The sequence below is a fragment of the Zootoca vivipara genome, chromosome Z2 (assembly GCF_965207765.1).
Source record: "Zootoca vivipara chromosome Z2, rZooViv2.hap1.1, whole genome shotgun sequence".
In the NCBI taxonomy this organism is placed as follows: Eukaryota; Metazoa; Chordata; class Lepidosauria; order Squamata; family Lacertidae; genus Zootoca; species Zootoca vivipara.
The window spans coordinates 47670642-47812736 of NC_142585.1; the positions used below are offsets into that span (position 1 = coordinate 47670642).

The 142095-nt window shown below is 46.3% G+C and overlaps 5 protein-coding genes across 9 annotated transcripts; 2 read left to right on the plus strand and 3 right to left on the minus strand.

The window, feature by feature from the left end:
• The first annotated feature begins 3557 nt into the window (after nucleotides 1-3557).
• Nucleotides 3558-11849, plus strand: TOR2A (torsin family 2 member A). The gene is made up of 5 exons (XM_060270507.2): nucleotides 3558-3802; nucleotides 4270-4535; nucleotides 7782-7957; nucleotides 10367-10494; nucleotides 11331-11849. The coding sequence occupies exons 1-5, from the start codon at nucleotides 3574-3576 to the stop codon at nucleotides 11573-11575; spliced, it is 1044 nt and encodes a 347-aa protein (XP_060126490.2). The 5' UTR covers nucleotides 3558-3573; the 3' UTR covers nucleotides 11576-11849.
• A 1084-nt stretch (nucleotides 11850-12933) lies between these two features.
• Nucleotides 12934-36380, minus strand: TTC16 (tetratricopeptide repeat domain 16). 5 transcript variants are annotated; one of them, XM_035102300.3, is made up of 14 exons: nucleotides 36238-36380; nucleotides 33894-33980; nucleotides 33307-33491; nucleotides 32184-32274; nucleotides 31231-31374; nucleotides 28816-28916; nucleotides 26840-26969; nucleotides 25653-25867; nucleotides 24188-24435; nucleotides 21903-22044; nucleotides 20891-21056; nucleotides 18458-18600; nucleotides 15611-15764; nucleotides 12934-13830 (listed from the first exon to the last, which is right to left on the minus strand). In XM_035102300.3, the coding sequence occupies exons 2-14, from the start codon at nucleotides 33945-33947 to the stop codon at nucleotides 13681-13683; spliced, it is 1923 nt and encodes a 640-aa protein (XP_034958191.2). In that variant the 5' UTR covers nucleotides 33948-33980; nucleotides 36238-36380; the 3' UTR covers nucleotides 12934-13680. The 5 variants fall into 5 exon arrangements, with proteins under 5 accessions (XP_034958191.2, XP_088521215.1, XP_060126489.1 ...); XM_088665089.1 differs by having other exon boundaries at nucleotides 33757-33980; nucleotides 36238-36326; XM_060270506.2 differs by lacking the exon at nucleotides 33894-33980 and having other exon boundaries at nucleotides 36238-36378.
• Nucleotides 36381-36466: 86 nt separating this feature from the next.
• On the plus strand, nucleotides 36467-44116 carry PTRH1 (peptidyl-tRNA hydrolase 1 homolog). Its single transcript, XM_035102298.3, has 5 exons — nucleotides 36467-36626; nucleotides 37148-37367; nucleotides 39888-39987; nucleotides 41885-41930; nucleotides 43586-44116. Exons 1-5 carry the CDS (start codon nucleotides 36537-36539, stop codon nucleotides 43811-43813), a joined length of 684 nt encoding a protein of 227 aa, XP_034958189.1. The 5' UTR covers nucleotides 36467-36536; the 3' UTR covers nucleotides 43814-44116.
• A 1158-nt stretch (nucleotides 44117-45274) lies between these two features.
• On the minus strand, nucleotides 45275-61311 carry CFAP157 (cilia and flagella associated protein 157). Its single transcript, XM_035102299.3, has 9 exons — nucleotides 61050-61311; nucleotides 60269-60540; nucleotides 59001-59154; nucleotides 57199-57466; nucleotides 50514-50644; nucleotides 48989-49139; nucleotides 48028-48215; nucleotides 46659-46806; nucleotides 45275-45776 (listed from the first exon to the last, which is right to left on the minus strand). Exons 1-9 carry the CDS (start codon nucleotides 61199-61201, stop codon nucleotides 45672-45674), a joined length of 1569 nt encoding a protein of 522 aa, XP_034958190.1. The 5' UTR covers nucleotides 61202-61311; the 3' UTR covers nucleotides 45275-45671.
• A 980-nt stretch (nucleotides 61312-62291) lies between these two features.
• CERCAM (cerebral endothelial cell adhesion molecule) lies at nucleotides 62292-89392 on the minus strand. Its single transcript, XM_035102297.3, has 13 exons — nucleotides 89042-89392; nucleotides 83354-83464; nucleotides 82679-82796; nucleotides 81695-81829; nucleotides 79643-79847; nucleotides 78776-78895; nucleotides 77086-77162; nucleotides 76633-76739; nucleotides 75602-75734; nucleotides 74594-74721; nucleotides 72547-72750; nucleotides 68749-69005; nucleotides 62292-65537 (listed from the first exon to the last, which is right to left on the minus strand). The coding sequence occupies exons 1-12, from the start codon at nucleotides 89290-89292 to the stop codon at nucleotides 68759-68761; spliced, it is 1836 nt and encodes a 611-aa protein (XP_034958188.2). The 5' UTR covers nucleotides 89293-89392; the 3' UTR covers nucleotides 62292-65537; nucleotides 68749-68758.
• Nucleotides 89393-142095: the final 52703 nt, after the last annotated feature.

The window sequence follows — 142095 nt, forward strand, 5'->3', positions numbered from 1 at the left end:
ACTGAGTTATTCGAGCAAACAAGTTTGACCAAACCGTATGTTTCTGTGTGAATTTATGCCTATGATTCCCCTGTAAATTAGCACGCTGGTATCTTGCCAGGTCCGTCCAGAAATCTAAAGATCCTTCTCACAGCTAGCAGCCGCCATCTTCAAGCAGTCCCAATAAATCAAATCTCTTTAAGCCTCTGTGATGATTTCTCCAAATTGCTACTCAATATAGCCTTTTCAGGGGAGATTTTGCCAGGTCAGAACTATAAACACACATCTAATGTCTTATTTATGGTTCTCTCCCCCTTTGACTAATATCGTAGCCAGCTTTATCTCCAATATGGTGGAATCTAAATTGTAACTGCGTCATATCTCAGAAGTTTCTTGACAAGTTTCCAGCCGCTAATGAGATTGCTTCTCTTTGATGTCCATGTTTTAGGGAATCTTTAACCACATTCCAAGCAAATCTAAGAATACATACTTTGATTATTTATATTTTCAATTCACACAGTTTATATATTTAAGAAACCATATTAATTCAATAAATTTCCCACTTTCTGATCTCGCTCGCTTTGTAAATGTTGTTTACAGCTCTTCAGGAGGGAGTTTAGTTAAGTAAATTGTAAAGCACAGTAAAGCAGAGTTATAAAGTTCTCGCTCTCCCCTTCCGCTCTTTCACATACCATTTCTTGCTCTTGTGTACATTCCTCTGTTATCATTTGTTTTCTCAGTGGCTGAGCTTAGCAGAATAAATCTTCTTTCCTTGTCTGAAGCATGCCCACGACTTATATCCAATCTTTCTCTTAAATCATGGAGCCTGTTTTCGCTAGTAGAATCAGCGTCCAGGAGATCCAAACTCCCATGGGGGCTTTCCACCCAGTGCCCCCAGCTCCTCCTTCCTTCTGAAGTCGAAGCTGGTGGTGGGCATCTGCAGATGAGACTGCTATTCCCGTAGCGCCCCCCCCCCCCGGGAAGACTTCAGGAGGCTGCGTACTCCCATTTACAGCCTCGTAAATTACCCCATGGGAACCGGAGAGATGGTATTTTCAGCCATCTTCTACAGCGATCCAAGCGGAAGTCCTATTAAGCCTACATTTTATTAAGCCTGTTTGGAGAAGGACCTCTGGTGCCAGACTTAACAAACAGGAAGGCTGTTTTTTGAAAAAGAAACCGGGGGGAAAGCTAACATTTTCAATGACACCTCTGTGATGATGCTGGCATTAAAATATCCTGTTCCTCTTCAATAAAAAAAGAAAAAGGGAGACCAGATTGTATCAAAGGTATCTTTTTTGGAGATCCCCTTGATTAGTCGCCAATGGTATGTGAGGCATTCTGAGATAGAGCAATGTTCCAGATATTATTAACTCAAGCCTCTACTCTATTGGTATATTGGAGGTTTCCTTCAATCGCTAGGCAATAACTAGCTGTTGTGAACATGAAGGAAATTATTTAGATTTAAGGGTGGAGTTTGGGGTCAAATCTAGGGAAAAGAAAGTCCCCAGGTAGTAATTACATACCCCACCCCCACCCCTCGAATTACTAAAGTCAAACTTGGAATGGTGGGCACCAGTTTTTGCTGTCCTGTTCACATGTATTGATCATACTGACTGTGCTCTAGACTGGGGGCTAGCAATTGTTGTCCCAATTTACAAAAAAAGGGAATTCTAGACAAATCATCAGTAAGTTGTATGCTAGCCATCTTTTAGATAAACTTTCTAGTTAGATGGAGGAAGAAAATTTCCTGGAGGAAGAGCAGGCAAGTTTTAGGTCTGGCTGCTCATCCATTGATCAGGGATTAGTTTTACAGCATCAGAAAAATATTATCCTGCTGGTGCGGCACTTTACACAGCTTTTATAAACTTCAAGTCTGCTTTTGACATGATAGCAAGAGACAGGAGCTGATCTGCAACACCTTTGCCATGTTTGTCTTTTTGCCAGAGAAGATGCAAATGTACATTTGTAGCAAATGCAAACTGGTTGCCTTGCTGGAAGAGAAGTGACAGCAGCTCCAGGCAAAGGTGCAGTTTCTCAATGGAGCTGAGCGGAACCACAACACAGACAGGTGGGGAGCACCTGGGGGGGGAGGAAGGTCGCACAGGGGAGGAAGGCGAGTCTCAGAAGAAGGACAGTCGTGAGCTGCAAATTGCTTCCACACAATCACGTGGGACACCGATTCTGGGCCAGAGGAGCAAGGGCAGCAGCTGCCAACCTCAGAAGACACCAAAGGGGCAGTGAAAAGCACAGTGCACAGAAGGATTCCTGCCACCCCACAGAGAAAGGGAAAAAAAATCTGCTTAAAAACCTTTGAAAGCCACTAACCGTCAGAGGACCAATGGTCCGACTTTGTATAAGGTACTGTTTCCTTTCCAGTTACACTTCCCACTTCAAAATAAAAATAAAATAGAAAAATTCCTTCCTAGAATGCGACTTGGCCCTGAACCTGGTCGGGCAGCCCTTGGTAAGGCAGCTTCTCATGAAAGGCCTGAGGGGGTTTGTGCACAACCACAGCCCTGAGAAGCCCCTGGTGATGTCCTTCCACGGCTCGACCGGCACGGGGAAAACCTTCGTTGGATCTCTGCTGGTCCACTACCTCTTTCGCACTGGGCTTCACAGCCCATATGTCCACCACTTCTCCCCAGCAGTTCACTTCCCCCATGCAGAACACATCGAGCAGTACAAGGTAAGGATGCTGCCTTTCAGCACCAAGTTGCAGGCTTTGTTTTCCTGTGCGGAATTCGCCACACAGGTCCCTTTTTTAAAAATGCAGCAGGACACACTTAGTCTGGAGGCTTCAGTGAGCAGTTGTGTAGCCTGACCTAATCTGTTGCTTTGTCACCTTTTGTGACCTGATTCATTTGCTAAACCTAACTGTATCCTGTTGAAGCAAAATAAAAAAATTCCTTCAGTAGCACCTTAGAGACCAACTAAGTTTGTCATTGGTATGAGCTTTCGTGTGCACTCAATGACAAACTTAGCTGGTCACGGGGTGAGCTCCCGTTGCTTGGTCCCAGCTCCTGCCAACCTAGCAGTTCGAAAGCACGTCAAAGTGCAAGTAGATAAATAGGAACCGCTCCAGCAGGAAAGTAAACAATGTTTCTGTGTGCTGCTCCGGTTCGCCAGAAGCGGCTTAGTCATGCTGGCCACATGACCCAGAAGCTGGACGCCAGCTCCCTCGGCCAATAATGCGAGATGAGCGCCGCCCAGAGTCGGACACGACTGGACCTAATGGTCAGGGGTCCCTTTACCGTTTACCTTTAAGGTGCTAGTGGAAGAAATTTTTCTATTTTATTTTCCTTTTGTTTCGACTACAGCATTATTCTCATACACACTTCCCAACTTTAAAAATTACAGTATCCTAAAAAAAACCCAGGTGTCAATAAAGCGCCGTTTTCCCCGCCCCCCTCAGCGTCTTTCCCGCCAAAACCCCATCTCGAGGTGAGCCCTCCCCTCCTAACCACCGGTCACCCAAGCCCCGCCCCTCCGCAGCCCCGCGCGCCCATCAGGCCCCACCCCTTCCGTAGCGTCAGAAGAGAACCTTGCCCAGTTACGGAGCTGCGCCCCGCCCTCCCGCTTGGGCCCCGGGGCATGCTGGGAGCCAGATCGGCCGCGGTAGCGGCGGCGGCGGCGGCGGCAGGTGCGGCGCGACTCCTGGGCAGCGCTATGGAGCGGGGAGGGGCGCGCCTGGCGCTGCCCTTCTGGCTCCTCCTCCACCCTCTGCTGGGGTTGGTGGGCTCGAGCGCCCCCTGGGACCTGAGCTCCTGGCACTGCAGCTTCTCGGGCTCTTGCGAGTGCGACTTCCGGCCCGACCTGGCAGGTGAGAGGGGAGAGGAGGGAGAGTGCGCAGGCGCGAGCGCTCAGGGGGAGCGTGGCCGGGGTTGGCAGAAGTTCTGGTTCCCACTGCGCCACTCCTAATCCTGTACCACAGGCATAGGCAACCTTGGCCCTCCAGATGTTTTGGAACTACAACTCCCATGATCCCTGACCACTGGCCCTGTTAGCTAGGGATCATGGGAGTTGTAGTTCCAAAACATCTGGAGAGCCACGGTTGCCTATGCCTGCTGTACCATATGCACCTTCCTCCAAGGGTTGTTGTGAGGGCAGATCTTGGCCCCAGGGCCAGGAAGGGTTGGGGGTTGGAGCCCCCCACAATACCTGTCCCCATATTACCCACCCACCCCTCAGGTGCAGTTCTGGGGGTGGGGGGGATGAGACATGCATGTTTTTTGAAAGCAGTGCAAAAAGAAGAATGCCCTCCCCACTAAACCTCTTGATTCATCCCAGGTCTAGAATGCGACTTGGCCCTGAACCTGGTCGGGCAGCCCTTGGTAAGGCAGCTTCTCATGAAAGGCCTGAGGGGGTTTGTGCACAACCACAGCCCTGAGAAGCCCCTGGTGATGTCCTTCCACGGCTCGACCGGCACGGGGAAAACCTTCGTTGGATCTCTGCTGGTCCACTACCTCTTTCGCACTGGGCTTCACAGCCCATATGTCCACCACTTCTCCCCAGCAGTTCACTTCCCCCATGCAGAACACATCGAGCAGTACAAGGTAAGGATGCTGCCTTTCAGCACCAAGTTGCAGGCTTTGTTTTCCTGTGCGGAATTCGCCACACAGGTCCCTTTTTTAAAAATGCAGCAGGACACACTTAGTCTGGAGGCTTCAGTGAGCAGTTGTGTAGCCTGACCTAATCTGTTGCTTTGTCACCTTTTGTGACCTGATTCATTTGCTAAACCTAACTGTATCCTGTTGAAGCAAAATAAAAAAATTCCTTCAGTAGCACCTTAGAGACCAACTAAGTTTGTCATTGGTATGAGCTTTCGTGTGCATGCACACTTCTTCAGATACACTGGAAACAGAAGTGTCAGATCAACGGCTGCTGATGACTGCAATTAGTCCTGGGGGAGGGGGGGGGAGCAAGGGCTGAGGCGCTAAAGAAAGCTTGATCATGCATAATGAGATAAGAATCCGATGTCTCTATTCATCCCAGGTGGTTCCATGGTTTTAAGCTTGGTAATGATTTCCAATTCAGCAATTTCTCTTTCCAGTCTGTTCCTGAAATTTCTCTGTAATAAAACAGCTGCTTTGAGATCTTGTATAGAATGTCCTGGGAGATTGAAGTGTTCTCCTACTGGTTTCTCTGTCTTATGGTTCCTGATGTCAGATTTATGTCCATTTATCCTTTGGCGTAGGGTTTGGCCTGTTTGTCCAATATAGAGAGCTGAAGGGCACTGTTGGCATTTGATGGCATACACAATTAAATAGTCCTGAGATGGTATGTTGGATGTTGTTGGGGCCAGTAATGATGTTGTCCGGGTGTATGTGGCAGCAAAGTTGGCATCTGGGTTTATTGCAGGCTCTGGTACCAGTGTCCATGTTAAGTCTGGTGGTTGTATTATTGTGGGTGAGGAGTTGTTTAAGATTGGGTGGCTGTCTGTAGGCAATGAAAGGTCTTCCTCCCAGAGCTTGAGAAAGGGAGCTGTCATTGTCCAGGAGAGGCTGTAGATCTCTGATGATGCGTTGTACTGTTTTAACTTGGGAGCTGTATGTGATAACTAGTGGTGTTCTGTTATTTTCTTTTTTGGGTCTGTCTTGCAGCAGGTTCTCTCTAGGTATCAGTCTGGCTCTGTTGATCTGTTGTTTATCTTCATCAGGTGGATATTTTAGTTCTAAAAAGGTTTGCTGTAGATCTCTTAGGTGAGATTCTCTGTCTGTAGAGTTGGAACAGATGTGGTTGTAACGTAGGGCCTGGCTGTATACAATGGTATGTTTGGGATGGTAGCTAGAGGCATGTAGATATGTTTGTCGGTCAGTTGGTTTTCTGTATAAGGTGGTGTCTATACGTCCATCCTGTATTTTTATAGTAGTGTCCAAAAAATGTATTTCTTGCATAGATTGGTTCATTGTTAGGTTGATGGTGGGGTGAAAGTCATTGAATGTCTGGTGGAAGGTTTCCAGGGTCTGTTGTCCATGTGTCCAGATAATAAAAATATCGTCAATGTATCGTAGGTACAAGAGAGGTTTGAGTTGGTAGGAGTCTAGGAAACGTTGTTCTAAATCTGCCATGAAGATGTTGGCATACTGTGGGGCCATGCGGGTGCCCATGGCTGTGCCGCTGATCTGGAGGAACAGGTCATCACCAAATTTGAAGTGGTTGTGGGTAAGGACAAAGTGGCAGAGTTTGGTAGCAAAGTCCACTGTGGTTTTATCTGAAATGGTATTCCTTATGGCTTGTAAACCATCATTGTGTGGGATGTTGGTGTATAGAGATTCCACATCCATAGTGGCTAGTATAGTATTGTTAGGAAGATTGTTCAAAGATTGTATTTTCCTCAGAAAATCTGTGGTGTCACGTACGTAGCTGGGAGCACTGATAGCATATGGTTTCAGAACAGAGTCCATATAGCCGGAAACACCCACTGTAATGGTGCCAATACCTGAGATGATGGGGTGTCCTGGATTTCCTGGTTTGTGTATTTTAGGTAGAAGATAGAAAGTTCCTGGCCGAGGTTCCGCTGGTGTGTTTGTGAGGATCTGTTCTTGGATGTGTAGGGTAGCTCCTTGACAATCTTGTTCAGTTCTTTTTTGTATGCTTGTGTGGGGTCTGAGTCCAATTTCATGTAAAAGGCAGTATTGGAATGTTGTCTGTGGGCCTCCTGGGTGTAATCAGTTTTGTTCATGATGATGACAGCTCCACCCTTGTCCACCTCTTTAATTATAATGTCTGGGTTGTTCCTGAGATTTTCTCAGCCATAGAAAATCCCAGGAACAACCCAGACATTATAATTAAAGAGGCGGACAAGGGTGGAGCTGTCGTCATCATGACACTGAGCAGAAATTCTGCATTCCAACAGTTGGCCAAGGGCTTGGAGAAATATTTATTTTTATTTTATTTTATTTAGAAGTCATTGGGGAGGGGAAAACCAAATTTCCAAATGCATGGCATCACAACAGAGAAGGCCATTCCTTATATCATAGCCCCTTGGGCCACAGCAGGACTTCCTTTGCCATTCTTAAAGTAGAGGTTGGCAGAGGCTGGGAGAGGTAATCATAAACATAAGAAGCTGCCTGTTCTTGTTGTTGATTGAATTTATATTCCGCTCTATACCCACGGGTCACAAAATAAAATCAAGATGTAAAACCACAAAATACCCAATAAAAATAAAAACAACCCAATAGCCCCCCCCCATATTTTTTAAAGGGGATAGGTTGTAAATTGGATCAACTAAAGGCCTGGTTAAAAAGGAATATTTTTGCCTGACGCCTAGAGGTGTATAATGAAGGCAAACTTCCCTGGGGAGTGCATTCCACAGAAAAGGAGCCACTGCAGAGGCCAGTTCTTGTGTTGCCACCCACTCGAGGAGGGGGGGGCATGAAAGAGGGCCTCAGAAGATGAAGGACCTCTGGCCCTTCAGATGATGTTGGCATCCAGTTATCTCCAGCCCCAGCCAGCATGGACTATGGTCAGGGATAGAAGCAGGTTATGAGTCCCAACACCATCCAGAAAGCTGCAGGTTCCGCCTACCTGGGTTTATAGAAATACTCAGCCTAGTCTGTGCAGATTGGACAAAGGGTGCTGGGATCTCCTGACCTCTCACCATACCACACTGCTACCACCTGGTTAAATATGGGCCTTGTGGTAGTCAAAAAACAACATCCTGCAACCTCTAAGGATATTCTAAACGTTTCTGAAAAGTGTGTGTAAAAGGCCTTGCCGTTTGAAGTGATCTCTTTTTCCTTACATGGTCATGCTGTTTGTGTATTGGATGAGTATTTTTTTTCTCTATCTTCTCCCAGAACGATCTGAAGAACTGGATCCAGGGGAATCTGACACGCTGTGGCCGATCACTGTTTCTCTTCGACGATATGGATACAATGCACCCAGGCTTGATCGATGTGATTATCCCATTCTTGGGACCTTCCTGGGTTGTGTTTGGAACAAACTACAGGAAAGCCATCTTCGTTTTTATTAGGTAGACACTGATTAAACAGCAGATATGAAAGGCAGGAGGTTGCCTTACCGTGTTTCTCATATTTTAAGACATCCCTACAAAATAAGGCATGGCAGGATTTTCAAGACCTGGCAAAATATAAGGCATACCCCAAAAATAAGACATGCTGGTATGGCAGGGCACGCCACGCCAAGTCCCAACCCAGCGGGACCCGGCAAAGGTCTGAAAGGGCGGTTTCGGGAAGCGAGGAAGGAGCAGGCAGCGGCCGACAGCAAGAACCTTCTGAGAGGGAAAACGGGACGACATGCCCAGGCGAGAGACAGGAGGAGGAAGAGGGCAGCGGCGCCAGCAGCTGCAAGCAGGGACCCAGTCAAGGAGGCAACCGGGAGCGCGAGAGGGAGCGCAGTCGGAGCCGGAGGGCGAGGAGGAGCCTCTGGCGTGGGGAAGCCGGAGGGCGGGCAGACAGGCAGGCCGGGCGGCTGTGGCGGGACAGAGGATACGCTGGTGGGAGCTGGGAAGGAGGAGGAAGCGGTGCGTGTTCCGGCTCCTCGTGTATTGCAGCGCGGCAGCTCCGCCCGGCCTGGCTCCTCCTTCCCTGGCGCGCGCTGAGCTCGCGCTGTGCTGCTCTCCTGCCGTCTCTTCCAGCTCAGCCAGAGCCGAGACAAGGACACAGGGAAGGAGGAGGAAGAGGAGGCGGGGCCTCGGCACCCATGGCAGCCTCCTCCGGATGGGAGCAGCACTACATGGCGGGAAGCCCACCCTTTGCCAGCTCGAGCTCCAAGCCGGCGGCGGGCTGCTGGCTTTGCTGGTTCCCGCTCAGTCGGGGCTCGGCAAAGCGCGCACTTTGCCAAGCCCCAACGAAGCGGGAGCTGGCAAAGGCAGCAGCGCGCGCTTTGCCAAGCTCCAAGCCGGCGGCGGGACGCAGCAAGAGCTGCAGCACGCACAGCTTGGAGCCCCAACCCGGCAGGACCCAGCAGCGTGCCCTGCTGAAGTGCCAACAAAGTGCGCAGCAGCCAGTTCTGGGCGCCGAGCCGCAGCAGGAAGAGGTAATTTTTTAAAAAATAAGACACCCCCGAATATAAGCCACAGGCTTATTTTCTTGAGTAAAAATTAATATAAGACGTGTCTTATATTATGAGAAACACGGTATACAGAGCCGGACCATTGACCCATTTCACTCAGTAATGCCTACACTGCCTGGCAGCAGCTTTCTAGGGTTCCAGTGAGGAGCTCTTTCCCAGCCCTTACTGGAGATGCTGGGGATTGGTCCTGGGACCTTCTGCAGGCAAGGCTGGTGCTCTGCCCCTGAAATACAGCCCTTCCATATTGGACTTAGTGGGAAATTATCCAGTAAGGAATTGCTTACCATCTGAAAACCGATCCCTCCTCTTCCATCCCCAAATTATATTTTCTGCCTGAAAGTTGTGAAAGAAAGACCCCAGCTGTAGTGCAGTAAGATAATATTTGACTTAATGATCCTATAGACTCTTTGGATGCTAAGTGTTTTCAAAATGTGGTAAGCCTAGCTCTGTTGTCTTTGTCTGCCTTTCTGCTCATTCAGCTAGGCCTGACCCCAGATGCCTGTCCCAAAGTCCTGCCCTGGTAGCACCATTGCCTGTGCATAAACTTCAGTTGATTTTGCTTTCTTTAAAATCTGATTCTAAATGAAAACAGCCAGCTCTAACAGCATAATCCTATACTTGCCCATTGTGAAGTAGGTCTGTTTCAGTTCAGTGGAGCTTACTTTCAGGTAAGCAGGTTCAGAACTGTAATCTATGGGACTGATAAGTGCATATTTTATATTTATTTATTAGAAAATTTCTATGTCTTATGTACACTACTCAGAGCACCTTAGCACATATAACAAAAAATCAATTTCAAGAAAACATTGTTTACCTATCCAATTAAGCCTGTCGTTATAAAAATGTCCTCAGTAACCAGCAAAAATTATAATCAGAGAATCGTAGAGTTGGAAGAGACCACAAGGGCCATCCAGTCCAACCCCCTGCCGAGCAGGAATTAAAAGTAAGGGAGGTGCCAACCAGACTTCACAGGGGGCAAGATGTTCCATGATCTGGGTGCAGCAACTGAAAAGGCTGTCTCTTATCCCACCCAGGTGTGCTTCCAGCCTAGGCAAGGAAGAGAAAGGCCTCTCCTTCTGATCTTGGGGAAGTGGCAGGATGGTGTAGGGACAAGGATTGGGAACCTGAGCCCCACTCCCCCCGGATGTGCTGAACTACAATTCCTCCCATCCCTATTGATAGGAGTTGGAGTCTGGCAACATCTGGAGAGCCACAGTTCCCCAAACCTGATATAGGAGCAGGTGATAAATACAGTATTGTTGTTAAAGCAGTGAAGCACATCCTTATGAATGAAGTGTGTGTTCTCACAAGGCATCTTTTCTCTTGCATCCTGTCTGTTCTCTGATAGCAATGCTGGTGGGGAGCAGATAAATCAAATGACCTTGGACCTCTGGAGGGCCCATAAAGACCGTGAGGAGATCAGCCACAAAGATCTGGAAGCATCAGTTTTCAAAGCTGCTTTTGAAAAACCCCAAAGTGAGTATCATTTGAGAAACAGGAAACATAAGAACAGCCCTGATCAGGTCAGAGACCCATCTGATCTACCATTCTGTTCTCCCCGTGGTCAGCCAGCTGCCACAGTGGGAAGCCCGCAAACAGGACCTTAGTGCAACTCTCCCCGTATGTGATTCCCAGTAACTGATATTCAAAGACATACAGCTGCCATAGTGGCCAATAGCCTTATCCTCTATGAATTTGTCTTGCCCTCTTTTAAAGCCATCTAAGTTGGTGGCCATTACTATATTTTTGTGGGAGTGAATTCCATAGTTTAACAATATGAAAAGGGAGAGAAGTACTAAACTCTTCCTCCCACACTTCTCCCCTCAACATACCTGCTTCCCCACAAACTGAGTTTACTCCAAGCCCCACCAGGAATTTGTGGAGGCAAACACAGACAGAAGTGTTTGGGACCACCTGCCCACATGGCATTTTAAAAACTACTGTCATTTTATAGTGGTGACCCTTTTGTGGGTGAAATACCCTTTCCCTCCTTCAGTGGCCTTGGGTGAGAGAACCATGCCACAGCAACGGGATCATTGAGCTTTTCACACAAAATGTGGGCAGTAAAACTCTTGCTGAGGAAGGAGGAGCCACACAAAGGCACTGTGGCCCATATTACCTGGAAGGAAATAACAACCTCAGCCAGATATTTGTTTTGCAAAAATCTCTCTCTCCTCCCCCAGGGGTGGGATTCAGTGGTCCAGTTCAAACATATGTGATGCACTACTGGCCCCTTCCTTCAAGAGTACAGGCCTTTCCCCTACTTAACCAGGGTTTGTTGCATAAAAACCTGATTTCTCTCTCTCCTGCAGATGGATTTTGGAAGTCTGGGATAATCGACCAGCACCTTATTGATTTCCTCGTGCCTTTCCTGCCTTTGAAGCAGCACCATGTGAAACTGTGTGTGGCCAATGAGCTTGCCAGCCTAGACCTAGAGCCACAGCCAGATGTCATCCAGGCAACTGCTGACAGCATCCCTTACTTTCCAGCAGAGGAGAAAGTGTTCTCAACCACAGGCTGCAAAACGGTGGCTTCACGTGTCCCTTTCTTCCTTTGAAGACTTTGCTGGAGACAATTTTGGGGTTTTAAAGGCTCAGCACAAAGACTACCTCACCAATTATTATCCTGAATGGCTTTAGGATCAAGGAAGAGACTTTCCAGAGCATAGACACAAACAGCAATGCTGACTTGACCAGGAAACCCAAAAGCACTTTATACTTTGCCTCGAGCTTTGTGCTGTGGACTCCTGAGAACAAAGGAATAGAGTGTGGTGTACTGGAAGGGAATCCTGGTATTGGAAAATTAATAAAAATAGATTGTAAAAAAAAAAAGGAAGGGAATCCTGGCTGCTCTCATATCACTTGTCTTATATAGACTTTTTCTTAAAAGAAAAAGGGGCAATGATCATATTTTTAGATTCCCTAATACAGCACAATTTGATCAGTTTTCTTTGGCATCTAAAAATCTTACCTCTCATACCATTTTAAGACACACTGTGATTGTACCAATGCGCCAGAAGCCACAGTCCTACTGGAAGCATCTTGATTTGCTTTATTGTGATTACGTGCTGACAGTGGCAATATAAGTGACACCAGGCACTGTTGACAGTGGGGCTGTGGGGAGAGATGTTCTTCCAGTGCCTCCTTTTGTACACAAGAACAAACTGGATTTTCCTTCAAAAGTGCCTGAGAAGCCCACAGAGCCTAGGGCTTGCTGATCAGAAGGTTGGCGGTTCGAATCCCCACGACGGAGTGAGCTCCCGTTGCTCGGTCCCAGCTCCTGCCAACCTAGCAGTTCAAAAGCACATCAAAGTGCAAGTGGATAAATAGATGCCACTACAGCGGGAAGGTAAACGGCGTTTCCATGTGCTGCTCTGGTTTGCCAGAAGCGGCTTTGTCATGCTGGCCACACGACCCGGAAGCTGTACACCGTCTCCCTCGGCCAATAACGCTAGATGAGCGCTGCAACCCCAGAGTCGGTCACGACTGGACCTAATGGTCAGGGGTCCCTTTGCCTTACTCTTCCCAAATCCAGCCCCATTACAACACAAGACATATTTTTTAGTGGGTCCCTGCTCCAAAACTCTGGCAAGGCTTTTCAGAGACAACATAGGGCAGGAGGAGATGGGAAAGATTCTTTGTGCAGTCCTAGATCCAAACCAGAATACATAGTCTCCTGATTTATTGCCACTTAGTAATTTGCAAAAAGCCCCTGGAACTTTCTCTCTGAAAGGCTTGTGTTACAGACAAGTTTTTTCTGCATATTCAGGCTTCAGAGGAAGGGACGGTCATGGGCCTGAGAGTACTTTCCTGGGGTATCGCTTGAGGAAAACCATTGACAGAAGCTCCTATCATGACCCCTAACGTTTTTAAAATCTTATGTTAAGAACCTCCTTAAAATGAGACCATAGCCTGCTACCTTCACAATTGTTTTTTATTTCAAATTAAGAATAGAAAATTTGCATCTTTTCAAGATGGAGGTCTATGAATAGGCATAACAGTTAAGAGGTTTTACCAGTAAATCAGCCCAAACCTATAAGACACAGTTGCAGGTGTCAAGGCACAAACAGCCATTCTGCGTTATGTATGTTTCTTTGTAATGGCTTTGGCTACATAAAAAATAATATTCGTATGTGCTTGCAGTGAATGTGATGGCTCTTAGACTGGACTAAACATGGTAATGGCAGAATAAGTTTTGTTTTCGAGAGGTCTCAACTGATACCGCACTGAACAAAAAGTATACTGTGCATAAACCATGTATGCAGAACAAGGCAGGGCTAAGTGTTCACATATTTATCTGAGAGGGGAAAAACAGATTGGCCCACAACTGCTAAGTTGCTGCTGATTCCTCCATGACTGGGTATGTGGAGCTGTGCAATAACTACTGCTGTACCTGAGAAAAAGTGTTCATTGTAGAATTGAAGTAGCCACATGGTAAGTTTTGCACCAGCAGCTGGCGGGAGTTATGTGGACTGGTATCCCATCAACAGGGAACAGAATGGAAGACACACGGCTTGGTGATTAATACCACTCCACCATGTGCTTGCCAGAACTGGTGGCTGTAGTCTTAAGTAAGTAAATGCATTGGACCTTCAGCCAGCCTGGTTCATGCCTACCTCTTTATGCCGAGACTGCAAAAAAAATGCAATGGTTGTAATATGAGCTAGAAGTGGCCAATTCCTTGGCTGAACTTCCGCCACCGGTAAGGTTCTTCTGAGTACTCCTTTTCAAGCGGGCAAGGGCAAGGGTCCAGGCGGACAGTGGTAGGCTCCAGGGACGTGTTCAATCGTGCTGCCTTAAGCTCTTTGTTTACCTGCCAGAGATATGCAGCACCATTTTACATGAAACGTCAGTGTAGCTCTGACTGCCTTCTGCAGCTTTGCAAAAAGTGCAAGAGACCACAACAGTTAAATCATAGTGTTGGAATGGACCTTGGAGGTCACCCAGCAGCTGCTCTTCAGGATCCAGCTTCTGTACCACCACTTCAGTATAGCTGTCCAGCCTCTGTTTAAATATCTACTTCCAGTTCTCACCACTTTAGCTGAATTCTGCTTCCTTGCCATTTCCTTCCCTTAGTTCTAACCCTCTGGAGCAATAGGGAATGAGTCTGCACCAGCTTCCACCTGACAGCTTTCTGATATTTGAGGACCACTGTTTTATTTCCTCTGAAACTTCTCTTTTTCCAGGCTAAATGGAGGAGTTTCTCCACTATTGCCACTTGCCTGTCCACCAGACCAAGCAGCAAAGCCTGGCAGGATTATATTAATAGGCAGGTGCCTCAGTTGTACTTTGCTGCCTGCCCAGGCATTTTATTTATTAAATTTCTATATCATGCTTCATCCAAGGGTCATAGCCAGCCCTGGTCTTTTGAAGGCCGTATTCAGCTTGGCAAGTATGTGTCCCGTTCTGGGCACTACAGTTTAAGGATGTTGACAAGCTGGAAGGTTTGCAGAGGAGGGCAACCAAGATGATCAGTGGTCTGGAAACCAAAGCCTTAGGAGGAACAGTTGGAGGAGCTGGGTATGTTTAGCCTGGAAAAGAGGAGACCTGAGAAGGGATATGATAGCCATTCTTAAATATCTAAAGGACTGTCACATGATAGCCATGTTCAAATATATGAAAGGATGTCATATGGAGGAGGGAGAAAGGTTGTTTTCTGCTGCTCCAGAGAAGCGGACACGGAGCAATGGATTCAAACTACAAGAAAGAAGATTCCACCTCAACATTAGGAAGAACTTCCTGACAGTAAGAGCTGTTTGGCAGTGGAATTTGCTTCCAAGGAGTGTGGTGGAGTCTCCTTCTTTGGAGGTCTTTAAGCAGAGGCTTGACAGGCATATGTCCAGAATGCTTTGGTGGTGTTTCCTGCTTGGCAGGGGGTTGGACTGGATGGCCCTTGTGGTCTCTTCCAACTCTAGGATTCTATGATTAGGAAGAACTTCCTGACAGTAAGAGCTGTTCGGCAGTGAGATTTGCTGCCAAGGAGTGTGGTGGAGTCTCCTCCTTTGGAGGTCTTTAAGCAGAGGCTTGACAGGCATATATCAACAACGCTTTGATGGTGTTTCCTGCTTGGCAGGGGGTTGGACTGGATGGCCCTTGTGGTCTCTTCCAACTCTACGATTCTATGATTCTATGACATGGAGGATGGAGCAGGATTGTTTTCTCCAGCTGCAGAGGGCAGGACCCAAACCAATGGATTCAAGTTACAAAAAAGGATATTCCAACTAAATATGAAGAACTTTCTGAAAGTAAGAGTTAATTCAACAGTGGAGCAGACTCCCACAGCTTTGCCCAAATCTAGACGGCCAACCAAGTCAGAGTAGAAATCTACATTTTTGTAATGTAAACTAAATGAATTATCTCAGCTGCACCAGAAAAGGTGCTTCCCACTGCCCCAGTAGGTAATGATTGCTGAGACACAAGAACACAGGGAGCAAAGCTGCCTTACACTAAGTCAAACCACTGCTATACCTCACTCAATATTGCTTATGCTGACTGGCTGTGACTCTCCAAGGGTCTCAGACAGAGCTGTTTCCCAGCCCTAACTGGAGATGCTGGTGGTTGAACCTGCATTGCTGCTGAGCTACAGCCCTCACCATGTTAGACTTCTTCCGGCAGATTGCTATCTTCTCACTCATCCTCTTCTCTTCAGCAGCTATTTCCTGGTTCCTCTTTTCCTCCTCTGGTGCTTCTAGCTCATCATTTTGAATGTAGACATCTTTGGGAGGACTACTTCCTTCTGACTCTGAACTGTGGGAGGGTGGAAAAGGGCAGGTAGCAAAACATAAGCTTTGTGGAGGGCGACGTACCAAAGGCAATAGCAAGGAAATGCAAAAATATTAGCACTGGAGGTTTCGGGCTCACAGCTACCCCGCATGCTACCCCATGCAGGCTGCACTTTGCAACCATCAGCACTTACAAGCTTTGAGAACTAAAGGTTGTCTACCAGTTGTTTAAAACTTCAGATCCTCAAGGATATAATCCAGGCATCCCCAAACTGCGGCCCTCCAGATGTTTTGGCCTACAACTCCCATGATCCCTAGATAGCAGGACCAATGGTCAGGGAAGATGGGAATTGTAGTCCAAAACATCTGGAGGGTCGAAGTTTGGGGATGCCTGATATAATCTTTCTTGAACATCCATTGCTTTTCTGTCCTGTGCTTCTGATTACGCACCCATTCGTGCATCTTTTTTTTTTAATATTTTTTTATTAATCGTTTTGTCAACAAACATACAAAAATACAAAAAACATCAAAATACAAAAATACAAAAATCAAACAACATACAACAAAAAACAATATCCTTTCTCATCCATTTTGGTAATCATTGTCTTCAGGCTTCCCCAATTCCCTACTATCTGATTTTCATTTTTATAACTTCTTTAGCAGATTCTAAATCATCTTTCTTACCCATCATCTAATCTCTTTAAAACTTCACAATTAATTCATCTTCATATCATCTATCCTTATTTCAAACTTTTAATCTTCTATTATTTCCCTAATGCCTTGACCTCTTTATTTTCCTGGATATTCAAACTCTAATTATCGAATACATTCCCTATATACATTTTAAATTTCTTCCAGTCTTTTAAAACTTTGTCATTTGTCTGGTCCCGGAGTCTTCCTGTCAATTCTGCCAGTTCCATATAGTCCATCATTTTCATTTGCCATTCCTGCTTCGAAGGCAATTCTTCTTTTTTCCAATATTTTGCTATTAAAATCCTAGCAGCTGTGGTGGCATACATAAACAAATTAGCATCGTCCTTGGGAATCTCTTCCCCTCCCATTCGTGCATCTTTGTCACCATTATGCCATTCCCCTCTCCTGGTGAGAGGTGCATAAACTAGACTAGAGGCCTTCTGGAAATCATAATCATAATATCATTTTTACTATGCTTCCAAGTGTTTTACTCACTACATAAGCATATAGGTGCAGTCTTTAAAAAACCACCCTCTAGGGCAGGTGTAGCCAGTGAAGCCCTATGAATGGTGTTGGACTCCCATCATCTCTGACACCTGACCCATACTGGCAAGAGTTAAGGGGAGCTGCAGTCCAACAACATTTGGCTGGGTAGAGCTGCTGTATCCCTATAAAAGTATCTGCAGAAGTGTGCATGCACACAAAAGCTCATACCAATGGCAAACTTAGTTGTTCTCTAAGGTGCTACTGGAAGGAATTATTCCTCCCCCCCCCCTATAAAAGCACATACGGTGGTTGCCCCGAGGTGGATGAATTTTGGAATAAAGTGTTGCGGGGATATCTTTGATAACTGAACAAACCATTGCTCCATCTTTCCACCTGGCACCTTTGAGCCTGGTCAGTGGGTCCCAAAAATTTTGGGGCCACTGCCTCCTTCGTTCCATAAACTTCTCTAGTGGCCCCTATCCCATAAATAACAGCCAGAAGATTAGAACAAAATAAAATTCAAAACAGTAACAATTAATTGCACATTTATTTGAATAAATGCACGTTTACTTGAATAAATCCAATTAAAACTATATAGTTTAATTAATTCAACATAATTTATTGACTTGATTCAGTGATGCCAGCTTTTCAAGGTCTGATAGTCATTTACACCTCCAGCGCTCCTTGCCACCCCCTTACCTTTTAGTGCGCACCCTCCTAAGTAATCCCCACCCACCCAAGGGGAGGTACCTCCCACTTTCGGAACCACTGCTGTAGATGGAAACAGAATGGGCTAGAAAAATAAAAATCTCTTTCATCTCTTAGCAGCAGCCATAGGCTCCATTGCCAAATCCTGGAAGATAACAATTTCAATTGCTGGCACACTAGGGCTTGAAAAGATTTCTCATAAACCAAAAGAAACTAAAGGGCAGATTTTCTTCTTTTTACTATTGCACAAATACTGTGTGGCACTCAGGTGTGCAATGTCACCAATATATGTAAACAACTGGCTTGTCTAAGACTTTTTAGAACCCTTATTCCCAATAATGGATCTCACTGGTGGAGACTACTTTCATTTTTACACATCTTCGTCATTTGTAAAGGGAATTTTTACACATCTTCGTTATTTGTATCTTTGTATGAGTCAAAGCTTTATAATCCCTCTGGAGCTGCGCTGCATCTTTGTACATTTGTCCTTCCAGGCCGTGATGCTCCACGGTTTGCATTTTTTATTATTTGTTTTATTTATTTCTGTTGTTGTTTTCATTTCTTAACAAAATCAATAAAATGTTTGGGTTTTTTAATGGCACAAGGTTGGCTACCCCCACTGTAAAGTAAGTCAGTTTCATGCCCCTCCCCACCCCATATTGGCAGATGGGGGTGACTAAGGACAAGGTGATCATACTGCAATCAGGAAAGAAACCTTTTTCTAGCAACAATGGCTCCTTTTGAGGCGGTCACTTGCACAGTGAAAATCACCCAGAGACACCAGTGGAGGAGCCTGGTTTTATGGTACCATGTTTGTGCTCACTGCAGTACCTTCTGTGGTTGGCTGAGGCCTCGAATATTGGGCAAGCTTTTAGCCTCTGGTCCAGAAGAGCTTTAGCAAGCTCTCCAATTTTACTGTCAAGGGCAGACTGTATGGACTCTCCTGGAAACAAACTATTGGACAGACTGTGGATCTGAAAAAAATGAAAAAAGGGGAAAAGAAGAGAAGTGATTTCAACAGAATGGGGGGGAGGGAATTATTTTTACTCTTATCCCCGATGGCTATACAGTGCTTACAGCGTTCAAAGCGTTTCACATAGATTCATAGGACTGGGGAGTTGGAAGGGACCCCAGGGATCATCTAGTCCAACCTGCTACAATGCAGGGATCTCAACTAAAGCATCACTGAGAGATGGCCATCCAACCTCTATTGAAAAGCCTTCACTGAAGGAGAGCCTATTCAACTGTCAGACAGCTCTTACCGTAAGAAAATTGTTCCTAATGTTTAGTCGGAATCTCTTTTCTTGTAATTTGAATCCATTGGTTTAGGTCCCACCCTCCATGGCAGGAGAGAACAAGCTTTCTCCCTCTTCCGTGTGACAGCTGTTGAGGTATTTGAAGATGGCTATCCTATCTCATCTAGGTCTCCTCTTGGCCAGGCTAAACGTACCCAAATCCCTCAACTGTTCCTCATGAGGAGGCTGAGTTTCCAGCCCCTTGATCATCCTGGTTGCTCTCCTCTGCGTATTTATTTATTAAATTTATATACTACCCCTCATTTGAATACCTCAGGGCACTTCGCAAGATAAAAATACAGAAGCACAAAATAAATAGTTAAAAACAAAAGAAAACAATTATGTTACTAACCTCATGCTGCAGAATTGGGGGCTGAGGTAAGGCTGAGATTCCTATTCAATCTATTATCGTTGCATGTCGCTACTTTTAAGTCTGGATTCCAATGTATCATTCTTTAACACTACAGTGGTGCCTCGCTAGACGAATTTGATTCGTTCCACGGGTCTTTTCTTATAACGAAAAATTCGTCTAGCAAATCTCATAGGAATGCATTGAATTTTTTTTGAATTTTTTTTTGCCCATAGGAACGCATTAATTGAATTTCAATGCATTCCTATGGGAAACCGTGATTCGCTAGACGAATTTTTCGTAAAATGAATTTGTCTACCGAGGCAACCTCCGCTCGAAAAATCCTTTCGTTAAGCGGAAATTTCGTTAAGCAGGGCATTCGTTAAGCGAGGAGGCACTGTCTAGTTTGTGGGGTGAGTGGGTTGGGAACATAATTTTTGTTTCCTTGTTTTTGCTATTCTTGAAAACCAATTGAAAAAAATAAAAGTCCAAGGGACATGCTTATCTAAGGCTTATCTAAATATGTGTGTGGTTGACAAGACCTGAACTGGCAATATCTTGGATGACAGCTCCTTCCCTGGTCTCACCTCATGGTTTACAGCCGAGGGGGGGGGAGGGACTAAGACCTAGGGACTGAATGCGGCCCTCTAAGCCTCCATCTGGCCCTTGGGACTCTCCCCTGCCACAGCTATCACCAGCCTGCTTCATCCAACCCCTGGCGTGCTTTTGCCTGCCTGAGTTGAGTCCTTGGACAGTGAAAATACCTCTTGCGTGCATCCAGGTTTGGGGCAAGCACCGTATTTTCCCCTGTATAAGACTATATTTTTCCTTAATTTGTGAAGTTTAAAATTTGGGGTTGCATTGGGGAGGGGGGGACTGGCAATTGGTTCCAGGCTCAAACAGGAGATGGTTAGTGGCAATTGGGCGGGTTATTGGCAGCTGTGAGCAAGCCTACTGTGATTGGCTGCTGCTGCGTCAATTGTGTGGTGTATTGGTGGCTGGCGGCGAGCGGTCAGACGATTAGTGGCTTCAGCATCGCTTGCGATTTGCAGCGCTGGTCAGGCGGGTGAACGGTTTTTGATACCCCTCCCCAAAAAAAGCTTAACAACTCTGGGCAATCTCCCCCCATCTTCTTAAATCGAATCCCCAAAAACAGGCGGTGTCTTATACATGGGGGTGTGTTATGCACAGAAAAAATGGTACTTTTTAGTGACAGAAGCTTTAAAAGATACCCATGTGAGTTCCAAAGCTTCCCTCTTCTCCTAGCATAGAAAAGGGCCACACATTTGCACACCCAAGGAAATGTGGCGCTCAGGTAGAGGAAAGACTTCCTTCTCTATAGGCATATGGATGCAGCAATCATTCTGAAATGATAGAAGACTGCTCAGGAACCTCTGGTACATTTTACGGAGATCCATGTTTAAAAACAAAAAAGCAACAGCAATCAATTTTCCTTGCTTTACACCTTCCTGCTCATCTGCCCTTCTGTTTCCCCCTTCCTCCAATTTCCAGAGGCCTGTCCGAGGGCAATGTAAGGTTGCCCCTGATTAGAGGGCTGGGTGAGGCCGGGAGGCTTTGCATTAAGGCGTAATGAAGACGGCACTGTTATGCAGCTGGTACCTCCTCCCTTGTGGGGTCTAGCAGGAAGGCTGTAATGAAGTCCTCCTTGGCTCCTAATGTCTCCTGCAGAAACAGGCGGGCCTTGGCTCGGTGTATGTAATACTTCAGCTCACGTGGGTTATTCTCAATAGCCTGGGAGAAATACGCTTCGGCCTGTGAGTATCGACTGAAAGCAGGGAGAAAACACCTGTTGGTATATTGGCTTACTTTATTATTATTATTAAAGGCCTGGTTATATAGGAACATTTTTGCCTGGTGCCTAAATATATGCAATGAAGACGTCAGGCAAGCTTCCCTGGGGAGAGCATTCCACGAATGGGAAGCCACTGCAGAAAAGGTGTGTTCTTGTGTTGCCACCCTCTGGACCTCTTGTTGAGGGGGGCACACAAAGAAGGGCCTCCGTTCTCAGCATCCAGGTCGGTTCATATGGGGAGAGTTGGTCCTTGAGGTATTGTGGTCCTGAGCTGTCTAAGGCTTTATAGGTCAAAACCAGCACCTAAGAGGGCTGCTGTAAGAACGACTGAGATGCAACATCCTTTGGCCATTAAGGACTGCCTCCTCCAGACATCATTGAGACTCCAGCTTCCACCATCCCTACCCATTGGCCATGCTGGCTGGGACTGAAGGGAGTTGGGAGACTAGCAACACCTGGGGGACCACAGCTCTGCTACCATATTATTGTGGTGGTTGCTCGTTTATTTTCTCTGTTTATGCTCCCAGTGCGTAGCATGAAGGCATCCCAAATAAGGGGTGTATAAAATGTCAAACCACACATAAGCAAAGGCCCCTCTCCCCGCCCCCCCCAGGAGCTTTCTGGTGAATGTGCCATTTGCAGGGGCACTGCAAAGTTACTTAAAGGATTCAGGGCACAGGCCCATGATAGAGATTTGCATAGCATTTGCATGTGCTAATTTATATTAGATGTTGTCTAAGCAACTGAGCGCAGTGCTTTTCAGGGGAGAGGATCCTGAGTTGCCCCACCCCCACCCCCATTCTGCCAACCTCAACATACCTCTCCCTGAACTCCTGCAGTCCCATCTCATTGTACAACCAAGCTGCTCGTTTCTGGAGGCTGGGGTCGAGAGGCTGTAACTCCAGGGCTTGCTGATAATCCGCCATTGCAAAATTCAGCTCACCCAGTTTAAGGAAGCAGTCTGAAGGAGAACAGCCAAGAATTCACTGGCAGAAAGCACGGGTTGTTTACTTCTGTTATTTTACCGTAATTATTGGTTCGTAAGGCGCTTTCAGCGTATGCACACATAACAATGAGCTGTGGCTCAGTGGCAGAGCACCTGCTTTGCATGCAGAGAGCCACGGGTTCAATCCCCCACAGCCTGGACAGCTGCTGCAAGTTGCTGCCTGCCACCTCAAGCAAGGAAAAAGAGGACAGCTCCCTGCCCCAAAGATCTTACAGTCCACAAATTCAATCCAGAGGAGTTGAGTCTCTTGTTCAAATTGGGCTTTATAGGGAAGGGGGGGCCAGAATATTATAGAGATCTATGGGTGGTGTAGAGCTTATTCGGTCAGAAGTAGAGCCTCTAATGAATGCCAGCTGCTGGGCAGCAGAGGGGGCATTTTTCATGCCCTGCTTGTGGGTTTTCTGGAGGCACCCAGCTAGCCACTTTGATGAGATGGACCTTTGGCCGGATGCAGCAGGGCAATTCTCTTTAGATTCTTAGCTACTAAGCATGAGGAGAACACTCAGAGATGTGCCTGCTGTCCATTTATTTTATTTTATTTAAAAACCAATTAAATTCTGTCCCACAGTAATCCAAATTGTGCTCTGCATAATCCCACAAGCTGCATACACATATTGTGCCAATGAAGCTTATCTGCACGATTTATTTTGCGTCTGCTTTCCCTGGAGTTGGGCAAGAAGCTCTTTCAAACGTTGGAAGGCTCGCTCCCCGGCTGCTGGGAATCTCATTTAGCGGAGGGCCCTGCCTGGCATCTGGCCTAACTCACAGAGTTGTTGTATTGAAATGGGGTGGAAGGGTGGGAAAGCACAAGGGCCTCCTTGAGCTCTTTGAAGGAGGGGTGATATAAAAGGAATAATAATTAAAAAAAAACATTTCACACAATTTCAATGAAGTCTTTGCAGCCCTAACTTGCTGCATCAATTCTAGTTACAGGTAGGTAGCCGTGTTGGTCTGAGTCGAAACAAAATAAAAAAATTCCTTCAGTAGCACCTTAAAGACCAACTAAGTTTTTATTTTGGTATGAGCTTTCGTGTGCATGCACACTTCTTCAGATACACTGAAACAGAAACCACCAGACCCTTATGTATAGACAAGACTCTTATGTATATACCAAACCCTACGCCAAAGGATAAATGGACACAAATCTGACATCAGGAACCACAAGACAGAGAAACCAGTAGGAGAACACTTCAATCTCCCAGGACATTCTATACAAGATCTCAAAGCAGCTGTTTTATTACAGAAAAATTTCAGAAACAGACTGGAAAGAGAAGTTGCTGAATTGCAACTCATTAGCAAGCTTAAAACCATGGAGCCACCTGGAATGAACAAAGACATAGGATTCTTATCTCATTATACATGATCAAGCTTTCCTTAGCACCTCAGCCCTTGGTTCCCCCCCCCCCGCAAGACCAATTGCAGTCATTAACAGTCGTTAACAGTCATCAACAGGTTTACCACTCCTATCAGCCCATCACCCATTCCCATCACCCCCACCCCCCACCCTCTGTATATACATAAGGGTCTGGTGGCTTCTGTTTCAGTGTATCTGATGAAGTGTACATGCACACGAAAGCTCATACCAAAATAAAAACTTAGTTGGTCTTTAAGGTGCTACTGAAGGAATTTTTTTATTTTGCTGCATCAAGTGAGATCTAGCACCCACAAAAACACCACATTTTGGTGCTGCCATCCACATCTACACAGAACTAGAAAATATACAGGTGAAACTCAGAAAATTAGAATATCGTCGAAAAGTGCATTTATTTCAGTAATGCAACTTATTGATTTTTATTTTTATTTTAATTTTTACAAATGCTTTCCTTTTGGAAATTCCACAGTAATAAAACAAATAGTTTCAATAATACAAAAATAAACATCGCTATTACATTTCATTAATTGCATTCCACTTATAATTGACCCGCCTAATGACAAATCGTTACAATGGCAACAAATCAAGGCTTGACGTATCTTGCTTTGCATGTCAGGCATCTATCTCATATATTGGGTTCACCTTTTAAGTTGCGTTACTGAAATAAATGCACTTTTCGACAATATTCTAATTTTACGAGTTTCACCTGTACGAGTTTCACCTCACCTCCTCTGTTGACGTAGAGCCCCTTCTCATTTTTCTCCCCCGTGATGGCTTTGTTGAGGAGGAGCACCGCCTCTTCGTAGAAGCCTTTGTCATAGCAGTGTACCGCAAAGTCGTTATAGGTGAGAAGAACCTGCTTCTGGGCCTCCACGCAAATCTCACTGCCATCCTCCTCTTTACTGAGCTCCACGGCTCTGAGGTAATCGCCAATGGCTGCATCAAAGTCTCTCAGCCTTCTCAATATGTTTCCCCTGCCAAAGGGATCACAATATTATGTGTTTTGGAAGAAGGGGCTGTGGCTCAAAGAAAGAACACCTGCTTTGCATGCAGAAGGTCCCTGGTTAGACCCCCGACATCTCCAAGTAGGAAAGACTTGCTTTCTGAAAGCGTGGAGAGCCTCTGCCAAACAATGCAGACAGTGCTGAGCTTGGTGAATGAAAAGTTGGGCTTTGGTATATAAGGCAAGTAAAACAGGGGCGTACCCAGGATCAAAACTAGGGGGGACAAGGGGGGGCAAAGAAACGGGAGTGGCCACAAAGTGGGAACATGGGCGGGGCTACGGAGCCCAGGTGAAACTGACTCCGGTCTCACCTAGGCACCGCGAAGCTTTTTGCAGTCAGAGGTGCCGGGGCTCCGCTGACAGCACGCAGCCAGGGCGCTCGCTCTGGCCCGCCAGGCTGCCCCCGGTGCACTATGGCCAGGACCCCGGCGGAGTGCACAGCCATGGGCGAGAGCGGCGCTGCCGGTGGGGCTGGTGGGCAGAGGCGGAGCACAGCCCAGCGGAGGGTGAGTTCGGTGTTCCCGCCTGCCACGCTGCACCCTCCAGCTTCCCGTCGCACTCTCTGGTTCCCCGCCGCGCTTGGCCTTGCCAGAGGGCGCAGCGGGGAGCTGGAGGGAGGGTGCGGCGCGGTGGGCGGGAATGCCGAACTCGCGCTCCGCCGGGCTGTGCTCCATCTCTGCCCACCACCCCTGCCGGCAGCGCCGCTCTCGCCCACAGCTGCGCCGGCGCTGGGTACGCCCATGAAGTAAAAGGTGACAGGGCAGAAGGACCAAGGAAGCTGCCTTATTCCAGGCGAATAACTCGGTACCACTTACTCTGACTGGCAGCAGCAATCCAGGGTTTCAGAGGTATTTTCCACTTCTGAAAAATCTACAGGGAGGTTAGGTATCAAGCTTTGTGTGAGCTGTGCCACCATATGGATCACTTGTGAGCCTATATTAAGCCACCAGGAAATGGCTATGGTTTGTCAGCTACACAAATAAAACAAAGACTGTTGAGGCTTTGGGGGGTGGGGTGCGGTATGACACACAACAGGAGTGCACAAAATCATGCATGGTGCTGAGAAAAGGCTTCTTCTTGCACAATGGTGGCTGCCTCTAATAATTTGAAGCCACAAAATGGAAGAGGCTTCTGGCAGGGAAACCCTGAGAGGCCCAGGCCTTCAAAGCGTGCTGAGATTATGGGTACCTGAAGAGGAAGTAGTCTGCCTGCAAGGGGTTGTGGTCAATGGCCTTGTTGATTTTCACCAGGGCTCCCTTCAGGTTTCCCTTCACTGCCTTGCTCACAGCGTGCTCCTTGGACTTCTGAGCCTCTTTCTTCAAGTGCTCCAGCATGAACAGAGCTTCACTGTGCTCGGGGTCCAACTCAAGGGCATCTTGGAGGTTGTGAAAACAGAACGTGACCTATGGAGAAGGCAGTATCCTATCTGGAACCTGGGCTCATCCAATAAATAGGGCTTTCTTCGTCAAACTCCATGTGGGGGCAGGTCATAGAATGGTAGTGTTGGAAGGGACCTCAAAGGTCATGTAGCCCAAAACCCTGCAGTGCAGGAATCTTAACTGACAAGATGCCCTGACAAATGGACATCCAACCTCTGCTTTTAAATCTCCAAAGAAGAAGAGCCCCCCCACCCTCCGAGAGAGTCTGTTTCGCCATAGATTTAAAGCATAGCTAACACACATCATTTCTCCCCAAGAATCCTGGGAACTGTAGTTTCCTCCCCTCACAGGGCAACAATCCCCTGTACCCTCAACAAACCACAGTTCCCAGGATTCCTTGAAGGAAGTCATGTGCTTTAAATGTGTGTGGGATGTGCTTTAAATCCATGGTGTGGATCTACCCTGTAGCTAAGACTACAGAATTTGTAGCCACAGGAGGTGGTGACAGCCACTAACTTAGAAGATTCTAAATAAATTTATAAAACATGACTTAAGACCAATTTATGGAGGACAAGCCTATCAATAGCGACTAGTCACAAAATGGCACCTCCAAGATCATGGAGCCTCTAAATGCCAGCTGTTGGCAGCGGGGTAGGGGACAACTGCAGGAGAATGACTGTTGCATTCGTGTCCCGCTTGGCTGCAGTGGGAAACAGAAACCTGGACAAGGCAGGCCTCTGGCCTGATCCAGCTGGCTCTTCTTATGTTCTTCACTGTTACTTACAGAGCCATGGAGAAGCGAGCAGAAATGGCACAGAGACTTAAAAAGACTTAAAAAGTGGTCTGCCAAGACCCTGGGGCTGGGGGTGGGAGATCCCTGGTCTAAGCTCTCAGTTTGGGAATCCCTGGTCCAACCAGAACGGGCAGCAGCTCTTCCACCTATTCCTCCACCTGGTCATCACTTGCAAATGAAAACCAACCTGGCCAGCTCTTTACCTTTCCAAAGCACTGATAGAGTCGAGCCCTCAGGACAAAGAGATCTGGATTCTTCCTCTCCTGAGCAACTTCTTCATTGATCATCTGAAGGCAATCATTGTATTTTTTCAGGGCAGCGAGGCAGGCAATGCTAGCGAAACAGAAAGGAAGAGCAAAGCCATGAATCTGAACCTGTGTGCTCACAGGGTTCTGCAAATGTCACCTGGCCTGCTGAGGAAGAATGGAAGGAGGAGGCAGGTGAGGGGACACAGACCTCGTTAGAGGAGGCATAGACCACGTTAGAGGAAGAACCACATCTATAAATGGGAGCTTTCCTTCTAAAGCAGGCATCCCTAGACTTCGGCCCTCCAGATGTTTTGGACTACAATTCCCATCTTCCCCAACCACTGGTCCTGTTAGCTAGGGATCATGGGAGCTGTAGGCCAAAACATCTGGAGGGCCGCAGTTTGGGGGTGAGGGGGGAGAGAGATCCAGATCAGAACTGCAATGTTTGGAGGTAATGTTTTTTTTTAAAATCCCCTCCACTACCCCTTACAGGAGCCCCATCCAGATCACTGTGCCCATCTCAGTTGTTTACTTTTTCTTTTTTTTAAAGCACAATTGCCTCTTGGTTAGATTACTGCAACACTTGCTTTATAAAGGCCTGGAAACGATGCCTTATGAGGAACGGCTTAGGGAGCTGGGTATGTTTAGCCTGGAGAAGAGAAGGTCAAGGGTTGATATGATAGCCATGTTCAAATATATTAAAAGATGCCGTATAGAGGAGGGAGAAAGGTTGTTTTCTGCTGCTCCAGAGAAGCGGACACGGAGCAATGGATTCAAACTACAAGAAAGAAGATTGCACCTCAACATTAGGAAGAACTTCCTGACAGTAAGAGCTGTTTGGCAGTGGAATTTGCTTCCAAGGAGTGTGGTGGAGTCTCCTTCTTTGGAGGTCTTTAAGCGGAAGCTTGACAACCATCTGTCAAGAATGCTTTGATGGTGTTTCCTGCTTGGTAGGGGGTTGGATTGGATGGCCGTTGTGGTCTCTTCCAACTCTAAGATTCTATGATTCTATGTGGGGATGCCCCTGGAGATGGTTCAGAAACTTCAGCCGGTACAGAATTCAGTGGCCAGGTTACTCCCCAGCACAAGATGTTTTAAGCATATAATGCCAATCCTTTTTAAACTGTGGAGGGAGAGTATTGTTTTGTTTGTTATTATGCTATTTTTTGTTTTGTTTGTTTTTGTACTGTAAACAGCCCTGTGCTCTTGGACGAAGGGCAGTATAGAAATTTAATAAATAATTAATAATTGCATGAATAGTGCAGTGTCTAGATTTGGCCCTGAAAAGTAGGCCTCCATTACTATGGTAACAAAAAAAATGCTCCCTTGCCCCTGGCGTGGCAACAGGCCCTCTTGAGGTGATAAAGATGTGGCTCTCAAGAGGGATCTGCACTCTGCACTCTTAATTTACTGTTTTCTCTCTGGAGCATAGCTGCCAAGTTATCCCTTTTTAAAAGGGATTTTCCCTTATGCTGAATAGGCTTCCTCACGAGAAAAGGGAAAACTTGGCAGCTATGCTCTGGAAGAAAGAGACTTTGAAAGTGGGATTAGTTTTTGTTTGCAATAAACCAATGATAGCTAACACAGCACTCTCCTAGGTTGAGGGGAGTCCACAACATCTAGAAGACACCAGGTTGGCTCGCCCTGTAACCATCTGTTAAAATTCCAGACGAATAAACTACTTTTTAAAAAAAGCCTTCATTGCTCAATCAGCCTAAATTTAGCGCACACTCGCCTTTGCCAGTCTGGTGCCCTCCAGGGACTGATGGCACTTATAGTCCAAAACATCAGGAGGGTACCAAGTTGGCGAAGGCTAGTAGTGTACAATGCGCAGTGTTGTGCCAGATAAGACTGAGATCCACCATCGCTCTTGAAACTCTTCTGCTTCCAAATGTGTATATCCTTTTTTTCTGTTACAAACCCAGTGTTACCTCCTCATGCGATAAAGCTTATTCTGAGGCTGAAGTTCTGTGGCACGAGTGAAGGATTCGAGGGCATCCAGGTAGGCGCTCTGCTCATACAGACACTGGCCCTGAAAACCAGAACACATCATAAAATTCTGGAATAAGTAGCCGGCCCAGCCCAAGACATTTAGCTCCCTGAGGTAAGGTGGCATATTGTACAAGGTAGGCCTCTTGCCCCCAAGTGTGGGTACGTCTCACCCCATCCTTGACAGTAACAATACATTAATAATAAATTAAATAACAAAACAACCCTCTGCTTCCTGAGGAGGCTGCCTCCCTCCACCTGATGGTAGGGTAAAAGGAGCAGGAATCGTGCCATAGTCCATTAAGGTCATGTAGTCCAACTTCCTGCAATGCGTGACTCATTTGCCCAACGTGGGAAGCAAACCCACGACTCTGAGATTAAGAATCTCATCTCTGCTTAAACCTATGCCCTCCCTTGGTTCCACCTACTAGGTGCCCAAAGCTGTTAATGAAAACAATAAATAAATACAACCTAACAAATAACACAAGGTGGCGTGGTGTAGTGGTTAGAGCACTGGGCTATGATGGGCAGAATCAGGTTAAAATCCCCACCCGGCCCTGAATCTGGCTGGGTAATCTTGGGCCAGTAGCCATTTATCAACCGAATCTACCTCACAAGGTTGTTTTGAGGAGATATTTGGATTTTCATAAGACTTTTACTATGAAATTAACAGGAACTGTGAGATAGAGTCAGCACAGTCAAAATAAAGTTGCTTCTTCACACAGCACACACTTAAAACCATGAACTTCACTGCCGTAAGATGTGGTGGCAGCCACCAACTTAAAAAGGTAAAGGTCAAGGGACCCCTGACCATTAGGTCCAGTCGCAAACAACTCTGGGGGTGCGGTGCTCATCTCGCTTTACTGGCCGAGGGAGCTGGCTTACAGCTTCCAGGTCATGTGGCCAGCATGACAAAGCCGCTTCTGGCGAACCAGTGCATGGAAATGGCATTTACCTTCCTGCTGGAGCGGTCCCTATTTATCTACTTGCACTTCGTGCTTTCGAACTGCTAGGTGGGCAGGAGCTGGGACCGAGCAACGGGAGCTCACCCCGTTGCAGGGATTCAAACCGCCGACCTTCTGATCAGCAAACCCTAGTTCTCTGGGGTTTAACCCACAGCGCCACCCGCATCCCAACTTAGATGGCTTTTAAAGAGAAATGGGCAGGTTCATGGAGGAGAATAAAGCTTTTCAACGCTACTAATCACAATGGCTATAAGCTACCTCCAGAATCAGAATTCACTGCAGGCTTCTGAATATCAAATACTAGGGAACAAGAGCTGGTGAGGCCTACAAAATGTCCTACTTTTTGACTTCCCAGGCACATCATTTCCATGGAAAACAGGCAGCTGTACTAGACAGGCTTTTTCTCTGATACACAGCAGGGTTCTATTAATGCATTTAAGAGATCCTGAGTATCCACTCTTGCTTTGCAGATTTAAAATAGATTGGTAGAATGTGGAGATATTCTCTCTCTCTCTCTACGTACAGGTGAAACTCGGAAAATTAGAATATCGTCAAAAAGTGCATTTATTTCAGTAATGCAACTTAAAAGGTGAAACCAATATATGAGTTGGGGCATGACATGCAAAGCAAGATATGTCAAGCCTTTATTTGTTGTAATTGTAATTATTTCTCATTAGGCGGGTCAATTATAAATGGAATGTAATTAATGAAATGTAATAGCGATGTTTATTTTTGTACTATTGTACCTATTTGTTTTATTACTGTGGATTTTCCAAAAGAAAGCATTTGTAAAAATAAAAATAAAAATAATTTTTTATAAAAATAAAAAATAAGAAGTTGCATTACTGAAATAAATGCACTTTTCGACAATATTCTAATTTTCCGAGTTTCACTTGCATAAAGCAGGTCAGGGAAGACTGATGTCAGGCTACCCCTACTGTGTCCTATGCCAACCTAGCAGTTTGAAAGTTTATCAGTGTGAGTAGGTAAATAGGTATCACTGTGGCGGGAAGGTAAACGGTGTTTCCGTGTGCTCTGGCACTCACCACGGTCCTCCGTGCGCCAAAAGCAGTTTAGTCATGTTAGCCACATGACCTGGAAAAGCTGGCTTCCTTGCCAAAAAGTGAAAACATGGACACAAAAATCTACACTTCTGACATGGGTTGCCATACGCCCAGGCACTGTTACAGATGACAGAATCCTAGGTATGTCCAGGAAATTCCAGATGTATGACAACCCTAAATTAGAGTTTACCACAATTACGTGATTCCCTCAGTGGGTGGGGGAAACCAGTACTGTGGTGCTGGTATACATTTGTAGGAGGGGACACAAGAGATGTGGCAGGGAAGCACTGAGCGAGCTGGGGAGGGATGCTGATCTTTATCTGTTTACCTGGAGGTGAAAAACGAAAGCAAAGCGGTGTCCGATATCCTCCTGATGCGATGACACTATATAGGCCTTCTGGAAGTGCAATGCAGCAGACTGGAAGTCGCAGAGCTGGAGAAGAGCTTCTGCCTTCTTCTCATACAGTTCTACCTGCAGAAAAGGACTGTCTGTGGGCGTCAAAAAGCCCCTACCCTTCCATATACAACACACAAACCAAGGGCAGCCACATCCAGATCTGTCCTGCTTTCCCCAACCCCTCCCCAATGCCAGACTGGAAGGAACACAAGGCTCAGTCTCTTACCTGGCAGGTGCTTCTCCCTTCCAGAAAGGGAAGGTTACCTAGGAGCTCTCGTCTTAGAGACTTCTTGGGAGCAACCTCTCTTTTCAGCAACTGGGAGTAGGGCTGCATGCCAATTTTGTCTGGGCAAGGCCAAATTTAGGGCAGTGCAGGTGGTTCCCCTGCAAAGGGTGCCAGCCTGAGTGAGTGCAAAATTGAAAAGATCAATAATTGAGAAGATCTATTTGGGGGTGCCAAATTTTGGCTTTGCACGTGACAAAAGTGCAAAGATTACAAAAGTCCACTCCTGGTCTGGGCAACCTTGGACAGATTCAGCTTTGGGTTTTGCAGCAAGGGTGGAGAGCTTCTGGCCATGTCCACCTAGCCCAGAATTATCTACTGTGGAAGGCTCCCTTGGCACATGAGTGGGTAGCCTTATCAAGGAGAAGGAGGCTACAATGGATGTATATTAGAGGCAGAAGACCTCCACATGCCAGCTGCTGGAACTCACAAGAGTGCTGTTGTGATCATGTTCTGCTCATGGACTTCTAAGAGGAACCCCATTTGACGCTGTGGGGAGGAGGATGCTGGACGAAATGGGCTTCTGGTCTGATCCAGCATGGCTCTCATGTTCAGTAGATGGCCTTGTGAGCCTGAACAATTCTCAACTCTACCTTATTACCTTGTTATGATTCAGGTTAAGGGCTTTGGTATAGCAGATGACAGCGTTTTCCCAATCCCTCCGAGAGAAGTATTGTTCGCCTTTATTGCAACTGTAGATGTAAAAAAGAGTTGTTATTAGCCACAGTTGTTAGCACCAGCAACACAGAAGCAGAAACATACCACTCACTTCTTGACTAGAAGCCATCTTGAAGAGCCTATAAAGAACTATAGTATGCTTCAGCCATAAACCTATTCAGGAATTTCTGCGACTCAATCAATATCAGAAGTGAGGAACATGCAGCCCTCTAGATCAGGGGTTGCCAACCTGGTCCCTCCTGCCCACTAGTGGGCGTTTCAGGATTCTAGGTGGGCAGTAGGGGGTTCTACGGCACAAGCTGAATCCTCCTTCCATCGAGCACTGGTGGGCGGTAAGGAAATTTTACCATCAAGAAAGATGCATTAGTGGGCGGTAAGTATAAAAAGGTTGACTACCCCTGCTCTAGACGTTGCTGGAATATAACTTGCAGCATCATCTCTGGCCAATGTTCATGTTGGCTATGGCTGATGGGATGCAGAGAGTCCCACGACATCTGGGGGACCACATGGTTCCAGCTCCTACTGTAGCCCTCCGGGTATTTATGAACTCCCATCTTCCCAGCCTTCTGGCTGCGCCAGATAAAGCTGACAGGAGTCCAGCATCACCTGGAGGGCACCAGGTTGGGGACAGCTGGATCAGACTGTCCAATTAGCACTGGGAAGGCTGAGTGACCTGGGACTAGTCACCACCTTTCTGCCTAGTCTACTTCACAGGGATTTTGCAAGGCAAAAGCAGAGGAATGGCGAAAGGAAACCATGCAAGCGACCCTGAGCAACCTGGAAGGAAGATGCAATTAATTAAATAAAATCACACACCAATCCACAGTCAACATAAACCATGGTTTCAAAACTGACTGCAAGCAATTGTTTCTGATTCTAGTTTGCCTGCTGACTGCAAACTATCATTTGGTGTTGTGCCCAAACTGAACACTGAGGGACCACATATAAAGGAGGGGCTTCTATCTGCTTGGGTAAAACTTGGGGAGTAATTTAGTTTAAACATGAGAACATCACGTGCCATTACGGAGAATGGCAACAGCACTCACTGCTCATCTATTTTGTTCTGCAGGATCCCTTCAAAAGTCCCCACTTTGTTGGGGTTCGTAACATGTTGCAAGGTCTTAGCAGGCCCGAAAATGCGACTGATCTTTCTCTGCCGGGCTTCCTCAAGCTTCTCTTCAGTGACTGCAGTAGGGAATAACTCCAGGTAGACTGTTGACATCTTCACTTCCTGCAGGAGAAAGAACAACCACAAAAATGAGTGAAGCCCTGCATCCTGGGAGGCAGCCCATGGTCCATCCAGCCCAGTAATGTCTACACTGACTGTCAGCAGCTCTCCAGGGATCTGGATAAGGGTCACTCCCAGCCATTCACGTAGCCAGGGGGGCAATCAAGTAAACAAGCAAAAATACATAACTGACCAATTGCATCACAGATAACTTGGTTCTGCCCCACCCTAACATAAATCCTGCCTATGCCCATGCTCCCAACCTCACCTGCGGATGCCAAAGATTGAATCTGGGACCTTTCCAGGATGGGAAAACCCTTCTTTTCGGTCTCTCATCTACTCCAGTGCCTCCCCAGCTGCCCTCTGCTAGGTTGCTGTTTGCTTCTGCTCCCAGGTGTGTCTCACCTTCTTCACCTCCTGTACCTCTTTCTCATTCTCATCCTCCTCTGACTCCATCATGCCTGGTTCCTGGATCTCCAGTTCCTCCGGTTGCTAAGCAAACACAAAAGCAAACAACCCTTCAGGTGTCCAGAAGAGGGCAACCAAAATGGTCAAAGGCCTGGAAACAATGCCTTATGAGGAACGGCTTAGGGAGCTGGGTATGTTTAGCCTGGAGAAGAGAAGGTGAAGGGGTGATATGACAGCCATGTTGAAATATATAAAAGGATGTCATATAAAGGAGGGAGAAAGGTTGTTTTCTGCTGCTCCAGAGAAGCGGACACGGAGCAATGGATTCAAACTACAAAAAGATTCCACCTCAACATCAGGAAAAACTTCCTGACAGTAAGAGCTGTTCGGCAGTGGAATTTGCTGCCAAGGAGTGTGGTGGAGTCTCCTTCTTTGGAGGTCTTTAAGCAGAGGCTTGACAAGCATATGTCAGGAATGCTTTGATGTTGTTTCCTGCTTGGCAGGGGGTTGCACTGGATGGCCCTTGTGGTCTCTTCCAACTCTAGGATTCTATTATTCTAGGTGCCGTTATTCCTAGAACTGCCACTAGAGCGGGGGCGGGGAGAGCCAGAATAAAATCTGAGCATCCTCATGTCTTTCTAGGTGATTTGAGGTTGTGTGAATATGCTTTGCACATTGCACAAAGACCATTGCGCCCCCTTTCTTTCTTTCTTTCTTTCTTTCTTTCTTTCTTTCTTTCTTCTTTCTCTCTGTCTCTCTCTCTCTCACACACACACACCTGTTAGACGAGTCCCTGATCTCCCAAGTCTTAGGTCTTGTCTGACTCGATTTGCAGTATGGGATGGTGGTAATTATAATCATTTACTTGTTTGCTATTTTTGTTGGGGGGGGGGGGGCTGCCCAGCTTTTTCGTAACAACGAAAGAAAGGTTCTCCACTTGCCTTGTGCTTTCTAGGCATGGGCCCAAGTGATTTTGTGTTGCCCCACAACTTTCCCCTGGAAAACCTGCATTTTACCATTGAATTGGACCAAACAGCAATCCATGGAAGACCCAATTGCTGTAAAATGCAGGTTTTCCTGAGGAAAGGCTGGGACTAAAAACAAAACCAAATCACTTGGACATGGAGTTCTAAAGCATGGGTCTGTGCCTAGAAACACGGCACAAAAGGAAGTCTGACTGAGCCCTCAGTTTTGTCTCTCTAGGATTTTCAGGCAGGGGGTTAGTGTTTGTTTTGTTATGTTTCATGTTTCATGGATTCGTTTAAAAGGTTTGATTTTTAGCTATCACATCTTGCCTCAGCGAGTTCCACAGTGCCTTGGCTGTATGGCGCAGCTCGGTTTTTTCTGGGGGTACTCAAGGGTACACAGTGGCACCCTTTTTCTATCTATCTATCTATCTATCTATCTATCTATCTATCTATCTATAGAAAAGCACTGTTTATCATTAACATTTACATGCCACAAATCCTACATAATTAAAAAAGGTGGTTAGATGTGCCACATAACTTTTTGTTGCTTTTAATTACGTATCTTGGAACCAACAGCGACAAGGTCTCATCTTCCACCAGCACTTCGTGGCTGCAGCTCTGAGTTTTACACCTGGAAACTGCTTTGCACCTCCAGGTGTTAATGGGCCCGAAAAGGATCACACCCACTCCATACATTGAAAGCACTCTCATTCCATGTTCATGTACGCTACAATGGCGGCTAGGATACTGCTAGCCCAAAAGAGGAAAAGCGAGGAGACACCAACTAAAGAAGAATGGCAAGACAAATTTATGGACCATGCCAAAATGGCCAAATTAACTGAGAGATTAAGAGATAAAGACAATAGAGACTAGTTCAAAAAGGAGTGGGAACCATTTACGATGTATTTACAGAAATACTGTAAAGAAATGAGTTCACTAGCAGGAGTTGACTAAACACTTACAATTACCAAACAGAATAAAGAAAGGATCTAATTTAGAGAATACTGTACAATATTAAGATATAACCAAAAAGCAAGGGAAATGATTATGCAACAAACCAGAAGAGGAAGTTGAGGCATAGCTGCCAAGTTTTCCCATTTCTCACGAGGAAGCCTATTCAGCATAAGGGAATTTCCCTTTAAAAAAAAGGGAGAACTTGACAGCTATGAGTTGAGGGAAGTCGTAGGGGTGGAGGGGGCTATTTGGGCTTGGGTTTATATTTGAGATGGTGCTATTGTGATAAAGATAAAAATGTAAAAAATCAATAAAAACTATTTTTTAAAAGAAAGAAAGAAAGAAAGAAAGAAAGCACTTTTAACAGTCGTAGCTCCCACAAATAATCCTGGGAACCGCGATCTCTTAAGGGCACTGACCTTGCAGACATACAGTTTCCAACAACCTTTTGAAAAACTTCAGTTCCAAAGATTCTGTTAAAGGCGGTGGCATAAAGATCGCTTGTGGGAGTTTTCGCCCACAAGAAAGATGGTGCAGCACTCTTCAAAGCCCACCTAGTGACGTAGGCACACCCGGACTCCTGCGATAGGCCGCAGGCGTGGATGACGTCACATTAACAAGTGAAGGCGGTGAGCTGGGGTTCTCCTCAGACTGAGCCGGGGACCGGAAGTGTAACATCAGGGGCGTCTCCGGCAAGGAGGTGGAGGAGGGGAGGCTGATGCTGCCTTTCCGGCCCCTTCAGAAACTCCTTAGTTGGACCATGAATCGCCATGAAGAGGAACTGCGAACCGCTGGGAAGCGGGTGCTGGTAAGGGGGAGCGGGGGGGGGAGAAGTTACAAGAACGGCATATTTTGGGAGGTGTTCAGGGCAACTGCTTCCGGGTTATAAGAGCAAGCAGTCACAGGGATACAGTCGAATGAAGACATAGGGAGAGAGTCCGGTTCACGCACCACTTCCGACTTTTGGTAGGACAACCCTCCATATGCGGGGCAAGGGTGGCGGAAGTATCGAGAGGCGAATGAAATAAAAGCAAATTGGGCACAGCTGGGGATATGCCATACACTTAAAGCCTCTCACCCCCCCCAAAAAAAGGATTATGGGAATTGTAGTTTGTTTAAAAGGTGCTGGGAATTGTAGAACTGTGAGGTGCAAACTACAGCTTCCAGGATTCGAGGGAAAGAATGTATGCTGTAAATGTATGGTGTGTATGAGCCATAGCCTAATAGCTGTTGCAGGACCACAGGTTCCCCATTCCTGGCAAGGCGCCTTTGGCTTTTCACCACCTTAGCTTTTCCCTGCTTACTGTCCTTGACGTGTCTCATTTGCAGGTGGCAGGACTGGGCAATCACGGCCTGTGTGGCACCCGCCATAGTGTGGGCATGGCTGTCCTTAATCACCTGGCTACCAAGCTGAGCGTGGCTGACCAGTGGAGAAAGGACAAGCGTTGCTGTGCGGATGTGGCATTCACCAGCCTGGGAGAGGTGGAGTTGGTGCTGATGAAACCCCGTAGCTTCATGAACATCAACGGCCATTGCGTAGTCAGTGTTGGTAAGAAACAACCTTTTTTATTTTCCTTGACCTGTGCAGCAGAGCTCGCCTTGCCCCCCCTCAGACAGGTAGAACAGGTAGAAACTGACATGAGGGGAGACCCACCCATAGGGATCCTGGTTCTTACTCAACCCAGCAGAGCAGAGGTGGGGAACCCCAAGCATTTCAGCAGAGTGTAAGGCTTCCTCATTGCCTAGAATGCAAGCAGAGGTATTCTGGCTCATACCTGGAAGCAGAGCTGACCCCACTATGAGCCAAGGTGAGCCACCAAGCTTAGGTGTGGGACTTGGGGGCACCTTTCAGAGCAGCAGATTTCTGGGGTCCTTCAAGCCTCCAAGATTTGGCTATTGAGCCAGCCAGCCCACTTTTCCACTGCCTTTCCAGCCAGCTCACCTGCCTCCTCCATTAGAAATTAAGTCTACATGCTCTTTTCCCACCTCCCATTGGGAGCATCAGCAGGAGCCAAGGAGGAGGCAGCAAGTTCACTTCTCCTGCTTGGACCTAATTGAGGTCCAATTAGAAGAATGGAAAGCATGTTTGTGCCTGCCCCCCCCCCCCCCCCGGTGTGTAAGTCTAGCTGCAAGTGCAATTCTGCTCCAGGCTGGTGTTTGTCTGTTAGGAACAAGAACAGCACTTCCCACTACCCACCTAAAATTTTCTCATTTTTTCTTCAACATGAGACTACCAGACATCTTTTACTTCTATTTATCTGCCCTCCAGCACCCATAGAGTTGTTACTCTGTTTTATCCTCCCAACAACCTCGTGGGGTAAAGTAACATGAGAGAACATGAGAGATGGTGGCTCAATGCAAAGCCACTTCTTCAGCCTCATAGCTGAGCTGCGATTTGAACCCACTTCAACACTCAATAGTAATACCAGCACAGTAATAGTAATAATATTTATACCCCACCCATCTGGCTGGGTTTCCAGCCACTCTGGGTGGCTTCCACAAGAATATTAAAATACAATGATTCATCAAATATTAAAAGCTTCCCTAAACAGGGCTGCCTTCAGATTTCTTCTAAAAGTCAGATACAGTGGTACCTCTAGATGTGAATGGGATCCGCTCGGGAGCCCCGTTCACAACATGAGCAGTGTGCAACCTGAAGCGCCGAATCTGCGCATGCTTGCCGCACGATTTGGCGCTTCTGCGTATGCGCGAATCACCAAACCCGGAAGTAACCCGTTCTGGTATTTCCGGGTTCGGTGCGTTCGTATCCCGTGGTGTACGCAACCCGCAGCGAACGAAACCAGAGGTATGACTGTAGTTGTTTATTTCTTTGACATCTGATGGGAAAGTGTTCCACAGGGCTGGCACCACCACGAAGAAGGCCCTCTGCCTGGTTCCCTGCAACTTGCCTTCTCGCAGTGAGGGAACTACCAGATGGCCCTTGGTGCTGTACCTCAGTGTCCGGGCAGAACGATGGGGGTGGAGACGCTCCTTCAGGTATACAGTGGTGCCTCGCTAGACGAAATTAATTTGTTCCACGGGTCTTTTCTTATAGCGAAAAATTCGTCTAGCAAATCCCATAGGAATGCACTGGATTTTTTTCGACTTTTTTTTGCCCATAGGAACGCATTAATTGAATTTAAATGCATTCCTATGGGAAACCGCGATTCGCTAGACGAATTTTTCGTAAAACGCATTCGTCTAGCGAGGCAAGCTCCGCTCGAAAAATCCTTTCGTTAAGCGGAAATTTCGTTAAGCAGGGCATTCGTTAAGCGGGGCACCACTGTACTGGGCAAAGGCCATTTAGGGCTTTAAAGGTCAGCACCAACACTTTGAATTGTGCCCTGAAACGTAAACTCTAGCGAGTCCAACACATGCACTTCTTTCTGGCATAGTCCAACACATCAGGGATGGCCCCTCTGTTGCCCTCCAGATGTTGCTGGACCACATTTCCTAATATCCTTGATCATTGGCTGTACTGATTGGTGCTGATGGAAATTAACAATAGTGGTGCAGCAATAAAACTACTAGTGTGTTTTCAAAGCTAAGCAGGGTCCGGTGTGGTTTCAAATTGGATGGAAGATCACATGTTGAGATTCCTGCATTGTAGTGGGTTGGACTTGATGACCCTCAGGTTCCCTTCCAACTCTATGATTCTATGATTCTGTAGACGGAGGGCCACAAACTTCCCATCTGTGTTCTATGCCACAGGTTGTGTTGTTCTCATTCTGCCCAGTAGAGGGCAAGCCACCCCGGTTCCTGCAATAACATGAGAGTGTAGCTGGCCAAATATTGAACTTGCATCTGGAAATGCAATTTGTTCATTGTGTTAGCCTTGAAAGAGATTTTCTCACACACAGAGATGAGGGCTTTAAGAGAGGAGCAAGTACAGATGTCATCTTTTGAGGCATTTTGAAATTCTATTGCTTGTTTGCTGATGTGAGGCAGAGTAGACTCCTGACCTCAAGAAGCCTCGCCTGGTGCTTCTGAATTGCATTGCATCTGTTTGTGGTCAAGTAGAGATCTCGGCTCCCCATTTGACTGCTGGAACTTTTTCTTTCTTTTAAAGCGGAGATGTTCAACCTGAGCGCTGAAGATATTTACCTAGTTCACGATGACCTGGACAAGTCCTTGGGAAAGGTCGCCCTGAAGCTGGGAGGCAGCGCAAGGTAACTCTTCATAATTATGCAGCTCCCCTTGTACAGAGTGCATTAATAATAATAATAATAATAATAATAATAATACCCCACTCATCTGACAGGGTTGCCCCAGCCATTCTGGGCAGCCTCCAACATTATACAAAAACATCGTAAAACTTTAAACTTTGAAAAGCTTCCCTATACAGGGCTGCCTTCAGATGTCTTCCAAAATTTTTATAATTATTTATCCCCTTGACATCTGATGGGAGGGCGTTCCACAGGTTGAGTGCTACTACCAAAAGGGCCCTTTGCCTGGTTCTCTGTAACTTCACTTCTCACAGTGAGGGAACTGCCAGAAGGCCCTCAGAGCTGCATCTCAGTGTCCAGGCTGGACAAGGGGGTGGGTAAAGACACTTCTTCAGGGATACAGGACCATTTCGGGGTTTACAGGTCAGCACCAACACTCTGAATTGTATTTGGAAACACACTGAGAACCAGTGAAGATACTTTAGGATCAGTGTTCTATGGTTCCAGTGGCTACTCCTAGTCACCAGTCTAGCTGCTGCATTCTGGATTAGTTGTAGTTTCCGAGTCACCTTCAAAGGTAGCCCCACGTAGAGCGCATTGCAGTACTGTAGTGCAAGTGGGAGATAACCAGAGCATGCACCACTCTGGCCAGACAGTGTGCAGGCAGGTAGATGGAGCTGTGTCCAGTTGGCCTGGGCACAGGTTTAACCTGTTTTAATACAAAGGGGTTTGATCTTCTTGCAAGAAGATCAAACCTATCCATTCTTAAGGAAATCAGCCCTGAGTGCTCACTGGAAGGACAGATCGTGAAGCTGAGGCTCCAATACTTTGGCCACCTCATGAGAAGAGAAGAATCCTTGGGAAAGACCTTGATGTTGGGAAAGATGGAGGGCACTAGGAGAAGGGGACGACAGAGGACGAGATGGTTGGACAGTGTTCTCGAAGCTACGAACATGAGTTTGACCAAACTGCGGGAGGCAGTGCAAGACAGGAGTGCCTGGCGTGCTCTGGTCCATGGGGTCACGAAGAGTCGGACACGACTAAATGACTAAACAACAACAATAATACAAAGGGGAAGGGCAACATGTGTATGAGATCAGTGGAGTGTGTGTGGATGGGGGACTGATGTTGATTTCTGGATGAGAAAAGGGGTGGGGTGGGGATGGAGAAGCTGTATGTCCCTCTAGAATGCTGCTGGACTTCCAACTCCCATCAGCCCCAGCCAGCATGGCCAGGGATGGTGGAAGCTGGAGTCCAGCAACATCCAGAAGGACACAAAGGCCAACAGTGGATGGTGCCAGTGCAGAGACAGCTAATTCTAATTTCATCCCCATCCTCCTCCCCCTGGAGTTCTGCAAGGACAAAAGTGAGGCTAAGGAGGAAGAAACTGACCAGCCATGCTGCCCCCTAGGCTGGTTGTAAGATGGTAAGTAGCTAGGGGCTGGCATGGGGCATGTCAAGGTTCATGGGGTTGTTCCCCATGGGGTTCATGGGGTTGTTCCCCATTTGCCCAAACCAACCAGCCTCCACTGTTCGTTTCTGACAAGGGATTCTGTGTCTTGGCAGCCACAGGACAAAGTAGAAATTTTGCCAGTGTGCCTTTTTTTTTTTACTGGAAGAGGCAATGAATCCGCCCACAGCTGTTAGATTTCTGCACTGTTAGATGGCTCTTTCAAGGCACAGTGCCTCTCTTAGGAAAAGGACAACCACCCCTGTCCTCAAACAGCTTGTTCAGCGTTTTTGGGAATCTTCTGGCCAAGAGGATGAGTATCTGACTTGCAAAATCAGACACAAGGAGTCTGGGCCATTGAGAAAATGTTTCTTGGCCCCTGTCAGGAGTAGGGTTCCTTTGTAGAGAGACTGACCAGAGGCTTAAGACGCCTTGCTTCTTTTCTTTCAGAGGTCATAACGGAGTCCGTTCCTGCATCAAGTCCCTGAGATCTGATGTGAGTTGCCGCTTTGGTTCACGCGCGTACCACTAAGGAGGACCGATCTTCATTTATTACCATGACTTGAGGTCTTGGTAGGGATCCAAGGATGGGATTCTCGCATATTAGCAGCTGTGTCTGTCTGGAGCTCAGCTTACACCGGGCGAGAACCCTTGCATGTTTCATGCTTGGCCCCAGGCCGGGGGTGGTGGAGGGAGGAGGTTATTTCAATTGGAAGCAGATGGCTGGCTGCAATCCCAGGACGCCAAACTAAAAAACATTGCGGCCTTCCTGGATTGCTGTGTCTCCTAGCTCAGCTATAGCCAAAGTTTCTGTCTAGCCAAAGGGCAAAGGCTGGAGGAGAATTTGCAAGCTTGCAAAACCCACAGAGTTGCTACCAGAGAGAATAACAGATCCTACAACTGTATAGAGGAATTATTCACAATTCCTATCAAAGGAGAAAAATTCAATCTTGTAACCAGTCCTTTGTTGGACCATACTGGTTTTATTGCTTTATTGGTATCTTTTAAAAAATGGAATGAATTCAAGACCGCTGGGTTGGCTTGAAAGCTTGTTACTTCTAATACTAGATGGACCATTGGCCTGATCCAGTAGGCTCTTCCCATATTCTTATGTTCTTAGAAGTGACGCTCCAACCCCACCCCAATAGTCTGCTGATTAGTAAAGGCAACCCCTGACCCCCTTTGTGCTGCCTGAGAGGTAACAGCAGAGTGGGAAGGAGGAGGTGGAGGGGGGGAGGTTTCTTTTTGGAAATTGCTGCCTCTCAGGGAAGATGAGTGAGGGTAGGGCAGGGATGAGAGAAGCAGCTGCTCCTCGCCCCCGGGTCTCTATCCTCTATCACTGCCTCTTAGGGTAAAATATTCCTTAGATGGACTATGCATTGTGTAAAGAAGCACTTACCTTTGTCCTGAATCTTCCAGCGTTCAGCTTGCTTGGATGTGCGAGAGTTCTAGTGTGGTGAGAGAGGGAGAAAAATCTTTCTCGCAGCACTTTCTTCATGCTAGGAACTATCTTATACACCTCTATCATGTATCTCCCCTGCCCCACACTCACCAGCAAGTGAGGCTTGGACAGGTTAAACACCAAGACTGGCAGCTGCCACTCTCAAACCATAAGAATTGGGTCCTTTCTGTTCAGTTCAAAATACGCAGCCTCAATGTAGACACGACAGCAAACTATGGTTAAGGAAGCTTAACTGTCTTTTCACATGATGACTGAAATAATCAAATAAAAAAGATCAAATAAAACCATGGTTTACAGTCATGTAGGAAACCGTACTCTGAAGCCAGTATTTGAAATTTGCAAACCATGGTTTGATGTGCTGTCTGAATTGACTGACAATCGTCACAACAGTTGCCTCACCTTGGGAGGCCACCACACCAAAGACCAGAGCTCTGAGCAGGTGGGAAATGAAAGCAAGCAACCCTGTTCTGAACTGTAGGTTGTATGGCTGTGGTTGTACATTTGGGAGCTATAACCATGGTTTGGGTTCTGAAACTCTGGTTAGGGCAAACCATGGTTTGGTGCATCTGCTGTTGGATCCAAACACATAACTGGTAAGCACCACACCTGCAATTCTGGTGTATGTTACTGGGCAGAACAAAACCAACTCCCCCCTTTATTTCTTTCTCTCTTTCTCTTCCCCCCTTCAGCGTATGGTCCGACTCAGGATAGGGATCGGCCGGCCAGTAGGAGAAGCTGCTGTGGAGCACTACGTGTTGGGCAGGTTCACCAGAGCTGAGCAGGAGATCTTACCGCAAGTCTTTGAGCAGGCAGTCACAATGTTGCTGGGACACATCCAACAGAGGAAGAGCAGCCCAGGGGCCCCGGTCACTTCTGGGGCACCAGCCAAGACACCTCTTGGGATGGAGGGCGCATAGCAATCATGAATGCTTTGGGTGTTTGTGAGCCGGTGTTCCCAGAAAGAAAGAATTTGGGGGCTTCTGATTGCCAGGATGGGCCAGAACCTGTGACCTATTAACACATCTGAACCCAGAATTACTTGGGAGTGGGATGGGCAGGCATTGCCCAAGATTGCTAAAGGGAACTGGGAGGGGGAAGGCAAACCACCAGGACCAAGCAAATGGATGTTATCAGAGAAACAGCGAGTCTAAGGCTATGGATATTCCATGTTTATGTGATCTTACCATGCATTGCCTTGCTACCTGAAGTACCCCCCCCCCCCAGAATCACAGCTTTCAGGGGGGAAACAATCCTTCTAGCCCTCATGAAAGCCGGGCTTCGAATTATGTGGGCAGCAAGCACCTAGTTGTCACTACGACTTCGCCTTCGGTAAAGCTGGAGTTGGAGGGTGGGGGCTTCAGTGCTTTTCTTTGTACCTTGCCCCTCCATGATGGGAGAACAAATAGTGCAAAATAAGAAAATGTATGTTTAATTTGCATAATTTCTTCTTTTATCTCTCCTCCCCCCCCCTTAGAACATTGAGTCAGGGTGTGATTTACCAGTTTTATCACTGGAGTGGCCTGCTTACCACTCTGAGTAATGGGGTGGAGGTCCAAAGTTCGCTTTCTCTCGCCTATGCCTTTCAGCTGCCTCAGAGCAAGTTCCCACTCAGAAAAGCCCAGATATTAACCCTTCTTTTGAGTTACATAGCTGGCTGAGGGCTCCACCTAGGACAGGGCCGGGAACCCTCAGTCCCAAAAGCCTCTTGGGCCTCTTTATCTGTCCCTTGAACCTCTCTGCAGACCACTCTCTCTTCCCCCAAGCTTCACCACCCTTGCTGTGTTTTTGCCTGGCTGGAATGTGCCCTTGAACCTGTGGCAATGCTTCTTTCTTGTCTAGGCTGTGGGTAGAGTCATAGGCAATGTCTTCCCATGTCTTTGCTGGGTAAGTCAAGCGCAGACAGCAAAACAGGTTAGTGTGTAGAATAGGAATTGTTGACTCGGGCCCAAACTGGGTCCAGATATTGCTGGACACCCAATTCCCATCTTCCCTGACCACTGGCTGCCACCGGAGACACCTCACTGGTTTCCTGTGAGGATAAGACAGGGCGCGTAATTTCTTGTCCCAGATCTCCAAGCCTAGTAATTCCCAAGCTGTGTAGCATGAGAGAAAGTGGGTATCTTGCGGGGTACCATGAAGAAAACGTGAATGGAATAATTTTTAAAGCTTTTTGTGAGCTTCCAATGTGCTCACCCGTAGACGAGGCTCCCTGATAATGCCCAAAACAGGAGGGGGGGTTCAAAAGAGTCCGCCCCTCTTTTCTTTGGGGGTAGCCTTTATGGCCAAAGAGTAGCAGGTGGGGTGTTACTTGTTTTTAAATGCTTTGTATATAGAAATAAAACAGTTTCCTCACACCTCTAAAGAGCAAACCTTGAGTATAAGGGTTGAATTGTGTGTCTTCCACTTTAATTCAGAAAGGAAGGTGGGAGCATATATCCGCTACCAGAAAGGCCAGGGGCCTCCTATCCTATCAGGATCCCACTTTTGCAAAGACCTGTTGTCATGCAGGAGCAGTGTGGTGGCCTTGCCCTAGGAAATTCACCCAGCCTCGGAACTTGGTTGGGTTAGGGGGCCACTTGTGCCTCCTGCTTTGTTTGCCTTCCGTCTCTGACTCAGAACAGCTCAGTGGCTCTGTAACTTTCCTCAGACCATTCTGCACTGACCTACTGGGATATAAAAGTCCTCAGAATTCCACCCTGAGTATTGTTATCTCTTTGAGGGATAGGTGCTGATGCAAAATGAGAATACTGGATAAAAGGGTTGCTTCTCCATCCACTATTCCTCAGTTGGTTGCTGTGTAGCCAGTTTCTCGCAGACAGCTTTCTCTTGTGGCTTGGACTCTTCCTCTTTCGCCTCTGTTCTCCACGCTGTTATTAAAGGCTATGGGGAAAAGGCCAGGTGTTCAGGCTAGGGATGTTAAATCCACACCCCTCACAATTTCACAGGTGAAAACACGGATAAATGTACTCATAAAAACAGGACCAGCCCAATACATTTCAGCTCCTGAGGCAGAGGAGAAGGGTAGTTCTCCACAAAGCGATCGGAAAGAATAGCTCCTGGACACCTTTATTTATTAGGCTCATTTATATACATTTATAGAAAATTCGAGAATGGTTTGGAATTTTTGTTGTTTTTTAAAAAAAAGAAAAGAAAAAAGGTGGGAATCTGGGCCAGCCTACCCTACTTCATTGGGTTGTTGTGAGGATAAAAACTACAAGCCCCCCGAGTTCCTTGGAAAGGGTATAAAAGGTGGGATAGAAAAGTAGAAATGAATGAAAATAAAACAAACACTAGGCTATGTGTGGCCCATACAGCTCTCTCACCCCAACAGAAGGGAATGGCTTGTTAGGTCACATCCGTACCATTCATTTTTAAAGCAGTATTATACCACTTCAACAGTCGTGGCTTCTCCCCAAAGCATCCTGGATACTAGTTGTTAAGGGTGCCGAGATTTGTTAAGGAAGAGAACCATAACACATGGAGGCTCCCAGGAATCTTTGGGGCAGCCATGACAGTTTATTTGTTTACTATTAAATCCCACCTTTTATCCAAAGAGTTCAAGCTGGCATACACACTTCTCCCTGTCAGTTTTATCCTCGCAACTACCCTGGCTGAGAGACCGGTGGCAGCAAATTCCATGGATGTCAGGCATTATTGCTCCAGCCTTCATTCCTGCAAGTTGCTTCCTGGAAGCCATGCTGTTGCCTAGGTTTTGGTTATTGCTTCCCACCTGGGAGCCAATAAGCCTGATTCCCCACTCACCTCTGTGGCACTGGAGTAAGGCCGGACTGTATCCTCACGGATCTGGGAGACGTTGCTCAGAGACGGCATACTGTGGACAACATGATTCCCTTTGATCTTGGCAACATTTGTGTGTGACGTGAAGCGGGCAGGCTTGGTAGCAGAGAGGCTGCGAAACAGATATCTACAGTTCTACACCAGTTTGCAAATTTGCTTATTTATTTTGCAAAACATTCCTGTGGAAATTCAGCAGCATTTTCCTGCCAATTTCCCCTAACACTCAACATTTCTACATGCTATTTTGCCTAACCCACACATTTTCCCAGAATGCTGCTGTCTAATGTTCATTTTGTGCATATACAGCTAATGTATATGCTGTTTCTACGCACGCTTTGCTCTCTTGAACATGTATTTTTGGCTGGATAACTACACTGCAGAATTGAAAGAAGCCTGAATTTTGAAGAGTGGTGGCTGGGTTTCGGTTCATGCATTGTTTCAGAAAGTGCAAGTTTCAAGGTTGTTCTGAGGCAGCAATGGAGCCCATCTAGGCTTGTAGAAACAAAACCCATGTGCTGGAAGAAGTGTGGCGATGTGACCTCCTTTTTCCATACATGATGGGGGTACACAGTAGCACGAGAGTTCTGGGATAAGACATTTGAATCACCCGTACATCTTTGGAGCCTTTGCACTCCTCACTAGACATTAACATGCATAAGGAGCCAATCTGCATTTTATTAACAGCAGCCAGGCTTGTAACGTTTGGGAAGTGGCAATTTCAGATCAAGGCATTGAATATAGAATTTTGGCAACCTGTGGCTCCCCACCTTTTTTTGCATGCGCTAATAAAGGAGAGAGACCTTTTCATCCTCTTTCATCTCAGGAACGCCTGTGGATACGATTATGTACAGGTGAAACTTGGAAAATTAGAATCTCGTCGAAAAGTGCTTTTATTTCAGTAACGCAACTTAAAAGGTGAAACCAATATATGAGATACATGCATGATGACATGCAAAGCAAGGTATGTCAAGCCTTTATTTCTTGTCATTGTAATTATTTGTCGTTAGGCGGGTCAATTATAAATGGAATGTAATTAATGAAATGTAATAGCGATGTTTGTTTTTGTTGATTCGTGTATTATTGTAACTATTTGTTTTATTACTGTGGAATTTCCAGAAGAAAGCATTTGTCAAAATTAAAAGGGGAAAAAATATAATGTTGCTTTACTGAAATAAATGCAGTTTTCTTCGATATTCTAATTTTCCGAGTTTCACCTGTATATTGTATTGCTTCCTTTCGCTAAGTAGCTCTGCCTGTTTGCCATTTTACAAGAACCTAACAGGTGGTTGCACCCCTTCCAACCCTCATGGATCTCATTCCCTTTCTCTCTTACCTGCTGCTCTCTGTGGTGGTAGGCTTGAGCACCTTGCTCTCTACATAGAGAGTCCGGAGAAGCTGATTGGCTTCGATGCGTGCAATGCTTCTGTTCAGGAGATTCAAGGTGGCCTGCAGCACATCATTGCGCCTTAAGTGGAACATCACGTCAAAGTGGCCATCCTCATCCTCATCAGATGGGCGTTCCTGTGGGAGTGAAGAGGAAGAGCGTGGCTGCAAAACCCTCTTAGATTTCCACCATATTTGTTTCCCACACTTCAAATAAAATGCAAAGTTTGAAGTGGGCAAGGACGTGATCCCAGTGTGCCTAGCCCAAATGCTTACAGTAAGTGGACAGTTTAAGTTAGTTCCTAGAATTGTAGCCAACTCCTTACTCAATGCAGGATCTACAAAGAAGGAGATTAGCAATAGTTTGTCTTTTGCTGTTCACAGAATGGAAGATGGCAGGATCTCCTCTATGGAAAGATGGTTTCAGGCACCAGGCCTGTTGGCAAACCAACTCTGTGTTACAGATATTTCTGCAAATGTGACATGAAAGCTGGAAACATCACCCCCACAGTGTGGGAATCCCTTGCACACGACCACAGTGGCTGCAGACAGACAGACAGACCGTACATCCTTAGCAGTAACCAGAGAAGGAATGACTGCAGGGAGGAGCACAGAGAGAATAAATGCCCGGGTGCATCTGCAGACGCACAACTGGACGCCTTCCTCTGCCCCAGCTGCAACAAAACATGTCTCTCCCATATCAGTCTCCACGGCCACATTGTAACTGTCCAATGGTTTGACTTCACCACCAAATGCGCACTCTTCCATTGTCTCCTGAGACAGACAACTCAAATGCAAATAGATGCAATAATGACCCATAAAAATCTGCCAAAGCTCAACTTGGATTTGCTTAATGCAGCAAAAGGTCTCAAAACCCTCCCAACAGTGTCCCTATATTCCCAGAAGCTCACCAGTAGCACTTCCTTGAGGCCCTTCGCAGTGTGCCTGAGGATTCTTTCAGCGTTCAGCCGCAGCTCATGCTCCTCTTCAAGGGCCTTGGCTTGGCTTTCCTCTTCACTGCTTTTCCGTTCCATCTCCTTCCTCTGCTGGGTCAGCTCCTCTCTGGGGCAGGAGAAGGCGAGACCAGGAACAGAAACAATGCAGTTAGTCAACAACCAGCAGCCCCTAACCAGGAAAGAAGCCTTGGGGGTCCTGGGCAGTTAGTTCAGTGAATAAACTGGCTCTGCTTTCGGCTTGGCTATTTAACTTAACATGCTGCTATTATTTTCTGCCTTAGACACATCATGTAGTTGAAACAAAAGAGAAAAATTCCTTCCAGTAGCACCTTGGAGACCAACTAAGTTTGTCATTGGTATGAGCTTCCGTGTGCATGCACACTTTTTCAGATACCAAGAAGTGTGCATGCACACGAAAGCTCATACCAATGACAACTTAGTTGGTTGGTTTAAAATGTGCCATCACGGGAAAAGGATGAATTAGAGATATTAACAGGTTTGAAGATATGTCAAAAAGTAAAGTATTTGGGCATTTGGATCACCCCCAAAAATATAAACCTTTTTCAAGACAATTATACGAATCTTGAAATCTGGAACAGGTTAAAGCTCTCATTTCTGGGTAGGATTTCTGTCATAAAGATGAATGTCCTTCCTAAATTAATATTCTTATTTTAATGATTCCAGTGCTGGGTGAAGCGGGCTGTCTCAAGACTTGGCAAAGAGAGATCTCTTAAGTTTTTGTGTGAGGGGGGAAAACCCGGGAGATGGTTTACAATGAGATTTTAAAAAAAAAATATAAGGTGACTCTTCCAAAAAACCAGAAGCATTTCTCTTAGGGATAACTGGGACGGATATTCCAAAAAGGCAGTTGAACTTATTTTTAAATGCAACGACGGCAAAAATCATGAGATGAGGTGATAACCACAAAAGAAGAGGGACAGTTAAAATCGATGTAATATGCCGAACTTGGCAAATCTAGCTATGAGAATTAGAGATTAGGCAGATTTTTGAGGAGGATTGGAAACATTTTGTAGAATATTTAATGAGTTACTGTAAACATAAAAACACAAGTAGGATTTGAATGAAGAACAGCAGTTAAACATGTACAGTATTTGGGAACAAGTGGCAAGGATAGGGCACAGATTAACTACCGGTATAATGTGCAGCAATATTAGAAAATATGGGGAGACCATGGAGGGGGGGAGGGGAAGTCAAACGGTAAATGAATATCAATTGGGAAATATGTAATTTGTTTTAAATTTGTAAACTTTTGAAACTTATATTAAAAAATTGAAGACTCCAATAACTGAACTACCATTTTAAGCCTGCCTGGACAAAGCTTGTTGCATCTGTTACTCTTCAACAAGTATTTTGCGCGAGTAAATGTTATTTTTCCAGAGAGAGAGAGAGAGAGAGAGAGAGAGAGAGAGAGAGAGAGAGAGAGAGAGAGAGAGAGAGAGAGAGAGATGCCTGTACTAACTTTAGCACCATGTTCTGCTGCTCCAGCACCTCGTTGGTCTCCTGTGTTTGGGCCATGACCTTCTTCATCTCCATGTACTCTTCCACCTGCGCCTGCAGTTCCTTGCACTTGCTGGTAAGCATCCAGATCATCTGTGTACCAAATATGCACATGTGAGCACGCCTGTTACATACACAGGGGATCAGCAGCCTGCATTCTGAGTGTGGAAAGGCTCAGCACCATTTGAATGTAATCTAGTAACTAAAACCAGCTTCCCCACAACCCGACGCCCTTCTGGTAATGTTGGACTCCAACTCCCATCAGCCCCAGCCAGCATGGGCAAAGTCTGGGATGGTGGGAGTTGGAGTCTAGTAACATGTGAGGCACAAGGTTGGGAGGTTAGATTTATCATAATTTTATTTTATTAAATATCTTTATTATACCTTTAGCTTAGACACCTGGGCCTATTAGCCGGGTGGATTTACTCATGTGGTGCACAAAAGCATCAACCCTGGATCATGCCACTGGCTCTTGGTATCCTGGTGAGCAGAAAATGCAACACGGAAGTCAGCTGCTGTTTCATGGATGGTCAATGTTTCAAAGGGTCAGATGTTTTGGACTACAGTTCCCATCACCCCTGACCATTGACCATGGTGGTTGAGGCTGATGGGAATTGTACAGAGGTGTCATGGTCCAAGGCTGCCCGATCAGCATGAAAGGGGAGCTTTCTAGCCACTGAAAATAAGGATTCTCGCCCTTTGTGCTGATTGGAGCCACAGAGGATGGACTACCAGGGTCACTCTGGAGAAGGAAGGACATAAAGGAGAATAAACTTGACAGCCATATGTCAAGAATGCTTGGATGGTGTTTCCTGCTTGGCAGGGGGTTGGACTGGATGGCCCTTGTGGTCTCTTCCAAGTCTAGGATTCTAGGATTCTATGAGAAGTTTGGCATGCTCCAAAGCTAAGCATTTGGCAGCACTGAAAACAACAGGAGCTTCAGTTTCAAGAGAATGGTGTGCAAGTTCTGTTACGTACAATGGAACTTCAGGGAAAGCACAACTCCAAAAGTAGCTACTGGAGCACTCCAAATAATTTGTCCAGGTACATGATCAGAATACAGTAGATGTAGCTGGAAGTCAGTGCATGGAGGTTCTCACTGATGGTTGCAATGCATCCTAATTCTTATTATTGTAAGAACGTAAGAGTCTGCAGGATCAGGCCAATGGCCCATCAGTTCCAGCATTCTGTTCTCACAGTGGCCGACCTAAAGGGAAACCAGAAAGCAGGGCCTGAGCACAAGAGCAACTTCCCCCTCCTGAGCTTTCCAGCAACTGGCATTCAGAAGCATCGCTGCCTCAAACTGTGGAAGCAGAGTGTGGCCATCCTGCCTAGTAGCCATCGATAGCCTTCTCCTCCCCCCATGAATTTGTCCAGTTCTCTTTTAAAACCATCCAAGTTGGCGACCATCACTGCCTCCCGTGGAAGCAAGTTCTAGCCAAATGCCACATGATAAAGTGAACTACAGTATCTTTTAAAGATGATTGTATAATCATAGAAGTGGATGCAGCTGTGAAGTTGTGTGGTCGTGACTACTTTGAAGGGAACTTCATGCATGAAATATACTCGGAGTCAAGAGTGAATTTCATGCTCTTTATTCAGCTCATAGTCATCAAGGAGGAGAAGAGAAGACGAATGGCTCTTTTCCCCAAACCATCTGCTTATATACATTATTTACACAATGGGCCTTGCGTGATTGGCTACTTCAGGGCTACACCTGTGGGCCAATTATATTGTGGATTGACTTCTGCCTGCAGCCTGATTGGCTGCTCCTACAGGCCAATCAGGTAGCAGATTCACTTCTGCCAGCCGCCTGATTGGCTGCTCCAGCAGGCCAATCAGGTTGCGGATTCACTTCCACCTGGAGTTGGATTGGGTAGCTCCCGCTGATTCTGAATCCTATTGTTCTAGGATTCAGCTCAGTACATAACACCCCTCCCCTCTAAGTTACAGTCCTGCCCGGGAAGTTGCATTCGTAGTCCCCAAGGTCTGCTGGCCGCCTCCGTGTGCGTTGTGGCCTGGGGTGTTCCTTGGTCAGGGGTTCTGGTTCTGGCTCGTGTTCCGAGGCTGCTGGCTGTGCCAGGGCTGTCTGGTCTGGCGCCACTGAACCACTAGGTTGTAGCTCTGGTTCCGGTGTCCTTCCAGCCTCGGGGCGCCCCTCTGTGCCTACTGCTTCTGCTTCCCCTGCCCACCCCTCTCGCTCTACAGGCCTCACTGCCCTGCTGTCCCCTTGGGACCCCTCTGTCCCGCTCTCCTCCCGGGTTCCTCCTGGGAATCGTCGCCGTAGCTGGTCGCAGTGGCGGCGCCAACATTGCCCCCCTTCCGTTAGTACCTCGTACGACACGGGACCGGTCACCTTGGTGACTGTGGCGGGTACCCATGCTGGGCCTGCCCCAAAATTCTTTGCATACACTGGGTCCTGTGCCACAAATGTCCGGGGGTTCCTGCCTTTCCCCACCACTACCTCATCCTGAGCTCTGTCGGGGTGAAGTCGGTCCAGTCTAGTTGCAAGGCGCCGGCCCATTAGTAATTCAGCTGGGCTCCGGCCCGTCGTTGTGCTTGGGGTGCTGTGCTGTGCTAGAAGAAATGTGGCAAGGCGGTATTCCCAGTCCCCTTGTGTCATGCGGCGGAGGCTGTCCTTGGTGGTCCGCACCATGCGCTCCGCTTGGCCATTGGTGGCAGGGTGGAATGGTGCTGAGCGGATGTGGCGGATGGCGTTCTGCGCTGTGAAGGTCTGGAACTCCTCTGACGTGAATGCGGTTCCATTGTCCGAGACGAGGGTGTCAGGGAGCCCGTGGGTCGCAAACAGCTTACGTAGTACCCGGATGGCTGCCGCCGTAGAAGTGGATGGTACCAGTGCGACCTCCAGCCATTTGGTGTAGGAATCCACCACTATGAAGAATGTTTTCCCCTGGAAGGGGCCAGCGAAGTCCACGTGCAAGCGTGACCATGGATGTCGGGCGGACTCCCAGGGCTGGACTGGGGCCCTTGGGGGATCCGGGCGGGATTCTTGGCAGGTCTGGCAGTGTTGGACCCAGGCCTCTATCTCTCTGTCAATCCCCGGCCACCACACATAACTCCTGGCAAGGGCCTTCATCCTCACTACCCCTGGGTGTGTCTCGTGTAGGGCTGTGAGGACCCTTTTGCGGAGGGGCTGGGGAACAACAACCCTGCTTCCCCATAACAGGCACCCCTTGTGGGCCGACAGTTCATGTTTGCGGTTTGTGTAGCCAGCGAATTCTGGCCCGGGGCTGCTGCTGGGCCATCCTCGCCACACCCAGTCCAGGACCCGGGAGATGACCCTATCTTTTGTGGAATGGTGCGCAACTTCTTGTGCCTGAATGGGTCGGTCGGGAAGCAGCTCCAGGGTCATAACCTCTTGCGCAGGCGCTGGGTCGGGGCCTGTTTCTGGTAGTGGTAGCCTGCTGAGGGCGTCTGCGTGGCCCATCGCCTTCCCAGGGCGGTGGATTAGTGCATACTGGTAGCCGGCAAGGAAAATTGACCACCTGAGGACACGTGGAGACAACACTTGGGGGGTCTGCTTCTCAGGGGCAAACAGGCCAAGCAACGGCTTGTGGTCAGTCACTATGGTAAAGGGCCGCCCGTACAAGAAATCATGGAATTTTTTTACGCCCTTCACGATTGCCAGACCCTCCTTGTCAATCTGTGAGTAGTTTCGTTCGGCTGCAGCAAGCGTCTGGGAGAAGTATGCCACCGGCACCTCTCTTCCATCCGGGAGTTGGTGTCCCAGGACAGCGCCGATGCCATAGGGAGAGGCGTCGCATGCCAGCACCACTGGCAGCCTCTCGTCGAAGTGTGCTAAGACCGAGTTCGAGACGAGCAAGTCCTTGACTGCCTGGAATGCGGCCCTTTGTCGCTGGCCCCACACCCAAGGGGCCCTTTTATCTAGGAGTCTGTGTAGGGGCTCCGCTACCGCTGCCTTATGGGGAAGGAAGGCATGGTAAAAGTTCAATAGTCCCAAGAATGACTGAAGTTCGGGCTTGCTCTTGGGCGCTGGGGCCTCACAAATGGCCCGTACCTTGTCACCGGTTGGATGGACCCCTTCTGCGTCCACCTTAAATCCCAGAAAGTCCACCTGCGGCACTCCCAGTAAACACTTTTCCCGCTTCACCTTGAGGCCCGCCGTCTGGAAACGGTGCAGGACGGAGCGGAGGCGGTCCTCAAATTCCTCTGGTGTGGGCCCGGCGATCAGTACATCATCGAAGAAGGGGGTGACGCCAGGAATCCCTTTAAGGAGAGAGTCCATTAGATTCTGGAATATGCCTGGTGCCACGCTAACGCCAAATTGCAGTCGCTTAACTCTGAATGCCCCTCTGTGCGTCACAATCGTCTGAGCCTCTGCTGTGGCTTCGTCCACAGGCAACTGTTGATACGCTTGGGCCAAGTCCAGTTTGCCAAAGATTTTTGACCCAGCCAGGGTGGCGAGGACATGGCTGACCACTGGCACTGGGTATGCATGGGCCGTGAGAGCCTTGTTTATGGTGCATTTGTAGTCTGCACAGATGCGGACCGAACCGTTAGGCTTGACGGGTGTGACAATTGGAGTTTCCCAGGGGGCGTTGGGCACCGGCTCCAGCACTCCTTGCTCCACGAGCCGGTCCAATTCCTCGTCTATGCGGGGTTTCAGGGCGAACGGGACCCGGCGGGCCTTGTGCCTGATGGGTCGTACAGCGGGGTCTAGCTGTAGGGCAATGGGGGGTCCTGTATATCGTCCCAATGCCCCATCGAAAACCCCTGGAAACTCTTTGCATATGGCGTCCACGTCCACTTGTAAGCTAGTGCGGTTCACCCCGGTAACAGCTAGCCCCAGAGGTCCAAACCATGCCAGTCCCAGTAAGCTAACGTAGGGGCCCTTAACTACCAGCAAGTCCAATTGTTGCTTTCGCCCTCGATATTGCACCCTGAAGGTCCCCACCCCCATAGTAGGGACCTTACGTTTCTGGAAGTCCCGGAGGGTGAATGGGGCCGGCCTTAGTTTGGGACCCCCATTAGGGCACAGTTCCCTTAATGTTCGGGCCGAGATTATGGATAGAGTTGAACCCGTGTCCAGCTCCATGCGGCATGGGGCTCCCTCTATCTGTACCTCTATATAAATTTTCTCTGTGCTGGGATGGGGCAACTGGAATACCTGGTAGTCCGTGATCTCCGTCGAGTTGCCTTGGTGCATGGTGCCGTGTGACCTGGGGCTCCTGGGTCGGTCATCTGATGCTTGTCGACGGGTGAGTCGAGCCCGACACACCCGGGCGATGTGTCCCAATTTTCTGCACTGCCTGCACTCTGCGTTGCGGAAACGACAGGTCCTCCTCTCGTGGTTCTCCCCGCAGCTTGCACAGTTCCCTCCTTCTCGTCGAGGCTGCTGTGGTGTGTGTGCTGCTTGAGTGCGCCGCTGTACTCGGTGTACTTCCTCCCTGTCAGATTCGGATTCGTCGGTGAGGTCTTCGTGGTAGACCCTCGGTTGGGATGGCGGGGCCGGTCGTGCCTCTTGCGTTGACCTCTCGGCGGCTTCGGTTGCCAGGGCTTCCTCCAGAGCAATCTGGAATGTGAGGTCTTTTTTGGCGTAGAGGCGTCGTTGCAACATCTCGTCCCTCAGGCCACCGACAAGGCGGTCACGAAGCATGTTCTCCAACTCTGAGAAGTTGCATAGCCGGGCGGCTTGGCGGAGGGAGGTCACAAACCCAGTTATGGTTTCCCCCGGGGCTTGCCGCTTTGCGTAGAAGGCATTTCGGCAAGCTACCACCGAGGGCTGTGGTGAGAAGTGCTCCTTCAGCCGTTCCATTATTGTTTTGTAAGAGACGGTAGCGACATCTCTAGGTGCAAGGAGAGCCCGGGCGATTTCAAACGTCTCCTCTCCACAGACGCTGAAGAATGTCGCCCTCTTCATGGCATCGTTGGTGACTTCTTTTGCTTGCAGGAGGAAGTTGAAACGGGCGGCGTACCCTTCCCAGTCTCCTGATGCTGGTTTGAATGGCGAGAAGCTGCTGTCGGTTGCCATTCTGGGTTCCTTGGGTCCTGGAGCTGAAGCCTGGATGCACGGTGCGATGCAGCGGTGCAGCAGGTGGCGGTGCTGCGGTGCAGTGCGTGGTGGCGGTCAGCTCAGCAGGATCCCATCCTCGTCGCCAGTGAAATATACTCGGAGTCAAGAGTGAATTTCATGCTCTTTATTCAGCTCATAGTCATCAAGGAGGAGAAGAGAAGACGAATGGCTCTTTTCCCCAAACCATCTGCTTATATACATTATTTACACAATGGGCCTTGCGTGATTGGCTACTTCAGGGCTACACCTGTGGGCCAATTATATTGTGGATTGACTTCTGCCTGCAGCCTGATTGGCTGCTCCTACAGGCCAATCAGGTAGCAGATTCACTTCTGCCAGCCGCCTGATTGGCTGCTCCAGCAGGCCAATCAGGTTGCGGATTCACTTCCACCTGGAGTTGGATTGGGTAGCTCCCGCTGATTCTGAATCCTATTGTTCTAGGATTCAGCTCAGTACATAACAATGCACTTCTGAATTACCCACTGTGTTATTGGAGTTGGAGTCTAACAGCTTTTGGAAGAAGGCACCATGCTGGCCACCCCAAGCATAAATTGTGGCCCAGCCCTGCACTTTTGCAAAGGACAATTCTTACCTTCTGGTTGCTGAGGCTGTTCTGTGCCATCTTTGTCTCATTTTCCTCCAGCAGCTCCAGCTGCTTCAGAGCTTCTGAGTGAGCCTCCTTGAGCCGTTCATTCTCTTGGAGGAGCTGGAGGCTCTGCTCAGTTATCTTGGTCAGCTGGAAGCTGATGGTGACATTCTCCCGGATGGTGCGCTTAGTGGTCTCTGCCATCTGGCTGTGGGCCACCTTGCGGAACTCAGCAGCCACCGCATTCACACGGTGCATCATCTCCTTCTTTAACCTGAGAGAGAGGGAAAGGAGGGATCACTATACCAGCAGGGAGCTGGATCAGGACAAAGGCCCAACTCATCCAACATCCTGTCCTCACAATGGCAAACCAGGTGTCTGTTTTCATGCATTTCTGCATTACAGGATTCAAGGAATTTGCAATCCAGGAAATGACAAAATATACATTTTTTAAAAATCACACTGTTGTCCTATAGTAGGGGTGGGTAACCTTTCAACAGCTATGGCCATTCCTGGACCGATAAAGACTTGCCACCGTAGTTCATGCACTGGTTACTTCAAGACTGGATTTCTGCCATGTGCTCTATGTGGGGCTTCCCTCACACTCCATCTGGAAGCTGCAGTTAGTGCAGAATGTTGCAGCGCGGTTGCTGACGGAAGTGAGGCCTTGTCAGCGTATAAGAGCCGTGCTCAGAGCTCTGCACTGATTGCCAATTTGCTACCAGGTCAAGTTCAAAGTGCTACTATTAGTACATAAAGCCCTTAACAACTTGGAACCAGCTCACTTGAGAAATCGACTTACCCCACATGGGCCCACTTGACCACCATAAGTGCCAAGTTATCCCTTTTTTAAAGGGATTTTCCCTTATGCTGAATAGGCTTCCTCGCGAGAAAAGGGAAAACTTGGCAGCTATGTTGACCACTTCAGTCAGCAAAACAAGTGCCACATAATACCTGTTCTGCATTTGTAAGAAATCGATCACAGCACCTACACTTTGGAACTCCCTGCCTCTTGAGATTAAGCTGGTGCCTTCAATGTACTCTTTTTGACGCCTGCTGAAAACATTCCTGTTGCAACAACCCTATCCAGATGCTTAGAAAGGAGAGGCAATTTTAATCTGTTCTGGTAATTTAACTTTCATATGTTTTAAAGTAGGGTTGCACATTTTTCTTGATTTTACTGCTTTATTTTTTGTAAACCACTTTGAGGGTTTTTTGTGGGGTTTTTTTTTTACAACCGGTGAAATAAATAAGAAACAAAAAGAAAGGTTGTCTTCAGCAAGCCAGGTATTGCCTGCTCTGACAGGCACTGGCTCCCCAGGTCTCTCACACCACTTGCTACTTAGTCCCTTTAACCAAGGATGCCGTATACTGAATCTTGGTTATATTAGAACCCCTGATCTGTACTTATCACAATGGGGATGTCTGGGTTTGCATAGGCAGGCCACCTCAGCAGAGCACGTCTCCACCCCTGGGCCCACCATCTTGCCCGTGGCTCTTCTCACTATTCTGCCATTATATTGCTGATAGCTCCAGTTGGCTGAACCATGAGGTAATTGCAAATAAATAAATAAGAACAAGAACAACACAGGTCTGCAAAGCCTGTAGCCGGCATGAGTTCCACCCTACAGAACAGCTGACACAATGGCCCCCTTGGCCAACCCCAGCCTTCAACCTGGTGTCCCCCAGATGTTTCAGACTACAACTCACGCCAGCCCCAGCCAGCTGATGGGAGTTGTAGTTCAAAGCATCTGGGGGGGAGGCACTAGGTTGGCGAAGGCTGGTCACCCCCCCCCCACAGCACACACCTCTCTTTATCAATCACAGCTTTCCTCTCCAGGTTATAGATGTATTCCTTGTGGTCTTCTGCTTGCTTCTTCAGTTCCGCCTCGAGTTCAGAAAACTTCATCATGATCTCATCTTTGTGGATCCTAAAATCCTCCAGGGCAGCCAGCTTGCCACCTAGCGACCAGAAATCCTGACTTTAGTCTTGGTGCCTAGGATTACGTGCACACACACACACACACACACACACACACACCTTCAGGTGTTTTGCGCAACAACTCCCATAGGTCCCAGTCCACACACTGGGGTATGAGCAGAGCCAGCTCAATATGTTTTGCTACCTGAAGTGAACAAGAAAACAGTGCCCATCCCTGTAACCTGCTATGCAGAGGTAGACTGCCCCTGAACCTGGGTGTTCTTGTTTCTTTCCCATTGGTTTTCTAAGTACAGAGAGCCCAGCCGGGCAGGCAAGTGATCAACTTGGCTGCCCATTTGAGGCAGCCTCCATGTGCCAGGATTGTACCCGTTTGCCCACTCCCACCCCTTGCCCACGCCTGCCTCCATCTGACCCTCTGCCACCCAAGCGACCGCACCTCAGGAGTGCCATGGAGAACTTTGTGCCTTCACCCAGGTATTGCACCTGGCCTGACCGCCTGACTCACCAGGGCAGCTGCCACCCATCCCCGCACCCCTCTTAGTCTGTTTGGGATGTAACTCCTTCCTTGTGCCCAGTTGTTAAAAGGAGGTCTCAGCAGGGGCAAGATAGAGAGGGGCAACCATGTCCTTCTCCTTGACTCCACCCCCTGGAGCATTTCTGTGGTCTCTGCAGGGCAGAGAGGCAGGTGGGGGCCCCAATCCAAACCTGCCGCCCCTCCCAACTCTGCCGCTGAAGCAACTGTCTCATCAAGGCTCATGGTAGTGCCAACCTAGGTGGGGCGGGCGATTGATAGGAGACACACATCCTCTTGTGCTCGGGTGGTGCTTTTCCGACTACATAGCCAATGGCATTTGCAGCCTGGATTGTGGAATTATGTACACATAGATTAAGAACAGCAGAAGTACATGCCCTGGTTTTACCTTCAGTATGCTTCAGAAGCTTGTTGTTAACTGAAAATAGAGTTCAAAAGTGCTGCAGATGCAAGCCAGGCACTGTCCTGGAAAGCAACTGAAAGCAATTCCTTTCTAGTGTGCTATACACAGGCACACTCCACCTGTGGAGCTAAGCAGAGGAGCCTAAACCTCCTTCCCCTTTGCTTTTTTTTCTTCCCAAAAAGCGGCCTGGCAGCCTTACTGAGGTTCATATTCTCAGAAGTCAGCTGATCCTTGGTCTCCTGGAACTCGTGCCTCAGCTGGCCTAGCTGGGCCTCAAAGGCATCCTTCTCCGTGTCTTTGGCCTGCTGGAGTAAGTGGAGCTGCTCCGTCAAATCTGCAATCTCGTCGACCCTCTGGTTGAGCGTCTTCTTCAGAAAGGACACAATCTCTTTGTTGTCATGGAGCATCTTCTCGTATTCATTGCGGAAGAGCTCCTCGGTCACCTGCATCTCGTCCCATCTCTTCTGGTACCTAAGCAAAAGAAGATCAGTCAAGAGGCAGGAACCCAGAACCCATTCCAAATGTGGTGGGTTGTAACCGAAGGTGGCCATGGGTGTACTCCAAGTACGGTTCACCTTGGGCACCACCTTAGCATGCAGGAATCCAGCCTCTGCTCCAGTTGTGTGGTTGCTCCTTCTGCGCAGTGGGGCCCCAGATAGAGTTGGCTCACTCAGTAGAGCATGAGACTCTTAAATCTCAGGGTCGTTGGTTCAAGCCCCACATTGGGCAAAAAGACTCCTGCATTGCAGGGGGTTGGGCTGGATGACCCTTGTGGTCTCTTCCAGCTCTATGATTCTTTGACACTTCAGCCCCAAAATCCCACCCTGATGGTACATCTGGCTACCAAGAAAGGGGATGCTTTCCATATGCCCCATCTAAGGAGCACATGCCTATGCTCTGTTCCAGATTCCCTTCCCCATGGACCTCAAAGAATACAGTGTTCACACAAACACAAAACACACACAAAATCCTTTACCCACCGGGCTAGTCGCCCCTCCAGATCTCGGATCTGAATCAAGTAAAACTCCCGGCTGTGCTCAGGTACGATGGCTTCATCAAACTCTGGTTCCTTGGGAGCCTCTTCTTTCTTGCGCCCCCCTCCTCCTCCTTTTCCTTTCTTCTTGGGCGCCATTGGTGTTGCCGGGGTTTTCTCTTGCTGAGAGCGGGAGATTCAGGGATGGAGAGATCGAAAGGGAATGCTGCCAGGGCCCTTTCAGAGGCAGAATGGTTGTGCTGTCACTAGGGATGGAGGAGATGTACATAGCAACAGTGGGAAGGGGGGTGTGCCCATCTGGAATGAAACCTTAAAGGGCCAGGAAACCTCCCTCAAAGACACACGCCAAAAAGAAGTTCCCTTTCGTTTAGTCAGAAGGGATAGTATTGGGAAACAGCCCTACTAGAAAAAATTAACCCATAAACTGAAACTGACACGGGGACAAATAGAAGATGCCCTCACCCCAGTATGGCTCCCCTTTATCACATACACAGCCCAACAAAACAACGACAAGAGCAAGCATACAGCTTCCAGGTCATGTGGCAATAATGACAAAGCCGCTTCTGGTGAACCAGAGCAGCACACAGAAATGCCGTTTACCTTCCTGCTGGAGTGGTACCTATTTATTTACTTGCACTTTGACATGCTTTTGAACTGCTAGGTGGGCAGGAGCAGGGACCGAGCAACGGGAGCTCACCCCGTCGCGGGGATTCGTTCCGATCGGCAAGCCCTAGGCTCTGTGGTTTAGACCACAGCGCCACTCGCATCCCTACACCTGATTCAAAAACACCCACCCACCCCACTCACACACGAAAACAAAGTTCACCACAGCCAATCACAAACAAGGAACTGCACCCTAGGCCTACCCCAATTTCTCTCACCACCAAAGGAACACAAGTGAATAGCAAAGAGAACCCGTACAAACACAAAACCCCACAAATAAAGCAAATGAGAAACATCACCACCCCTCGCCTTCCCCCCCTCCACCTCTCCCCACCCTTTTCTTCCTAATGTAACCCTAATGTCTCAACAAATGAAACTGACCTACGGAAAATGTAACTTGAAAAGAGACATTGCACATACCTTTGTAAACCAAAAAAACTTTAATATTTTTTTATTTTTTATTTAAAAAGAAGGGTTCGATTCTCCTTTACTGTGAAGTCAGTGGGGCCTGGTTCCCGCTGTGGGAAGGAATTGTCACTTAAGAAGCAGGATGCCCGGCTGCATGTGTCAATAATAATAATAATTTATTATTTATACCCCGCCCATCTGGCCGGGTTCCCCCAGCCACTCTGGGCGGCTTCCAACAAAACAGAAATTCTAAAATACAGAAATCCATCAAACATTAAAATACAGAAATCCATCAAACATTAAAAGCTTCCCTAAACAGGGCTCCAGGTTCACCCTCGCAGCATCTCTGGGCATGGCTGGGATCATGCAGTGTTGCTCTAGGACATTCTGGAGTGTTTAAATGGTGGCCCCCTGCCACCCACCACCAGGTACTTTCATTTTAAGGCTGTGCAAGTTTCTAGCCATTTGGGCAACCACAGGTAGAATATAGTCATCATTATTTGTTATATTGTCCATTATAAAGAGAACCTAGGAGGTGCTTTCTAAATCCCATTTGTTCCAGAAAGCAGCCTCCCCCTGACAGAGTGGGTTCTGTGGTGGTTGAATGACTCTAACACCTTTGTGACTCTCAAAGTGGCCCTTTTTGCCCTGGTGGCAAGGAAGATTAGGAAGAAATAACTAGACAAAACAGCAATAAATTTAAATACATACTGTATGTAGCCAAGGAGGCTTCTCATTTATAGTCACACTTGCATTACATGATCCTGTATTGTTCAAGTAGAGGCTTTGGTTTTTTTTTTATATTGTCTGTGCTTATGGTTTTGTCACAAGACCTATAGAATGCAAAATTTGTCACTTTCCTGGCCAGGTATAAAAGCAGCTTCTTTTAACCTCACTTAAAAGCACTGACGTAGGATCTGAGCATTCAGCAGAGGCCTCTGTCTATTGCTCCTTCAACTCATGTGGAATTCCATCAATATTTAAAAAGAACTAAAATAACCAAGACAATCAAAATAAGAATGCAAATTACTTTATGCATTTATTGTAACACCCCACCCCACCCCCCAAAAATAGCACAGCTACAATTTTCTCATCACACCATTAGTTTTAGGTGCCAGATCAGAACCCACAATGGCTGAAGTGGAAATTCTCCAGGTAAGCATATACTGTACCCTAAACAGATTTCCCTCCCATACAGGGCCTTGTGCTGTTAACACCTGTACAAACTTAAATTCAGCTGGTGAAGTCTCCTCCCCTGCCCAGCATGGAGATGTGTTGGTGGAGAAAACATCATAGGCCAGGCTTCTTTTGGTTGTACAGGGGCTTTTAAAGGGCAGAAGAACATTGGCAGAAAAAGTTGGCAATGATGGGTGATATCCAGCCAAGTCATAATGAGATGAAATAAATGAAATTCCTGAAGTCAATGGGTCTACTCTGGTTATAGCCAATGGATATCACCCCATAGCTTTGGAGAGGGGAACAAGAATACAGTGAAGATATGGCCCTGTATGTACATTTAAGTAAGAGATCAAATTTAATCTTCAGTTTGGTTTACTAGTTTTGCTTTTTTAAGAAATGCAACAAAGAGTTGAGGAAATGGTGTGTCAGAGGAAGCTGACAGTGGAGAGAGAACTGGAACTGAAGAGCTCCAGAGTCACCAGGAAGCACACCGTCTTTCAGCCAACGTGGGGGTCCTAACTGATCCCACCCCTGCTGGTGGCAGCTGAACAACAGATTACTCAAAACTGGAGAACTTTTGATAATTTACAGTCGGCTCTTTGGAAGCAGGAGGTTTGCACAGCAGCGCTTATGGAAAAGCAAACCCAACAATTAAGAGCACTAAATGGACCACAAATGGAAAAAAAAAACACTTCACAGAAATATCATGGGACCACAGAACCGTAAAGCTGGAAAGAATCCCAAGGGTTATCTAGTCTAACCCCATGTAAAGCAGGAATGTACAACTAAAGAAACCCTAGTTAAAAGTTTTCTGTTATGCATCCTCCAGCAAGACACGGCCAGCTATGTATAAGGTAAAGGGACCCCTGACCATGAGGTCCAGTCGTGACCGACTCTGGGGTTGTGCGCTCATCTCGCGTTATTGGCCGAGGGAGCTGGCATATAGCTTCCAGGTCATGTGGCCAGCATGACAAAGCCGCTTCTGGCGAACCAGAGCAGCGCACAGAAACGCCATTTACCTTCCCGCTGTAACGGTTCCTATTTATCTACTTGCATTTTGACGTGCTTTCAAACTGCTAGGTGGGCAGGAGCTGGGACCAAGCAACGGGAGCTCACCCCGTCACAGGGATTCGAACCGCTGACCTTCTGATCAGCAAGCCCTAGGCTCAGTGGTTTAACCCACAGCGCCACCTGGGTCCAGCTATGTATAGTGGGGTACACTTGATTAGCCTTTGTATCTTACTCTTCTGAGAGAAGTGTTCTTTCTTCTTGTCTGCATGGGTGTTTTCTATTTTGTTATGCTGTGAAAATTGTTGTTGTTGTAGGTCAAAGAGGCAATCCTGAGTTCTCCTAGCTGGCTTACAATAGGGGAAACATTCACTTGCTAGTAGCCTTCCGGGTGGCAGAGGCAAAAGTGGGTGTAGCAACAGGTGTAACTTCTACCATTTGTACCGTAAGCCAGATTCTAACCATGCGAATGTTGAGAGGGTTTCCCATATATACATCCACACCTGTTGCTCCACCCTGGTAGGCAAGAGCCACAATATCCCTGCTGAACAACACATTTCACCCAGGAAAGGAACTCAAGGGGTATGTGGCTTCAGGAGGACGTCAAAGGCCTGATAGAAAGATCTTGAGGGCCAGAGGTGCTCCCCTCCTTTGGTGTTCAATGAAGACACTGTCTCTCTAAACCATCCATGGCCATGGCAATGCCAGGCAGGGCAGAAAACTCCAATCCCCGTGCAGATTATTTATCCAAATTGGACAGTCTTTTCTATATAAAAAAAGTTGGAATGGCCTGTTCCGACAGCAAACATCTGCACAAACCAACCTACACCTCAGCAGGCTGCAGAAATTAGGTCTCTTGCAACTGGTGTGTGTGTGTGTGTGTGTGTGTGTGTGTGTGTGTGTGTGTGTGTTGGAGAAAGGAAAGCAGCTGGTGCCACTATCAGCTCCAAACCATCGTATAAGTGAAGGAAGCTTTTGCTGCTAGGAGAGCACAAATATGGCAGCACCCCAAAACTCCACCATCATCCCAAAGGGAAATTCCAGAGCCATTGGCAGAGCACAAACTGGTCTTTGATGCAAGTTTTGCACACAGTGCATTCGTTTCCCTGTCCAACACAGCTCAAGCAAAAACAGTGTCCTAGGACAAGGTGGCGAGTGAGGGAACCAGTCCTTGCTCTTTCATCGTCTCCTCGCTCATGGGCTGCAGCAGGTAAACCTGGGAGGGGAAAAAGGAAGAGATGAGTGTTACTACGGACAGAGCGAAACCTACTGACAGAGAGCAGGAAGGGAAAACACTCTGGCATAGACCTGCTGCTGTAGTTGGAGACACATAGGCCCTGTGTGCAATGGTAAACAAGGTGCTTATTCCACCAGCTGCTGTTTTCGCAGGCATTGCTTTTCAGGGAACAGGGGTTAGGAACTTGTCCTTCGTTGCTGTTTAAAAGGAAGCCAAGATTCTCATTGTTGACAAATTACAAAACTCTGTGATTTGCACGGAATTTGAAGGCGCACACTGCCAACATATAAACCTGCCCAGTGGCAGCAATCTTAGTAAGAGGAGTAAGATTAAGGCCACATTCGTACCGTACATTTAAAGTGCTATGAAACCACTTTAAACAAACACAGTTTCCTTTGAGATGTAGTTTGTGAAGTGTGCTGAGAGTTTATAAGGGATACCCTGTTCCCTTCCCAGGGTGGATTAAACAATCAATCCGTCTTCACAGGAACCTCTGGGGATTGTAGGTCTGTGAGGGGAATAGGCAATTTCATAGCATGCCAGTGGTGGGCAGGGGGAAAAAAGGGGGGGGGAGTAGACAACGAATGTGCTTTTTGCCTTTGTGCAATAGGCTAGTTTCTGCACACACATGCAGACTGCCCTCTATCCTCCATCCAGGCAACCAAGAGGCATGATCAGAATTCAATGACACATTCCAGCCACTCATGAAGGTCCCAAAGCAAGGCTGGTAATGGGTGCAGCCAGTGAACAGTCACAAACAGAGGGTCAGATTTGGCTCCTGGGTCTGAGGCTCCTCATTCCTGTGGCAAATCATCAACCAGCACATGCAAACAAGGACCCAGAAATAAATTCGTTGCAGGAAACCGATCCAGTTTATAGCGACCTGCCTTGCATGGCTTTCATTATTCTGTGGTTGCATTCTTGACACAGCGAACAGCAAGCGGGCTGTGAGTGCAGTGCTTTGCTGCTTCATTTCCTTTCCCTGGACCGTGCATCACCAGTACGCAAGATCTTTTTCAAAAAGTGGGGGTGGTGGGAGGCAACGGCTGAGAACCAGCTGGCTAACAGCAAAGCAAGTCAGACTTCCCTGACCTCCAGCTGCAGAGAGCACAGGGCCGCTGTTTGTTTACCTCGGAATCTGAGCAGTTTCTCGGGATTTCCTGTCCTAGCAGCTTCAGGGAACTCACAAAAGCAGCACTGAGCCTCAACACACGTCCTTAGACAGAGTCTTTTGAAACTCCTGCTTGTTTAGGCTCTGCAAGACACACAGGCAGTCCGGGGGGGGGGGGGGAGAGAGAGACAGTCAGCCAGAGTGGCAGAGGAAGCCCGCGCGGCTTTTGGGAGCCGAGGCCAACTGTCTGAAATCAGGACAAGGGCAGCAGGATTCAGAGCCATGTTCCAGATGCTCAGTTTTCTCTGGTTTCCAGGGTCTTTAGACTGGGTCACAGGTTATGCCCAGATGTCGGGCTCCTGCTAGTGCTAGAACCTCCCACACAAGCAAGGCACAAAACAGAGAGAAATTCAGAGAAGTGGGGCTTGTGGAGAATGAATCCCTCTTTCCTTGGACTAAAAACTGCCAAATGTTTTCATTTACAAGGCTGTTTATCAGTGATGTGTTGTGAAGTGTTGGAGTAGGATCTGGGAGACCTGGGTTCAAATCCCCCCCCTTGCACTTGGCCATGAAACTCACTGGCTGATCTTGGATCAGTCAGTCCTTCACAGTTCAAGGCCCTACCTCACAGGGTTGTTGTGAGGATAAAACAGAGAAAGGAAAGAACCTTGTACACCACCTTGAACTCCTTGAGGGAAAGGTAGGATGTAAATGTACAGTGGTACCTCTACTTACGAATTTAATGCGTTCCGAACGCACATTTGTAAGTCGAAAAAATTCGTAAGTCGAAGCAACCCTATCTAAAAAATCATAAGTAGAAAAAATCCTATCTAAACCGCATCCAAGATGGCGGACGGAGCTCCGTTCGTAAGTAGAAATATTCGTAAGTAGAGGTACCACTGTAAAAAGATACCCAAACATATTAGATTAAAGTCTGGTTAACTACAATAACAAGTGTCCCCCTCTCCTTTTTGTAATGTATACAATATCTTTTTCTAGTTACAGGTAGGTAGCCGTGTTGGTCTGAGTCGAAGCAAAATTAAAAAATTCCTTCAGTAGGACCTTAAAGACCAACTAAGTTTTTATTTTGGTATGAGCTTTCGTGTGCATGCACACTTCTTCAGATACACTTGAAACAGAAGAGCCAGACCCTTATGTATATACAGAGGGAGGTGGGGTGGGTGGAAATGGGTGATGGGCTGATAGGAGTGGTAAACCTGTTGATGGCTGTTAACGACTGCTGATGACTGCAATTGGTTTAATTGCTCATCTTCTAATATTGTGTATGCCATCAAATGCCAACAGTGCCCTTCAGCTCTCTATATTGGACAAACAGGCCAAACCCTACGCCAAAGGATAAATGGACATAAATCTGACACCAGGAACCACAAGACAGAGAAACCAGTAGGAGAACACTTCAATCTCCCAGGACATTCTATACAAGATCTCAAAGCAGCTGTTTTATTACAGAAAAATTTCAGAAACAGACTGGAAAGAGAAGTTGCTGAATTGGAACTCATTACCAAGCTTAAAACCACGCGGCCACCTGGGATGAACAAAGACATAGGATTCTTATCTCATTATGCATGATCAAGCTTTCTTTAGCACCTCAGCCCTTGCCTTTTCCCCGCAGGACCAATTGCAGTCATGTAATGAATGTGAGCCTCCTTGCAAGGTGCTCATTTATTTATTTTGGTTATGAAGTAAAAGTATTTATATACTACCCATTCATAAAGTATCAGGGCAGTGTACAGTAATATAAAAATATTTACCGGGCACTGCCCAGTAAGCAAGACAGAGAGCTTAACAGCTCCTTCCATGCTCAAAAAGAGCTTTCAAGCTCTCCACCTGGTGTGCATTTAATTTGCACAGTTTCAACCAGTCTGTTTTCAACCGTGCAAGTTTGCAAGTTAATTGTGCATAAGATGCCATCATGCTGTAGACGAGTTGCAGGGCAGGGGGAGGACGAGGAGCAATCACTTCTGGGAAAGGCTTCCTGCAGCCAACTGCCCTACAGCATACAGCTCCGCCCAAGCAGTTCCACATCTGCTGCACAGATGTTTCCCAGGCCTTACTTACCAGCCAGATGTTATAGCTCATCCCGAGAGGCTGGGCGGAAGGAGTGACCTGAAGTGCCTACACTCCCATGGGTGTCCTTCAGTGTCTTCTGCGAGCCGCTCCAGGCCGTCTTGCGTGAGTCATCGTCCCAGATGGTGGAGGTCTCTGTGTCGCTCAGCCACTCGGCATCACCAGCGTAGTGGGTTGGGTAGGCGAGGAGGGGGCGCACAGAGAAAGCTTGCAGGTCCCGGTTGCTGAAATGCTTTTTGTAATCCTCACTGAGAGAGAGGGAGGAGAAGGAAGCATCAGCCTATCCTTTTGACCAGTGATTCTCAAAGGGTGCTCTGCATTATGACATCTGAACTCCAAGCCAATTCAGCCACTTGCCACTCTTGGGGGATCGTAAAACCTTGCAACTTTGTTAGAGGTCGCCAACGTGGTGCCCTCATCGGGCATTGGTGGATTCCAGCTTTTATCGTCTTTGACAACTGGCTATGTTAGCTGTGGGGAGTTAGGAGTCCAGCAACAACTGTAAAATGTTTTACAACTTACCTGGTATAAGCATACCATTAGCTCCTAACAGTGAAAATAAATGTATTTTCAATGAATTTCTAGAAATTCGTTTCAGAAATTTGTTTGCTCTCTTCTGTATTTGTTAATAATTTGGAAATTCAATAAAACATTTTTTAAAAAGTCATTAACCACCACCACCACAACGACAACGACAACGACAACCTTGTGGCTACCTAGTGTTGGCTAACCTAGCATAAACATTTATTGAAGTCCACTTCATCAGTCCTAAACTGGGGTGGGTGGGGAGAGAAGTGAGATCAAAGGGAGACAAAATGCAGACCACACTCACATCCCCATTAGCAAAGGAAGTATTATTGACTACCCAGCAATATTTTATTTGTGTGTGTGTATGTTTGTGTGTGTGTGTGAAAAAGAAAGAAAGAAAGAAAGAAAGAAAGAAAGAAAGAAAGAAAGAAAGAAAGAAAGAAAGAAAGAAAGAAAGAAAGAATTGTGCAAAAACAGAGCCAAAAAAGGCCAGGTGAAATTCTGGTTTGGAGCGAGAGCCTGGCAGAGATGGAAAGTCTGAAAACACTGCCAGGAATCCTGGCTCAGCCTCAGCTTGCTGCCTGTAAATCACATTCCCGAACTGTCTTGAGCAGAGGCCAGTGTAGCCCGTGGAAAGCCATGCAGCAAGCAAGACACAAAAGCTTCTCCTATCAAGCCCACTTTCTACTTGGGGCACAGCCTGGCTGCTCCATCCACGTGCCAGCATTGCTTACTATGGGGACCCAGTGATGGACTCCATATTTTTTTGGGGGGGGGAGGGGAAGGGGCAGGAGGGCTGAACAAGACCTGCCTCTGTTGCCCATTTGCTTGCTCTCTCCCACTGGGCCCAATCAGCACCAGCGCACAGAGGAAGTGGGCAAAGGCAAGTGGAGGCCAATGCTCCTCCTTGCTCAACTGAGATGGAAGGCGAACATGTGGCAACTGCAAAGCTGAAAAGGGGCAGAAGGAGAGGAGGGCTCTGAAGGTCAACAGTGCTGCCCCTTACCAAAGACGTGGGCCTGTCAAAGCCAATCACTGCCTACTGACACAGTAGGGAAGGCCAGGAAAATAGCCCATCTGTTAAAAGAGGGATAGGGAGCCTGAGGCCCTCCAGATGCTGTTGGGCTGATGGGAGTTGGAGTCAAACAACGTCTAGAGCAGGCATCGGCAAGGTTATCCGGCCGTGGGCCGGCCGGACGCAGTGTGATGCCGGAAATGGCGTCGGCACATCTCCGCAACACTGGAAATCACTTTTGCGGCTGCGCAGACGCCAGAAATCGCACCTGTGCAGAAGCGATTTTTTGCGTCTGGGCATGCGCAGATGCGGTTTTTGGCATCTGCACAGGTGCAGGCGCCATTTCCGGTGCTGCTCGGCAAGTCCCCACGCCATGCTGTGCCGGTTTAGCGTAGTGCGTGGGGGACTCGTCGAGTGGGTGGCTCGGTTCATGGATGGGGGCCGGATAAATGGCCTTCGTGGGCAGCATCCGGCCCATGGGCTGGAGGTTGCCAACCTCTGATCTAGAGGGCCACGGGTTCCCCTTGTTGTTGTTGTTGCTGGCATCCATCTGTCTTTGGAGGTCTTTAAGCGGAGGCTTGACAGGCATATGTCAAGAATGCTTTGATGGTGTTTCCTGCTTGGCAGGGGGTTGGACTGGATGGCCCTTGTGGTCTCTTCCAACTCTAGGATTCTAGGATTCTATGTCTTGAGAGACAATGGAGTGCACCTCTGGGGGTGAAGGCAAACTGTTGTGTTTGCAGCCCCAGAGTGTGCATGGAGGTCCTGGGCTGCCCAAGCGACAAGACCCCGCTCTCGGCATCGCAAATGTGGTCCAAAGGAAAGCAGAGCAAGACGTTTGGCACCAGGAGTTGCCGGAAGGAGGAGTACAAGGCACCATTCAACTGCCTTAGGGACTCCACTCTGAATTTGTGCAGGGTTTATTCCTTAGCTTAGTCTTTTCTTCCCCTGAAGGTGTCTCACAAAGAACCAGGTATAGATTTTTCCTCAGGGTTCACTCCTGAAGTCCCAAGGCATGGCAATCAGCTACATATCCCTGGCTCCTGCTATGCTTCCAGCAAGCTGAGCAAATGGCCCTCCAAGAAACCTCCTTGCTGACTATTCTTTTCCACAGACATCTGCAGGCTGGAGGGAGTGAAGTCATAGGAACAGATGTTTTCCCTTAACTAGTACCGAAGCAGTGAAGGCGAGGATTGGTGCGGGGTGGGGGGGAGAGGCGCTTTTCTTTGCTTACAAGGCATGATCCTGCCAAACCTATTCTGGAGGCCTTATCAGTGTGTGTCAGCCTTGAAGGAGATTTAGCCCCCCCCCCCGACTGGTTGGTGCTTGTTTGGTTTTCCCAGATATATGCTGCCACGTCACTGGTGCAATAAGAGTACAATAGCTGTGGATTTGTACTGGACCGTCCACACCTCCTTCCACATTATTAGCTGTTTTGAGATGCCATGTTGCCGCTTTATTGCCCTCTGGATTACTAAGCTTTTGCACTGCAGCGCAACAAAAGGAATATTTGTGGTATAGGAAGTTAACAGGATATCAGCAGGGGGCTGCACGGCACAGGAACAAAGCAAGCATGTCTGCCCTGAAACTTTTGCATGTGTGAACAGAACTGAAAGTGGGATAGTGCATAACTGCCCCTGAAGCACCATGAAAACAAACAACCACAAATTCATAATAAAAATGTGGTCTAGAGGGGCCCTTTGTGTGTGCCCTGAGCAGTGGGACAGAAAAACCAGTGAGAGGAGAAATAGAACGGAACACCTTGTAAAAATGTGTGCTTATCTGAATGGTACTCTGAAGAGAGGCATTACGAACATACAGTAAGTGCCCTGAGGCTGGATCAGGCCCATGGCCCATCTACTCCAGCATCCTGTTCTCACAGTGGTCAACCAGTTGCCTGTATGAAACCTGCAGAATGGACCCTGAGCACAAGAGCAATTCTCTCCCTTCCTGTGGTTTCCAGCAACTGGTATCCACAAGCATTACTGCCTCCGAATGTGGAGGCACAACAGAGCCACCATGGCTAAGCCATCAACAGCCCTCTCCTCCATGAAGTGTTCCACACTGCAACATTTTGTTGCAGGTCCCACTCGCACATTAAATCATGCCACAGGCTTTCCCGTACCGACAGGGTGCTTCTTCAGCGCTTCCATGAGAACATCAAGCAGAACATTGCTGTTCTGTATTATTACATCTGAACTCTCCAAGCCAATTGAAACAAACCCACAACATTTCAAGCTCCTTACTTGGGGTGCTTGTCATACATGATGGGCAGGAATTCATCCACAGGAAGGATTTTGGAGAGCGGCTGGGCATCAATCAGTTTCTGAGCCCCTTGCCGTGAGATGATGTAAGCTAAAGTCCAGTAGGAATATCCAGGCACCACAAGGTTCCGTACGTCCTCCACTAGCTCCTCATCCTCAGAGTTCACTTGCTTCCGGCCCAGGTAACTGAAGAAGACAAATCAGCCTTTTTAGTGTTCACCCATTTCCTTCTGCCTACACCAAGAGTGGGCAACCTTTTTGCCCCGGAAGGCCAGATTGTCGCCTCCCACCTCCAGAAGCCAACATTAGCCCCTGGGCAGTGCCACCAACCTGTCTAAGTTGGCCCATGGGGATGGAGAGAGATATAACTGAGCAGAACTGGGGAGACCTGTCAGGCCAAACCTGGCTGGGGGGCTGGAAGGTTCCCCACCCCTACATAGCATCATGTGCCAGGCAGGAACACATGTGAACACCTGTCTTCAAATGCAGGTCAGGGAAGATTCCATGTTCAATCCAATCAAAGGGGTCTCCATTAGCAAACAGACCTCAGGGAGCTGCTGCTAGTCAAAGCACAGTGTTCCAAGTTGGACAGATCCCTGATCTGACTCAGTATAAGGTAGCACCATTTGGAGGCAGTGAGAGGATCCACAGCCCAGTGGCAGCGCACTTGCTTTGCATGCAGACAACCACAAACCCCCAGGTTGGAGGAGGGGTCCTTATCCATGTGCCACTTATCCAGCCTGCCCCACCTCCCACACCATACAACCCCAGTCTCCCCAGCTCCTCTCCTCCCAGACACACCTCCCCTCCTTCAATATAAACAAACAACAACAACAAGCCCTACACAGATAAAACAATTAAAAACAGTTAAAACAACTGTAGCTGCAGTTCTGTCTCAGCTTTGCGCTGCAGCCAGAAGTTGCAGATTGGCTGCAGGTGCAGAGGGCTGGCTTGTGACTTAGCGCAGGATGCTGCTGCCCGATTGCTGGCAGGAGTGAGGTGTTGCCAGCTCAGAGGTCTGCACTGGCCGGTGATTTGTTACTGCACGAAGTTCAAGTGTTTCTATTAATATATATAAAGCCCTTTGCAACTTGGGACCAGTTAACCTACGAGATCACCTTACACCAAATGTGCACACTCAATCACTTCAATCAATGGAATTGCTACTACTTTACAGGTGCCACATAATAACTGTTCAGGATTTGTAAGAACTCAATCACTTAGTGTGGCAGCGCCTGCACTTTGGAATTCCCTGCCTATTGTCGTCAAGCCTTCACTGTGCTCTTTTCAGCACCTGCTAAAACATTCCTGTTCAGGCAAGCCTACCCAGGTGTTTGGAACGTTGAGGTGATTTTAATCAGTTTTAGTATTTTAACTCTTGTATGTTTTGAAGCAGGATTGTGGTCTTTTTCTACATTTTCTTCTTTTACCATCTTTTAAACCACTTTGAGGGGGTTTTTTTTATGCGCAAGCAGTGCATAATTTTTATGAAATAAATAAATGTGAATACAGGAAATAGCTTTCTAATGATTCAGACTATTGTTGCATTTGGCTCAACATTGCCCCTGGTGATTCTGCAGGATTTCAGACAGAGTCAGGATCTCTTTCGCAGCCCTACCTGGGGTTGCCTAGGATTAAACCAAAGACTTTTGCATGCAAAGCATAGACTCTTAACAACTGATTCATTGTCCTCCACCTAAAACTAAATATTCCAGCCCTCATAGTTCTGAATGAAGGGATGAACCAAACAGGAACACAGGAAGTTGCCTTATAGTGACTCAGGCCATAGGTCATTCGAGCTCAATATTGCCTACACTGACTGGCAGCAGCTCATCAGGATTTCCAACAGGAGACTTTTCCAGACCTTCCTGGAGACACCGTTGGGGATTGAACCTCGGACCTTCTGCATGCAAAGCAGGCACACTGTCACTGAGCTATAGTTATTTTGGAATTCCAAAGTGTAGCCAAACAACTAGGGCTGTTTTGCAGCTAAGGACCTCACCCAATCCCACCAGCTAACCCAACATACATCAGGTCCCAATTCAGCTGTGCTTGCTCCAGTTCATCCATCAGCCGCAAAATTCGCTTCTTGAAATATGCCTCAAACCGCACATCATCTTCCAGCACCACAGACTTCTCCAGACCCCGTTTCACGATCTAAAGGGGGGGGAACAACAGCGCTATAGAGAGTATGGGTGAAAGAGACCTTACAAGTTCCATCGCGGAGCTCACCCAGCAACTTTACCAAGGGAACTTGCTGTGTGTATGGTATAACAGCACAGCTCAGAAGCAGGTTGCCCTCCCATTAGCTGTGGGGCTGATGAGAGTCCAACAACATCTAGGTAGCCACAGGTTCCGCATCCCTGGTGGAGACCTTGTTGAGAAACCCAAAAGACCTTTTTGGGGCAACACAGGAAGTCATCCAAAATGGTTTAATTTGGAACCGGATAATTAGCTCTTTTAGTTGCATTATGATTTGATATTGTATTAATGTGGCTTACATTGAATTGTTATTAAGGAAAAATTAATAAAAAGTTATTTAACAAAAGAACTACTTTGGAACATTGGGAAAGAGTTTGACTCCTGCGGTGCTGCAGCTTGGACCAGATGACTGCCAGGCCCCCTTCCTACTCTTCAGCTCTATATTCCAAGTGCAAAAGTGAGAGGGCAATGAATTCCTGGTGCATGTGTCAATCTGGGAGGTGGGGGTCAGGTCAACCACTGTCAGGATTTGCAAGGATTGGGCTCCCCAAGCCTCCAGACACTTCTCTACCCACTCTCTGCTACACTGCACAACGTTGAGCAACAGCCAGAGACCCCTCTCCTACTCTTCAGCCCAGCAAACCAGATGACCTGAGAGGGAGACAGTGGGAGCCTAGCTGGACCTATATAACCATTGCACAGGGCTTGGCCCCGTATCTTGAGTAGCCAACCAGAGAGAAGCTGATGGGCAGGCTCTGCTTGACCACATCAATGGCCATTCCCTGCACCGAACCAACCCAAGCCCTTGACCCTTTCACCCAGCCCAAGCCCTTACCTCATTCCACACATGATGGTGACTCAGGAAGCAGCCCACCTCCCCTTTGGTGAGTGTCCTGCCTGAGAAGGGGTCGAAATAACCTGGAAGTAGGTCCACACCCAGTTTCTTGATGTCACTGCTGTTTAGGGCACTAGCAGAAGAGATAACAGAGGTTAGCAAAAGCAGCACTCCCAAGAGCGCAGGTCAAGAACCAGGGCAGGCAGCATGGAGCTATGCAGCCCCGTATAGATATCCCAGCCAGCCTCACGTCCCCCAGGTGTTGTTGGAGTGCCAGTTCGCATCAGCTGTAGGCAGCATGGAGCCCACGTGCTCTCCTCTCCAGCTTTCAGGTGCAATGGGGTTCGGACAACTATACAGCAAGTATATTTATTGCGTTTGTTCGGGAGCATTTCTAGTTAAAAGTTCTGAAAGCCGTATACAAAGAACAGCATACATGCATTGAAAAAAAGAAAGTATTTATAAAAAAGAGGAATTCAGCAAAAGCAGGGTCCGATCCTATGGGTAAGGGAAAGCCTGGGCAAAAAGGTTTAGCTTCACAAAGCTGACTAAAGCTAGTAATGAAAGACGCTTCACATACAGCAGAGGGAAAGACCGGGCTATTTAGGAACATGCGGAGAGGGTCCTTCTGGACCACAGGCCTGTCTTTGTCCACAGCACCAAAGCAGATGCCTGCAGGAATCCCAGCAGTAAGGTATGGCAATGGCATCCCCCACCCTGGCTACTGCTCTTCACCTAACAACTGATATTCCCTGGTACACTGCCGCTGGTTCTGGAAGCTCTATAAATCCATCATGACTAGTAGGATTTGATAGCTGTTTCCTGAATGGACTTGCTCCTTCAAATCTATCTAAATAATGATGATGATGATTTTGGCCTCAATATGTTCCCCCCTTCTCCTATTACATTTGCATTTTTAAAAGCTATCTAAGCCAGCAGCCTTGTGGCAGAGAGGTCCATCAGTTGCAGCGGCCCCATTTCACGCTAAAAGCCAAAACAAAGCACCCCAGAAAGCAGCATTGGCCAGTCACCTTCCATCGACAGCATTAATCACCAAGGGCTCTATCTCCAACTCCAAGAGGGAACTAAGCATGCGCTGCCGACGGTCTGGGCGCCTTGCCAAGTTGATGAGGAAAACCTAAAAGGAAAACAGAAGATTAATTTCCTTTTTTTGAGTACTTATATAAACCACTTTTCATCACAAAAGCAAGCTTATAAAGAAAATCAAATGAAATTAACTAATGAATTTTAACTGGAATATATAAAACAATGAAGCTCAAAAAAAATATGCATAAAATAGGATTCCACTCACTCAAAACGCACAAAATTCGTCACATGCATTCAGGCATATTCTGACTCAGTCACTCACTCACAGTCCTCACAGGTGCTGACAATTTCACTCTTACACACACATGGGGTGGGGGGACAGGGGAGGCGAGGCACCCAAGAAGCATGAACAGGAAGCTCAAGAAGCTCTTACTTACCTCGTCAAACCCAATTTTGGTTGGATGCTTCGGTGGGAGGTAGACATGACTGGAGGGGAACATTGGGGTACCACCCACTGCAAGAGAGATGTAAAGCTTGGAGAGGAGGCTACGTTGCTGCTCAGGTTTTTAACCTGTACAGTGGTACCTTGGGTTTAAGAACAGTCCTGTTTACGAACGATTCGGTTTATGAACTCCGCAAAACTGGAAGTAGTGTCCCGGTTTGAGGACTTTACCTCGGTCTAAGAACGGAATACGAACAGTGGAAGGGCACCGGTGACAGGAGGCCTCATTAGGGAAAGCGTGCCTTGGTTTAAGAACTGTTTGGGTTTAAGAACGGACTTCTGGAATGGATTAAGTTCGAAAACCGAGGTACCACTGTACTGTACTTATCAGCAAGTGAGTTCCATAAACAGCTTGCTGTAATTTTGCTGGTATATTCTGCCAAAAACTCCAAATCAGCTCCCAAAACTTTCTCCCCTTCCCTCTTTGAATTGCTTATAACTGTTATCTTTAGGGCTTCCATTGTGGTGGTGTTGTTGATTATTATTAGCATTATTAATTAGTAGTAGTAAATGGAGAAGGAGAAATGGTTCTGGGTTTGGATTTCTTGCATCAAGCAGGAGTCAGACAAAATGGCCTACAAGGCTCTTTCCATCTCTTTGGTTCTAAGGATAAATTTCCCCTTGAGCTTAAGAAGGTAAGTTATTAATATTATTTTAAATTAAATTTGTATACCATCCTATACCCATAGATCTCAGGGCAGTTCACAACATAAAATTACAATATGAAAAACACAGAAAACATAATAAAAGCAAAAACAAAGAAAACCCAGTAACAACCCCCCTTCTACAACACATTTAAAAGGGCGTCTGGTGTCAATTAGCCAAAGGTCTGGTAAAAGAGGAACGTTTTTTGCCTGGTGCTTAAAGGTGTGTAATGAAGGCACCAAGTAAGTCTCCCTGGGGAGAGCATTTCACAAATGGAGAGCCACTGCAGAAAAGTCCCGTTCTTGTGTTGCCCCCTCAGGACCTCTCATGGAGGAAGAACATGATGAAGGGTTTCAGAGGCTCAGGGTCCAGGAAGGTTCATATGGAGATAAGTAGTCCTTGAGGTACTGTGGTCCTGAGCCATTTAAGGCTTTATAGGTCAAAACCAGCACTTTGAATCGGACCAGAAATTGGTATAATATGCTCAAACCTATCTTGCTCAGGTAAACCAGAGAAAAATAGGGGGCCATATCCAACTAAATTCTACTCAGAGCAGACCTACTAAAATTAATGGGCGCAACTTATGGTGCTTCCAGACAACCTGCTTACTGAGCATTCATCCCCATTTGTTTGCAGGGAGGTTAGACGCTGTTGCACCAAAGCAAATGCGATCCCTCACTTTCCTTACCACAAAAAGTAGGTTTGCAGCACAAGCCCTCCCAATGGAATTTGACGATGCAACCTGAATTTGCCAGCATGTGACTGAATCCCACCTGAAAATAGTGGTGGTCTGGAAACTCCCTTAGTCATAGCTATTAATTGCAATGGGTTCGCTCTGAGTAGAGCAAGTACTGGGTACATGCCATCAAGTGTAGGCCTATTAGGGTCCCACAGCAAGGAGGAAAAACACCCTACAAGAACCCCCAAGAAAGATTCTCCTGTGGGCTAGGGCAGTATTTGGAGCAGGTGCGCTAACTAACCCATTGCCTCCAGGATCAGGTGCACAAAGTTGACGCTTTCATCCTCCAGTGTCTGGTGAGATTTCACAGGGACATTGATATACCCAAACCGCTGCTGGTTACACAAGTACATCTGGGCTCCTGCGCAGGAGACAGAATAATAACTTAAAAGCATGCCGCTCGACAATTCTATGGTTCTATAAACGAGCACTTAAGATGAAATCCAAACAATTGTGAGCCCCACATCGCCAGCACAGGCTCCTTGACAGCAGAATTCCTCTGCTCCACGAAATGCCACACCAGACCGCTGTGCTCTTCTGCACACCTTGGTAGACATAGCATGGGCTGTCCATCTCCCTTTATTGCTTGCCCCAGTTTGAATCAAACATTCGATAAAAATCAGGGTGAAATGGAGCCTCCATGTCCAGTAGCAGTATAATGCTAAACATGAGCTGCAGGGAGGGGGAACAGAATAGGGCTGCTGCTTTCATGCTGTTTGAGGGGCTTCCCAGAGGCCAGTTAGGTACAGGAACTCTGGACTAGGAGGGCGTCTGGCCTGAAAAGTAGGGCTCCTTTTACAGTGGACCCTCTGGATACGGATTAAATTCATTCCAGGGGTCTGTACTTAACCTGAAAAGTTCATAACTGGAGGCGCTGCTTCTGCGCACGGGCATGGCGTGATAGAGCGGTTCTGCGCATGCACGCATGGCAAAACCCGGAAGTATACACTTCCGGGTTTGCCGCGTTCGCAACCCAAAAGTTTCATATCCAGAGTGGTACGTAACTTGTGAGTCAACTGTATTATCAAGCATTGTGTAGACATGTGGAAACTCTACACAAATGCTAGCCATGATGATCTGCCTCCCTCTTCTCCTCCCTCACTCTCACCTACAGTTTGGCAGGAATATGCAAAGACAATGATGTCATCAAATGGCCAGGTGTAGCTGGGGTGGGGCGGGTGAAAGGCCAGGTCAGCAGTATCGTCCTTCCGCAGGTCAATCAAGAAGGCGGCGTAGACCATGGAGACTGCAAAGCACCCGACCCGCTGCCGGTTCTTGGTGGGGAAGTAGTCTGCTGTCCTACGATAGTAACCCTGGAACGTGCGAGAGAGTCTCTTAACCCAACATAGCCCAGTGCCAAGAACTGTCTGCCATCCAATTAGGAAACCATAACTCAAAACAGGAAAAGTCCTGCAGCAATGGAGGCTGGTCCACCAATCTCAGCCGCCAAACCCACCACCTGCATCTTACTTAAAATCAGCCCGGGGGTTGGGGATAGGGAGGGGCAGCATTGCCTGTCAAGCTCACTGCCTGTCAAAATAGCGGAGTCAAGATCAGAGTGGCACATTAATTTTCATGGGTCTGCTCTGAGTAGGATATGGTTGGATATAACTCTAAGGATGATAAGAGTTATATCCAACCATATCCTACTCAGAGCAGACCCATGAAAATTTATGTGCCGCTGTGATCTTGACTCTGCTATTATAACCGATGAACCTCAAGGGGTGCCAATGGGTTTCTGGGCCCAACGCAAACTGCGGTTTTGACCTATAAAGCCTTAAACGGCTCAGGGCTGCAATACCTCAGGGACTGTTCTCTTTCCATATGGACCTACCTGGACCCCGAGATCATCTTCTGAGGCCCTTCTTCATGTGCCTCCTCCACAAGGGGTCAAGGGTAGCAACACAAGAACAGGGTCTTCTCTGGTTTCCCCGTCTGTAGAATGCTTTCCCTAGGGAAGTTCACCTGGTGCATTCCTGATACACCTTTAGGTGCCAGGCAAAAGCGTTCCTCTTATACCAGGCCTTTGGCTAAAATGACATCTGATGCCATTTTAAATGTATTGTGGAAGGGGGAATTATTGGGTTGTATTTGTTTTTATTATGCATTCTGTGTTTTTTATATTGTTATTTTATGTTGTGAACCACCCTGAGCTCTATGGTTATAGGATGGTATACAAATAAAATAAATAAATAAAAATGTTCATTGACTTTAGTGGACCTACCTCCACCTCTCATTCGTTCTGGCTCTGCTTACTGTGTGTCTCTACTTTCTGCCCCTCAGCAGTCACTCAACGGGTACCAGCCAGCACAGGCTTGAAGGAAAGTGTTGGTTTTTTACCTTTGAAGACCTAAATACTCCGGGGCCAAGTTATTCCATGAACCACTTGCACCCATACAAGCCTGCTATGGAGACCCCCTTCTTGCAGACTTGCCTATCAAGCAGGTGGGAATGGGAGGCAGGACCTTTTTGGTGGTGGCTCCTCACATAAGAAACTCTCTTCCCCAGGAGGCAGGTTTAGCCCCATCCCAGTTTTCTTTTAAGCAGGTCCTACACACATAGGGTTATCTCCAACTAAGTCCTATTTAAGGTAGCCTGACTAAAGTTAATGGACATTCCTTAGGTCCCTTAACTTCAGTAGGTCCACTCCAAGTATAACTTAGTTAGATACAACTTGTTGCTTTTTCAACTTGTTAGCTCGCGTAGCTGGTGGTTTTTCTAAACCTGCTTTTTAAATTCACTGTTTTATTCATTTATCAATCACCTTCTGCACTAGCATCAAGGTGATTCACATAATTTTTTTTAGCATAGTTTAAAAACATTGCAAAAATAAGAACAACTTAAACAAGCTTTGAAACAAAAATGTCTGTAGAAAAAAAATGTATTCAGTTGTTTCCAGAAAGAACAAATAGTGGGTGACTTCAGTCGAAGCCTGGCTGTATTTATGATATATATTTGTTTTTATATTGCTCTGATCTGATGGTGCATGCATTTTCACTTGCTGAATTGACTCTGTTGTCTCTTTGTAGTGGTCCTCCAGATGTTGAGCAATGACTCCCCTCATCCCTGGCCACTGGCCTACGTTACCCGGAGGGCCACAGATTTCCTGCTCATGCAATAAATTCTGCAAATCTTAAGCACCTCCCCCAAACGGGCTTACCTGAGGAGTAATCCCACACCAGAAGTTGGAGTAATAGGTCTGAGAGTCCAGCATGGGAGCAACAACAGATTTATTTTGTGCAATGAGGAACTTCAGAGTCTGGTTATTTGTCAAGATGCTGTCCGTGTCTGTGAACTGAGGACAGAATTAAAAGTGCACACTTTTATCTTGATTGAAACCATGTCTGAAAACTACCCCCCCCCCCCGAGGGAGCCTGGCAGGCACAACTGAACTGCATCCCTCCAAGGCAAAATTGCCTGCATGGATAGAAAAATCTCACCTCCAGTGGATTTTAAAATGGCCCAAGCAGAGGAGCATCAGGCAGTCAGGGCTGGAAGGTGTGAGGCAATGTACATTTGAAGAAAACTGAGGAAGGAAGTTGTCTGTGGGCAGGTGAGGAGGAAGAAAGCAGGATGTGGGATGCCCTTGGTTTGAGGGGGAAGGAAAGAAGGTGACCCCCCCCTTCCCGGCAACCTGGACTCCATCTCTCATCAGCTCCAGGAGCCACTATGGCCAAAAGTCAGGTTTCATTTATCTGCTAATTAGTGGGTAGGAGTATTGCTTTAATTGTTTGAATATTGCTAAAGTTGTTCACTACCATTTATGCAGCTGGCATGTAGCTTCCGTTTTACAAAGTTGTGCATTATGTGAAATGATCTTGCCCTCCCTCCCTCCCTCCCTCCCTCCCTCCCTCCCTCCCTCCCTCAGGGTACTAGGTATGTGCATACAGTACATATGTTTTTCTTTATTGTAAGTCTCTTGGAGACCTTCCGGGTGACAAGCAACAAATAAGCATGATAAGTAAGTAAGTAAGTAAGTAAGTAAGTAAGTAAGTAAGTAAGTAAATTGTGGCCGCAGAGTTTGTAGAGCACCATGTTGAGGAAGGTTGAGGTAGATGAGAACCAGGTGCACCCCAAAGTGTCTTCTAGTGTGGACAGAATGGAGGAGACATTTCCCCACCTCCAGAAGATCAAACTGACTTACCAAAATGTAATTGGCCCGCTCAGATCGGGCAAAGCTCAGAGCTTCCTGTTTGAGCCTCATTACGTGCTCAAAGCGTGTGTCACTCCAGTGTTTGGGCCCATGTTCATCAGGATAAGATCTGCAAGAGGCAAGATGGTCAGCAGAGAGTGCAAGGCCTGTTCCTCTCCCCTTTCCTTTGCACTGCAGTGCCTATTTTATGCAACCCTCCAGGTTAGCACAGCCCTTCCATACTGTAGACCCTTCCAAGAAACACAGGAGCGCATTTAATGGTTCACTGGAGGGAATTCTGTAGATTGGAAGATCCCTATGAGTAAACCAACTCAAGTTCTCTACCCTAAAAAGGGATCACAGCATAAGAACATGGGGAAAGGGGGAGAAAATCTTGCAGCATGGCGTACAGTCCCCTTGGCCTGATCTGGCTTCAAGGCTCCATTTACGTTCCTTAAGAGGGTAGGAAGGCATTCTACCAACAGCGGTTCCTTCAGCAACTTGCAGTGCCTCTGAACGCAGATCTTCCTATGGACAACTTCTCCACAAAGTTACAGCTGCACCACATCAACCTTCTAAGAAGTACTGCAATTGTTTCTGAGTATCCAAACCCACCATGATCTTCTTTAATTCCTGACCTATGCATGCTTCTCAACTATTTATGAAATTCAAGTATTCCAAACTTACCTGGGCTCATCTACGGGTCTCCACTCAATGTGCCAGTACTGGCTTTCCACTGCAGTGAGCCACTCATGCAGTATTTCTGTTGTGTTGTCCACATTGTGGTCAGTGGCGCACCTGAGAATCCAAATTGCAAATGGGGGATCAGTTCCTCCTCAATTCACCATTAGCCAATTTTACCCAAAAGCTGGCAGAAACAGCAAAGAAGGATCAAAGAGGACCGGTGGTGGTGGTTTGCAACTAGATAGCCATAGCTGCCAAGTTTTCCCTTTTCTCGCGAGAAAGCCTATTCAGCATAATGGAAAATCCCTTTAAAAAAGGGATTTGGCAGCTATGTAGATAGCCAAGGCTGCCTGTAGCCTTTCCAGTTGGTTTGTCCAGCCACTGTTTGCCGTGCACAAAACATCAACACTTTATGTCAGCAGAAAAAACCTACTAGAACTGGAGATAGCTGGAGTCCAACAGTTTAATGCCACATAAGCCAATTTAACTACTGTATACACATTATTGGTGTGTACCGTATATACCCTGTGTATATTTGATACCCTGGGATGACAGGCATGATGCAAGTGGAGGAAACAAACTTGACAAAGAACAAAGAAGAAGTGGGACCTGCAATGTGGAGGGCTGCTATTTGGGGGCCCAGCCAGCCATGCCCTCTTCCAGCACACTCCATTCCATTCTCCACTCGAACATTCGGGCACAAAAATGGAAAACCTGCCAGATCAGTGTGGGTTTACCCTTTTTTATTTTGAGTTAGAATAAAGGCAACCTGGACTTGGAAGCTGACAAACCCTCTCATCTACTGCAAGGTCCTCTCAGTGCTGGCTAGGAAATCTGCAATTTAGACACTATTGCAACTCAGCCAGTTCTTGAAAATTACATGTTAATTTCCCAAAGGGCTCCTGACTGGAGCATGGCTATGCCAGCACATCATCTCTGAGCATATTTATAGCTAGTGGCTTGTATTCGTGGCCAAAACTAGCACTAGGTGGCATGGGCACTTTTTAACAGACCTTCCAAAGCAGAGATTGGGTGTTCTATAACTCCTATCATCCCTGGCCGTTGCCTATGCCTTAAAATGTGCTCCAAATTGCTCCTTGGCAAGTGGGGCTTGTTTGGGTGCATCCTAAGGCAGGAATCAAAGCCAGTGTAAATTAGTCTACAAGCCCCAACCTGGAAGTGGATCACCCAATGACATGATGAAGCAGGGTCAATTTGATTTAAATCAAATTGATTTAAATCTAGTCAGTAAGACTTGATTTAAATCATTATTTTTACAGAAAGACTCATTCTTGCTGGTATAATCTTAATATTTACAACCAGATGAAATTTCATTTTTTTCAGAGTAGTTTTTACAGTTACAGTGGAACCTCGGTTTATGAACACCTCGGTTTACGAATTTTCAGTTTACGAACGCCACAGACCCATCTGGAACGGATTAATTCACTTTCCATTACTTTCAATGAGAAAGTTCGCTTCAGTTTATGAACGCTTCAGTTTATGAACAGACTTCCGGAACCAATTGTGTTCATAAACCGAGGTACCACTGTATATCAAAAACTACTAGTACTGGTTCTGTGTATATAAATTTGCAAAGGAAAAATGGGATTAAGGTTTTTCCCTCAACTCTGTTTGTTTATTTTATAACATTTTTCCTGTGAAGGAAAGGCATGTTATCTCTGCAAACACAAATTCACACTTTTGAAAACTGCAAAAACAAACACCTGTGATAATATCTTCTCATTAGAAAAACTGCCCCAAATAATCTTACAAGACCTCTGGAAGAGCATGACATTGAATGGATTAATGGAATTCATTTATAAAAAAAATTTAAACATTGCATATAAAGCCTCATGCTACATAATTAAAAACAAATCCTTATTTCCTGATGAAGGGGACGCGGGTGGCGCTGTGGGTTAAACCACTGAGCCTAGGGCTTGCCGATCAGAAGGCCGCAGTTCGAATCCCCGGGGCGGGGTGGTCAGTCCCGTTGGTCAGTCCCAGCTCCTGCCAACCTAGCAGTTCAAAAGCACGTCAAAGTGCAAGTAGATAAATAGGTACCGCTCCGGCAGGAAGGTAAACAGTGTTTCCGTGTGCTGCTCTGGTTCGCCATGCTGGCCACATGACCCAGAATCTGTACGCCGGCTCCGTCGGCCAGTAAAGCGAGATGAGCACCGCAACCCCAGAGTCGTCCGCGAATGGATTTAACGGTCAGGGGTCCCTTAACCTTTATTTCCTGATGAATAAAAAGCAGCAACCCCCAGTGCAGCCACAGCAGAGCCAGTGGTATATGGCTAGACTGCTTCAGTTCCTATCTCAGAAAGAAATGTATGCAGACAATTTGGGAAAGTTTTTGCAATCCTGAAACAAACCCCAATGTATCTCAAGGTAGTGAAATGCCCCACAAACAAAGGCATGTGTGTGATATCGAAAGAAGTACCCATGAGTCTGCTTCCCTAGATTAGTTTCTAGAAGGGGAGTGTTGTCAGCTTACAGCAGCAAAAAGGAGAAAAAAAACACCAGAGTCTTGTGGCACAAATTTATTAAGACAGACGCTGGTCCAGACTCTGTGGTCCAGAGACCTTGGCATATTGTTTCCCTGCAACCTCACTCCTCTCTCTCTTGCCAGCCATGCTGGTATATACATTTGCAAATTTAGGATTACCCTTCATGGATCTGAAAAAACAGACTTCCATCTGCAGATGCTACAGGAGGAATTCCAGAAAGGGAGTTCTCTCTGCCCTGCCACACAGACTCCCTCCAGCAGTGTTGAACAAGCCAAGAAGCCACAGGTCCAAGAACGAAGCTCGAGGAAAATTAACTTGGTTTAAAAGAAAGAACAGATGTTAATATATAGCAGATTAAATTGCAGATCTAGGATGTCGTCTCTCCCGAACTGGATTGAGACATCGTTAAGAGGCTTGTGCATCAGTTTAACAGAGACAGCAGATGGAAAACAGCTCATGAGCTCTTGAAAAAAGAAGATTTATACTACCAGGGTAAGGTTTCCTACAAGATCATAGAATATGCTATAAAACACGCCTGAGGCAGAGAAGCTTTGGAACAGAAAGGAAGGGAATCCTGTCGTCTCTGCAGAGTACTGAAACATGGTTTGGGAGGGTGGAGCAGAACAGTCCCAGCAAGGTTGGGGAAATGGGGCAGGAGGTTGGAAATAAAAGGCAGGCAACAAGGAGGGCTCTCTGGGTGCCATTCAACAGGGATGGGAGAAAAACATGTGGCCTTCCAGATGTTGTTGGACTACAGCTGCCATCATCCCTGGCCCTTGGCCATGCAGGCTATTGGGGCTGAAGGGAAGAGCTGGAGTCAGAGCCGTCTTTCCTACTGGGCTGCCTGACGTGTTGCGCCAGGGCGTCAGCCTCTCAGGGGTGCCCCAGAGAGTGGGGGAGCTGCGCGGCCCACATGGAGGCGAGCCCGGGGTGCGCTGTGGGAAGAGCTCCGACCGCTCCTGAGCCCAGACGGGGGTGGGAGCAGCGCCCAAAAGGGCTCCTTTTGGTGCGCTGTTCCCACCACGCCCCCTCGTAACAGCAGGGGAGGAGGCGCTGGAAGGATTTTGCACCACGGCGCTGGATACCCTTAAGACGGCCCTGGCTGGAGTCCTACAAAAGCCAGAGGGCCACAAGAAATAGCTAGGAGTTGGAAAACAGGAGACCTGCCTGTCACTTGACTCATGGTGTGCATGGATGTGGACTACCAGGCTGGCAGAAAAAACTGACATACCAACTGAGAGCGATCAAAGAAAAATTAGACCAGAATAGGCAGGAACACCATAAGAAGAGACAGAAACAGTAAGAAAAGTCACACTTGCTGGCCAAAGTCAAGTTTTCATGTTCAAGCAAGTGCCAGCATGCACTGCTGAAACAGCTTTCTGTAGCCTCCATAAGTAGAGCCTAGAAACGAACTTTTTTAAAATAATAAAGCCTAAAGACCACCACAAACACAGAGACATATTTGGAGAGACTTCCAAATCTTCCATGCTATGTGTCTTAACGATCCTCTGTAATTCATCATAGCTGCTTTCAACCTTTGTGGAACAGTGGTCATGCTACATTTTGTTCCATGTGTTTATCTCTTTACCCCATCCCTGAGGTAGAGGTGAAGGGAAGCAGCCACTGCTCAGGATCTGCTACCCCTCTTAGGATCCCAGCCTTCCCAAAAGTGTAGCCTTGCAGGTATTTCCCTGGATGGAAACTCACACCATAGCTCCGCCCACTGGCCATGCTGGCAGGAACTCATGGGAGCTGGAGTCCAGCAGCACCTAGAGAACCACAGGTTTCTTATTCCTGCCACAGAATCCTCCACCCTAAAATGTTGGTGTGGTTCCTGTAGCTCTTTCTCCTGAAGCTCCAGTGTAACCAAAAAACCTGCCATGCTAGCCTGGGGATGAGGTCACCTGGGTGTGGCTGGCCTACAACTCCCACCACCCCTGGCCACAGTAGCAAGGGCTTATGGGAGCTGGAGTTCAGCAGTATCTGGAAGGCTACAGGAACCCTGTCCTAGCATGTCAACATAGCCCAAAGCATTACAAATGCTTTTGATTACAACCCCTCCCCCCGTGTATCCTTAGAAAGGGCTTATATGCACACACAAAAACTTCTAGAACTTTTGTCCCTTCCAATGGGAAGTTTCCATCCTCAAAGAGGGAAGAGGTACATTAAAGAGAAAACATGTGTTGGGGGATGCATTCGGCAACCATTTCCTACACCTGACCTCATCAGTGCCCACCTCTACAAAACGAGGTCTTCCCAAGAGGGCATTGATAAGTCCATCTCTCCCCGTTGATCTGCATCATAGGAGGAACATCTGTGTAGCCCTTCAGATGTTGGAGGCCTCAGCAACTGGAGGGCTACATCAGGCACCCCCAAACTGCAGCCCTCCAGATGTTTTGGCCTACAACTCCCATGATCCCTAGCTAACAGGACCAGTGGTCGGGGAAGATGGGAATTGTAGTCCAAAACATCTGGAGGGCCGCAGGTTGGGGATGCCTGGGCTACATGTTCCTCACAGCTGACCAACACAACAGCAGCTCCATTAGATCCCATTAGGTCTGGAAGGATCATGGCCAGGTCAGTGCTGAAAATGGGCAGCTGGCCCTGCAAAAACAAAACAAAAAAACACCTCAACACAAGCAGCAGCAACAACAAACTAACACTCTAGGAGACAGTCCAGATACCTTGCAAAACTCAGCACTCCTTGTTCAGGCACGCCAAAGAAGACATTTCTGGAACTGTACATGCTCCTGTGCCCCCACACTAGACACCAGAAGTCTTCAGGGCTCGCCCCAAATCACGCTCACCTATATACTCCCAAACCATATCCTGCAGGGCAGCAGAGCCTCTGAGGACCTGCTCCTCCCTAGACACGCTCACCCCACGCAGCCCCCAAGATGAGGTCCTGAGGCACACCTTTGCACGGCCTGCCCAAGGTTCAAGTCCCTACAAACCAGGCTCAAGCACCTTCAAACCTAGCACTGACACTACAACTGGCGATACCTACCACCACCCCAAAATTAACTAGGTTTCCTCCCCAACTAACCCTCACGCTCATAAACACTTTTCTAGGGCGTCTCGAATCAATCCCAAATTGGGCTGAGAAGGGGGAACCCCTAAAACTCCATCCTGTCCCCCCCCGAGGCAGCCAGCGTCATCGCAACTAAGTTGTTGCGCCCCTTACCAGATGGAGATGCGCTCTTTGGGGTAATCCATGCGCTCCAGGGCCCCCAGGTAATGGGGCAGAGAGTGCTGGGAGTTGCGAGCCAGAATAGCGAACACCACGGTTGGAAACTCCTCCCGCAGTCCGGCAGGACTCCCCGTCCTCTCAACATCCTCCCCCTCCTCACCGGGCGGGGTAGAGACCCCCAAACTGGAGCGGAGAAGGAGAAGCAGGGCGCAAGGGAGAACAGACGCGGCCGCAGGCGAAACCATGTCTCGGAGGCTGCAAAACTAATGGGCGCGCGAGCGGTGCGCGGGGTGGGGGCGAAGATCGACGTTTGGGAGGGGAGAGGCGAGGAGAGGGCCAAGAGGGGCGGAGCCGAGAATTCCAACATTTTAGTACAGTACTGTAAGTCGCCTTGGGTTGAATCATAGAGCTCAATGTTGTCTGCGGGCTGCGGCTCTCCGGAATTTCAGGCAGGGAGATTCCCCCCCCCCCGGGCCTGAATACTTAGGAATTACCGGTTGCTGGAAGCCACGAGTTGGGAGAGAGCTCTTGCGCTCCAGTCCTGCTTGCAGTGTTTCCATAGGGGCATCTGTTTGGCCCCTGTGAGAAGAGGGTGCTGCACTACCGGTAGATGGGCCATTGGCGCGCGCGCGCGCGCGCGCGCGCACCCACCCACCCACCCCAATCACCCCCAGTCCAAAACCAGACAGAAGCATCACACAGCAAAGCAGACCCACCCAAGGTGGGTGACTGCCTCAGGCAGCAGGATCCACAGGGGCAGCACCTCCAGCCTCTAAGGCAGGGATGCCCAAACTTTTTTCAAAGAGGGCCAGATTTGATGAAGCGAAGAAGAGGAGGAGGAGGAGTTTGGATTTGATATCCCGCTTTATCACTACCCTTGTTGTTGTTTAGTCGTTTAGTTGTGTCCGACTCTTCGTGACCCCATGGACCATTGGCAAATAGTGACCCCATGGACCATATGGCAAATAGTTATGGGCAGGTGGGAGAGCTTAGATATTTGAAAGGGGTTATATTTGTAACAGGGATCGTTCTCTGATGATCCAGATGGAGAAGAGAATGTTGTTGTTCTTGTTGTTTAGTCGTTTAGTCGTGTCCGACTCTTCGTGACCCCATGGACCAGAGCACGCCAGGCATTCCTGTCTTCCACTGCCTCCCGCAGTTTGGTCAAACTCATGTTGGTAGCTTCGAGAACACTGTCCAACCCCTTCTCCTAGTGCCCTCCATCTTTCCCAACATCAGGGGCTTTTCCAGGGAGTCTTCTCTTCTCATGAGGTGGCCAAAGTATTGGAGCCTCAGCTTCAGGATCTGTCCTTCCAGTGAGCACTCAGGGCTGATTTCCTTCAGAATGGATAGGTTTGATCTTCTAGCAGTCCACGGGACTCTCAAGAGTCTCCTCCAGCACCATAATTCAAAAGCATCAATTCTTCAGCGATCAGCCTTCTTTATGGTCCAGCTCTCACTTCCATACATCACTACTGGGAAAACCATAGCTTTAACTATACGGACCTTTGTCGGCAAGGTGATGTCTCTGCTTTTTAAGATGCTGTCTAGGTTTGTCATGGCTTTTCTCCCAAGAAGCAGGCGTCTTTTAATTTCGTGACTGCTGTCACCATCATCAGTGATCAAGGAGCCCAAGAAAGTCAAATCTCTCACTGCCTCCATTTCTTCCCCTTCTATTTGCCAGGAGGTGACGGGACCAGTGGCCATGATCTTGGTTTTTTTGATGTTGAGCTTCAGACCATCTTTTGCGCTCTCCTCTTTCACCCTCATTCAAAGGTTCTTTAATTCCTCCTCACTTTCTGCCATCAAGGTTGTGTCATCAACATATCTGAGGTTGTTGATAGGATATTTCTTCTGGCAATCTTAATTCCTGTTTGGGATTAATCTAGTTCAGCAAATGCTTCTCCCAGCATAGTGCTGCCACCTAGTGACCACCATTGCATCCTGCTTTGAGTTTAATTTTCACCCCCAAGACTGTTTCCATGCAATGGACTTCTTAAGCATTTATCCTGATCGATTGGTTTGCACAAAGTTTGTGAGGCAAGTTAGTTGATGTCTGCTTTTTACTGAGCATTTGTTCTGATTTGTTTGCATTTATATGGAGTCACACCAAGGCAAGACGTATCATGCCACTTCCCAGTGCATTTTCCTGCCGCTTTCCTGAGCAGGGGTGTTACATGCAAAAAGAGTTTCACTCCTGTCAGCAATTGCACTGCAGCATTTTGGTTTCCTGATCAAGTGCAAGGGAAGCCCCACACAGAGTGCACTGCAGTAATCCAGTCTTGGAGTCACCAATGCCCATAGCTGTCAAGTTTTCCCTTTTCTCGCGAGGAAGCCTATTCAGCATAAGGGAATTTCCCTTTTAAAAAGGGAGAACTTGACAGCTATGCCAATGCCTGAACTACGGCAGCCAAGATCTCCCAGTCCAGGAACACCTGTAGCTGTTGTACCAATTGCAGCTAGTAAAAGGCAATTTTAGCCACAGGCTACCTAGACCATGAGTAGGCAAACTAAGGCCCGGGGAATCACCTTCTAAATCCAGCCCATGGACGATCCAGGAATCAGTGTGTTTTTACATGAGTAGAATGTGTGCTTTTATTTAAAATGCATCTCTGGGTTATTTGTGGGGCATAGGAATTCGTTCTCCCCCCCCTTCAAAATATAGTCCAGGCCCCCGCAAGGTCTGAGGGACAGGGGACTGGCCCCCTGCTTAAAAAGTTTGCTGACCCTGACCTGGACCTACAGTGACAAAGCTGGACCCAGAAGCACCTCCAGACTGTGAACTTGCTCCTTCAGGGGGCATGCAACTCCATACAGGGCAGGCAATTGACCAAATTCTCGGTCACAGGAGCTCCTTGCCCACAGTTCCTTTGGTTTGGCAGGATTCAAGCACAGATGCTCTCTTGGTGAGCTCTGCCCTTTCTCCATTAGCCAGAGCAAGGTGGATGCTTCAGGCAGCACATTTTTGGGGTCCCCAAAGGACACCAATTTTCTGGTTATTTAATTTATTACACCTTGATCTGGCTTGATGCTTCAGAAAATTCGGAGGGTGCAGGCACCATTTCCTGTTCTGCCTCAGGCAAAATGTATTGGACCAGCCCAGATTGCCACCTATAGATTTCCACCAAGGCCAGAGAACATTTCCTTTTATTCTTGCTGGTAACTGAATTATTCACTGTAATATTGATGCTGATGGCAATTCGTTAAGTATCTTTGTTACTTACGGAACTGTTTTGAATTGCCTTGCTGTACTGCTTTTTTGGGGTCATCCTTGTGTTGTGAACCACAGTATACAAATACATTTGACTATGTCTATTTTTAGTGTTATATCACAATCCTGGAATTGCATCCCGTTAGAGTCCAGCCTCCAGTGTGAGAACAGGATGTTCAGCCAGATGGGCCTTTGGTCCAACCTAGCAGGGCTGCCGCATGGACGATGGAGCTGCTCCAGAGGGCAGGACCTGAACCAGGGTGATTCTGACTAAACAGGAATAACTTTCTGACAACAAGAGCTGTTCCACAGTGGAACGGATTATTTCAGAAGGTATTGGACTCTCTTTAATTGGAGGTTTTTAAGCAGAGGTTGGATGGCCTCATGGATGCTTCAGCTGAGATTCCTGCATCACAGGGGGGTTGGACTAGGTGACCATTGGGGTCCCTTCCAAATCTACAATTCTATGATTTCATGATTCTATGACACAGAACAGGGAGGAATTGCTATCCCTTCAGAAAACAGGAATGCAATTAATTTTGAATTCTCTAAAGAGAATAGAAGATTGGACTCTTAACAATGTGAAACTCAACAGAGCATGGGCGTAGCCAGGATTTTTTTGGGGGGGGCAGGATTTTTGTTGGAGGGGCAGAACTGATGTGATGGGTCAGTTAGTTAAGTATTTGGCAAGAGTTCATTTGTCTCTTCTTTCTCTAGGAATTTTGAATTTTGGAGGTTCTAGCAGGGGAGCGCAGCTATCGTATACCCTTGACCGAAGAACGGTACACTCCTTCTATCTGGGAAGGTCGTCCTCTTCCACCGAGCACGCAGCTTCGGGAGGGACGCACATGGAGTAGTGAGGGAGGAAGGGGACACCCGCCTAGCCAGCCAGATCAGCCGGATAACTATGCAGGAATATGTACAAGAAATTTAGAAAGCCGTTTTTTTCTTTTCTTTCATAGAATTTATGATAATGTGATTATGATTTAGATTATGTGGCTATGATTAAGTATAAGTGTTAAAGTGATTATGACGGGCAAACAGAGGACAATATGTAAAAATATTGAAGGGTAAACCCCTGTGTATAGTGTGGTGGAAGTGATAGAGGAGGTAATGAATTTTGATAAGAGGTGACCGTTGAGTCAGTCAACAAAGCCTTGTCTTCCTTTTTCTTCCTTGTCTTCCTTTTTCTTCCTTGTCTTCCTTTTCTCTTCCCCCCCCTTTTTCTTTTCTTGCTTTTTTTCTTTTTTACTCTCCCCTATAATCTATTTCCTTTCTTTATTATTTTCTCTCTAAACTTTTCTTTTCCCATCTTGAAGATTAGATACGTTTCTTTGGATTTTAAACTCAGAAGGAAAAAATTGAATACACTATAAAATATAAGTTCTTTAGATATGTGTGTATTGTATGTGTGTATTAATCTTCGTCCATTCTTTGTGTGATGTATGGTTTAGTAGGTTTGTATGTCAATGTATCATTTTTGTGTTATTTTTTGTACAATAAAGATATTTTTTAAAAAAGGAATTCTGAATTTTGAAACAAGTGTGCATCTATCTGGGACCAGTAGATGGTGCTAATGTACCAGGTATGAATTATGGTGCTGGAGGAGACTCTTGAGAGTCCCATGGACGGCAAAAAGATCAAACCTATCCATTCTGAAGGAAATCAGCCCTGAGTGCTCACTGGAAGGACAGATTGTGAAGGTGAGGCTCCAATACTTTGGCCACCTCATGAGAAGAGAAGACTCCCTGGAAAAGACCCTGATGTTGGGAAAGATGGAGGGCACAAGGAGAAGGGGAAGACAGAGGACAAGATGGTTGGACAGTGTTCTCGAAGCCACCAACATGCTCCAACACTTTGGCCACCTCATGAGAAGAGAAGAATCCTTGGAAAAGACCCTGATGTTGGGAAAGATGGAGGGCAATAGGAGAAGGGGACAACAGAGGATGAGATGGTTGGACAGTGTTCTTGAAGCTACGAACATGAGTTTGACCAAACTGCGGGAGGCAGTGGAAGACAGGAGTGCCTGGCGTGCTATGGTCCAGGGGGTCACGAAGAGTCGGACACGACTAAACGACTAAACAACAACAACAACAGATGGTGCTAATGTACCAGGTACAGCAACACACATGTTGCATGAAGAAGCATCAGTTCCAAAGGGAGCCAATCAGGCAAGACGTGCTATTAAGATTTTATATATCTATCTGTGTCCCTTGGCCTCTGGCATTGGGGACCGGAAGCACCTGATTCTCTCTTTCCTTGACTCTACACTAGATGAGAAGGGGTCCAGCAATGTGTTGTGTGTGTTCTGTCTTTGGTCCCTATTCATAGAATCATAGAATTGTAGCGTTGGAAGGGACCACGAGGGTCATCTAGTTCCAACCCCCTGCAATGCAGGAATCTTTTGCCCAACGTGGGGCATGAACTCACAACCCTGAGATTAAGGGTATCACGCTCTACCGACTGAGCTATCCCATGGTGACCATCAGGATACATTCATTTACAGTACTGAAATTATTTAATTTCCACCTTCACTACGAGGCACAAGACTGCTCACAAAAATGCAAATAATAAGAACATTATTTTTATTTTAGGGGGGAAATGTGGTACTAATATAACAGATTACAGGAGCATGAGAGTGCCCCTTTAATTAAGGCAAGTAGCAAAGAAAGAAAAAGTTCTGTATTAAAAGTACCCAAGTCTGATGGCTTGAAAAAATGGCACATATTGAACTACCGGTAATCACTATATAGTAACATATTGTTAATGAGTTGGGAGACCCCTCCTAAACCCTAGAAATTAATAAATGGGAGGATTTTGATTATTTGGAGTATTGAAGGGAAGATTGGAGACAAAATATACCGGTAGGCTTCCTTTCCAAACCAGGGCCTCACCTGGGACAGGGGTGTTAACATGACAAAAGGTGTAGATCAGGCATCCCCAAACTGCGGCCCTCCAGATGTTTTGGCCTACAACTCCCATGATCCCTAGTTAAGAGGACCAGTGGTCAGGGATTATGGGAATTTTAGTCCAAAACATCTGGAGGGCCAAAGTTTGGGGATGCCTGGTGTAGATGACCCATCTAAGAGAAATCTTGGGCCTGGGCAGACAGAAGGTTGCCAGGCTAACCGGGTGGGAAGTGACAGGAAAAGAGGGTCTTTAGCAGAGGTCAGCAAACTTTTTCAGCAGGTGGCTGGTCCACTGTCCCTCAGGCCTTGTAGGGGCCCAGACTATAGTTTTTTTTTGGGGGGGGTGATGCAAGAGCACCACGAGCCCCGGTGGCTGCTTACCTGTGTCTTGCGAGTGGCAGGGGCTGGCAGTGGTGGCGGAGGGATGATGAGCGGCGCGTGAAAGGACTCTAGAGAGGGGCTGTTTAAAATGGCAGCTGCTCGAGCACTGCTGCTGGTGGTACAGTGGACGCTCGGGTCATGAACATGATCTGTCTGGGAGGCACGTTCGCAACCTGCAGTGCCGCATCTGCGCACACGCGGGTCGCAAGTCAGCGCTTCTGCACATGCGCAAAGCACAATTCTGCACATGCACGAGCGCCAGAACCCAGAAGTAATCTGTTTGGGGTATGACTGTACCAACAAAGCCCAGCCCCCTTCCTTCTCTAGGCAGGGCGGAGAGAAGCCAGGAGGAGGGAGGGAGGTGGGAAGGGAGAGGGAAAGAATGTGCGCGTTGGCGATCCACACAGCAATTCCCAGGCTGTCCATGGGCCGGATCCAGAAGGCAATTGGGCCTGATCCAGCCCACAAACCTTAGTTTGCCTACCCATGGTCTTTAGCAAGGTATGCTGGGAAGAAGAGGGGAGAGAACAGAGAGAGATCCATCTTGGGAAGGCTGGCTGAAGACATGTATCGCACGCCAGTGCTGCAATGCTGTGTGGAACAAGACCCTCTTGAAAAGAGCATGCTGTAATATCTGGATTGAAGTGTAAACAGGCAAATAAACCATATTTCTTAAAGCTATGGCAGTCTCCACCACATCTTCAAAGTCCTACAATTTATTAATTTCTGGAGTTTGAGGGGATCCCCCCCTGCAACTCACAATACTGTACTGATTTAGGCCAGGCATGTATTGCATGTTTATGTGTAGCGTTGGCCATGAAACTCTCTAAAAGGCGTTCAAAAGGACTTACATAGTTTGATGACTGAGCTCACAAATCTTACCCTGTATGCCTTGTGTGGCATTGGGAGCAAAGCAGTGGTATTGTGGAAAAAGGCACTTAGCCTCCTTTATTTATTTGCTTCTTCTCAACTGAAATGTCAGACCACCCAACCCATTTTCTTCCCCCAAAAGCATATCAAGGTCAAAAGCATGCCTAGGCATCTTGCATCATCATCATCACCATTATTTATTTATTTATTTATTATTATTATTATTTCTATGCCACTCTTCATCCGAGCGGCAGTTTACAATATAAAAGCACAAAACTATATTCCATAGCAACAAACAAAAACAACACTCCCAAAAACACACACAGTTTAAAAGGCCATATATTGTTTAATTAGTCCAAGACATGCCTGCTGGTAGAAATCTCAACATGCTAGGGAACCAAGACTTTTCTCTTGTTCATCGTTTTGCAGTTCCAGATACAGAATAAGACATTTTGAATTCTCAAAACATTCAGATTTACTGCAATGCCAGCAGAAGGATTGCAGAATGTACTGAAAGAGGTTCACCTCCATTTTTATAGCTGCAGAATTTGGGGTGCCAGTCTCTTCTCTCTCCACCCCCCAAAGAGTTTTGTAAGCCTATAAAAGCAACAGGGAAAGCACAGGGAAAATTTAGTGTGGGAGATCAAGTCTTCCCACACTGCAGTTTTGTTTCGTTTTCATGGCTGTTGTTTTTGCAGCGTCCATATGACATCATTGGCAACAAAAAGCCAGCCCCTCCCCAATTTAATTCTGATTCAGATTTACTCTTTTTGGTAGAAACACAATAAAATAAAAAGGAGGGGAGGCCACTTTGCAACATCTCGCTGACCCATTTACAGTATTAATCATGAGCCTGGAAGCAATTGAAGTATGGAGGAAGCACTCTTGTTGCCTTCCGCAGCTTTTTCCATCACCAATTTTGACATTTTGACAGCTTTACCAAGTGAACCTCCCCCCCCCATTTGCTAAGGATTCACTTGGTTATCCTAACACAACAATGCCCACCTCAGCTGTTCTTTCTTGCAGTCCAACCATTCCTAAGATCAGCAGGCAGGAGCGAGCTGCAGTAATCAAAATATAGAATGGATTTCTAGAAAATCCATTCAGTTTTGGCTGACCACCCACCTGTTCCTTCTCTCTGGCCACTAGCCATAGCTGCCAAGTTTTCCCTTTTCTCGCGAGGAAGCCTATTCAGCATAAGGGAAAATCCCTTTAAAAAAGGGATAAATTGGCAGCTATGCCACTAGCGGAGGAACAGGGGTGCGGGAGGAGCACACCGTCCCCAGTGGCATGATCCCGGTGGGTTGCCCCCGCCCCTTGCCCCCCCTAATTTTTATCCTGGGTACGCCCCTGCACCTATGTGAGCCCCCACCTCCACTCAGCCCAGTCTGGAAAGGCTGTGGAGAGGGAAGCTTTCCTAGGTGCAGTACCAGTGTAGCCGTCGCTAGAGGGTGCTGCTTTGCAACATCTCCTGTGCTCCCAGCATGCACTTGAGGGTGATTTGTGAGTTCTGGAATACAGGGTTTTAGGGGTTTTATGTGGCCAAGGGGGGACAACTGTCTATGCAACCTGTATATGGTCACTCTCATATTTGCTTTGGACGTTGTGTCAAAATTTGAACGTAATTGGTCAAGCGGTTTTGGAGAAAAGTGGACACCTACCCACATGCCCATTTTACATTTATATATAGATTTCAAGAGTTAAAAGCATCCAGCATATAAAGAGCCCTGCTGGATCAGGCATGGGGCTCATCCACTGCAAAATCTAATGGCAATTGGTGTGGTTTGTTGGCTGAATATGCAAAAATGTTGCAGCCCACATATTTTCCACCATGCTCAGTGCACTTTTCATGCACATTTAAAAGCGGCTTCAAATAATAAATATGTTGCTCAAATTGAGGTGGACCAGAAATGCCTCTTCAAATAAGCACTAAGGCAACCTACAGTTAGAGAAATTCTGCTGATCTCTCCTCTCCAAGAAACTTTGGTACCCAGGAAGAAGTCAGAGGGCAACACATGAGAATAATGATCTGAGGAGGATGACATCGGTGAAGATGCCCTATTACAATTTAGAGAACGAAATTTCAAAGTAAATGCCAAGCATAAAAGCACCTCCAAAGAATGCTGCTCAGGTCTTCCTTGGAAGAAAGTCTGGCTCCTTCAATGTGTCCTTTTTACAGTGCATTTATACAAAATCCTACCTTCAATATTATTTGCACCTGCAAACGTTTCAGGCAAACATACAGCTGCATTGGAACACATCCCATAACCTTCTCCTGAAGTTCTGTAACTTTTCACATGCCAGATATCCCAGATCAATATTTGCGCTGCCTTTGTTGTGCTGAAGTGCAAAAGTGCCCATCTCTCAGATGGCAACAATGCAGCAACACTCAGGAAGCATCACAGAACAACTGGGAAAGCTGAATGTTGTGTGGGTGGTTCAGGACAATTCTGCCACTAATGCACTATTATTGCATCAATGGCATGTTGAACACAGACATATCAGTTGGGAAAGGCCCATCAAATATACAATGGGTGCTTCCAAGTGGGATGGGTACTGCTGCTCATGCATCTTTAAAACCCTAAACGGCCTCGGTCCAGTATACCTGAAGGAGCGTCTCCACCCCCATCATTCATCCCGGACACTTAGGTCCAGCTCCGAGGGCCTTCTGGCAGTTCCGTCACTGCGAGAAGCAAAACTACAGGGAACCTTTTCGGTAGTGGCACCCGCCTTTGGAATGCCCTCCCATCAGATGTCAAGGAAATAACAACTACCGTATCTGACTTTTAGAAGACATCTGAAGGCAGCCATGTTAAGGGAAGTTTTTAATGTTTAATGCTGTATTGTGTTTTTAATATTTGATTGGGAGCCCCCCAGAGTGGCTGGGGAAACCCAGCCAGATGGGCAGGGTATAAATATTATTATTATTATTATTATTATTATTATTATTATTATTATTATTATTTCTTCCAGCAGCACCTTAGAGACCAACTAAGTTTGTCATAGGTATGAGAACTTCTGAAGAAGTGTGCATGCACACGAAAGCTCATACCTATGACAAACTGAGTTGGTCTCTAAGGTGCTGCTGGAAGGTATTTTTTTATTTTGTTTCGACTAAGTCAGACCAACATGGCTACCTACCTGTAACTATTATTATTATTATTATTATTATTATTATTATTATTATTATTATTATTATCATCATCATCATCATCACAATGTCATTAGCATCAAAATACTGGTTTGTATCTCTCCTCTGCCCCAACATTTAATCCCGATTTACCCTACCAGACCCATTTTTAATGTTAAGCTCCAATCTAGAAGCAGCCAGGTTTGTTTGGAGCAAAGATTATTTGAGGGGGAACCCAACACATTATTAATTTGATCAATGGGGTGCGGAATATCAAAATCTATATGAGGAGTGGCTAACCCCTTTTGAGTCTGTGAGAAGATTTGCAAACTAGAGAAACTATCATGGGCATGACATACACATACCATAGCTAAGCATAAACCACAAGCTATTTTTTTTGAAAACAAAAACAAAACAAAAAAACATCAGTTTTTCCAAATTATTACCAAATAGAAATGTGGAGGGGAAACCAAATTTCTAAATACACAAACAAAGGTAAATAAACACCATAGGAAACCACAAGATATTGTATTGGCTACAATAGAATGTTTCTTTCTAGGGTTGTATTGAAAGAATTTGTACTCAGAGTAGACTCATTGAAATTAATGAACCCTAATTAGCCAAGTTCATTAATTTAAGGAGTCTACTTTGAGTAGGACTAACAATGGATAAAAAGGTAAAGGGACCCCTGACCATTAGGTCCAGTCGTGACTGACTTTGGGGTTGCGGCACTCATCTCGCTTTATTGGCCGAGGGAGCCGGCATACAGCTTCCGGGTCATGTGGCCAGCATGACAAAGCCGCTTCTGTCGAACCAGAGCAGCACACGGAAACGCCATTTACCTTCCCTCCGGAGCGGTACCTATTTATCTACTTGCACTTTGACGTGCTTTCAAACTGCTAGGTTGGCAGGAGCTGGGACCAAGCAACGGGAGCTCATACCGTTGCAGCGATTCGAACCGCCAACCTTCTGATCAGCAAGCCCTAGGCACTGTGGTTTAACCCACAGCGTACAACCCCCTAATTTTAGTTGGCAGGAGGGAATGCCAGGGAAGGCTCCTGTGGGTGCATGAGCATTTTATATGCAACAGGGCTGGCCCATGACCTATGCTATCAGCCATCAGTAAAACAAGCCAACATATTGCAGGAGGAAACCTGTGGCAAACCTTTGAAGATGCCTTTTCTATTATATATCCATTGCTATTGGCTAAAAACAATCAATTGTTGGTTGATTTGATTAAAAAGAAAAGAAAAACAGTGACAGCAAGATACTGTTCCAGATATTTCCATATTATATTGTAAACAGGACAACAAAGAGCAGAGTCAATTTTTCACAATCTGTGCACAGTTACAACATCTAAATGCTATTCTGATAGGTCTCTGGAAAGCGGGGCATGGTTTTAAACCTGTCTGTAGCATGGAAATAACCGCACTAAAAACAGGGCCAGCTCAACCATTTTGCCCCTTATGGCAAAGGACAATATTGTGCTCCCACCCCAATTCCACCACCTGGAGTGGTGGCTGAATTATAATTCAACAACCAGCAACAGGGCAGTGTGTCCTTAACTGGGTAGCATCCTTCACTTCATTTGAGGGCAGCAAGGCAGTCATACAGGTGACAAGGCGCACAATTCACAACTCTGGAACTTGTGGACATCTAATGGAGCTGAATGTAAGAAGATTCAGAAAGGATAAAAGAAAGTATGAAAGATGGGTACCGTAAATACTTCAATCCTTTAGCCTTTTTTATATATTCCGTTTCTTTAGGATAGGCTCTTCTGGTTTCTTACAGCCCCACAGAAAACTCTCAGGGTGACTTGTGCCATCTGATGCAAAAACCCTTCGCTCTCCGTAAAATACTGCTTCAATTAAAAAGAAGAAGACAGTTTGATATCTTCATTGTATTTTGTGGCTCAAGGTGTTTTATCCCTCATTTAACTCACAGCATAAGTTTCTAAATTCTGCAGATCCTCTATACATCTGGCCTAATTCTTTGAATGTTTTTTTAAAAAATAATACTAATGGGAGGAGTTTTCTTTATATCCTCTTCCCGCCCCTAATAAATTCCCTCACTTTAAAAGAAAGAGGGGAAAGGAGGGGGGAGGGGAGAAGGACCCCTTCCAAATTCTTCAGCTAGGCTCTCTAAAGTCTGGACACAGAAGTGTTTGGCCTGGAGGGGTGGGAAAACCCTCTAGGAAGCAGTGACCCATACTTTCCCAATCCCCCTCCCTCCCTCCTTTTTCTCCCACCCACCAGGGCTTCGGTCAGTCCTAGTCCAAACCTGGGCAGCTGTGACCAAAAACAAAGCTATTTTCACACACAATGCCCTTCTGTCCATTCCCAGATGCTGACCGATGCAGTGGACAGAGCCCGAAGCCAGAGCCATTCAAGGTCCGTGCCAGGACCCTGCTGGCAAAAGACAATATTGGCAGTGATGAAGGGTAGATATTCTCAAAAGGATTTGTTGTCATATGACCCACAGAGACAGGCTGACCCTTCAACCCCCCCCCAACCACACAGGCTCCACCGCCCCAATAGCAACTGTCCACATTCCTGACCTCGGGAGGGGGGAAAGTTTAAAAACTCTTAGTGGAGAAACAATAACAGTGTCATGGAATTGATTTAGGAGGGGACTCTTTCCATTACAAAGGATGGACAAAAGGACTTAGAGCCGGGGGGGGGGGGGAGAGTGCCCTCTTGCAAATCTCTGGAAGGAAACCGAATGTAGATAGAGCAACCATCTTTTGATGGACTGTCAGTGGGGGTGGGGTGGATTTCACCTGTTATCCACACAGTCTCCCCACCTCCCCCCACCCCAACTGTCGTCGGCAACTCACCCAGATTTCAGGGGCACCTCCAAGTTGTATTACATTTTAATCTGGTATGGAGCCAAATCCCCATGTTCTGTATTACCACCTTTAACACCCAGAGGAATCCCATTTTCCCACCCACAGCCACTCTGAAGGGGGAAAGGGGGAAGACAGAAGGGAAAACAGAGAGAATCAACCTGTGGGCCACTCCAGGCTGGTTTTCTGCTCTGTTTTCTTCTGGTGCAATTGAAACAATAGTGTGCTGGTGGTGGATGCATACTAGACTGTCCACACATCATTCTGCTTTTTTCCTTGTTCTGCAATATTTCCCCGATGTAACCGCATTGCTATTGTTCAGAGGGGCACTCTTGCACTACAGCGCAATGAAACGGAGACCAAAAATCCCCAACAACCCTGGAACATTTCGCAGGAATTCAGGAGGAAGCTACGAAGCACAGGCAGATTGGAAGCCAAGGAACTGTGTCTGCCCTGAAACTTTTGCAGATGCAAACGGTGTTGTAAGCAGGGTAGCATGTAACTTCACCAATACCATCCTGAGCACAAATCGTCATGAATACACAATAAAAAGGACACCTGTAACTTCCTGTTGAAATTCCATTGCTATTTACACCACAAATTCGGGATGGTAGAGCTTACTTTTTATCTTACATTTAAAGCTGAACCTACCAAATTCACACTCACATGAACTGAAACACAGCTGATCTTTGGCGGTCACACTCTCTGAACCTTGTGGTCCAGTTCTCCAACCACGCGATGTTTACAAAAGTGACTACATAAGGTGAAATCGTGCATAAAAATAAATATAACGGTGAAATTAACATACAAATTGTTTTATATTCAGGGTAATTACTTGCCAAAAAATGTGTCCATAAGTCAAAACTGCATACAAAAATGTGCTTAAGGAGACAAATTTGCATTAAAATGCTCATTTATTTTCATAAGGGTATTTTAAAAAAAAGAAAACCACATATTTCTGCAGAAATGTGGAATACCAAATTTAAGATTGGAAGATTTAGAAACTGAGAAAACCAGAACTAACAGAACCTTCCATCCTGAGCAAAAATGGTCCATTTTATTCTTGTCCCACCTTTGTTGGGCTGAAACCTTAGTTGATCAGCGGCAATAATGTGGCAGCCAGTGCTATTTTTCTAGAAAAAGATGTGCAGGAACTCACCATGAACTCACCATGAACACCTCCCTTGTTCTCTTAGAATGTCAGTGGCGCCCACCTGAGAGCTTGTCAGGGAAGAAGTTTTCTGAGTACAGAAGCTACCAGAACAGCACAGCTGTTGTTTACAACACTTGCTCCGGAGGTAGCCTATATCTACTGTAACTGGGTAGCTCTGTTATTATCCTTCTATTTTTTTCCCCTACTGGACTGTAATTTTTAAAAACAAAACAAAACACAACACCTTACTTTTTTGCATTACTGTATATTGTGTGGTGTATTTTTTACTGCTGGAAACTGGATTTGCTCTAAATGAGCTAAATTTACATTGCTAGGGAGCTAGCAAGGAACTGTACACCACGTATCCACTAAATTTCCACTACTTTGTTGATCAAAGGAGACCGGGGTGTCTCTGGTTTTGGAGTAGCCTTTACTCCTCAGAACTGGGTTCTGGCTAGTTCCAGTTGAAAAAAAAATGTCCTGGTGGTAGCCTTGGAGAAGCATCACAGAACAAACTAAAGCAGAATAAATCCACCACTAATACACCAGCAGTGATGTATGGAAGTGAGAGCTGGACCATAAAGAAGGCTGATCGCCGAAGAATTGATGCTTTTGAATTATGGTGCTGGAGGAGACTCTTGAGAGTCCCATGGACTGCAATTCTGAAGGAAATCAGCCCTGAGTGCTCACTGGAAGGACAGATCGTGAAGCTGAGGCTCCAATACTTTGGCCACCTCATGAGAAGAGAAGACTCCCTGGAAAAGACCCTGATGTTGGGAAAGATGGCGGGCACTAGGAGAAGGGGACGACAGAGGATGAGATGGTTGGACAGTGCTCTCGAAGCTATGAACATGAGTCTGACCAAACTGTGGGAGGCAGTGGAAGACAGGAGTGCCTGGCGTGCTCTGGTCCATGGGGTCACGAAGAGTCGGACACTACTAAACAACAACAATACACTATTATTGTGTCAAAAATATGTTTTAGAATACATTCCCAATAAAAATAATAATCTGAAACCCTGGAGACCTGTTGTCAGTCAGTGCAAAGAATACAGTCCAGTACTGAGTTAGATGGACGAATGGTCTCACCGAGTCTAAGGCAGCTTTCTACAGTACGTTGCTAAAACAAAACAAAAGCACACTAAAGCTTTTGTAGAAAGGCCTGCTCACACATTATGTTTGTTCAGCTAGTGCACACCTAAAGATCTGCACAGAAAAATGTGAAGTAACAGGCCAAATGAGACACTACATGCAGTTGTGGGAGACGCACACAAGTTTGGAAACCTATGTTATCATGCAGGCACACCCAGAAAACTAGACAGGACTACTTATAAGACGCTATTGGTTGGGCATAGGAGGGCAAATCCAGGATTGCCGCCATGTAATTTGTGGAAGGTGAAGGTGTTAAAAAGTCCAAGAGGCTTGGAAATAGTCGTTTTGCATCAACTTCCAACTCTACGGTTGTATTAACCCTGCTTATTTATAGGGGATCAGAGCTTAGCAGAATTCCTTTTGTAGCATGATCTGACATAACACCATATACACAGCAGTTAAGTGAGCAATTACCATTATGATGTATCTGCTGTTTTTTGGCACAGGCACCTCTTCCCCGCAGCTTTTGAAAGCAAGGGCTCATGCAGGTGATGCTTAAATACAAAGGTACACTACAATATCATTCCTGAGCTTTCTGAGTCAATCATAGATGATCAGCAGGAAATTCTAACAGCCCCAGATGTCTTAAACGAATGAAAAAGAGACAGCAAATCCAGGGGCCAGTTGACGCCATAGCTCAGTGATAGAACATTTGCTTTACAAGGATAAAGTACCAGGTTCAATCTCTGCCATCTCCAGCAAGAAGATCTGGCGAGATGCTTGGGAGCCACTTGCTGGGCTAAGTGGAAAAATAGTCTGGGCTGTATAAGGCAGCTTCACTCCAGCAATGTGCCAAAATGGAGTTGCAGAATTATAAACTCAGGACTGAGATGCTTCCCAGAGACAATATATTAACATGGGTGCCTGGTACTGTAACTTGGTCCAGGGGTGGGGAAACTTTCTTAGCCTGAGGGTCACATTCTGTTCTGAACAACCTTCCAAGGGCCACATACCGGGTGGGCGTGGCCAGAGAGCCAAAAAATGGGGCAGAGCAACAAATGTAAATTTCACTTGTAGCCTAATTTCCACACACACACACACACACACACCCTCCAGCCAGGCAAGCAAGAGGCATTATCAGAGTTCAAGGGCAAATCCTACCAAGGTGTAAAACACTCAGAGTGTGAAACAAGGTTGGTGAGGGGAAATGAGGTGTGTCCTGGGGCAAGTTCCAAGGAGGGCCACATTCAGCTCCCAGGCCTGAGGCTCAGCATTGCTGGGCTGTGAGCAACCTAGCCTGACGCGGTCGCAAAGCTGGAACATGTCAACATGACTCAACTGGGCAGCATCTCCTGTGCTTGTTTGATAATTTATTTGTTTGTTTTTGTTTGTTTAAAAAATTAAATGTCTAGTCCTCACAGCTAGTTAGAAAATCACAGGTGTTTTATCTGGTGAAGGCTCAACCTTCCAATCCTTGGAAGAAAGAGGGTGGTGGCACAAGGATGGGGCCTTTTCTGCGCTGGCACCCCATTCATCAGATGCTCTCCCAGGGTGGTTCACATGGTGCCTTCATTACATTTTTTTAGGTGCCAGGTGAAACTTTTCTTCTTCACCTAGGTCTTTGGCTAATTAAACAATCAATGGCATTTTAAATGTTTCGGGGTGGAGGTTATTGTTTTGCTATGAAGTTATGTAGTTTTGGAGGTTCCGGTTTCCGCCTGCAGGAATGGCGGACCTGTTTTCCATCTCTCTGACCTTCGTAAGGAATTTGGCGGTTGCTAGGGGAGTAAATGGCAACCCCCTACCCTCTCCGGGGGTTACGGAGAGGGGCCGCTGGCCCGCGATGCCCCCAGACCCACTCCGACTGTTTTTGGAGTGGGGGGAGCTTGGGCTGAGCACTTACGACGGCCAGGACTCCCGGACGCTAATCTGCATGGCGGGGATTTCCATGGTTAAAGAAGATAATTAGGCTTAAATCTATGGACATACTTCAGAAGGAGGGGAAGAAGCGCTGTTTACTGCTGAGAATTTTATGCTGCTGAGCGAGAGGAGTCAAAGAATGTACGGCATCTGGAAGAAGGATTGATGGGGACGGAGCGATAAGGGAAGCAAGTTTTTATTTTTTCTTCATATTGTTGCCTCGTATCTTCCCGGACGCGATGTCCTGGCTTGTTTGGAGTGAAAGAGAAGCAAAAGACTGTGTGAGTTGAACTTTATAGCTGTTGTTGAGCATATTTCTTAAAGATGTGAAGTTGCCGATGAGAAAAGCCCCCCCCTAGTCAGACGGAAGGAGTTCTGGACGCGTTCGGAGGATTTATGAGCTGTGACGCACTTTAAATTGGAGCAGCGACCTGAAGCTAAGTTCAGCTATAGGGCAAGGAGATCCATTAATTTACCAAGAGTTCATGGTTGGATGTTTGGGTCTCCTGCCTGAAAAAGCTGTAAATTCTATAAAGATAAATAAATCGTAAATCTTCATGGCTATGAGAGAAAATGAAAGTGATTTGAGCCTTTTAAGATGGCGCTGCTACTCCGTCGCAACAGGGAGCTCCACTAAGAAGATTTATGGGGAGGCTGGACTGATTAACTCACACAGGAGAAAGAACATCTGTGAAACTTCGTTTGACATTTATCTCAGCAGCTGGAACAATCGGATGAAAGTGGAAAACATCTAGGTGACTGTAAGGGGAAGATTTGGAATATTATGAGCTTGGAGGACGATTTGAACTTTAGAAATAAGACGGCAGTGGACAGTTGCGAGGAATTCCCAATTTCTTGAAGCATGGGAACCCAAAAATAAATTATTTAGATGATTTGGCATAACATTCGGTTTGATTGATATATATATGTGTATAATTTGAAATATTGAATGTGATATAATTGGTTTTAATTGGAAAATTAATAAAAATATTTTTTTAAAAAAAAAAAGAAGTTATGTAGTTTTGTGTTTTTATACTGCCAACTGCCCTGTGATCATTGGATGAAGGGTGGTACTGTATATAAATTTGTTTGTTTGTTTGTTTGTTTGTTTGTTTGAATTCAGACCTTAGGTCGCATTTGTCTCTCAGGCTCAGGTCCTACACCTCTATGGGGCAAAAAACATTGCCAAGTCTAACAGGTTCATCTTAAGGATCAGCATGATAAATTTAAGCTAAGCACTTTGAACACCCTGATATCACTACCTAAATCCAAATATCATCAGAGGAGCCAGAGCATCTCTCCTGCCTTCATCAGGTCTTGGGTTCAGTCCTGGGAAAAGGATGAGGAAGCAGCAAGTGCTGTGGGCACGACCCTTCATTGCTGGAGTCTCTGCAGAGCGGCTGCCAGTCAGAACAGACAACACTGGGCTGGGGCTTGACTTGCTCTAATGGCTTTTGAATTATAGTGCTGGAGGAGACTATTGAGAGTCCCATGGACTGCAAGAAGATCAAACCTATCCATTCTGAAGGAAATCAGCCCCGAGTGCTCACTGGAAGGACAGATCCTGAAGCTGAGGCTCCAAGACTTTGGCCACCTCATGAGAAGAGAAGACTCCCTGGAAAAGACCCTGATGTTGGGAAAGATGGAGGGCACTAGGAGAAGGGGGCGACAGAGGACGAGATGGTTGAACAGTGTTCTCGAAGCTACCAACATGAGTTTGACCAAATTGTGGGAGACAGTGGAAGACAGGAGTGCCTGGCGTGCTCTGGTCCATGGGGTCACGAAGAGTCGGACACGACTAAACAACAACAAATGGCCCTGCTTTTGCGTATATAAATATTTATACCCTGCATTTTACACTGTACTATAATTTTACTGTTTTGATGTTTGCTTTTCAAATGATTGTACACTACCTTGGGATTCAATGTGGAAGATGCTCAAGAAATATCCTCAATCAATAATAAACAGGTATCACCACACATGCTCACACGCCAACCAAATATTGCCCTGCTTGGGGAAGTGGAGAGAGTTCATGTTATGCGGCAATTCTGGTCAAAACCTGTCCCCAATATGTTAACATTTCTCAGTCAGGTGTCCTCCCAGGTGACTCGGGCCACATTCACAACACACATTTAAAGCCTCATGACTCCATTTTAAGCAGCCAGGGCTTCTCTCAAAGAATTCTGGAAGCTGTAGTTTGTACAGTTTGCTGAGAATTGGTTAGGAGGAGACTCCCTGCTCCTATTCCCTTCAGAGACCTGCATTTCCCAGAGTTCCCTGCTAAACTGCAGCTCCCAGAATTCTTTGGGGGAAACCACGGCTATCCTAAGTGGCATCATAGTGCTTTAACAGTGGCATAAGAGGAGGGGGTGGGGAGAGATGAAAGAGGGGGGGGAAAGGGGTGGAGAAGATTTTGCAAGAAATGTAGGGAGAACAGCACACATCCACCCCTTGTGTGACTTAACCCTCTCAAAACCTTGCACTAACTTAAATATGTTAATTTAAATCATTTGCAGTGTCTGCATTCTGCAGCAGAGCAATGGGAAAAGGCTGTAACTCCATAGCAGAGCCAACTAAGTTTGTTCTTGGTATAAGCTTTTATTTGCATGCACACTTCTTCAGATGCACATGAAAGCTTATACCAAGAAAAAGCTTAGTGGGTCTCTAAGGTGCTACTGGACACACACACACACACACACACACACACACACACACACATATATCGACTGTGTCAGACCAACACGGCTACCTACCTGAATCTAGATCCAAAGCAGAGCATCTGCCTTGAATCCTGATTCAATCCCTTCCGTCTCCAGGTGGGGCTCGGAGAGGCTCTGCCCTAAACCCCTGCCAGTGTAGATGGTATTAGAGTGGATGGACCAGCATTTTGACATAGCATTTGGCCACTTCCTGTGCTTTTTAACTTAACCCATCCTTATTTTTAAGGTGAAGGGCAGCAGCTCAGTGATAGAGTGCCTACATTACATTTTTCATAGAATCGTAGAATTGTGGAGTTGGAAGGGCCCCTGAGGGTCATCTAGTCCAATCCCCTGCAATACAGGAACTCCCCCGGTTCAGTCCCTGGCATCTCCACATCAATGCTTGGAGGAACCTCAGTCTGAAGCCCTGCAGAGCTGCGGCTGGTCATTGTGAGCCAGAAGTCTGACTCCTATGTTCGTACATCTCAGGACAGCTAGCAATGATCAAATTGAAACAAGAAGATGTAAAAACTAAGAGGAAACAGCGTTTTTCTGAAAGAAGTGGAGAGTGAAAAGTAGCTGGCCAAACCAATTTCAACAACACAGCTCCTGACAGGTCAGCACTCCCCCACCCACTCCAAACATCTAACTAACCCACTTCTGGCCCACAGCCCATAACTTTATTCTGCACTCTTTTTCTTTCCTGGGACAAATGAGGAGATGAGAGACCCAAGAGTTCTCTTCCGTGTGTGTGTGAGGGGGGGAGATAGCAGGGGAGACAAAAGTGACATACACAGTACACACACGCACAGTACGAGGGAGTCCACTGGCCTAGGAAGAGAATGGATGATTCATCTTAAGGCTCAGTCAAAAGTCCTTTGTTAAGGCCCTTAACCCTTTGGCAAGCCTTGGAGATGTTTGCAATCTGCACCACCAGACACACCAGCGACACTGGGTCTCTCCCCGCCACACCACCGGACTTATAACACAACAGAGGCTGAGATTACTGATGAAGAGCGAGGCAGAAAGGACACAAGAAAGGTGGTATTCAAGTAAACTTTACTCAAAGGTGGCTCTGTTGATTTCCAAGTAGAACATGGCTGCATGCAACCAAAGCACATGTCAATCCCACCAAGCCATTTCAAGTGAAATTGTTCCAGTCAGCAGACAAAACAGTCTGACTTTGATTCAAGCCACAATGTGTGGCTTTCTTTCTACACCACAAGAAACACCTAAATAAGAATTATGTCACATGGCCTAAATAACATTATTTATCAATTACGCATATTCTGGAGTGCATAGGGTGTTATGGGAGGGGGTAGTACCTCTGGTGGAGGACATGCAGTACTCCTTCTGGGGTGGCTCATCCCTCTTTGGTCCCCACCCTACACTCAGCTCTCACCTGTGACTCATCTGTGACTCCTAGAAGATGTCAGCATGTGACAGCAGCCACACCCCAGGAAATGGCTTTGTCTTACCTGGTAAACCAGGCGAGGGTAGCCGATGGGTATCAAACCCTTGGTGAGTTAGTGACTTCTTCGTGAAGATAGGCTCTGGCGGATAGAGAGGAGGAGACCAAGAGTTGGTCAAATGGTCAAGAAGGCAGTTTCTGCACGTGCTGGAGAGGGAAGTGAGGGGCAGATGGGGCCCGTCAACCTGGAGAAGGAAAACTCTGATCCTAAACCTGCACTGCCTCGTGGGATATCTTCAGGAGAATAAAAGGCTAAGGAGTAAATCCTACACAAGTCCGGAACAGAGTCTGTAAGGCAGTTGAATAGTCCTGTGTACATCTCCTTCCGGCAACTCCTGCAGCCCAGCTGGTGCCAGAGGTCTTGCCCTGCTTTCCTTTGGACTCCAGCAGCAAGGCCAAGAGAGGGATCTTGTTGGCTGGGCATCCCAGGAACTCCCTACACACTCCCCAGGCTTGCATCCCAGAGAGGTCACCTGGGTGCTGCTAACTCAATGGTTTGACTTCACCCCCAGAGGCACACTCCATTTTTTCTTGAGACAGATGGATGCCAACAATCTGTATTCCACACTCCCTTGTAGTAGGTCATGTTAGGATAACCTCTAATGTACCCTAACAACCAGCTAGACTGGTGACTGGGAGTGGCTGCCGGGACCATATAACACAGGTCCTGAAAGACCTACATTGGCTCCCAGTATGTTTCTGAGCACAATTCAAAGTGTTGGTGCTGACCTTTAAAGCCCTAAATGGACCTGGCCCTGTATACCTGAAGGAGCGTCTCCACCCCCACTGTTCAGCCCGGACACTGGGATCCAGTGCCGAGGGCCTTCTGGCAGTTCCTTCATGGCAAGAAGTGAGGTTACAGGGAACCAGACAGAGGGCCTGCTTGGTAGTGGCACCCGCCCTGTGGAACGCCCTCCCATCAGATGTCAAAGAGATAAATAACGGACTTCCGGTCTGTCACCAGCTCCATTTGGCAGGACTCGCCTCAGCTCTGAGGCAGCCCGGCTCTGTGAGGGGGGGGGAGAGCTGAGAGGGCGACGCAGCCCCTGAGAAAGAGCCCCAGATTGTGTGTTCTGGGGATGAAGGGCTCAGCAGTGCTCCATTTGCGCCCCCTTTACCTCCCGGTAAGCTCGAGAAGAGCCCCGGTGAGAGTGGAGGTGAGAGACGCAGGAGCCATTTTTGAGCGTCATTTTACCCTCACTGGGTGAAGCCCTGCGCCGGTGGAGAAGAGCGATGAATTCTTCCTTTAAAGTAAGAATTTGATTTGTTGGATAAGCCTAAGGATAAAACATTGATTTGACAAGAAGATTTGGAAACAGGGGGCAACTTAAAAAGGAAGTCGGTTGCTACCCTCTGAGAGATAGTGAAGCAGTTAACTAACTCTTAGCTGTCAAAAGGATCGGAAACATTCAATTTATCAGGAAGTGGACTTAAGAGTAAAAGAAAGTTCCTCTGAAAGCTGGACCCGAGTCCCTGGATGGTTCGATGGAAAGATTTGGAGTTAATTAAAGTATTGGATTAATATATTTAATTGGAAATTATTATTTTGGATTCGGGGATTTTATGGACTATGCACAGAAAATGGAGGAAGAGTGCATTCAGTTCACCCTAAAAAATGGTGAACTTTGTGTTGGAATCTGATCCCTGCCATTTCCGGTTCTCTAACTTGTTGGATGTGTATGAAATTTGAGATGCAGGAGAAGGAGGAAGGCACAGCAAAGGCACAAGACTTTGTTTTGCAAAAAAAATTCTCACTGCTCACAGACATTAAACAGGAACTAAAGGAAAACAAAGAACAGCTGCAAGAGATCAACAGTTTATGGAGAGACAGACTCATTATAGAAAAGGGAAATGAGAAAGGATTGAATTTGGAAAACAAGGAAGAAGTGCAACACGAAGCAATACAAATTTTGGAAGAAGAGGAGGATGAAGAGCATAATGCCCCACAAGTGGCAGATGTGGGGCAGGACATAGATATATTCCTAGGAGCTCTCAAAAAAGAAACAGTGGTTTCTGCTGGACTCCCAGTGAGAGGGGGGGTCCAGGGGGAACACTGGGAAATGGAAAAAAAGAAATGTTTTCATGACGTAGTGCAAAAAGAGATTGCAAAGGAAGAGGAGAGGGATGGGCTAACAGGTGCAGCGAGAAAGGGTGGGCAGAACCTGTGGAAGGAAGGTTGGAGGTGGATGTGGGAAAAGGTGGGAGTGGGATGAATATGTAAAGATTATTTTTAATGGATGGATATGTATGGTTTGAATTGGGTACGACAAATGGAACTCATTGAATTGTCCTGAGGATTTGGCTTCAGAAGTAGGGGGGATGATTTTAAATATAAAAGGAAAAATAAAAGTAAGATAGATCTTATATGATTTAAAATATATTGCATTCCTGGTAAAAAATAATAAGTTAAGAGAAGAAGTATTAGATATAAGAATGATAAGCTAGAATTGAATTAAGGTGAGGATTTGGAATGAGTAGAAATTGAATAAATAAATATATATTTATATGTATAAGATAGTAAAATTGGGAATATGTAAATGGATGTATGATGTACGAAAATAAGGTGAAAACTGCTTTAAGGATAATAATAGGGAACCCGGGGGGGGGGGACAGGGGAAGTCTAAAGATTTATGGCAATGGTTAGAATCAAGAGATTTTTCTTTTTTGTGTGTATTTTTTTTATATATATTTTTCTTTTTTGTCTTGTCATGATGTTATTTCTTTTTTGTTATTAATGGAAGATGAATACCAAAGAGATAAATAACTACCTGACATTTAGGAGACATCTGAAGGCAGCCCTGTTAGGGAAGTTTTTAATGTGTGACATTTTAATCTATTTTTAATCTTTGTTGGAAGCCACCGAGAGTGGCTGGGGAAACCCAGCCAGATGGGGCAGGGTACAAATAAAATTTATTATTATTATTATTATTATTATTATTATTATTATTATTATTATTATCATCATCTGTGAGGTAGGTCAGGTTCAGAGACAGAGTGATTGGTTTAAAAATCACATACAAGCAGGGACCTGAATTTAAAGTTCAGTCTGTCGCTATTTCTACAACCTCACCAAACCTGTCTCTTCATGGCTGTTCTGCTATATATTTGAGGCTCTGCTTATTTCTTGTCAACTAAAAATGAGGTGGCATGATAGAAGATAAAATGAAGCATGGCATGGAGAAGGCGGATAGAGGAAAGTTTTCCTCCCTCTCTCACAACCCCAGAACTTATGGACATTCCATGAAGCAGAAGGCTGAAATATTCGCACGCGACATAGTTAAACCATGGAACTCCCTCACACAGAAGGAAGGATGGCCATCAACTTGGATGGCTTTAGAAGAGGATTGGGAAAATTTATTAATACCAGTTGTTGGAAGCCACAGGAGAGGAGAGTCCTCTTGTGCTTGGTTCCTACCTGAGAGTTTCCAGGTGGACCCTGTGAGAATAGGATGCTGGACTAGATAAGCCATTGGCCTGACTAAGAAGGATCTTATTATGTTCCTATGATCCTTATTAAATTAACTCTGACCCCCACTTTCCCTTCCAGCCCTTCTACTCTCCTTCATGAAAGATGCATACAATATCTGTACTCTTGAGGAAATCCTTCCTGGTACCCCAATAATAAATGGAGAAAAAAATGAACTTCTAAGGTGTCTGCAAATATAGAAAAACAGTTTGAAAAAATCTCCAACTTACAGGGTTCTTGCAAGGCTGGTCTCTGCTGCCATCACCATCACTCCAGCACTGAAGACGTTCTGCTAAAACAGTTATTTGCTTCTAGAGGAGAAATATTTGTCCTGCTTTTTTGGAAGGATCAGAAGAAAGGGGGGGACTGGAAATAACTTCACTGTGTTGCGTTTTCTGACTGGCCCCTCCCTCTTGACCTATTTTCTTTCCTGGCAAAGTCAGGAAGGAAAGGGGGAAAGTTGGCACATGTGGGATTTATTTTATTTACCTTGCCAAAAGAATTTGCCTCTGTTGTTTGGGGATTTTGAAATAATCTGATTATTATCTTCAGTGGATCTCCAAAATGAGATTTGTGGCAGAAGAGAAATGATTAAAAAAACAACAACGGCTAAAGAAAGTGAGTTGGGGCTCAGGTGACCAGTGTTTGGTTTCCTCTCCTGTCCACACACACACCAGCAACTTGGAACCTAAAAGGCAGGTAGAAGGGCGGGTTACAGCGCTCTATTTACTTTGCTCTCATATGTCATATATGGTTTTTTCCATGTTGAAATTTCATTTGCAGAAATTACATCTGCAGAAAGGATGCCTTTATGCTTCAGGCTGCAAAGGAAATATAAAAAGAACCTGCTGGATCAGACTAAAGGCCCATCTAGGCGACATTCTTACTTACCTTCCAATGTTCCCCAGATGAACATAGGGACATTTCTCACTCTCCTTGCAACTGACTGTCCTATACTGTAAACCCCTTTGGGGGGGGCATGTCCCCCCCCCTAACCATTTCCTATCAGAAGAAGGGCAAGTGCCCCCACCACGACACCAAGAGGACACAGTACACATGCCTTCCAAAGTCTTGAGAAAACTCTTTAATCCCAAATTTATTTTTATTCTTTGGTAGATTTACAAAAACACCCACCAGTAAATAATTTTTTAGAAAGGGACAAGATTAGACGTGGACGAACAAAGCATTTTTTGAAACAATCAAGACTCCTTGTGGTCCAGTCTGCTCTCCCTTCCCACCCTACCCCCGCCCAGGCCAGGAAGGCCCTGCCCTCTGCCTGCCCCTCAGAGTTGATGTGCCACACAGGGGGGGGGGCATGGTAGCAGCAGCCTCTTCTCCTCCTCACCTGCTCTCCAGCAGCTGCTGTGAGCTGCCCACGGGAGGAGAGCAGTGACAGTAGCCATGGAGAGGCAATGGGATGCCCCCCACAGCTGCCACCACCGCCATCGTCATCGCTCGGGACAAGTGGCAGCTCACACACACACACACCCCGAGCTCAGCAGAGGTGGCACTGGCAGGGGAAAGAGGGATGGCTTTGTAATTCCAGAACTGTCCTTGGAAAATCAGGAGACTTGGAGGGTGTTCTTACCATACATAATACCACTTAAACAGTCATGTTTCCCCCCCAAACAATCCTGGGTGCTGTAGTTTGTTCAGGGTGCTGAGAGTTCTTACAAGACCCCTGCTCCTATTCCTCAAACCAAATACACACGACAACCAAATATTGTCCTGCTTGGGGAAGTGGAGAGAGTTCATGTTATGGGGCTATTCTGGTCAAAAACTGCCCCTAATACATTCACATTTCTCAGTCAGGTGTCCTCCTGGACTTGGGCCACATTCACAACACACATTTAAAGTCTCATGACTCCACTTTAAGCAGCCATGGCTTCCCTCAAAGAATTCTGGAAGCTGTAGTTTGTTCAGGGTGTTGAGAATTGGTTAGGAGGAGCAGGGCAGTCTCGAGCAGGTCATGCGACCTGGTACTGAGGGGCAGAGATCGCTCCAGCGCCCCCGCCCTCGCAGGGCGCAGCATGGTTTCCGCGCGGCAAAGCCTACCGGCTCGGCACCCTGGCACACCGCACCACCGGGGTCTACCTAGAGCCGACCCTGAGGAGGAGACTCCCTGCTCCTTCCCCTCATATATCTGCATTTCCCAGAGTTCCCTGTGAAGAGGAATTGATCAGCTTGAGCAATGGATTCAAACTACGTGTCCAGAGGAGGGCAACCAAATGTGTCCAGAGGATCATTTGATCATTTGTCCTGTTCTCACTGATCACTTATAGGTCTTCTCATTAATTACTTGTTCACTCCATGCTTTTTTGGGGGGGGGGGAGGTGGCGATGGCTTTAAAGTGGATCTATGGCACCTGGGCAACAGAGTGCTTTAATCAGCTTGTTTTGGGCAAGCTTAGGTTTCTGGTATGCACTTGCATCCCTCCTGCCAAATACTGGCAGTCTGAAGGCAACCAGAAAGGCAACAGAGGCCTCTAGGGGAACATTCCTAAGCAATACTCACCAAATTCTCTGTGGTCTCTTTTGGATGAGTGGATGAAAGCATTTAATGTTGTTTTCCAAGACTGCGCCAAAATCTCCAAGAAGGCTTTTGCAACTCACTTTATCTTGGTCATGGCCTAATCAACTCTTTGGCACCTGCAGAAGTTTTGACTTTCTCAATTATTCTACGTGTGCTTTACTATAATGGGAAGAAAAGTCTGGAATTTGCGCCCAGAGTTATAGATTCTTACATCGAACAATGACATTGAGATTCTTAGCAACCTTCCCACCACCCTGATTTGGATGAAATAATGTGGAATCCAAAAGTTGCTCCTTACCAGAGGCATTTTCCTCCCCCCCTTTCTACCATCCCGAAAGGTTCAAATGGGAGGTTCAAATTTAGTCAAGCGAATTTTCTCTCTCTTCCTCCTGTCCTGGCAAGGGGCTCCAGAAACTTCAGGTTCCCTCCTTTTGACTTTTCCCTGTTAATTTTGTTTAGCCGCTTGTCAGGATGGTACGTAAATGGAGTGCAAAGATCAATCCAATCTTTTCAGCACTGTGGGAAAAAGGTATTTCACTAATCCATATTTATTGGTGTAAGAGAGTGAAGGGGGAGCCCCCTCTCACCCCACACTGGTCAGGAGCAAAAGACAGAAGGGACATTTTTAAGACTGCCCTTTTTCATACAAGGGTCACATGTCACCAAAATCTTTAGCTTTGTCTTTGAATTGGTTACATTTTGTCCAGACTGTGTGTGTGCGCGCGCGCGTATGTATGTGTGTGTGTTTCAATCGGGGTTGCCAAGCAACTAGAAAAGACCAGCTAAGATATTTTCTTTATTACAAGTGAAGCAGAAAAGCATCAAGGAGAGGAAAGCTGCTTCTTCTTCTTCTGCTGCTGCTGCTTTTTTAAAGGAAGAGACATTTTAGACAATATGTATAATATCACATAACTTAATTAATTCTGACACTAATTTTGGAGGAAGCAGAAAATCGGGGAAAAGAAAAGATGAGAACTATTAAGAAATAAAGTTAATAGAGGTACACAGAGATATTTTCTCCATGACCTTTAAAAAGTTGTTATCAACTAGTATCACCAACGATGATGATGGTTACAACTATCGGTACTACTACTACTTTAGAAGCTCAGCTTTATGCATGGGCAAATATATCACTTTCAGTTTCTCTCAGTTTCTCATGTTTCCAATATTAACTTAAGTTCAATTCTCATTTCCACATCTGTTTGCATCTTCTTCTTTTTTAAAAAAAAGTCCTCAAAATAAGCAACAACCAGCCATCAGCATTTTAGTGTCGGTTTCTACAAATATACATTTTTCCTAAATATATTGCATTTTTGTATGTTATTTTTGCTAATGTATGCATTTATACTTTATCCTAGTATGTGCATATTTGTACACATTACTTGGCTGGAGAACTGCAAAATTCAAAGAAGTGCACATTTTGAAGGATGGCTGTGTTTCAATTTGCATACTGCTTCTAAAAGTGCAAATGAGCCAAGTTTGTCCTTAAGCATGAACTGAAACAAAATTTATCCTCAAAATGTATCCCCATCCCAACTCATGGCCCAAGTAAACTGAAGAGGAAGTGTGCAAAAGCTTGGTTAGTCATTGCAGCGCAGATTGTACAAGAGTATTTCTTGATAAAGTTTTGTGTGTTCCTGTTGTTGCTTAAAATGGAAAATAAGGAAAAAATCAGAAGCAAATGCTCTCCCCAGATGTTACCCAAGCAGCATTTAAAAAGTCACAGATGAAAATTCATTTCCCTTTAGCATTACATTGGTTAATTTACAGCCCAATTATGTGTAAGTTTACTCAGGAAGACCCAGATCAGGGTGGTGGTTTATGTGTGTTAAAGTCTCCTTCATCAGATACATCATTTTTACACATGCATCATGAAAGCTTGCAGAATAATGTATCTCCTGGCTTCCAATGGGATACATGACTATTGTTTTGTTTCTGCTGCAAGCCATGGCTTGATGGCCTACCCCTCTGCTTTGATTGAAAAGATACCACAATCATGTTCCCAGCACCACAGAATTAGCCAGTGACAGAAAGGAGGGTTTTATGTTAAGTCTCCACATCTTCTGGTGTGCTTGCTTTTTAAAGGTTTGAAGAAAAGGAGGCCCTTGCCAATTGACTTACTAAGAAGGAAAATGGTCCAAGTTGGGTTTTCTTTTAAGGGAGGCAGACAGGCACCATTGCCTCTTGCCACAAGGCAGCCACCATACCCATGACCCACCTGCAAAAAAAAGTCCACATACTCAGGTCACAAAAGCTGGGATTGATCGCATAGAATCAGACCATGCCGTCCATTGTGTACCCAACTTGAATCTGTCAGAATCATGACCTTGGTTCAAATCCCCACTCCATCATTGAAGCTCACCTGGTGACCTTGGGCCAGTCACCCTCACTCAGTCTAACCTACATCACAGGGTTGTTGTGAGGATAAAATGTTGGAGGAGAGAACGATGGGTGCCACTTTGAGCTCCTGAGATAAAAAAGTGGTAGGTAAGTATAAATAAGTAAATAAATATTAAAAGCTTTACACATATACAACACAACCATATTTGCCATGCACGATAAAGGTGACCAAATCAAGGTTTCTTTGAGCATTCTGTCTTCTGATTCTGTGCACATACAGTACTCAGGAGACATGCATTGTTTCTGTGTTTTATTTATTTATTTATTAAATTTATATACCAGCCTCCACCCAAAGATCACAATATAAAAACACAAAAATGTACACCATAATAACAAACAGAACATTAACAATAACACACACCATACGCAAAGTTTAAAAAGCCATAGGCTGTTTAATTAGTGGAAGAGGAAGAATGCTTCCACCAGGCAGTTTTCATATACAGTGGTACCTCTGGTTGCGGACACGATCTGTTCCGGGGTGCCCCGAAAAGTCCGCAACCAGACTGGTGCTTCTGCACACGCGCAAAGCGCGATAGAGTGCTTTGCATGTGCGAAGTGGCGCAGAAATGCTTCTGCACATGTGTGTGTGTGTGTGTGGCAAAACCTGGAAGTAAACACTTCTGGGTTTGCTGCATGCACAAGCTTAAAAGACGCAACCTGAAGTGGATGCAACATGAGGTAGGACTGTAAAGTCAGACTGGCAAGCTCCTGAGGGAGCCTGGCACACAGGGCTAGCAGAATTGCCTTCCTCAGCAGGTATCTTTTCAGGGGGTGCAGGAGAGCCATGGTCCTTATGCTAAGCAATGGGTGGAGCTAGAGCGGAAAGTGGGTGGGGATAAAGGCACTTTGTATATAGGTGTGCAGGGCCGGCCCAGCAATGAGGCAAAGTGAGGCAACCATTTCAGGAGTCAGGATCCACAGAGGCAGCAGATCCCAGATGCCTTGTTACTGATGTAGATCTTCACGCCCCCCTTCTTCTCTGGCGGGGAGGGGGCACACCTTTTGTGCACCACCTCAGGTGCCAAAATATCTTGGGCAGGCCCTGGTAGAGTAAATTCTAGCCATGCAAAGCCAGAAATTTATTCATATATACACTCCTGTCTAGGCAAACAAGAGGCATTACCCCAGCTCAACAACACTCCAGCTGGACAAAAGAGCCCAAGGGGTGGCATTTGTGAGGCCACATTTTGCCTATGGGAGGGACCACAACCTTTCAAGTAATCTCCTGTGACCTGTGAATTTGCTCCTCCACGTTGATGGTGCATGCTTCCCCCAAAGGTCCTCCAGAGCTTCAGCCTGAGCTGTGCTCAGCTCCTTGAATAGAATGCCGTCATATATATAATATACAAAATATTTTTAAAGAGCCTTTCTGTTTTGTAAGGCATCATGGAGGGTTCGGGAAATTGTGGGAGTGTTTTTAGCTTTTCTGTCTCATCTTGTAATTCCAAAGTATCGTTTAGGGGAAACTTTTGTATCACTTCTTTAAGACATTGTGTCTGTCTCCCATATTCCTGAACATCTTCTCCCAGCTCTTGAACTAATTGTAACAAAAGTTGCATTCTATCTTTGTCCAGCTGGGTATGCATTGTTATGTCTGTCCAATTCCTTTGTGTTCTCAGGTTACGACGGAGGGCGCATGGTGTCTTTTCCCAAAGATGGCGCACATTCCTTGCTAAATCAACTTCAATCCTTTAATTACTTCTTAGTCCTTTATTTATTTATAAAGTCCAACGTCACTTTTCCCGGTTAAAACATTCTTTTCCCAAAGTTCTAATATTTCCGCGCCTAGTTTGACAGTTCAAGAATTCCTTTTTTAAAGTAACTTCTTAGCCGGTGGCAACGCGCTGTTGGCTGGTCTTTGTTTCCAGGGTCTCGCCTCCAGGTTTACAAAGGGTTCGTTCTAAAACTCAAACATTTTTGCAGAGATCCATGAAAGTTCTCCTTCCCTTGGCTCTGCCCCACAGGGAAGGGTCCAGCTTAATTTTTTAGTGGTTTTTAAAGTCCCAATCCAACGTTTTAGCTGCGGGTCTGATAACTGCTCGTTTGTCTCAGTGGGGGGGGGGTGAAACGACCTCCGTTTCCTTTTTAGATTCCCTTCCCCAGACCAAATATTTTCTTCTTATCAATTCAAAAGAAATTTACTCACAAGTCCAATCTTCGTTAAATTTGGAGGTAGCTGACGCTCAAGTTGTCGTCGGCATGGAGCTTTGCTCCCCAGAGGTAGCAGTCGACCCAAGGCTCCGTCCCGCTCTGCCAGCTCTCAGCGCACCTCGAAAGGCGCATTCTGGGCGGCAAACGGGACTCTGCGGGGCTCAGCTGGGTTCCCACGTTCCTGGAAAGCACAATCCGGGGGTTCTCAGGGGGATCGCGGTGCCCTCACGACTCCCCCCCCTCCTCTGGGTCGCTAGGGATTTCGGAGACCGAAAATCCCCCGCCGATCGCAAATGGCGCCAGACCAGAAGCTCCGCAGTGGTAAATTAATCACGCAGAGTCTTCTTCATAAACAGAATAAAACTTTACTGAAGAAAATAAAGTTGTTCAGAAACAGCGTGGTTGAAGAGCATACACAGAGTGCTCATAGCAGCTGCCTGACTCTTCACAGAGGCATAGACTTAGTTACTGATTAACTGGAGTCCTGGAGCCTCTCTGTCTGCAACAATCAACAGGTCAACATATTTACCACACCTATCAGCCAATCCCCCATTCCCACCACCCTAATACCCCTCCCCACCCTCTCACTATATATAAGGGTCTGGTGACTTCTGTTTCAGTGTATCTGAAGAAGTGTGCATGCACCCGAAAGCTCATATGAATGACAAACTTAGTTGGTCTCTAAGGTGCTACTGGAAGGGTTGTTTTTTTTTTTGTATGGTCCTATAGGTTAATCAGAGAAAATCTGAGGTGAGGAGAAACCATGTGAAATTTCTGCACCAACAAGAAACCAGACTGATTTACATATTTAAATCATTGCATCCGGGGGATTTGAATACTGAATTATATTTCAATCATTTTATTTAAGTTTTCTGACAAGATGGGTACTGTTTGTTTTCTCTTTGCTAGATTTTGGATACTGTATCTTTAAATTTCCTGAAATTTGATGTGATTCATTGCACCTGTGGGTAGCCTTTATCATGCTACTAGGGTTTTGCCAACAGTATCAGCTTGCTACACTGACCGCTCATCTATTGCCATTTGATGTACCTTTGGGGACAATTTATTTGGTATGTATTTATTATTGGTTGCTTATTGCAGGCCTGTCATTTCAATTTCTGTTTTGTATTGGAATGTAATGGATTTCATTGTATATTATAGCTAGCTGATGAAGAATTATCATTGAAACAATTCATTATCCTGGAAGAACTGTTCTGTCTGCTGTTGTGCTTGGAGCTCCCTATTGCAATGTTCAGAGCACCCATCACCTCACATTTGGAGGATATTGACTGTGGAAAGGTATTCTGCCTCCATTTTAGTGATCATTGATAGTGACCACCTACCATTTCTGTTTACCAGACATTGTGTTGGCTAGGACCCACTCCTGGGACAGCCCTGTCCCTCCCCCCTTAAAGACAGATAATACATAATTAAACTAATAAAAATGGGGGGGGGGCAATTTATTCTTCGGCAATCACTCGTAAGTGAGTACAGTGGTACCTCAGGTTACAAACACCTTGGGTTACAAACCCTTCGGGTTACAGACTCTGCTAACCCGGAAGTAGTACTTCAGGTTAAGAACTTTACCTCAGAATGAGAACAGAAATCGCGAGGGAGGCCCCATTAGCTAAAGTGGTACCTCAGGTTAAGAATGGTTTCAGGTTAAGAATGGACTTCCAGAACGAATTAAGTTCATAACCAGAGGAACCACTGTAATATTGTCTTCCATTAACATGGCCTTAACTGTAACTGTAAGTGACTGTGGAGGCCAATTCTGGATCCACACTTCCTTTCACAGTGGGGACATAGGTTTCCATGTGGGAGTTGATCAGCGTGAGGTTTTGCCAAGCGTGCCTTCCTTTTAGCTTATTTATCCTTTTCTCCCTGAGTTCATGCTTCTTCAAAGTCCGTAGCACCTTTGGTAAAGGCTGTTCTCCAACTGGAGTACTCACAGGCCAGTGTTTCCCAGTTATCAGTACTTACACTAGTTTTTTTTAGATTTGCCTTGAGAGCATCTTTAAACCTCTTTTATTATTCACTGGTATTTCACTTTTGATTCTTAGGTTGCTTTGGAAAATGATAATCAGACATCCAAACAACATGACCAGTCCAACGAAGAATCATTGCTTCGACACTGGTGATCTTTGCTTCTTTCAGCACACTGACATTAATTCACTTGTCTTCTCAAGTGGTATGTAAAATTGTTTGGAGACCACCATTGATGGAATCTTTTGAGGAGTTGGAGATGGTGTTTATAAGTGGTCCGTGTTTCACAAGCATATACTGTAGTAAGGTTGGTAGTACAATAGCTTTGTAAACAAGCATTTTGGTTTCCCTGCGAATGTCATGGTCCTCAAACACTCTGCACTTAAATCAGGAGAAAGCCGCACTTGTAGAGCTCAGGTGATGCTGGATTTCGACATCAATGTCGGCCCTTGTGGAAAGATAACTGCCCAGGTAGGAGAAGTGATCAACATTTTCCAATGTTACACTATTAAGTTGGATTTGTGGTGCTGCAGAGGGGTTGTTTTGTGCTTGTTGGTGCAGCACTTTGGTTTTTGGGATGTTGAGCAATATGCCAAGCTTTTCGTAAGCTATTTAGGATGGTTTGAAGGTCATCCTCTGAGCATGCACACACTACATTGTCATCAGCATACTGAAGCTCTATGACGGAAGTTACGGTAACCTTACTCTTTGCTTTCAGCCTGCTCATATTAAATATAGCGGTACCTCGGTTTGCAAACGCAATCCGTTCCGCGGTGTTCCATGAGTGTTGGCTAAGTGCTGGATCTCTAGAGCTTGTTTTATCCTCCAGGTGTTCTTTAGTTCTCTGGTTGTTCTTTGAACCTCAGCCTTTCACAACCCCATCAAAACATTAAAACTGGTGCACTTTTTCCAGCACTTCCAGATACATAGCCAGCTTGTCTCACAATTCTTTGTGCAAGGTATCCTTGGACAGTACCTAGTTCAGGGCAACGTCAGGCTGGCTGGGAAGACCAAACTTGTCCCTTGGGTAGAAAGTGGACAGGCTCTCATGCTGCTGCTGCTCGAAATTGAAGAGCCCTTCCAGGCTGCAGGTGTTGGGCATGGGGCCCAGACTGTTGAAGAAGATGGACGTACCCACCTCAGCCTCAGCATCCACACTTGCAACAAAGAGCCATAGCTGTTCTCTATGTGGTGACTGATCTTCCTGGCAGGTACCTGCATTCAGATGGTACTTCTCTTGCTATACAAAGTTCCATGTTGTTTTAATGAGTTTTTAACACCAAATATTGTTCAGCCAGTTGTTGTTGTTGTTCAGCAAATTATTTTCTCAAGCTCTCTTTTGTCTCTCATGGGAGAGATGCCATGTTATCTTCAACATGTTCAAATCGTGATTCAGCTGTGCTCTTGTCTCCTGGAGTTCCACAAAGTTCATGAGATGTCCTTTTTTGCTTTGTGAAGGACATCATATAAAGGATGTCATATGGAAGAGGGTGAAAGGATGTTTTCTGCTGCTCCAGAGAAGCGGACACGGAGCAATGGATTCAAACTACAAGAAAGAAGATTCCACCTAAATATTAGGAAGAACTTCCTGACAGTAAGTGCTGTTCGGCAGTGGGATTTGCTACCAAGGAGTGTGGTGGAGTCTCCTTCTTTGGAGGTCTTTAAGTGGAGGCTTGGCAAGCATATGTCAGGAATGCTTTGATGGTGTTTCCTGCTTGGCAGGGGGTTGGACTGGATGGCCCTTGTGGTCTCTTCCAACTCTGATTCTATGATTGATATCCAGGCATGATATGCTGCCCTAAACAGCCTGGGAACATGATATCTAAAGGATTTTGTTATTATTAAGAAAATGTATAAACAGCTTGCTTTGAAAATAAATAGATTTCCAGGCAGTGTACAAGTTCAATTTTACATGAAACATGAATACAACACAGAAATCAATTAAAGCCAATATTCAAAGCACCATTTTTATGAATAATGGAACTGGCACATTCTGCATCTGTAAGAAATTGATCTTTTAGTGTGTCAGCACCTGCACTTTGGAACTCCCTGCTTATTGACATCAGACAGGGTGCTTTCACTGTACTCTTTTTATTGACTGCTAAAATGTTTTTGTTTAGACAAGCCCACACATATATGTAGGATATTGGTGTGTGTTGTAATCTGCTTTTAGCTTACTGCTGACTTTAATATTATTAAATATTTTAAAGTTGTTTTTAACTGTTGTTTTCTCTTTGTAAATCACTTTAAGGTTTGTTTTTTGCAATCAAGTGGTGTATAAATTTTATGAAATAAATTAAGAAAATTATTAAAAACAAGGATAAAAATAATCAGTAAAACATTTAAAGAAGCTGCAACTCAGATTATGTGCCTGGGTAGATTTGCAGAAACAGAAAGGTTTTCAGCATGCGCCAAAAAGAGTACAGTACGGTGGAGGTGCCTCCCTCATGTCAATAGGCAGGGAGTTCCACACAGTGCTTTTTTTCCCTTAAAAAAGAAAATGTTTAGGGGTACTCTCATTTTCCTACTCATATTGAAATACTGCCCCTCAATGAGGCCAAACTTAGATTCACAAAATGTTTAGGGGTATGCGTCCCCCTGTCCCCCCCCCAGGAAAAAAAGCACTGGTTCCGCAGCATAGGTGTTGCCTGACAAAAGCAACAACTCCTTGTCAATGCAGAACAAACTGTGGTTTGTTAAAAGGGATATGTACAAAAAATGGAAAAAGGGGGGAAATCACCAGAGAGGAATTCAAACATATAGCCAGCACATGTAGAGACAAAGTCAGAAAAGCTAAAGCACAGAATGAACTCAGGCTTGCTAGAGAGGTTAAAAGCAACAGAAAGGGCTTTTATGGGTATGTCCGTAACAAAAGGAAGAACAAGGAAACCAGGGCCGTCTCAAGCAGGTCGGGCACCCTGGCACTGAGGCACGGAGATTGCTCCGGCGCCCTCGCAGCGCGCAGCGTGGCTTCAGCGCAGTTTCGCCGCGAGCGCCCCCCCTGCCGGCGCCCAGGCGCCCCGCGCCACCCGGACCTTACCTAGACCCGGGCCTGAAGGAAACAGTGGGGTCACTTAGAGAAGATGGTGAAATGCGAACAGGGGGCAGAGAAAGGGCAGAACTCCTCAATGCCTTCTTTGCCTCAGTCTTCTCCAAAAAAGAAAACAATGCCCGACCTGAAGAATATGGAGCAGATGATTCAGCAGGGGAAACACAGCCCAGAACAAGTAAGGAGGTAGTACAAGAATACTTGGCTAGTTTAGATGTATTCAAGTCTCCAGGGCCAGATGAACTACATCCAAGAGTATTAAAAGAACTGGCAGAGGTGATTTCAGAACCACTAGCAATAATCTTTGAGAATTCCTGGAGAACAGGCGAAGTTCCAGCAGACTGGAGGAGGGCAAATGTTGTCCCTATTTTCAAAAAGGGGGAAAGAGAGGACCCAAACAATTACCGCCCAGTCAGCCTGACATCAATACCAGGAAAGATTCTAGAGCAGATCATTAAGCAAATGGTCTGTGAGCACCTAGAACGCTGTGATCACTAAAAGTCAGCATGGGTTTCTGAAAAATAAGTCATGTCAGCCTAATCTGAACTCAATTTTTGACAGGATTACAAGCCTGGTAGATGAAGGGAACGGTGTGGATGTAGCCTATCTTGATTTCAGCAAGGCCTTTGACAAGGTGCCCCATGATATTCTTGTAAAGAAGCTGGTAAAATGTAGGCTAGACAATGCTACCATTCAGTGGATTTGTAACTGGCTGACTGACCGAACCCAAAGGGTGCTCATCAATGGCTCCTCCTCATCCTGGAGAGTGGTGACTAGTGGGGTGCCACAGGGTTCTGTCTTGGGCCCAGTCTTATTCAACATCTTTATCAATGACTTGGATGATGGGCTTGAGGGAATCCTGAGCAAGTTTGCAGACGACACCAAATTGGGAGGGGTGGCTAATACCCCAGAGGACAGGATCACACTTCCAAATGACCTTAACAGATTAGACAACTGGGCCAAAGCAAACAAGATGAATTTTAACAGGGAGAAATGTAAAGTACTACACTTGGGCAAAAAAAAATGAAAGGCACAAATACAGGATGGGAGACACCTGGCTTGAGATCAGTACATGTGAAAAGGACCTAGGAGTCTTGGTAGACCACAAACTTGACATGGGTCAGCAGTGTGATGCAGCAGCTAAGAAAGCCAATGCAATTCTGGGCTGCATCAATAGGAGTATAGCATCTAGATCAAGGGAAGTAATAGTACCACTGTATTCTGCTCTGGTCAGACCTCACCTGGAGTACTGTGTCCAGTTCTGGGCACCACAGTTCAAGAAGGAAACTGACAATCTGGAACGTGTCCAGAAGAGGGCAACCAAAATGGTCCAAGGCCTGGAAACAATGCCTTATGAGGAACGGCTTAGGGAGCTGGGTATGTTTAGCCCAGAGAAGAAAAGGTTAAGGGGTGATATGATAGTCATGTTCAAATATATGAAAGGATGTCATATGGAGGAGGGAGAAAGGTTGTTTTCTGCTGCTCCAGAGAAGCGGTCACGGAGCAATGGATTCAAGCTACAAGAAAGAAGATTCCACCTCAACATTAGAAAGAACTTCCTGACAGTAAGAGCTGTTTGGCAGTGGAATTTGCTACCAAGGAGTGTGGTGGAGTCTCCTTCTTTGGAGGTCTTTAAGCAGAGGCTTGACAGGCATATGTCAAGAATGCTTTGATGGTGTTTCCTGCTTGGCAGGGGGTTGGACTGGATGGCCCTTGTGGTCTCTTCCAACTCTGATTCTATGTCTTCCTTTTATCCACAACCCTAAGCTTTTGCACATCCAGTACCTTAAACAGCCATTGGAATGTGGCCCTTCAACCTCTTTTGGATGTGAGGCCTCAGATTATTTGAAGCCATTTTAATGGCAACAGTGCCTTGGAGTACACACGGAGTGCCTCTCCTTCAACACTAGAGCAAACACAACCCACGTCTCACAACCTTGGGACAGGGAGATGGACATCCTGACCGGCTTTCAAGCAGATAGCCTAAGCTACTGGTTTACCTAAAGGGCATCTAATCTTGCATTGGGGATAGGGGAGTGAGCAAGATCTGATTATACTCCCTTGCAGGGTGGGTGTGTTAGAGCCAACCACTTCTTTTTTTAAAGGGGGGGAATCCTCAACAGCTCTTCATCACCTTCTTGAAGGGAAAGTTCACTTCCCTGGCCCACCCATCATCAAGATTCCCCCAATCTCCATCCCCATTCGTTGGCCTTGCTGCATTGCAAGAGGTTAAGCTGGACCTTTTGCTCCAGTGGCTGTTTTTGTTTGCTGGTTTCGTTTATTTGTGTATTTACAGGCTGCGACCTCAGTCTCTGCACTCTCTTTCTCCTACACACACACACACACACACACACTTTCTGACCTTCCTCCTTTGATAGGCTCTCTGCCTCCCAGCATCTAAGCGAGCAAGCAAGCACTGCTGATCTAGGATTCATCTGCTGCAGCTGCAATCCAATGGGTGTCAAGTACTATAGTATTCATGAGTGGAAAACAATGAGTATTATTTTGTGGCTCCCATTTCTGCTTGCAGTGGAAGGCAAAGGCCGGAGATGTTGGGCTCTTAAACAACCACATTAAGAAGCCAAGGGCCGTACTGTTGAAAGGCTATGTGTGTGAGAGGATGTTTGTGTGTGGCACCTGCTATTTAAAGGTGAATTTAAGTAGCAACATTTTCCTGCAATGTTCCTATACAAATAAGCAAGTCTCCATCTGTTACCACCCAGCACCACAACCCCTGCCATCTTTTGAGCGGCTGTGTATACACCCCTCAAAGGTTGTATTTAAAAAGTTGTAAAATTGTTCCAAACATATAACATATGCCTCTGCTTTGAAGGCCTGCAGTACAGTGTGTGTGTGTTTTTAAAAAAGCTAAGGCTGCAATATTGAAGTAAAAATGTTATCCTTTGTGGGGCTTACTGCTGAGTAGACATGTGAGGTGGTGGTGGTTGGGGGGGGGTGTTTTAATCAACTTCCACTACGGATTTACTTGGATTCTATGTGAGCATATGTTTCCTGCATGCTAAAAACCAATTACTCCTTTAAATATGCAGACATAATTAAAAAGGCACCATATGATCTGTGAAATATTGTATATTAGACCTGCAGAAATCTGTATCCCTTCCTAACACTTTCTCTTGGTTCACTTTCACACAAAATATTTTGGAAAGAAAAGAAACACAAGGGTGATAGGGTGCTTTGCAAAATACAGTTCACAACAAACCCTTAAAATTGTGAGCTTCGTCAAGGCTGTTTCATTTTTAAAAGTCAGAGAGAATGGATGCCCGATGGTTTAGGAAAATATCCTCGTCCAACTCTTTTTATATATTTTTAAAGAATGAATATAAATATTCTCTCTTACACACACACACACCATCATTAGCTGACTAAAGAGCTTGTCTTCCTTAACTTGGGCCATGGGCTTTGGGTTCCTGTGTCTTTAAGAGATGACTGGCTCCAGGTTGCAGCTGCTGCTTCTGAGCTCTGAAGAGAGCGGGAGATTCATTACCCCCTAAAACACAATGGACATTTATCACCCTGTGGTGTTATTCAAATCCAGTACCAATTGCAGACCATCCCCATTCTTTGCTAGCCCTCCTCTGCAACACACTTATTGTTGCCGGGCTCCAGTAAAAACCCTGCCCCAGCCAGCCCCAGCCTTCAGTTAGCTGCTTCCTGAGCGGCTTCGTGCATCAGAGCTCCGGAGGCCTTTTTTTGGACCAAGCCAGAGGATGCTCAGCCTCGCCGGCGAGCGCTCGTCTCCTGCATCCCCGGCAGCGAATGGGAAGCCGGCAGTGACTGCTGCTCGCTCGGACGGATTTGCGGGAAGCATCAAAGGATACAAGGCAGAGAAGGCGGAGGAGGGGGGAAGCGAAGAGGGCAGAGGGGGTGGGTGGGGAGGTAAAATAAATAAAATAAAAACCTACCCAGAGGCAAACAACCCGCGCAGGAGATTTGGGGAGGGGAAAATTTGGAAGGAAAACACCCAGCGTCTTGATATTCCGGCCCGCTTTCCCCCTCACGCCCCGCTCAAAAAAAGAGAAAAAGTCACTTGGGGGATGCCTGCGAGCTGCTGCAGAAAGGTCTTGGCCAAGATCCACGTGCACGCTGCCTGTCTCGGAAGGAAAGGGGTAACAGGTGTAAGGAGGGAAGGATATCGGCTGGCAATTGCGGGGTCTCCACGTTGCATGGATTGGCAATGGGGTGTGTGGAATCGTGCTTAGCTATTGCTTCGAAACTTTTGTAGACCAGTGTTAAGGAATACTGTATATACTGTTGTTATTATTATTGTTGTTGTTGTTACTATCTATTATGCTGGTCTCGTTTTTGTTTTTGTGTTTTGTTTCTGGGTGCTTCCCCCCCACCCCCTTTCCTTTCCTATCAGTAGGCGATTGATAGTCTCACCGGTATCTGGATGAAAAAATCTAAGGCATTCCAGGGGGTGAGGGGGGAGAGAGAGAGAGTAATTGAGCGCACATACCCAAACTAACGGATCAACAGCTGTGTCTGTTGGGATCCAGTTGCTCCTGCTTCAAACTGCCGCGCCTGTGTTTTGTTTTGCTTTCAAGTAATTATCATTATAATCGTCATCAGTGGTGTGGGGGTGGGGGGTTTCAATAATATTAATGCTTCCCCCCTCTCTCTTTCTTTCCCTTGTCAACTGGATCGACTCTTATATAATCTGACTAGTGAGATTTTAATTTTCACGTGTGTGTGCGTGGCTGCGTGGGGGTTGTAATATTTTCCTCTCCGCTAGCGACTCCACTTTAGGTTTACCAGACCAGTTCGGTGTGGCCCATCTCCTTAGAATCCGCTGAGATGAAATTCCAATCTCCATTTGGACCCTTTCTGCAGTTTTCTAGAAGGCAAGCTGAGTCTCAGATGAGAGAGGTCTAAGTATTTCAAGGGAAAAGAGCAAATGAGCGCTTAACCACTTCTTTACAAAAGAAGTGAGGCTTATCTAATTCGGATACCCGTAGATTCAAGTCCAGGGTGTTTATTAAAGCAATTAAAAAAAGAAAACACCGGGCCACTGCAAAGATAAACCTTTAGGTTTGGTACCAGGACAGAGAAAGAGACAGGCGGCCTGATCGTAATGGACAATTTGCAGATGATCTTTTGAATCCCATTTTTGATCATGCAATTGAAACAGAGAAATGAAACAATGTGAACATTATTCGATTGTGCAAGAGAGCCTGCACAATGATGTTATGAAGGGAGGGAGATTTAATCCTGAAAATGGGATGCCGGGCCTTTGCTGCTAGAAGCAGGAAAACTGCATCTAATTTTTACGGAGAAAAACTGGATTTGGAAAAAGGGTGAGGATTCTGGAATAGAATCCTAGTTGCATTTCCTTCTTTCTGGTCCTGTTAGACCAAGCTGGGAATGAAACTGGTCCAATAGGCAGAACTACTATATTAATTTCACACACACGCATTTTATTTTATTTTTAAAATAATCATTTTGAATTTTTGTGACAAGGTGGTGGTGGGAGATGAAAACTGTGTTCTCCGGAGGCTGTTGGGCGTCTCGGAGCCTGGCAACCAGTTCCGAGATCCCATTTAAAAAAGAAAAGAAAGAAAAGCAGAAGGAAAAGCGGAGTTTTATCTCTAAGGTGATATCTTTCACTGCACCCACGAGGAAGGGGGTGCACAACGATCTCTTCAAATCTTCTGTAAGGTTTATGTGTGGAAGGGAATGCGAGCCCCCCTTCCCCGCTTTGGTTCAGCACTCACACGCAATCCATTTTATTTTATCACTTAAGCACACAACTTGGGCGTTCTTATTTTAAAAGCCTGGTCAGTTTTACTGCTAAACAGCAGAACAGCAGAAGCTTAGAAGGGGTGGATCCCCTAAAATGCGTTTTCACCCCCACCCCTCCCGCAAAACGATCTGGCGAATTAGATGAAAAGTGAGAAAGAAGGAAACGACGCGAGAGGCAGAGAGGAGGAGGAGGAGAGAAGTAAGAGAGGGAGGGAGGGAGAGGGAGGGAGAGAGAGAGAGACCAAGGAGGGCAGTTGTGGCCGAGAGGGCAGTTTGGGCACACTGCATTTTTTTCCTAGGAAAATAACTATTTTGGTTTGCTTGGTGCTGCTGCTTCGGTTGGTTTATTTCTCCCCTCGTAAGAGAGATGTCAACACAAAACACGGAGAGATCCTGGAACCTTTGCTTCTGATTGTCCAAACGCAATTCTTGTCCAGGAAACGTACAAACCAAGAATTGTGTCTGGACATCTGTGGCCGAGTCTTCAACTTCATCGTCAACTCGTTCGCGTCGGCCTTTCAAGAGACAGAACGGGATCCAAAAGAGCTCCTTCGGGTCTATGGCAAGCAAGGTAATATTTGCCTCTTAAACTGCTCTCTTCTGTTGAACTGGAATGTCTCGAAAGTTGGGACCTGCGATTTCGCAATGAAATAGGTGTGTGGAGTTATGATCGCTTGTTCTTCAGCTGACTACAGGATGCCCCTGAAAAGCCGACAGTTTGAGCGGTTAAAATATCTGCTTAATAGCAAGATATTTTCCCTTGTGGGGAAAAAAGACATTAAAGCAGAATTTAGATATCGTTTCCGTGTGTGTGTATTCGTATGTTTTCCTCCTTTGCTTAATTGTTCTGAACCTGAATAAAGAATTTAGACTAATTTCCCATTGGTTTTTTTAAAATTCTTTTCTCTGTTAACGAGATTTTTTGAAAGTCGATTTTTAAAAAAATGAAGCCATTGGTATGAAATTCAATGGGATTTTTAAATTATTATTGTTTTACGCGGGGAAGGAAGGAAAGAAAGAGATGGGCAGAATGAACTGGGCGCAACATTCATATGGGAAGAATAGCAGAGCCAGGCAGAGTATTGTGCGTGCATCTTGAAATTTCCCTCCGTGGATGAATTTGAGTAACTCCCGGATTAAGCGCGTGTGTGAAGTCATGCAAATTGGAGCAGAGAGCAGCGCCTGGATTGTTTCGATTTTATTTTATCTTTTTTGGAAGATGAGTTTGAGCTGCTTAAAAATGTAATATAAACATGAACGTGGTTGGCGCCCCACGTAGATTAGAAGGAACAAAACATCGCTCCATATCCCCAAATTCTCCCATCTTTGATTCTTCCTTCCTATGTAGAGGTGGAGGGAGGAAGAGAGAGAGAGAGAGAGAGAGAGAGAGAGAGAGAGAGAGAGAGAGAGAGAATATTATTCTGACAGCAATCGAATTGAGGTCTCTTTCCGTCATTGCCAGGGACGAACGCCTTTTGGAAATTATGGTTTGTTCTGGAGCGCATATTTAGGTGTTCTTCTGTTGCAGTTTTATCTGATGCAGGCCACCAAGGTGGTAGGGGCAGCCAGAAGCCGCGGTTCCTCTCCCCTTAGTGATGTAATGTTGATGTGATGACACTGGGGGAAAACCGAGACAGTTGCTGGCTGGCAGTACCTGGAAGGGAAGAGGAAGAAGAAGGTGCCGCCGCCACGTGGTTTCAAAAGGCCCACACTCTGGGAACTAGAAAGAGTCGCTCTTACGAGGGAGTGGGAGGCTTTGCAACGGTCCCTATCCCTGCCCTTTCGAAAAGCAACGCATCTGGCTCTCCCCACCATATTACCTCCTCCTTGTCTCCATTTTCTAGATCGTCCAGCTTCTAGAAATGCTCCTCTCCCCCCAGGCTATGAACTGCTTATATTTTAACTGTGCTGATTTTGTAGAAGTCAGATTTCACCTCACAGTGTTAAGTGTTAACAGAAATGGGTCTGGTGACCCTGAAAAGGGTTGGGGAGTCATTCTGTGATGAAAACCAGGTTGGCAGTGGATGGTGGTGTTGGTGTAGGAGCCTAAGACACACATTTTGTGTCATGCGTTTGTGCATGGAGGTGGTGGTGAATTAGGAAAAAGTCCAAGAATGTGACTGCTTTTGAGATAGAATAGTCTTTTACTGAAGATCACCCACTGCCAGTCTCCCTCCAAGTTCGATGCAGCCATTTCACAGATGAGGCACATCAGTCTTCCAGCTGTAATCCCACGAAATAGACAAGGCTTCAGTGCCAGAAGAAGTAAAACATCTACCAACACAGCCTCTAACAGGGAAATCCTGTCCATGTGTAAATCAATGGGATTTACTTCCAGGTGAATGGGCAGAGGATTGAAGCCTAAGGGCATTCTGTGGGGTGACTTTATAGGACAAAGTCTCCATTCTCTCCTGGAACCCCATAAGAGAGGCTTAGCCTCCTTATAAACCCATGCCATCCTAGCCTCATAGCATCCCTTTAGCCCTCAGATTTTAGGCCCCTCTGTTTAGCACCCTGTTGCTTTAAGTTATTTGGAGTTTTTATCAGTGCTTTCCTGCCATGCCAAAGTCTCAGAGCAGGAATTAAGGGAGAAACGAGAAACTATGTACCTCCATCACCTGAAGTCCTGCTATCAAAATCAGGCCCTGAGCAGCACAGGACAAATATATTATAGAATTTATGTTATAGTCTCTGCCCCCAAACCCTCCCCATTCAACACCTATCTCCCCCAAACCCAATAGCCCATAGAACAGGTCACCCTACAGTATAATATTAGTCCTGTATCTGTGCCATGTGTCACTTCTTATGAAAAGTCAGGTTGCCTCACAGTCCCATATAACCCCACAGGAGAATGGGGAGCAGTCCTAGGCCACAGAACAGATGCTCTGTGTGTGTGTGTGTGTGTGTGTGTGTGTCGGTCGACTCCCCTCTCCCATCGAATCCCTTTGTTGCACATGCCTTTGTTTTTTTTAACATTGCAATCTAGCCATCTTTTGCAACCAGTGAAAACCAGGATAGGATGCAGAAGGGAGAAGGGAGAAGTTAATAAAATTAGGGCGATCAGATTGTGTTGCAATGTTGGGAGGAGGGATGGACACACACACACACACACACACACCCCTCTACACACACACACACCTGGTCCCTTTGATGTAGTTCAGAAGTGGGAATTTCCAACCATTGTAGTTTCCCCTGTGCTCTATCAGAACAAAACGAGCCTCAAAACCCTAGAATTCTCTTTTCTCTATGACACATGGACACACATGCCTTGCTTTAGAATGATCACCCCTAGAGGAACGTGGTGTGTGTCTTTGTGCTTTGTGTGTGTGTCAGAATCAGTACCTGAAACTTACAAAGATATATTCTTGCTCAATGCTGACTGAGGCTTCGCAGTGCTTGATCCTGGGGTCTGTATGCATGTGTGTGTGTGTGTTTTATAATTAATCTGAATTAGAGCTGCCAAAACACACATCCACAACTGTGGCTCATGTATTTCCAACCATGTACATGAAGAAAGATTATAAATGCTCTCTTTCCCCCCCCAGCCCCCCCCCGGGGTCATGGGCAGCACAGCACACAAACAGTTCTATGCCAGTAAGGAGCAGATATCCTCACAACAGTGTTATGGCTCTTAAGAATCCAATTCATTGGGGGGGGGAGGTATTATAGGGAAACCCCACCCATTAAAAAAAGCGCAGTAACACAATTCACTATCATCAGGATCTCTTCTTGTGTGTGTATGTTATTTGTACTTGACCTTTTAAATAAAGTGAAGTGCAAATCTTCTCTTATTCCCTCTGTGTCCAAACACAGCAATTATTTAATTACTTCTTAATCTTATTTGTGTCCTCACCCTTCATAGCATTCATAATGCACCTATTAATTTATGGAACTCCCTGCCACAATATATGGTTTAGACAGCTTTGAGGTCCACCCAGCTCCCAGAAATGCTAGTCTTCTACTGGGAGTGAGAGGTGTGGTTTTTTTGTTTGTTTACATGTTTAAATAGGGATCCTGCCCATCTGCTGTGGTACAGTTGACACTCAGAAATCCAGAACCTCATTCTGCAATGCATGCAGACTAAGGCTCTCATGGAATAGAGACCTTGGTGGTTGCTTTATAACCCCATGGGAAAATGGTTTTATATGCTAAACTTATCCCCCAGATAACTCCAGAGTGTTTTGTTGCAAGCTAAAATTACTCTTCAGGTGGTAGGTACGCCCCGAAGAGCAAAAACTAAGCAAAAGTTGAAATAATCTATTTCTCTCTGCTTGAAAAGTGCTAGACAGCTTGTGTAATTGAGAGGAATGTCAATATGCTGTTGGAGATGAAGCATCATAGGGGCTGGATGTACAGAGGACTGGATGTACAGAGGACTAGCCACACAATTCTGGGTCGCTGCCAGATGTATAGCATGTGAGAGACAGAAGCATCCAGTGAATACAAACTGAGGAGGTACAGCAAAATTGACTACCAACAATTCTTGGAAATTTCTATAAGAAGGTTCCAGTTGAAAAAAACGGTTCCAATAATGTTTGGGCTGATTCTAATATAAATGAATTAAATTATGTTTGGGGGATTCTAACACCAGTATATAACAGGATGCAAAAGTGGGTGAGATCAGTTCCTTTGAATGCACTTGGAAGACCATTAAATGCTTTCGGAATAACAGGTGTAATACAAAGTAGTAAGTAAACTTGTTGCTTTTTTTAAAGGTGCTTGATATTTTATTAGGCAGCAATGGTTCAAGGACGGTCTTGTTATCTGATCATGAATCATTTTGTAACAGTGCCAGATAAGACCAAGTCCTATCAGTATTGTGGTAGCATTAAGTACCATGTTTCAGTTCCTCTTTGGTTCTTATTAAGAGGAATGTCAGAATATCTATTTTAGCTTGGTATTCAGTAACTTAGGATACCAATTTGGAACAGAAAGAACCCACCGTTTATGAGAGGGGAGAGAACAAAGGTATCTGTGGGTCTAGGCATACACTGCAGTTCCTGTCCCCAGGGCTGCAAATTCTGAAGAACTAACTTGTAATCAGTCTCACTGATGAGTTAACAGTGCAGTCGTAACCATGTCTACTCAGAAGTAAGTCCTATTGAATTCAATGGAACCCTGTCCCAGGTAAGTGGGGTTAGGACTGGACACTAAATGAATGGTTTTGTTGCTTAAAACAACAACCTGTTAAAATAGGCAGTGTGTGGTGTATATATAAATAAACAAAAAGTTGAAAGGTTATGTTGTTGTTGTTTAGTCGTTTTGTCGTGTCCGACTCTTCGTGACCCCATGGACCAGAGCACGCCAGGCACTCCTGTCTTCCACTGCCTCCTGCAGTTTGGTCTAACTCATGTTCGTAGCTTTGAGAACACTGTCCAACCATCTCGTCCTCTGTCGTCCCCTTCTCCTAGTGCCCTCAATCTTTCCCAAAATCAGGGTCTTTTCCAGGGAGTCTTCTCTTCTCATGAGCTGGCCAAAGTACTGGAGCCTCAGCTTCACGATCTGTCCTTCCAGTGAGCACTCAGGGCTGATTTCCTTAAGAATGGATGAAAGGTTATATCCACATTCAAATTTCTGTGGGGCCATAAAGCTAAAGACGTAGGTTTGAGCAAAGCACATTCTCTAAGTTGAACCTGTTATATCTGTGCATGAAGTTTGTGATTAGGGATACTTCAGTTGAATTACAAATAGTAACAAGTACTGTCACTTTGAATGAGACAAGCTTATTTGTACTAGTTGTTAAAGAGCTCTGTGTACTCCCTCCAACCCGTGTGTGTGTGTGTGTGTGTGTGTGTGTGTGTGTGTGTGTGTGTGAAATAGATTTTCATCCGGGTTTGTGGGGAGAGAGCAGCAAACATAGCAGATGGAAATTCAAAACACAGTTTAATTCTTAAAAAAATGTAAAAATCCTTAAAACTCATCAGTGCAGAAAAACAACAGCTCAGCAGGGCCATAGAAAAAATATGTCATCATCATCATCATCAACCTACCATGTCAACTGCCCACTTAAAAATTGTTTCTTAAAAGCTGCAGAGAAGAGATGGATTTTCAGAACCTGCTTGAAAAATTGTAGAGCTGGGGCTTGCCCGATGTCACTTGGAAACAAATTCCAGAGATATAGGGCTACCATATGGGTCCAACTGAATGCACCTACACACACTTTCACCAGATTTGCACCTCCCTGTCTGGAACCAAAAGCGATGGACTATTTGCCACAAACAGTGTGGGGGTGATGAAGTCATCCACTTCCTGTTGTTCACCTCCAACTTCCTTCAGCCTTGGATATGGGGACCTCAGGACTTGTTCTATTATCTTCTGCCTTGGTTCCTATATCAGTTATTTTGAAGATTTGCATATACACGTATATATGCCATAAAGCACAAGGGATGTTTGGCTGGAGTGCTTTTGATCAATGGAAAATTTCCCCAAACCAGTAAGTTCAGGATAATCTGATCATCTAAGTCCATTCTCCTGAAATGTAAAAACATCCTTTCCATATCCTCTCTCCTCCTTGTATATCTTGGTATCACCTTCCAACTTACCTCACGGAACCAACCCAACCTAACTGCATTTTCTGTACCTCTGCAGTTGCCAAATACTGCGGCAACAGACACATAATTATCTAATCCAACCCTCTGCAATGCAGGAATAGGCAGATGTCCCATATGGGAATTGAACCTGCAACCTTGGTATTATCAGCACCATGCTCTAACCCAGTGTTTCTCAACCAGTGTGCCTCCAGATGTTTTGGGACTACAACTCCCATCATCCCTAGCTAGCAAGACCAGTGGTCAGGAATGATGGGAGTTGTAGTCCCAAAACATCTGGAGGCACACTGGTTGAGAAACACTGCTCTAGCCAACTGAGCAGTCCCACCCTTCCCCCAAGCAAGCTCTTTGACAGTTGCTTTACAGCAGGGATGGTGGAATCTGTGCCCCCCCCTAAGGTATTGCACTCCTATCAGTCTCAGCCATCATGGCTAATGGTCAGGGATGATGGACTCAAACAAGAGCTGGAGGGCCATAGGCTTCCTATGTCATTTAGTCGTGTCCGACTTTTCATGATCCCATGGACCATAACACGCCAGGCACTCCTCTGTCTTCCACTGCCAATGGCTACCTAACCATTCCTTAAAGGGACTTAAAATTATTCCCTGGAAAGAATCAAATTCTGGAACCAGAAAAACATTATAGCTCTGGTACAGTTTTCCTAGGTAAAGGAAAAGGGACCCCTGACCATTAGATCCAGTCGTGACCGCCTCTGGGGTTATGGTGCTCATCTCGTGTTATTGGCCAAGGGAGCCGGCGTATAGCTTCCAGGTCATGTGGCCAGCATGACAAAGCCGCTTCTGGCAAACCAGAGCAGTGCACGGAAACTCCGTTTACCTTCCCGCTTGGAGCAGTACCTATTTATCTACTTGCACTCTGATGTGCTTTCGAACTGCTAGGTTGGCAGGAGCTGGGACCGAGCAATGGGAGCTCACCCCGTCGCGGGGATTCGAACCGCTGACCTTCTGGTCAGCAAACCCTAGGCTCTGTGGTTTAACCCACAGCACCACCCGTGTCCCTCTACAATTTTCACAAAATTAATCTGATTGTGTCTTGTTCTGCACCAGTGTATTCATGTTCCCCTACCCCATTTTCCATGGCGCTCTTGGTGAAGGATATGCTCTTCTGTCACAATAACCTTGTGTGGTAGGCTTGGCTCAAAGATGCAGTGACTAGTTGAAGGTTACCCAGAAAGCTTCAAGGGCAAGTAGGCAGTTGGTTTTTTTAATTTAAAATATTTTTATCCCACTGTCCCACATTTATTATCAAAACAGCTCATTTTTTTAAAAAAACAACAACACAACAGCAGCTCGCTGCAGTAATAAATAATACACAATTCAAAGCCAGGTGTCAGCAGTCCTAGGCTGAGATGCTTAAACATTAAACCATTTTCCATTCAGAGTTTTGATTTCTTCTTCTTCTTCTTCTTCTTCTTCTTCTTCTTCTTCTTCTTCTTCTTCTTCTTCTTCTTCTTCAGCAACCACAACCCATCACAATCTTGTAGAGAATGTAACATTTAAAGGAGACCCAAGCTCAACTCTTGAACCCTAGTCAAGGCTAAACCATGGTGGGACTACACTTCCCAGCAAGAGTCAGGGATGATGCAGTCATAGCCCAGCATCATTTGGAAGGCCAGAGGTTCCTCACCCTTCAGTCAGAGGACTACAGAAGACATACAGCAGCTGCATATTCCAGACATTTTAAGCTCCCTTACCTCTTTTTTGGCAAAACACAAGAGTCTGAGGTTAGCCGTTGCAGGGCTACTCCATCCCCTTTAAACACACTGGAAGTGGCTCCTGTCCTCCTTTCCTGTGACCATAATAAGCTGCCAACAGAACTCTGGCTCATCCAGCTCATTATTGTCTACACTGGCTGGCAGCAGCTCTCCAGGCTATCAGAAATGGGGCATTCCTAGTACTGCCTGGAACAGCCTGTCTCAGCCTCAGGTCCCCAGATGTTGCTGGAGTACAACTCCCATAACCCCTGACCAATGATCCTGCTAGTGTGGTAAGAATTTACCTCTATACTACCTCTGTCCGTTACCCAGGTGAGTGACCACCTTTTAAATAAACCGCAGAACCAAGGAAACTATTTCAAGTCCAGCATCCAGATTTAGGGACCTTGCACTTTTATTTATTTTATCTATTTCAATAGGACAGATCTCAACCCAATGTGCCACTCAAGGAGGTCTGCCCCAAGGCACTTCAGGACAAAAGCTTATTCAGTATAGTAGTTCAAACACTGCAAACAAAGAGTCACAAAACTTAATATTCACATACATCAGGAAATGTTACATGTAATGGGATAGAAAACACATACGGCGTCTTTCTGCTCTCCACTTCCCCCGCTATCCCTTGGCATTGACCAGAAGCGCCAAAGGCCCTTTTGCCCATTTTAGGTATCAGATGTCCCATGTTGCCCTGGCAATCTAGTCTGTGATCAGTCTTTATTGACATTTCTCCATCTATCTTTTGGGAAACTTCCAAGAATTTCTGCTTAGCACCCTGGTACTAATGTCAAGTGCAAGTAGATCAATAGGTACCGCTCCAGGGAGGGAAGGTAAACGGTGTTTCCGTGCGCTGCTCTGGTTCGCCAGAAGCGGCTTAATCATGGCTGGCCACATGACCTGGAAGCTGTCTGCAGACAAACGCCGGCTCCCTTGGCCTATAGAGATGAGTGCTGCAACCCCAGAGTTGTCCGCGACTGGACCTAACGGTCAGGGGTACCTTTACTTTTACTAACTCATTCTGCCATTTGTGCCACTTCCAAGGTCAGATAAGGAGATGGAGTGCAGCATAGGAAGAAGAGGCTCACAAATGCAGATCTCACAAAAACCAAGCCAAATACGTTCAAAAAGGTTAAATTCAATTAAAGTGAAACATTGAAACATTATTAAAATAATATATATAAATATACACCTGGGGTCTCTTAATTCTGATACCATTAGCTACAGGTGATGGGAGTTGTAATCCAACATCTGGGGACCCAAGGCTGAGAAAGGCTGACCTGGAGGACTGAGCCTGGGACCTTCTGCATGCATAGCAGGTGCTCTTCTAGAAAGCTGTGTGTCTCCCTTTTGTACCCAGAGTGGTTTGCAAAAACTGAATTGCTTTCTGTGCAAAAAATTACAACTCGAGGGGAAAATTCCCACAATCCAAAAATACAAAGCCACTTCCTTTAAAATTTTCTATGCACAACAGCTTGACAACGGAGATCATTAGAGTTTTATTTATTTATTTCGCTCATAGAAAACAAATATCCAGGCTGTAAATACTGTGCCATTAACTCCCCCTCTTGCTCTTGGGCAAATACAATGTTTGTTTGTTTTCCTGTACTGGTGGTATATAATGCCTTATAAAAAAAAACCACAATAAAGTGAGAATAACTGTAACCACTCTAACGCCTGTCATTTGTGAATTTGTTCCATTGCTATGAGCATGCGTAACACAAGGCTGATGTCTCTGCTAGTTGTTTAC

Coding starts and splice junctions, on each gene's coding strand:
- TOR2A (XM_060270507.2), top strand. CDS start 3,574: ATGCTGGGAGCCAGATCGGCCGCGGTAGCGGCGGCGGCGGCGGCGGCA. Junction 3,803..4,269: donor CTTCCGGCCCGACCTGGCAG/GTGAGAGGGGAG, acceptor GATTCATCCCAG/GTCTAGAATGCGACTTGGCC. Junction 4,536..7,781: donor AACACATCGAGCAGTACAAG/GTAAGGATGCTG, acceptor ATCTTCTCCCAG/AACGATCTGAAGAACTGGAT.
- TTC16 (XM_035102300.3), bottom strand. CDS start 33,947: ATGATGGAGTCAGAGGAGGATGAGAATGAGAAAGAGGTACAGGAGGTG. Junction 33,492..33,893: donor AGGTACAGGAGGTGAAGAAG/GTGAGACACACC, acceptor TTTCTCCTGCAG/GAAGTGAAGATGTCAACAGT. Junction 24,436..25,652: donor GCAGACTACTTCCTCTTCAG/GTACCCATAATC, acceptor TCCCTTTGGCAG/GGGAAACATATTGAGAAGGC.
- PTRH1 (XM_035102298.3), top strand. CDS start 36,537: ATGCTGCCTTTCCGGCCCCTTCAGAAACTCCTTAGTTGGACCATGAAT. Junction 36,627..37,147: donor CCGCTGGGAAGCGGGTGCTG/GTAAGGGGGAGC, acceptor TCTCATTTGCAG/GTGGCAGGACTGGGCAATCA. Junction 37,368..39,887: donor CCATTGCGTAGTCAGTGTTG/GTAAGAAACAAC, acceptor TTTCTTTTAAAG/CGGAGATGTTCAACCTGAGC.
- CFAP157 (XM_035102299.3), bottom strand. CDS start 61,201: ATGGCGCCCAAGAAGAAAGGAAAAGGAGGAGGAGGGGGGCGCAAGAAA. Junction 49,140..50,513: donor CAGCAGAACATGGTGCTAAA/GTTAGTACAGGC, acceptor CTCCTGCCCCAG/AGAGGAGCTGACCCAGCAGA. Junction 46,807..48,027: donor ACCACCACAGAGAGCAGCAG/GTAAGAGAGAAA, acceptor TCTGTTTCGCAG/CCTCTCTGCTACCAAGCCTG.
- CERCAM (XM_035102297.3), bottom strand. CDS start 89,292: ATGGTTTCGCCTGCGGCCGCGTCTGTTCTCCCTTGCGCCCTGCTTCTC. Junction 83,465..89,041: donor AAAGAGCGCATCTCCATCTG/GTAAGGGGCGCA, acceptor TTGGATTCTCAG/GTGCGCCACTGACCACAATG. Junction 75,735..76,632: donor ATTAATGCTGTCGATGGAAG/GTGACTGGCCAA, acceptor CTCTTCTGCTAG/TGCCCTAAACAGCAGTGACA.